The sequence below is a fragment of the Capricornis sumatraensis genome, chromosome 9 (genome assembly GCF_032405125.1).
Source record: "Capricornis sumatraensis isolate serow.1 chromosome 9, serow.2, whole genome shotgun sequence".
In the NCBI taxonomy this organism is placed as follows: domain Eukaryota; kingdom Metazoa; phylum Chordata; class Mammalia; order Artiodactyla; family Bovidae; genus Capricornis; species Capricornis sumatraensis.
Window position 1 is genome coordinate 49300852 of NC_091077.1, and position 141951 is coordinate 49442802.

The window sequence follows — 141951 nt, forward strand, 5'->3', positions numbered from 1 at the left end:
AAGTAAACCTCTCTAATTTCTTAGCTGATACAGTTCACCAAGTCTGAGCAGTGGCAGATCTGGGGGTATTGCAGCTCCACAAAAGAAGGTGTGGGTCATGTTAAATTTCATCACTAACAGAGTGTAACTTGTTCCACTAAATTGGTCATGATGAAGGTGTTGAAAATTTACCCGGATCCTGACATACAGCCAAACTGTTAGGGTAGTGAAATTTCCTGGGCAGCTCAATCAGATCAGTGATGTCTTGTTGCTCTGATTGACTGACAAAGTCAGTCTGAACAGGTCAGTACTTTCCCTTCTTCCTTCCTTATCTGTGTCTCAGCCAAGATTGCACTTCTGCAGTCCTACTTTGTGGAAGAGGTCATGTGCAGATAAGGACCTGGTCTCTGCCTCATGAGTCCCTCCAGCCAGGCTCTGGACGGGAGCCCCACAGTGAGATTTCTTAGGGGAATGGCATAGTCCTAAAATCAGGCCTCGCACCATGTACTACACAAACACTTGTTGTGGATCTATAACAGGGCAAGGCACTGTGCTGGGCAGCCTATACAGAAAGGCCATCTTACCCAATAGTAAGTTTTCTGCTCCAATTAAAATAATAATAAAGTACATCCTGAAGAGGGGGTTTGTTGATGGTGAGCAATATTCTCAACCACTCAGTAATGGTGTTGGCGATTTCTGGGCAGCAGTTTTCAACCCTAATTTGTGACAAGTCAGTTCTTTCTTTCTTTTTTGGGGGGTGAAAGTTCAGAGTCCTAACCACCAGGGAGTTCCCAGTGACAAGTTAGTTCTAACAAAAACTTCAATATTGTCATCTGTACCTAGTGGCCACTTTCCCAGTCTTTACACAGGGTGGAAGTCGTAAAGCCCATGTGGAGCAAAAGGCGTCCTGCTTCTGACTCTACCCGCCTCCTAGAAATGCTGTCTTGGTAGTGGCCTGGCTGCAGCTTGTTCCGTGACTGTATAGGAGCACATCAAAAGAGGGAAGAGGGGGAACCGGCAGCGAGGAGATGCCTGGGTGCCCTGGCCACGGTTGACACTCAATCTACAAGTTCAGACACTTGGACTAGGCGTAGAACCCAGCCCTTCCTGACACCCTAGGCTTTCTCCTCCAGTTCTCCAGGCTAGGGCGGACGCCCGGCACCAGGCAGCAGTGTGGGGTCTGAGACCTCTTTGGGCTCTGGTGCCAGCACCCCACTTACTGTAACCACCAGTCCCATCCCCTCGCTCCCCAGCCGGGGCGGCTCCAACGACACTCACCAGCTCGGAGCAGCAGCGGCAGCAGGAGCAGGAGCGCAGGCGGCAAAGGTCGCGGGTTCCGCGGGCGCGCCATGGTGGGGTGCGCGCGCTGGCTGTCGACGTCGGGTGTTCTGCCTGCACCCGACTCTGCGTTACCCTCTCTCCTAGCACAGGAGCTCTGTGAGCCGGGCTCCTCCACCGGCACCTCCCACCACTTCTCCCGCCCCTCCTCGCAGGGAGGGCGGAGCCGACACTCTCCCACCAGGGTCCCCGGCGCCGCCCTCCAACTTCAAAGCCAACGGACGCACCACGCAGCCTCTCCTACTAGGCCTAGAGGGCTGCGGGGGTTGGGGCGAGCCAGGCAGGGTACGCGCCGTGGAGCAACCACTGTAGGAGCTGCCACTGGACACTCGCCATCTCGGGGGTCCAAATATTGTTTTTTTTTTAAAAAAAGGATCCTTCTCTCACTTTCCGGAATCCGCTCTACCACCAAGAAACAACCACCCCAAATGAGATCTTGTAACAAACGCACGAGGGCACTTGCATTTCAAGTTTTGGGGGTTTTTTTTCCCCTTAGAATTTGCACATCTCTGATATCATTTCCCCGCATCAGTATCTTCAGGGGTGGGATTCCGTTGTATTATTAACCCCAAGATTCTGCAGACAGGTGAAATGACCTTGCTGGGGACAGACCTGGGGCCAGATCCCAGGACCTTTGCCAGACTAGACTCCTCCAAAATTCAGCCCCTTCAGTGTCATGAAGGATGGAAGGATCAAACCTCCCTCAGACTAAACTGCAGAGATTTCCCTGGACGAAAGATCATTGAGAAAGGTGGTTGGAGAGATCATTTAGGAGCCTTATCATTTTCAGAGGAGGGTTAGGAGAGCAAGCTACTCTATCAAGAGCAAATACCTAGAAGAAACCCAGGACTTCTACCCATAAAGATAAGGGTTATTTATTAGATCAATTTACTGGGCTGGTTCCCACATGCTCCCTGGATAAAGACAGAGGCAGAATGGCTTGTAAGAATGAGAACTAAACAGTACTTAGGGAAGATGGTAATGAAAGGTATTGAAGGGTGTCCTCCCCCAATTCCTCCAACCAAGCCCTCTCCTACTTCCACAGCCCACCTGGCAGAGGGCCAGGAGGGAGGGTACTGAGAAGTGCAATATATACCTCTGAGATTTATTGGCTGCTGCTTCTGAGTATGGCCATCCTGCTGTGGCCTCTGGGGGGCATTTGCCAATGTAATCAGCTCAGAAAGAGAGTCATTCCAGCCAGGGTGTAAATCACCCTTCACAAAGCTAGGAGAGAGACGTGGTGCTAGATAAGGAGAGAGACTTATGTGGCCTCCTGTGCCCTTTCCTCCCTTCTCCTGCCCAGGGGGAGCTGATTCCTGGGCTGTAATGCACTTTAAATGGAGTTTGTGCTTCATTTTAATCTATATCTGCCCTGCCAGTCTTACAGGAGAGCTGTGAAAGTGAACATCTGGCTACTCAGCTTTCATACAGGGCCTATTCCCCCCAACCCCCACCAGTTCCACCCTACCTCTGTGTACCTTTCCCAAGTCCTTCCCTCCAGTAAGATTAGGAAACTTCTGGCTGGGGAGCTGATAGACCCCACTTTCCGCTTCACTCTGGCAATAGTTCCAAAATGGGATTTACAAGGCAAAATGTAACAATATCAGGTGATTGGGATGCTAGGAAAGGGTGTTATGAATCAACAAAGATGTGGGAGGTGATCAAAGGGTGTCACCTCTGCTCTCTCCTTCAGCAACCAAGGCAAATCAGTTTGGGATAGGATGGTAGGCTTAGAAAAGGCATTTGCTCAGGGTACCTACTCAGTGGGTCTATGCAATGTTCTCCCCACAAAAGGAACCAGGAAAGCAAAAGGAACAAGGTCAACTTGATGGGCTGAAAGCAATATCCAAAGCCACCCATAAAAGACCAGCCTCTGTTTGAGAGTAAATGAGATGCTTGGAGCATAATTCTGTCTGGGCACTGTGGTAAAGAGCTTGACATCATCAGGCCTTTAATGAGGATTGGTAACCAAGGCTAGTGGAGGGTTGAGGAAGCCTCTGCAAATAAATATGACTCCAAGACTAATATTGACAGCTCCTCCAGCACACTCTCTCCCCACCAACCATGTCCTTTGTGGCTGCCAACACCTGCTAGATAAGCAGCATTGCTGTTGGGAACCTTGTGGATAATGACAAATGAGCCAATCCTTTCTACAAAGATGTTACTCAACCATCATTCAATTCAATAATGTCTTTTGAGGCTGATTATGAGCCCAGCTTTGTGCCAGGTGCAAAAATGATTAAGACACAAACTGCCCGGGGAGCGCTTTGCAAGCCACTGATTGGGGCTCAAAGCTCTGTATCTTACTCCACTTTCATTTGTAATCTTGGTTTTCTGCCTTCTATCAAGCCCTCTCTCACTGTTGGGCTTTAATTCCTGCCCTGCTGCTATCCTTAGCTAATCCAGGGTGTTAGCAGTTCAGTGAAAAACAGTTAAGAGAACAAGTTTTACAGACTACCTGGTTTCAATTGACATTATCAACAATATTGACATTATTTCTGTGCTTCAGTTTCTTCATCTGAAAAATTAATAGCAGTATTTACTTTGTATAACAGTTTTGAGGATTAAACAAGTATATAGTGAGTAAAGGGTTTAGCTTAGTGCCAGGCACATAGCACACACGGAATGATATCACAGCAGGAGTTAATTATTCTATGAACTCAGCCAACACTTACCAGTCAACCTACAGATTTGGAGTTGGAGGCTAGATCTTCTTCCTTTTGCTGAATATGCTAGTGGGCCAGAGTACTTGTAGGGATGGGAACGAAGAGACTCATTTCTACCTTAAGGGCAGGAACTGTGACATATTTGAATGCTTGTAGTACTTAGAATTGACATCCTTAGAAAGAAACTAGTGAGTCTCTCACATTTTTCTGAACTGAATGGGGAAAGAAGATCCTCCATGCCTCTCACTTTATATATGGCTGGTAAGGAAAGGGAAATGCTTCCCTCTCTGTAGCAAAGGTCAACCAGGTACTGGGGCTGAGATTGCAACCAGAAGTGTTTTCAGACCAAAAGGTTTCCATTCTTTATCACTTGACTTCATGCTGAATGAATACCAGTCAGTACAATGACACCAGCACAGAGCTAACCCCTTCATAGCCTCATGCAAAAGTTTCTAGATTGGGGTCTTAGTATCTGCCCTTGGCTTCAGTTCCCAAGCTGAAGCAACCCTATGGCCCTGACTTCTTAAGAACCTATAACTGAGGCACTTACACATTTAACACCTAATACAATGCCAATTTAGAAAGACACATCATTCCACCGATGAGGATTTGGTAACAGCAAAATCCATTAGCATTACAGACTCTGGAGCCATACTGCCTGGGTTCATATCCCAACTCTGCCATTCATTAGCTGTGGGACCTTAAACAAGTTACTCAGTCTCTCTGTTCCTCAATTTCTTTATTGGTAAAACATGTATAATAGTGACTACTTACTTGCCTCACAGGATTGTTGTGAAAATTAGTTTATTTATATAAAATGAATAAATGTTTACTTGCAAGCAGTAAACAACTGAAAGGTTGTTAGCTACTATTTATTATTGTTTCTGAAAATAACATGAATCACATGACATGGTACCTATACAGTGGGAAGATATTACAAGAAACTATATGGGAAAATGTAGCTTTTCAGGCAAATTTAATTTTCCACAAAGTAGATAGCTGATTAAGCCCTAGTTTTATGTTTTACAACTCAGAACTTCCATTTAAGATCACTGAAATGTGAATACTTGTGCACCAGTCTCTTCCCAGGTAGGGGCTTGCTTCTCCCTTTCTGGGAAGAATTACAGGAAATGACCCACTAGGGTAGGCAGTGAGTCAGGGACCCCTCCTCACACTTGGAAGCGGAGGTGCTTCAAGCAGTTTCCTGCTCAGGTGACTAAGCTCCTGCCTGTTGTGAGGAAGTGTGTGGAATGGGACAAAAGAACAGCATCTTTCCCTCAGCTGTCTCCACCTATTGAAGCAGCAGCTCTTCTCTCCATTTCCCCCCCGGCCCTTCTGAGCTCTGAGCTCAAGGGCTCAGGACAGGCAGGTTCAAGCTAGGAGTAGAGACTGCAGGCTGCAGTGGATGCCTTAGAGAATACAGCAGTGCCCTCTGCTGTGAGGCAAGCATGCAGCACTCTGGGAGAAGAGAGTTCCTGAACCTTGCAAAAATCAATTCAGTTACTCGGGCACACTCTTCCCTCCCAATCATTTTTTAAAGTCTCCCTACTCCAGATCTGGGAAGGTGTCATTTTTTTCTCCATTCTATCTCAGGCTAGGCTTCACAGCCTTTTGTCCATTTCTAGTCCTGAGCTATCACTACTTACCAGGTTAATGCCACAGAATGACAATGTGCAATTCCACTGCCATCCAGGCCAAGAAGGGCTGTATCTGACTACACAGACAAAAACCTACTCACCTTAAAGAGCTCTAAAAAAGGAAAGCCTGGGGTAATGCTGAAGAGCGTAACTTAAAAGTATCTTTCTGTGGATGTAAGTTCATTCCCTGGTTGGGGAACTAAGATATCACATGCCAGACGGCATGGCCATATTTTTTTTTTAATTGATTAATTAAATATCTTTCTGAAGTCTAACTGATCTTGCTTGGTACTTTTCTTTTCTTTCATCCTTATCTTCATATGGCACAGACGTCTACTTCCAACCATCCTAAATCTGTCTCTGTGAAACATGAAGTGGAGTGGAAAAAAAAACTTTGGAAAATGGGAAAAGTCAAAACTCCACTGAGGCACACTTTCCTGGTGGTCCAGTGGTTGAGAATCTGCCTGCCAGTGCAGGGGACATAGGTTCAACCCCTGGTCTGGGAGACTCCACATGCTGCAGGGCAACTGGGCCTGTGCGCCACAAATACTGACCCTGTACTCTCCAACGAGAAGCCACTGCAATGAGAAGCACCACAACTATAGAGTAGCCCCCACACACACTGCCCCCAGTCTCTGCAACTAGAAGAAAGCCCGAGCAGCAGCAAAGGTCCAGTGCAGCCAAAAATAAATAAATAAATATTTTAAAAAATTCTATTGAGGCTGTAGATAAGGAACCTTTGGAATGCAACTCAGACCTATCATTTGGTCTTACAGAATGGCAATTATTTTGGTTTTCTGAGTCTTGATACCACAAAGAATTGAGTCTGGGGCACACTTTTAGCCAATTCATACCATGGAATGATATAGGAAAGGAAAGTCTGGAACACCGCTGAAGAATTCCATTTAAAAGGTTTTCTTTAATTCCAGAGCTGCAGTTCTCAAGCCTTGACATGCATCACAATCACCTGAAAGGGAGATTTTTAAAACCCAGATTTCTGTGCCCTAACCTCAGACATTCTGCTTTAGCAGGTCTGGAGTGGGCTGTGAAAACCTGCATTTCAAGCAAAGTTCAGATAATGCTGATGGACCAGGGCCCAAACTTTGAGAACCATGGTCTGGAGAAAAGCACTTTGGCCTCAGCTATGAATAGAGATGGCTACATCTTTGTCTGAAGGAGTTTAAATGTGGTGATTACTTCCTCACATACATCTTCTAGGATTTTTTCTCATTCATCAATGTTTATATTTCCATTTTTAAAAAAAGAAGAGGGAGGGAGACAAAGAAGGAAAATATAGAGAAAGAAGATGGACAATTCTCTCAACTCTCTCTTGCATAGCCAGAGCCCAGGAGAAAGATCTGGCTGACCTCTGAGAAGACGCGAGTAGTTAGAAAGAGGAATGCAACAGCCCCCTGAAGCAACATAAATCTCCATGCAACCCAAGGCTCCAACCTTAGAGAACTAGCTCAAGGACTTCCTCACTAGCCAGCAGCTCTACTAAAATGTAACCAATCCCCACGCCTGGGATTTCATTAGTTTGGCAGCCTGTTGGTTTGCTGACATCTTTTAACATCTTAGAATGAAAAGAGGCTGCATAGAAGATGGCCTCTTTCTGCTCAGGGTTTCTACAGTGCCTTTTGGTGAGTCCCAGGCAGCCAGTAGATGACCTGATATCATGGGCTCACATCCTTCACCAGTAAGGCAATCTGCGCCTGCAGCTGCCGCTCTCCTTCCCATGCTTTGCTCTGGTTTCGACACCTCAGCAGCTCAGCCTTATGGTCCTGGTGATGCATTGGGCAGTAGCTCTGTGGTTCACACAGCTCCTGAAAGGCAAGGGACAGAGTAAGGAATCCTCTTGATGCCTACAGTCTGCCCACAAGGTATAATAGAGATGCTATAGGGAGTGGCTTAGAAGGAACAGCACTTTCTTCTCAGAGGGCTTTGCAGGCCCTGGGAGCTGCATGTTAAAGTTGGCTCCCCCAAGTCTGGGCTCCCCCATTGCCCCACATGCCCCATCCAAGATTTACCATATATTCTGGAAAGAAGTCTCTGTAGCCCCCTTTGAGGATGTACAGTTCTGGGTAGTATAGTGCAGGATACTGGTTCATAGCCCTGTCCTCTTCTCTCAGAGAATGGCACCTTTAGAGAAAATCCAGAGATGGGTGAGATGGGAAAAAGCAAGTTCAGGATTCCATGGGTCACTCACTGGGGATGGGGAGGAAGAATAGACTTTCGTAACCCTCAAAAGGAGCTCCAGATCTTATTTTTGCAAAACAAGGTGCAAGCAGCACCGCTCTTTCTCCTTTCCTCCATTGGTACCTAATTCCAAATCCCTTTTCCTTCACTACTTCAAACCTTTGAATTGTAGAAACTTCTTTCTTCCACCTCCTTAACATTCTTTAAACTACAGTGGAAATAGTTCATTCATTTAGTCTCTGTCTGAACTGGGCTGGGAAGGTTCCCTGGCTGTAAGTCCCAACTCAAGATCCATCACCCTCTCCATGCCCTCTCCTTGTGTAGACACTCACATTCGGGGACCCCTCTCAGAGGAGAATTCACAATGGAACACGATGACTATTCTTTTCTGGTTATCCAAAGGGACAATGGGTTTCTTCAGAAAGAAGTTATACAGTTCTTCTTGACTGTACAAATTTAATGCTCCCTGTAAAATAATTTTATTAAGTATTTCCTTAAGGGTGAGAGAACGGGGCCAACACTTAGAAATAACTGGAATACCATCTTGAAATATTTAGTTCAGGAAGACTAGACTATTAAGTACTTTCAGAGTGGAAATCTACCTGTATCAACCTCCAGGGCCTGGCATGGAGCTTGGTTATATACTAGGTGCTCAATAAACATTTATAGAACGGAACTACCTGAAGTGTAGGGATTATCGTGAGAACTGTCTGTAAGCATTAAGTGTTTGCAAAGTGCTGCTCAGTCCCTGGATTAATGTTTTTATTTCCAGGTAGGAGCTTTTGGCTCCTATAGGAAAGAGGCAGATTGGTCTAGGAGGGAAAGGGAAAGTAAATTGCTCAAGCTTCACAGAATTACAACAGGAATGAGGGCTAACAACCTTGATGTATTCCAAATGTATAATGTCTGCCCTGGTTCCAGAGGTTGCAAGACCCTTTGCCTAGACTTCTTAATCAGTGGTATCTCCAGTCCCTCCCCTGCTAAGTCCTCAATATAACCTTACCTGAATGTGTCCTCCCAGGTACTCATATGGATAACGGCAATCGATGATATAAAACTTCTCAATCAGACCCTGGAACTCCCCTGATAGTAAGGCAGCCACCTGTACAGAAACTATGACTGAATACCCTGCCTCTTTGGAAGGAGAGAAGAGCCAGTCACCCAGTTCCTGATGTGTACTCCTTTTAGTCACTCAGGATCCCACTGTACGCCCAGCCTCCAAAGTCCCCCTATATTTGAAACATAGCAATGATGCAACCGCCCCCCATCAACCCTCTGCAAGTAAGAGAATAAAACAGGCAATGGCCTTTTGGAGAACCAAAACAGTCGGTATTGCCAGGACACAAGGGAGAAGATTCAAGCTATTTATTTGGAGGAAGACACGGCTGCAATCAACCTCTGAGAAGACACCCAAGGATTTCTGTAAGGGCACAGGTAGCAGCTAGAGGTCTCAATTTTATAAGAAGAAATGAGAAATGATTCCCCACTCTCCACTGTAAGATTAGAAAGCAAGTTTCTCAAAAGGGATATGGAAGGAAAGGGTTGATATCCAGAGGAGGAAACTTGAGCTACATGTGGTTATATAAATTGGTTCAAACTTTCCAGAGGAAACTTTGTAAATACTTATAAAAAAACAAATGTAATTACATTTTCAGCAAGTTCTTTTCTAGCATCTTAAGTAAACAGAAGTACATAAAGATAGGGCACAATAATGTTGATCTCACCATCGCTTTAGATTATCAAAATATTATAAATAACTTAAATAATAAAAGAGGTTTAGTTTAAAAAGTTATATATTATCAATATAACAGAATATTACATAGCCATCAAAGGGATAATACAGATTTTTTAAAAAATGATACAGAAAGATGTTTACAATGACTTACTAAGCTAACTATAAAATTACATGATTATGATACTATTTTTATAAAACTTATTATACCAGAATAAAATCTGTAAGGCCATAAGGAAAGTCTTACTAGTGCTTATCTCTGATGGTGAGACCTATGGGTAAAGTGACAAAATAATTATTGCACAAACTAGAATACTTTTAAGAGTGACAGAGAGCACAATATGCAGCAATAGGCATAAATGGAATTGCAACATGTAAACCAGGATGTAAGGCCAGCTAAATTGGGTGATTTTTACTTTTCTCCCTTCCCCTTCCTCCTTTCTTTCTTAGGTAACAATTATATATCATTTGCTTAATTACAAACAAAGGTGACATATAAGAGAGTTTTTTAACATAGCTTCAGCTGAATACAGAGCCCACATGAGTGAACAAAGTGAAAGAAATACAAATGGAAGTGGGGATTTTAGGGACAGAACAGACCAGATGGCAGCTTATGTAACCAGTTACCATCTCCAGAAATCTGCTTACTGTTTCTGGGTTGACGTACTTCAGATCTTGGTGTTTCCCTGACACGGTTGGCAGTGCACATACCTAGAAATACCCAAGAGCTAAAAAAACAGCAAGTTCTCTATATCCAAATTTGAAATCATGACCCGTATATTGTCCTATCCAAATGACATTTAAAACCCCACATGCCTTCAGAAATCAATGGTCTCAATATGCATATGCAACAATCCCATTTCTAAGAACTGAACCTAAAGAGCTAATTACGAATGTTTAAAATTTCTTAGATTTAGCTGCAAATATGTCCATCTTGGTACAGTTCATAAGGAAAATTTGTAGAAGTAAATAACAAGAAAGGATTTATCAGGAAATTACGGGCAGCCAAAAAAAAAATAGTGTGCTGCTATTAAAAGTGATGAAATGATGAAGAACTATTTATTAACATGAAAAGATGTTCCTGATATATCAAAGGAGATGGAATAAAACCTAAAAACAAACATGGAAAAACAAAAAGTGTATTTGTGTACATACATGTGTCTTTGTGAAAATAAATAGAGATATATACCAAAATATATACCAAAAAAATAGTAAACAAAAACAGTAATACTCTGGTAAGATCTGAGGTAGATTCCATTTTCTATCTTTTCTGTAGTCACCAAATATGATTTATATAATTTTTAAATATGTTTTTTAAAAAAGTAGAAAGCTTCATACTTGGGACTTCCCTGGCAGTCCAGTGATTAAGACTCTGTGCTTCTACTGCAGGGGACACAGGTTCGACCCCTGGTTAGGGAACTAAGGTTCCACATGCCATAGGGCACTACCAAAAAACAGAAAAAAAAGAAAGCCTCATACTTTTTCCACTTCTGTAGATATTTCCAGAGTGAATAAGGGACACTGTCTCATGAAAGGCTTAGGGCCTAGATCTACCACTATAGCACCTTCAGGTTATCAGTGAGTACTTGCTAAAGACGCATATTAATTAAACTTAGTGTCCTCTGGAAGCAGATAAGATTCAGATCCAAAATACAGGATGAAATATAAGATTGGTGCAACCAAACTCACCTTGGAGAAATCACCAATCAGAGGCCCCTGGTTTGAATCTTCCTCCAGCATCTGAGTCATATTGATGTCACAGAGGGAGACTATTTTCTTTAGACCTAAGCCCTAAAGACAAGATTCCCCCCACCCCAATCCTCATGTTAAAGGTTTAAAAACCAAGGGAAGGAAGGAATGTTGGGAGATTCATTAAAAATATGCATACTCTTTGATCTAATAATTCTACTTGTTTTACTAAGAAAATAAAGATATGTAGAAAGATTTGGCTATTAAGGATGCTTACAATAGAGAAAAATTACTAATAAATTAAATGATCAGTAACAGGATCTTGGTTAAACAAATCATATCCACACATTATTGATTACTATTAAGGAGGCCTGGCGTGCTGCGATTCATGGAGTTGCAGAGAGTTGGACACAACTGAGCAACTGAACTGAACTGAAGGAATAAAAAGTAAGCTGTAAATTAACTTCATTAACTTGAAAATAAGACATCATTAAGTAGGTTAGAAAACATGTATTTTGTAATGCCTCTTTAATAAAAGAAAAAATATATTTGCATTAAAAAAAGTCTGAAAGGCTATACATTATTAACAGTAATTAACTCTGGCCTATGTGATTATGCATATTTTGCAATGGCTTCTTTTTGCTTATTTGAATTTTCTATTTTTCTATAATGTCATATACTGATTTTATAAAATAGCCAAATGTACTGAGATTTCTTTTTTAAAAGAGAGATACAGGATGAGGGCTAAGTTTCTCAGAATTTGCTTTCCAGCAAACCAGTGTGCTCTATGATGTTATTTCTGTCCAAATGCCTATAAAACAGCAATAAATGTCCTTCTCAATCAGAGTTCCCTTGTATTCTCTCAGATCTTAAAAAAGGTGGTTGGGAAGACAATACAATGACATCATTTCCAAAATTATAATATAACATATTTATTATTAAATACTTTATATATGGGTGCAGATGTAGAAAAGGAAAATGGAAAGAGGAGATAAAGGTAAAAGTACAAGGCCCAAAGCTATGCCAAAGCAACCCCCAACCCAGAAAGGTGGAGAAGATGAGATAAAGATTAAAGAGACTGTCTTTTTAAAAAGTTTCTGACAAAAAAAAAGAAAAAAAGTCTTACCTTTCCGAGCTCTTTGTGGTTTGAACAATACTTCTTTTTTACTTTATCTGGTATTGTGCTGTCCTTGAATTTTACCACCTGCTTCAGACTTGGACTGTTCAAGCTGTCTGGCACTGACGAGGAGCGATACAGGGAGCTCCAGTTCAGAGGTGGCTGTTTGGAAACATGAAACCCCATAGTTCTTATTCCTTGAAGTGTGTCTGCAGGCCAGCACTGTGAACCTCCCCTGGGAGGTTGTTAGAAATGCAGAATCCCAGATGATAGGCTTCTTCCCAAACCTGATGAATTAAAATTTGCACTCTAACAAGATGCCCAGGTGATTCCTAGAAACACTTAAGTTTGAGAAACAATGCCCCAGGTAAGGAACCTGTCTTCCCTTCCTCATTAACACCTTCTCCTCAGACTCCATGATGTTCCATCTCTAAGATGTTTTAACTCCAGCCAAATTCTCAACCTGATCATCATACATGACAATACTTGTAGAAAAAAGCAAATGCAAGCTTAATTTCTCTAGTCATATGATAGCTTCTCCTTGGGATCCTAAGACCCTGACTATCAAGATTTAAGAATCCCAACAAAGCCGAAGATAACAAGCCAAAAAAGTTAGCCTAGGTGAAAAGTACTAAGAAGCAAGAGTGTATAGTTGTCCCTTGAGACAACTGTGAGGTATCTGTGAGAGGCTGGTTCCAGGACCCCCACAGATACCAAAATCTGGGGGTGCTCAAGTCCCTTATTTAAAATCATGTAGTATATTCTATGAACATCCTTCTGTACATTTATTTAATTTATTTATTGACCATGCTGCACAGCATGTGAAATCTTAGTTTCCTGACCAGAGATCAAACCTATGCCCCATGCAGTTGAACTGCAGAGTGGTTAACCCAGGGAATGCCCTCTTGTATATTTTAAATCATTTCCAGATTGCTTATAATATGTGTGTGTGCATGTGTGTGCATGCGCACGCACACTCATGCATGCATGCTAAGTCACTTCAGTCGTTTCTGACTCTTTGCAACCCTGTGGACTGTAGTCTGACAGGTTCCTCTGTCATGGATTTTCCAGGCAAGAATATTGGAGTGGATTGCCATGCCCTCCTCCAGGGGATCTTCCTGACCCAGGGTCGAACCCACATCTCCTGCATCTCCTGCATTGGCAGGTGGACTTTTTACCACTATGCTACCTTGGAAGCCTGCTTATAATACCTAATACAATGTAAATGCTATGTAAATAGTTTCCCATGTAGGCAAATTCAAGCTTGCTTTTTGGAACTTCCTTCATGGGAAAAAAAGAAAACTTAAAAAAAAGTTTTTTTTTTCAATCTGTGCAGTGAAAGAGGAAAACTATCATTCAGGCTTAAAAGAGGTTAATGGGAGGAGAAAAACAGCAAAATAAGCAGAATGCAAGGGAAAGGGAAATAATAGAATCTAATATCAGGATGAGGACCAGATGGCTTTACAGCTGAATTCTACCAAAAATTTAGAGAAGAGCTAACACCTATCCTACTCAAACTCTTCCAGAAAATTGCAAAGGAAGGTAAACTTCCAAGCTCATTCTATGAGGCCACCATCACCCTAATACCAAAATCTGACAAAGATGCCACAAAAAAAGAAAACTACAGGTCAATATCACTGATGAACATAGATGCAAAAATCCTTAACAAAATTCTAGCAAACAGAATCCAACAATATATTAAAAAGATCATTCATCATGACCAAGTGGGCTTTATCCCAGGGATGCAGATCAATCAATGTAATACACCACATTAACAAATTGAAAGATAAAAACCATATGATTATCTCAATAGATGCAGAGAAAGCCTTTGACAAAATTAAACATCCATTTATGATAAAAACTCTCCAGAAAGCAAGAATAGAAGGAACATACCTCAACATAATAAAAGCTATATATAACAAACCCACAGCAAACATTGCCCTCAATGGTGAGAAATTGAAAGCATTTCCCCTAAAGTCAGGAAAAAGAAAAGGGTGCCCACTCTCACCACTACTATTCAATATAGTTTTGGAAGTTTTGGCCACAGCAATCAGAGCAGAAGAAGAAATAAAAGGAATCCAATTTGGAAAAGAAGAAGTAAAACTCTCACTATTTGCAGATGACATGATCCTCTACATAGAAAACCCTAAAGACTCCACCAGAAAATTACTAGAGCTAATCAATGAATATAGTAAAGCTGTAGGATATAAAATTAACACACAGAAATCCCTTGCATTCTTATACACTAACAATGAGAAAACAGAAAGAGAAATTAAGGAAACAATTCCATTCACCATTGCAATGAAAAAAATAAAATACTTAGGAATATATCTACCTAAAGAAACAAAAGACCTATATATAGAAAACTATAAAACACTGATGAAAGAAATCAAAGAGGACACAAACAGATGGAAAAATATACTATGTTCATGGATTGGAAGAATCAATATAGTGAAAATGAGTATACTACCCAAAGCAATCTATAGATTCAATGTAATTTCTATCAAGCCACCAATGGTATTTTTCACAGAACTAGAACAAATAATTTCACAATTTGTATGGAAATACAGAACTAGAACAAATAATTTCACAATTTGTATGGAAATACAAAAAACCTCAAATAGCCAAAGCAATCTTGAGAAAGAAGAATGGAACTGGAGGAATCAACCTGCCTGACTTCAGGCTCTACTACAAAGCCACAGTCATCAAGACAGTATGCTACTGGCACAAAGACAGAAATATAGATCTATGGAACAAAAGAGAAAGCCCAGAGCTAAATCCACACACCTATAGACACCTTATCTTTGACAAAAAAGGCAAGAATATACAATGGAGAAAAGACAATCTCTTTAACAAGTGGTGGTGGGAAAACTTGTAAAAGTCAACTTGTAAAACTTGTAAAAGTCAACCACTTGTAAAAGAATGAAACTAGAACACTTTCTAACACCATACAAAAAAATAAACTCAGAATGGATTAAAGATCTAAACATAAGACCAGAAACTATAAAACTCCTAGAGGAAAACATAAGCAAAACACTCTCAGACATAAATCACAGCAGGATCCTCTATGACCTACCTCCCAGAGTAATGGAAATAAAAGCAAAAATAAACAAATGGGACCTAATTAAACTTAAAAGATTTGTACAATGAAGGAAACTATAAACAAGGTGAAGACAGCTTTCAGAATGGGAGAAAATAATTGCAAATGAAGCAACGGACAAAGAATTAATCTCAAAAATATACAAGCAACACCTGCAGCTCAATTCCAGAAAAATAAAAGACCTAATCAAAGAGTGGGCCAAAGAACTAAACAGACATTTCTCCACAGAAGACATACAGAGGGCTAACAAACACATGAAAAGGTACTCAACATCACCCATTATCAGAGAAATGCAAATCAAAACCACAATGAGGTACCATTTCACACCAGTCAGAATGGCTGCTATCCAAAAGTCTACTAACGATAAATGCTAGAGAGAGTGTGGAGAAAAGGGAACCCTCTTACACTGTTGGTGGGAATGCAACTAGTACAGCCACTATGGAGAACAGTGTGACGATTCCTTAAAAAACTGGAACTAGAACTGCCATATGACCCAGCAATCCCACTACTGGGCATAGACACCGAGGAAATCAGAATTGAAAGAGACACGTGTACCCCAATGTTCATCACAGAACTGTTTATAATAGCCAGGACATGGAAGCAACCTAGATATCCATCAGCAGATGAATGGATAAGAAAGCTGTGGTACATATACACAATGGAATATTACTCAGCCATTAAAAAGAATACATTTGAATCAGTTCTAAAGAGGTGGATGAAACTGGAGCCTATTATACAGAGTGAAGCCACAAAGAAAAACACCAATACAGTATACTAATGCATATATATGGAATTTAGAAAGATGGTAATGATAACCCTATATGCAAGACAGCAAAAGAGACACAGATGTATAGAACAGTCTTTTGGACTCTGTGGGAGAAGGTGAGGGTGGAATGATTTGAGAGAATAGCATTGAAATATGTATATTATCATATGTGAAACAGATCACCAGTCCAGGTTAGATGCATGAGAAAGGGTACCCAGGGCTGGTGCACTGGGATGACTCAGAGGGATGGGATGGGGAGGGAGGTCGGAGGAGGGTTCAGGATGGGGAACATATGTACACCCATGGCTGATTCATGTCAATGTATGGCAAAACCACTACAATACTGTAAAGTAATTAGCCTCCAACTAAAATAAATAAATTGGAAAAAAAATCAGGATGACCATTATAGGATTGATACTATGAAGCCTATGAGGAAGAAAAAAATGGATTAAATACCATGGGAGCTGCTCACCCAGGAATAGACTAAGTACAGAAGTACAGACTAATTGTCTCTTTGAAAGATATGATATGGGTGTTATATATCCAGATGCAGGGGGATATATTAAAAGATCTCTGATAGCAACTTTAAACTAATCCAAGATTCTTATCCTCTGTTTTCCTTCTTTATATACTTATCTCACTAACTGCCATGGATTGATTTAGAAGCAGGCTAGGCCATAAGAGAGTCAAAATTGGAAAACATATTGATAGTCAATGGTTTCTGGGAGAAGAAAGTAAGAACATCAGTAATTTACTGTACAACAACACAATAACTACATCTACACAACAGTATTTGTCACACCCATGGTCCTGTCTAAAGAAAACTTGATTGTTCATGGTACCAGTTAAAGGTACAGATCACATTTGATATACCAACATTCTATACCTACTTTTTCCCTTGGACCCCTGCCAGTCAACACCCTATAGTCTCCACAATCCTACTGCAAGCCACTGGTGACTGGACCATATTGCTGACTGAACACTCCTATTTAGTGGTCAAAAATATGTAAACATAATCTGGGTCAATCAGGTTCCCTCTCTGGGAGTCAAACTTGCAAAATGTCAAAATAATTAGGCAGCAGTAAAAGCCAAAGTTTTATTAAAAGGAAGGAGCCAAGAGATACAGTCAAGATCATGACACCAGTGATGAATGGATGGATGAACCAAAGGTATAGTGGTTGAGGAGATGTGGTAAAGAACTGAGAAGCAGGCTACCCAGCCTCCATGAATGACTTCCCTTCGTATTACTTCAGTTTTGCCCTGAGAAGAATGCAGGAGAAAGCTAGATCATAATTTCAAATTTGCTGGCCTTAGTCAATCTTTATTTCTTTAACCAAAGGAGCCTCTCTAGAACACACTGTAATTATTAAGCAAAGAGTTTATTTTAAAGAGTTTGAATTAACTATCTACTAAGTGAAATGTATCCATTTATTAGCATTACATCTAAGAAATCTTTGCCTAACATAGGGTCATAAGCATTCTTCTCGTTTCTTTCTTCAGCTGTTCTACACTCTTATGTTTAGGCCCATGATTCATTTTGTGTAAAGTTATATATATGATATGAAGTATGCTGCTGCTGCTGCTAAGTCGCTTCAGTTGTGTCCGACTCTGTGCGACCCCATAGACAGCAGCCCACCAGGCTCCCCCGTCCCTGGGATTCTCCAGGCAAGAATACTGGAGTGGGTTGCCATTTCCTTCTCCAGATAAGAAGTATAGATTGAAGTTTTTGTTTTACACATGGATTTTCCATTGCTCCAGCACAGTTTGTTGAAGAGACTATGCTTTCTGCATTTAATTGGTTTTGTATCTTCATCTATTATCAATTGACCATACATGCATAGGTCTATTTCTCAAATCTCTATTCTGTTGCACTGAAGCTTTAGGTTTTTGGTAGCTATTATGATGGCAATAATGAGGGTGATAAACATCTCTTTGGGTTTCATATAGTCCAAGGACAAGAAGCCAGAAATAAACGTTCACAGAAAACTATTTCAACAAACAGAAACAGCTACTAGTGCTTTGATAGGTTATTTCCAATACATTTACATAAAAACAAATGGCAACTGACTGCAAAGACTATAAGTGCTAAGTCATAGAGGAACAATAATGATACTTTAGCTTTGTCTAGCTAGTCAGGAGTTTCCCAGCGTCCAGAAGCTGGTGAGGGCAGATCCCAGGTCCAGCTGTCTTAGATCTACCAACTAATGGCTTTCACTGTTTAAGGAATTAATGAACACTTTCCAAATCTGGGAATTTTTAAGCACTGAAAAGACCAGAAAGAAAAAAGCTCAATTCTATCTTTAGATTTTTAAACTGGATAATTATTTCATAAACTGAAGAGGCATCACCATTTCTTCATAGCTTATATGCTCTTTAACACACACAGACTTGGCTTCTGTCTGTACCACTCTACTGCTCTTATCAAGGTTATCAATAATCTTCTTGTAACATCAGTCACTTCTTTAGCCCTGTATCATCCTGAATCACACAGTGGCTTCCATTGACTTGGCTACTTCCTTCTTCTTTAGCTTCAGTGGCACTACCTAGTTTCTGAGTTTAGTCCTTGTATAGGCAACCATTTACTGAAAAAACTGTGATTCTTCTAACTCTCCGACTCCTGTCTTCTTTGTCAAGTTTCCCCACCTATCAAACCTTGAATAGATGTTGGATTCAGAGCTAGGACCTGGCCTTTTTTCTAGGTGATTTTTTCCTACTCATTAATTTAGATTTTTCCCTCTATGATGATGATCCTCAAATTTCTATCTCAAGACCTCTGTTCTTACTTCCAGACTTCCATATTTACATACCTGTTAGACAATTTTCAAGTACATACCAGGTGACATAGCAGTGAATAAGAGGGTGGAAGAGACAAATAAACATAATCTGTACTTTCATATACTGATAAGTGCCATAAGTGAAAAAGAAAAGATAAAAGATAGGAAAAATACTGGGGTTAGAAGCTTGTCGGGAAAGGCTTTCTGACAAATGTGGAGATCTGAGACTGAAATGAGGGAGAAAATCATGTTTGCCCAGGGGAAGTGTTCTAGGCTGCAGGAACAACAAATGCTCTGGTGAGAATGGCAAAACCAATGATGGCAGAATTTAGGATGGTTCCAGCTTCCCTGGTGGCTCAGAGATTAAAGTGTATGCCTGCAATGCAGGAGACCTGGGTTTGATCCCTGGGTCAGGAAGATCCCCTGGAGAAGGAAATGGCAACCCACTCCAGTATTCTTGCCTGGAGAATCCAATGGATGGAGGAGCCTTGTGAGCTACAGTCCACGGTGTCGCAAAGAGTCAGACATGACTGAGCGACTTCACTTTCATTTTTAGAAAGCTCAAAAACCTGAAGCAATACTGGACTTCCCTGGTTGTCCAGTGGTTAAGAATCTGCCTGCCAGTGCAGTGGATGCAGGCTTGATTTCATAAACCTGCAAATCTTGGGGAAGATTTCACATGCCATAGAGCAGCTAAGTCCATGTACCACAACTACTGAAGTCCAAGAACCCTAGAGCCTGTACTCTACAACACAAGCCACCACAAGGAGAAGCCCACACAGTACAGTGAAGACCTAGCACCACCAAAAATAAATAAATATTAAGAAAAAGAAAACTGAAGTAATACTATAAACCAACTAGATATAAAGGACAACTGTAGAATACTGTACCCAACAACAGTATTCTCAAATACACATTCTACTCAAATAAACATGGAACAGCCTCCAGGATAGACTATATACTAGGATATTGATAAAAGAACTCAATAAATTTTAAGAATTGAAGTGATATAAAGTATGCTCTTTGAACACAATAGAAAATTAGAAATTTATAACAGAAAAAAATCTGGAAAATTCACAAATGTGGAAATTAACACACTCCTAAATAACCAATGGGTCAACAATGATCATGAAAGAAATCAGAAAATATTTTGAGATGAACAAGAATGAAGATATAACATACAAAAACTTGGGTAAAAATTCAGCTAAACCAGTGATTAGATGAAATTTATAGCTCTAAGTACCTATAAAAAAAGAAGAAAGAATTCAAGTCAATGACCTAGAAATAACTAAATCCAAGCAGGAGGAAGGAAATAATGGATTAGAGCAAAATTCAATGAAGTAGAGAATAGAAAAACAATAGAGAGGGGCTTTCCTGGTGGTCCAGTGATGAAGAATCCACTTTCCAATGCAGGGGATGCAGGTTCAATCCCTGGTTGGGAAACTAAGATCCTGCAAGCCATATGGCATGGCCAAAAAATACAATACAATAACTTTAAAAAAAAAAATTCTCAAAGAAAAACTCAGGTCCAGACACCTTCACAGGTGAATTCTGCCTAACATTTTAAAAAATGAAAACCAATCCTATACAAACTCTTTCAGAAAACTGAAAGAGAGAATTCTTTCCAATTGATGACATTTCACTGATACCAATACCAAAGACATTATAAGGAAAACAAAACAATGAAGATCAATATTGCTCACAAACATGGATGTTAAAATTCTCAACAAAATTTTAGTAAATTAAATCCAACAATACATAAAAAGAATAATATATCATTAATGATTAATCAAAGGAATGCAAGGTTGTTTTAACAAAGATCAATAAATGTAATTCACAGTATTAGTAGGTTAGAAAAAGAACTCATATGATCATCTCAGTAGATACACAGGAAGCACATGACAAAATCTAGTACTTGTTCCTGCTAAAATATCTCAGTGAACTAGGGAAAAGAAGGAAACTTCCTCACCTGGTAAGGGACATCTCGAGAAACTTACAGCTAACATTATAGTCAATAGAGAAAGTCAGGATGCTTTTCCTGTAAGATCAGGTACAGGCAAGGGGTTCTCAATAATTACGATTGTAAACGAATCCTGATACAAAAAAAAAAAAATTGATAACTATCAATCTAAGAGAAAGAGGAAAATAGATAATATAGGAGAGAGGAAGAGAGAGAAGTACTGTAGGAGCAAACAAGAAGAGATGCTTCCATCTGACTCAGAGGTTTTGCAAAGTTTTTACAACAGACCATAAGGCCCTATATGATCTGTCCAGGTACCTGCCTTCTGCCCTTATCTACCACTCTGCATGTGCTCACTGCTCCAGCTTTCTTGCTCTTCCATGAATATGCCAGGCATTCTGCCATCTCAGAGGCACTCACTTTCTTTTCCTTCTGCCTGGAAGAACTCATTCCTCCTGATAGCTGCTGCTTGGCTCCACTGCTGCTTCAGAAGTCTGCTCATTCTCAGAGAGATATTCTCTAACCTATGCAACCTACCAAAAAGATCAACTTCCAGACTTCCCTGGTGGTGCAGCGGTCAAGACTCCATGCTTCCACTGCAAGGGGCACAGGTTCAACTCTTAGTTAAGAAAGTTCCACATGCCATGCAGTGCAGCCAAATATATATATATATAAACTCCCATTCTACCACATTGTAATCCAAGCACTCTCCATTCTTCTTACTCCACTTTTTTTTTTACCATAGTATTTTTACTATCAGCCAATTATAAATATATTTGGGATTTTTCTATTACCTCTTGACTAGAATGTAAGCTCCACAAGAGCAGGGACTTGTGCTATGTTCACTACTGTAACCCCAGGATTATTGAATGAACGAATGCAAAGGGTGCAGTGTAAATGGGTGAAAGGGCTGAGTTTACATCTGAGCAAGGACATTTTGTTTCATGTAAATAGAGGAATGGCAGATCATATGAATACCAGAGAAGATGGGTTGCTATATTTGGTGAGAAAAGGTAGTTTTCTACTGCTTGCTTCTGTTTTCTTTGAAACCAGACACTTCAAACTTCACATATCTAGTCATCCTTGACCCATCCTTCCTTCATAGCCTATATCCAACCCACCAGGTCCTGTTAATTCTATATCCAAAGTGTATTTTGAATTCATCCACTTCTCTCTGTCCCACAGCCACCACCTTAGTTCAGGCTACCAACAATCTCCCTGGGATTGTTGCAATTGCTTCCTACTCTTACCTACTTCCAACTCCTTCCTCTCCCCTCCCCCAACTCTTATCCATTTCCTCTTCCAGCAACAAGTGTGGTCTTTATAAATCAGATTATACTAGTGCCCTGCTTAAAACCCTTCAATAACTTCCCACTTTATTTATTTAGAATAAAATTGAAAAACTTGCCATAGCCTAGAGGCTCTGCACGATTTGTCTCCTACCTACCTCTCCTTTCCTACCTAGGGAAATTTTTCCCTCACTCACACTGGTTTCTCAGCTCCTTGAACACACCAGGATCTTTTCACCTTGGGACTCTGGCACTTAACAATATTCCCTTGTCATGGAACAATCTAGTTATGTATGGTACCTTATCAACTCCTGTCATGTACAGTTCCTTATCAGTTCAGTTCAGTCACTCAGTCGTGTCTGAACTTGCAACTCAATGAACTGCGGCATACCAGGCTTCCCTGTCCATCACTAACTCCCAGAACTTGCTCAAACTTATGTCCATCGAGTTGGTGATGCCATCCAACCATCTCATCCTCTGTCATCCCCTTCTCCTCCTGCTTTCAATCTTTCCCAGCATCAAGGTCTTTTCCAATGAGTCAGTTCTTCACATCAGGTGGCCAAAGTATTGGAGCTTCAGCATCAGCATCAGTCCTTCCAATGAATATTCAGGACTGATTTCCTTTAGGATTGACTGGTTTGATCTCCTTGCTGTCCAAGGGACTCTCAAGGGTCTTCTCCAGTTCAAAAGCATCCATTCTTCAGTGCTCAGCTTTCTTTATGGTCCAACTCTCACACCTATACATGACTACTGGAAAAACCATAGCTTTGACTAGACAGATTTTTATTGGCAAAGTAATGTCTCTGTTTTTTAATATGCTGTCTTGGTTGGTCATAGCCTTTCTTCCAAGGACCAAGTGTCTTTTAATTTCATGACTGTAGTCACCATCTGCTGTGATTTTGGAGCCCAAGAAAATAAAGTCTCTCACTGTTTCCCCATCTATTTGCCATGAAGTGATGGGACTGGAGGCCATGATCTTCATTTTTTGAATGTTGAGTTTTAAGCCAGCTTTTTCACTCTCCCCTTTCACTTTCATCAAGAGGCTCTTTAATTCCTCTTCGCTTTCTGCATTAGGGTGGTGTCATCTGCATATCTGAGGTTATTGATATTTCTTCCCCAATCTTGATTCCAGCTTGTGCTTCATCCAGTCTGGCATTTCACATGATGTACTCTGAATATAAGTTAAATAAGCAGAATAACAACATACAGCCTTGATGTACTCCTTTTCCTATTTGGAACCAGTCTGTTGTTCCATATCCAGTTCTAACTATTGCTTCTTGACCTGAATAGAGATTTCTCAGGAGGCAGGTAAGGTGGTTTGGTATTCCCATCTCTTTCAGAATTTTCCACAGTTTATTGTGATCCACACAGTCAAAAGCTTTATCATAGTCAATGAAGCAGATGTTTTTCTGGAATTCTCTTGCTTTTTCTGTGATCCAAAGGATGTTGGCCATTGGATCTCTGGTTCCTCTTCCTTTTTCTAAATCTAGCTTGAACATCTTAAAGTTCTTGGTTCATGTACTGTTGAAGCCTAGCTTGGAGAATTTTGAACATTACTTTGCTAGTGTGTGAGATGAGTACAATTGTGCAGTAGTTTGAACATTCTTTGGCATTGCTTCTCTTTGGGATTGGAAGGAGTTGATAGTTCCTTATCAACTCATCCTAATTGATTCAGGACTTTCTCACTTTTAGAATGAAAGTCCCATGTCCTGAGAACTTCCTCAGTTTCAGGGAAACTGGGACAGTTCATGAATCTGTTCTCAACTAAGTATCTCCTGTTTGAGGAGGCCTTTCCTAAGGCCTTTCCATTTAAAGGAGGTAATAGCGTCTTCTGTCAAGACGCTATATTGGTCCTCATTTTGTTTCCTACATTACACTTAGACAATTTGCAATAGTTAAATTATTTTGTCTCTATCACAGTCATTTGCAATTTGGCTACTAACCATCCTATTTTAGTAAAATCTCAAACTAGACAGAACGCAGCCTTGCCTCCTGATAAGAAGACAAAAGGGGACAGATAATCCCTTTTCCGTTCTCTTATAGTCAACTTCATATTCTTGACTGGATTTTGAACCTTGAGGAACAATACAAAAGCACCACATTGGTTAAGATGTTTTTATGCTGCATCACAATGGACAATATAGTAGGTGGCAGCAATGTCCCTGATCAAGAGTCCAGCAGCAAGGTGGGTTATGTTCTGTGGCAGGGGGCCAGTAATAGTGGCACTTAGAATTTAGCCAGCAAGTGGTGGCATCCAGAACACAACGTTCCTATAGTAGCACTTTGGCTGGGCCTCATCTTATTTTCCAAACTTCCTGGTAATTTTCCAAGTTCCTCAATATCTTCCAGAAAAATCTTTTTTCTGCCTGAGGTACTAGAATATATTTCTGTTATTTGCAACCAAGAACTCGAACTAAGTTCATCTAGTAAGTTGATGAACATGTTTTTTGGTTTTGGGTTTTCATGTCTTTATGTCAGGAATATAAACCCCAAGAGGGCATAAACCTAGTCTGTTTTGTTCACTATTGTATCACAGTGCCTGACCCTTAACAAGTGTCAACAGGGTTTTTTTTTAAGAAATGAATCAAAAATCACAAAGGTTATACCAATGTCCTTGCTTTATAAGGTATCCCATTCCATTTAGGATCAAAGAGATAAACCAGTAACAGAAAATCCCTACACTTTTTCTAATCTAAAATCTACTGCAATGCACAGTCTTAAACAGTAGGCTCTCAATAAAAAATTACTTTATAAGAGTCATAATCCAAGAAAACAAGCCAATAAAGAGATTTAATATTTATTAAAGATCAACAAAATAAATACCTAACAGCCACATGTTATTTTTCCATGTAAACAAACAAAATTTCAGAGTGTTTATTGGGGTGAGTCTATTTTAAATTCACGGTCATATAATGTTTATATCATACAATTCAAAATGAACAATGTTTCTAAGACTGTGAAAGATCATCAATCAGCAAAGCAAGATTCAATTTTGTCCACTGTTATTGTACTTATAATTTCACAAAAGCAGTTTAAACACTTCAGAAAAATTTAAAACAATAAAGTTGAAAACAAAAGAAATTTCTTTTTAATCAACATTAAATTCAACTTTATTATGTTAATAACTATTGAGACTTGTCCGTATTAATGCCAACATTTTACAAATATGAAGACTAACTTGTATTTCAAGAGCAACACTAAGGTTCATTTCACAATGGGCTTTTTTGTTTTTTTTCCAAAAGGCCTAGTAGCATTTTCCCCATGCTAACTATCCTTAACTTGCTTTTTCCACAGATCTACTCTCCATAATCAGCAAGTCCTCAAAAATGTTTAATTTAGGAAGGTCACTGTCAATTCTCCCAATACCCAGTCTGCCCCTTTTGGATTGTTATCTTGGTTCTGTTGTTTTCCCAGAAACCAAGGAAATTGAAAGAAAACAGAATTTAATTTAGTGGAGGGGGTTCAGAATGGGGGGACATATGTGCATCCATGGCTGATCCATGTCAGCGTAAGGTAAAAACCATAATACTGTAAAGTAATTATCTTCCAACTAAAATTAATTAATTTTAAAAAAATAAAAAATACATTTTTAAACTTCAATTTATACTGCAGTGGCTCGCAGACTTAAGTGTGCATCAAAATCACCTGGAGGAACTATTGAACTAGATTGTTGGGCCCCACTCACAAAGATTCTGATTCAGATCTGGGGTCAGTTCAGTTCAGTTTCTCACTCATGTCCAGCTCTTTGTGATCCCATGGACCGCAGCATGCCAGGCTTCCCTGTCCATCAACAATTCCCAGAGCTTGCTCAAACTCAAGTCCATCCAGTCAATGATGTCATCCAACCACCTCATCCTGTGTCTTCCCCTTCTCTTGCCTTCAATCTTTCCCAGCATCAAGGTCTTTTCCAATGAGTCAGTTCTTTACATCAGGTGGCCAAGTAATGGAGCTTCAGCTTCAGCATCAGCCCTTCCTTACAATGAATATTCAGGACTGATTTCCTTTAGGATTGACTGGTTTGATCTCCTTGAAATTCAAAGGACTCTGAAGAGTCTTCTCCAACACCACAGTTCAAAAACATCAATTCTTCGGCACTCAGCTTTCTTTATGATCCAACGCTCACATCCATCCAGGACTACCGGAAAAACCATAACTTTGACTAGACTGATCTTTGTCAGCAAAGTAACGTCTCTGCTTTTTAATATGCCATCTAGGTTTGTCACAGCTTTTCTTCCAAAGGAGCAAGTGTCTTTTAATTTCATGGCTGCAGCCACCATCTGCAGTGATTTTGGAGCCCAAGAAACTAAATTCTCACTGTTTCCACTGTTTCTCCATCTATTTGCCATGAAGTGATGGGACTGGATGCCAGCTTCTGCTTCATCCAGCCTAGTTATTTCACACAATGTACTCTGCACATAAGTTAAATAAGCAGGGTGACAATATACAGCCTTGATGTACTCCTTTCTCAATCTGGAAGCAGTCTGTTGTTTCATGTCCAGTTCTAACTGCTGCTTCTTGACCTGCATACAGATTTCTCAGGAGGTGGGTAAGGTGGTCAGTGGTCTGGTATTCCCATCTCTTGAAGAATTTTCCAGTTTGTTGCTATCCACACAGTTGATAAGGCTTTATCATAGTCAATGAAGCAGAAGTAGCTATTTTTCAGGAATTATCTTGCTTTTTCTATGATCCAATGGATGTTGGCCATTTGATCTATGGTTTATCTGCCTCTTCTAAACCCAGCTTGAACATCTGGAAGTTCTCGGTTCACGTACTGCTGAAGCCTAGTTTGGAGAATTTTGAGCATTACTTTCTTAGCCTGTGAGATGAGTGCAACTGTGCACTAGTTTGAACATTCTTTGGGACGGGAATGAAAACTGACCTTTTCCAGTCCTGTGGCTACTGCTGTGTTTTCCAAATTTGCTGGCATATTGAGTGCAGCACTTTCACAGTATCATCTTTTAGGATCTGGGGTGGGGCCCATATATTTGTATGGCTAAGAAGTTCCTACCTGATACTTAGGCTCCTGCTCCAGGGACCATACTTTATAGAGAGTTCTAGACCTGTGCTATTCATTATAGAAACACAAACCACACATGGCTATTTGAATGAATTAAAACTAACAAAAAAAATTCAGTTCCTCAGTGGCACTCAGTTCAGTTCAGTCACTCAGTCGTGTCTGACTCTTTGCGACCCCATGAACTGCAGCACGCCAGGCCTCCCAGTCCATCACCAACTCCCAGTGGCACTACCCACATTTTAAGTTCTCAATGCCTCATGTGGCTAGTAGCTAGTGGATACTGTATCAAATATTAAATATTTCCATCATCTCTGAAAGTTAAACTGAACAGCATCACTTTAGATAATTGCTTAACCATCTTTCTTAACATTTTAGTTCATTCAGACTCTGTATATTCAGCTTACCAAGCCTGCTGAACAAGCAATGATCATTTTTCTAAGTCCCTAGTAGTAAGATTTCTTTTTTTTTTTCCTTCCAGCTGAAAATTATTTTTTTTTTCCAGCCATGCCACAAGGATTCTGGGATCTTATTTTCCCTACCTGGTATTTAACACTGCCCTTGGCAGTGAGAACATAGAGTCCTAACCATTAGACTGCCAGGGAATTCCCCTTTGTATGATTTTTACCTCCCAGGTATCTTCAGCAGGAGACACCATAGTTCAGTTCAGTTCAGTGGCTCAGTCGTGTCCAACTCTTTGCAACCCCATGAATTGCAGCATGCCAGGCCTCCCTGTCCATCACCAACTCCTAGAGTTTACCCAAACTCATGTCCATTGAGTCGGTGGTGCCATCCAACCATCTCATCCTCTGTCGTCCCCTTCTCCTCCAGCCCTCAATCTTTCCCAGCATCAGGGTCTTTTCAAATAAGTCAGTTCTCCACATCAGGTGGCAAAAGTTTCAGCTTCAATATCAGTCCTTTCAATGAACACCCAACACTGATCTCCTTTAGGATGGGCTGGTTTGATCTCCGTGCAGTCCAAAGGACTCTCAAGAGTCTTTTCCAACGCCACACTTCAAATGCATCAATTCTTCGGCACTCAGCTTTCTTTATAGTCCAACTCTCACATCCAGACATGACTACTGGAAAAACGATAGCCTTGACTAGATGGACCTTTGTTGACAAAGTAAGGTCTCTGCTTTTCAACATGCTGTCTAGGTTGGTCATAACTTTCCTTCCAAAGAGTAAACGTCTTTTAATTTCATGACTGTAGTCACCATCTGCTGTGATTTTGGAGCCCAAGAAAATAAAGTCTCTCACTGTTTCCACTGTTTCCCCATCTATTTCCCATGAAGTGATGAGATCGGATGCCATCTTAGTTTTCTGAATGTTGAGCTTTAAGCCAACTTTTTCACTCTCCTCTTTCACTTTCATCAAGAGGCTCTTTAGTTCCTCTTCACTTTCTGCCATAAGGGTGGTGTCATTTGCATATCTGAGGTTATTGATATTTCTCCCAGCAATCTTGATTCCTGCTTGTGCTTCTTCCAGCCCAGCATTTCTCATGATGTACTCTGCATATAAGTTAAATAAGCAGGGTGACAATATATAGCCTTGACGTACTCCTTTTCCTATTTGGAACCAGTCTGTTGTTCCATGTCCAGTTCTAACTGTTGCTTCCTGACCTGCATACAGGTTTCTCAAGAGGCAGGTCAGGTGGTCTGGTACTCCCATTTCTTTCAGAATTTTCCAGTTTATTGTGATCCACACAGTCAGAGGCTTTGGCATAGTCAATAAAGCAGAAATAGATGGTTTCCTGGAACTCTCTTACATTTTCAATGATCCAGCAGATGTTGGCAATTTGATCTCTGGTTCCTCTGCCTTCTCCAAAACCAGCTTGAACGTCTGGAAGTTCACGGTTCATATATTGCTGAAGCCTGGCTTGGAGAATGTTGAGCATTACTTTACCAGCATGTGAGATGAGTGCAATTGTGTGGTAGTTTGAGCATTCTTTGGCATTGCCTTTCTTTGGGATTGGAATGAAAACTGTCCTTTTCTGGTCCTGTGGCCACTGCTGACTTTTCCAAATTTCCTGACATATTGACTGCAGCACTTTCACAGCATCATCTTTCAGGATTTGAAATAGCTCAACTGGAATTCCACCAGCTCCACTAGCTTTGTTCATAGTGATGTTCCCTAAGGCCCACTTGACTTCACATTCCAGGATGTCTGGCTCTAGGTGAGTGATCAAACCATCGTGATTATCTGGGTCATGAACATCTTTTTTGTACAATTCTTCTGTGTATTCTTGCCACCTCTTCTTAATATCTTCTGCTTCTGTTAGATCCATACCATTTCTGTCCTTTATTGAGTCCATCTTTGCATGAAATTTTCCCTTGGTATCTCTAATTTTCTTGAAGAGATCTCTAGTCTTTCCCATTCTATTGTTTTCCTCTATTTCTTTGCATTGATCGCTGAAGAAGGCTTTCTTATCTCTCCTTGCTATTCTTTGGAACTCTGCATTCCGATGCTTGTATCTTTCCTTCTCTCTTTTGCTTTTTGCTTCTCTTCTTTTCACAGCTATTTGTAAGGCCTCCTCAGACAGCCATTTTGCCTTTTTGCATTTCTTTTTCTTGGGAATGGTCTTGATCCCTGTCTCCTGTACAATGTCACGAACCTGCATCCATAGTTCATCAGGCACTCTGTCTATCAGATCTAGTTCCTTAAATCTATTTCTCACTTCCACTGTATAATCATAAGGGCTTTGATTTAGGTCATACCTGAATGGTCAAGTGGTTTTCCCTACTTTCTTCAATTTAAGTCTGAATCTGGCAATAAGGAGTTCATGATCTGAGCCACAGTCAGCTCCTGGTGTTGTTTTTGCTGACTGTATAGAGCTTCTCCATCTTTGGGTGCAAAGAATATAATCAATCTGATTTCAGTGTTGGTCAGCTGGTGATGTCCATGTGTAGTCTTCTCTTGCGTTGTTAGAAGAGGGTGTTTGCTATGACCAGTGCATTCTCTTGGCAAAACTCTATTAGCCTTTGCCCTGCTTCATTCTATATTCCAAGGCCAAATTTGCCTGTGTTTTTTCACTTCCTACTTTTGCATTCCAGTCCCCTATAATGAAAAGGACATCTTTCTCGGGTGTTAGTTCTAAAAGGTCTTGTAGGTCTACATAGAACCATTCAACTTCAGCTTCTTCAGCGTTATTGGTCGAGGCATAGACTTGGATTACTGTCATATTGAATGGTTTGCCTTGGAAATGAACAGAGATCATTCTGTCAGTTTTGAGATTGCACCCAAGTACTGCATTTCAGACTTTTTTGTTGACTCTGAGGGCTACTCCATTTCTTCTAAGGGATTCTACCCACAGTAGTAGATATAATGGTCATCTGAATTAAATTCATCCATTCTGGTCCATTTTGGTTCACTGATCCCTAAAATGTCACTCTCACCATCTCCTGTTTGACCACTTACTTCCAATTTACGTTGATTCATGGATCTAACACTCTAGGTTCCTATGCATTATTGTTCTTTACAGCATTGGACTTTGCTTCCATCATCAGTCACATCTACAACTGGACATTGTTTTCACTTTGGCTCCATCTCTTCATTCTTTCTGGAGTTTTTCTCCACTCTTCTCCAGTAGCATATTGGGCATCCACTGACCTGGGAAGTTCATCTTTCAGTGTCCTATCTTTTTGCTTTTTCATACTGATAACATGGTTCTCAAGGCAAGAATACTGAAGTGGTTTGCCATTCCCTTCTCCAGTGGTCCTTGTTTTGTCAGAACTCTCCAGCATGACCTGTCTGTCTTGGGTTGCCCTACACGGCAATGGCTCATAGTTTCATTGAGTTAGACAAGGCTGTGATCCACGTGATCAATTTGGTTAGTTTTCTGTGATTGTGGTTTTCATTCTTATGACCTGTGATGGATAAGGACAAGAGGCTTGTGGAAATTTACTGATGGGAGAGACTGACTGTGGGAGAATATGGGTCTTGTTCTGAAGGGTCGGGCTATGCTCAGTGCAGTTCAGTCACGTTCGACTCTTTGTGACCCCATGGACTGTGGCTCACCAGGCTCCCCTGTCCATCATCAATTCCCAGAGCTTATTCAAATTCATGTCCATCAAGTCAGTGATGCCATCCCACCATCTCATCCTCTGTCTTCCATTTTTCCTCCCACCTTCAATCTTTCCTAGCATCAGGGTCTTTTCCAGTGAGTCAGTTCTTCACATCAGGTGGCCAAAGTATTGGAGTCTCAGCTTCAGTATCAGTCCTTCCAATGAATATTCAGGACTGATTTCCTTTAGAATTGACTGGTTTGATCTCCTTGCAGCCCAAGGGACTTTTGAGAGTTTTTTCCTACACCATCGTTCAAAAGCATCAATTCTTCAGTGCTCAGCTTCTTTATAAGGGCTATGCTCAGTAAATCTTTAATCCAATTTTCTGTTGATGGATGGGGCTGTGTTCCCTCCCTGTTGTTTGACCTGAGACCAAACTATTGTAAGGGTAATGAAGATAATGGTGATCTCCTTCAAAAGGATTTATGCCTGCACTGTTGTATTCATTGCCCCTGACCATGCAGCAGGCCACTGTTGATCTACACCTCTGCCAGAGACTCCTGGACACTCACAGCAAGTCTGGCTCAGTCTCTTGTAGAGAAACTGCTCCTTTTTCCTGGGTCCTGGTACACACAAGGTTTTGTCTGTGCCCTCCAAGAGTCTGTTTCCACTCCTGTGGAAGTTCTGTAATCAAATCCCACTGGCCTCTAAAGTCAAATTTCCTGGGGGTTCTCAGTCCCTTTGCCAGATCCACAAGTTGGGAAATCTGTTGTGGGTCCTAGAACTTTCTTAACAGCCTACATGAAAAGATGGCGGAGTAGAAGGATGTATGCTCATCTTCTCCTGCAAGAACTCCAAAATTGCAACTCACTGCTGAACAACCATTGACAGAAGAATGTTGGATCCCACCTAAAAAAGCAAAACCCTGTACATATTTGTTTCAAAGAAAGGAAGTTGACTCAGAAAATCTAAATGCCTAAGAAAGCATCTTTGACATATTAGCATATTGCTAATAACAGGCTTCATATATTCCTGTTAGTGATATGGAGAGGATAAAAGACAAAAAGGTATACTCTAAAATATTTGAAACATCATCCTAAACATATTTCATCTATTACTATTATTCTGGAGCTATCTTTTACACCAGGTTACACTGATGGTGATTTACTCAAACTGCTAACAAACCTTCTCACCAGTAGTAATATTCCCATGATGACCTGACACTCTATCAGTCAGGTAACCCTTAGAGTATAGAGACCATATCTTCATCTCTTCAGACCTACCACATAGTCCAGTGGCTGCAACATATTACAGACACAATTTTATTTATCCAAGAATGAAGGAACTTGAAAAACACAAAGATACCATCAGAGAGTATTTTACCTTGGCCTTTTCTTGATCTTCCAGTGAAAACTCCATCAATTCATCTGGTACCTCTTCTGCCTGATATTCTGCTAGCTCTGGATTTTTATGTAATTTTGAAACTGTAGTAATGGGACTGGCCAGATGTTTCATTTCACTTTCCACCAAGTTTCCATTGTCCTACAAAGTATATTGACAATATTAAAAACTATCTAGGACTCTTCCCTTATAACAATATAAAAATATTAACTCAGAATGAATCAAAGACCTAAATGCAAGAGCTAAAACTATAATACTCTTAGAAGAAAATAGGGTGAGGTAAGCTTTATGACATTGGATTTGGCAACTATTCCTTGAATATTATATAAAAGCACAAGCAACAAAAGAAAAATAGGATATACTGGACTTCATCAAAATTAAAAATCTTTGTGCATCAAAGATTATTAAGGTAACCTGAAAAGGTAACCTATAGGAGAAAATTTTTGCAAATCACATAACTGATAAGAGATTAATATTCAAGATACATAAAGAACTTCCAAAACTCAACAATAACAATAGCAACAATAACAACAGGAACAAATAGGACTTGAATAGACATTTATTGAAAGAAGATATACAAATGATCAACTACCATATGAAAAGATACACAACATAACTAGTCATAACGTGAACTTCCTGATGTTCAAGCTGGTTTTAGAAAAGGCAGAGGAACCAGAGATCAAATTGCCAACATCTGCTGGATCATGGAAAAAGCAAGAGAGTTCCAAAAAAACCATCTATTTCTGCTTTATTGACTATGCCAAAGCCTTTGACTGTGTGGATCACAACAAACTGTGGAAAATTCTGAAAGAGATGGGAATACCAGACCACCTGACCTGTCTCTTGAGAAATCTGTATGCAGGTCAGGAAGCAACACTTAGAACTGGACATGGAACAACAGACTGGTTCCAAATAGGAAAAGGAGTACGTCAAGGCTGTATACTGTCACCCTGCTTATTTAACTTATATGCAGAGTACATCATGAGAAATGCTGGCTGGAAGAAGCACAAGCTGGAATCAAGATTGGGGGAGAAATATCAATAACCTCAGATATGCAGATGACACCACCCTTATGGCAGAAAGTGAAGAGGATCTAAAAAGCCTCTTGATGAAAGTGAAAGAGGAGAGTGAAAAAGTTGGCTTAAAGCTCAACATTCAGAAAACGAAGATCATGGCATCTGGTCCCATCCCTTCATGGGAAATAGACGGGGAAACAGTGGAAACAGTGTCAGACTTTATTTTTTGGGGCTCCAAAATCACTGCAGATGGTGACTGCAGCCATGAAATTAAAAGACGCTTACTCCTTGGAAGAAAAGTTATGACCAACCTAGATAGCATATTCAAAAGCAGAGACATTACTTTGCCGGGTCCATCTAGTCAAGGCTATGGTTTTTCCAGGAGTCATGTATGGATGTGAGAGTTGGACTGTGAAGAAGGCTGAGCGCCGAAGAATTGATGCTTTTGAACTGTGGTGTTGGAGAAGACTCTTGAGACTCCCTTGGACTGCAAGGAGATCCAACCAGTCCATTCTGAAGGAGATCAGCCCTGGGACTTCTTTGGAAGGAATGATGCTAAAGCTGAAACTCCAGTACTTTGGCCACCTCATGTGAAGAGTTGACTCATTGGAAAAGACTCTGATGCTGGGAGGGGTTGGGGGCAGGAGGAGAAGGGGACGACAGAGGATGAGATGGCTGGATGGCATCACTGACTCAATGGACGTGAGTCTGAGTGAACTCTGGGAGTTGGTGATGGACATGGAGGCCTGGCGTGCTGCGATTCATGGGGTCAAAAAGAGTCAGACACGACTGAGCGACTGAACTGAACTGAACGGAAATGCAAATCAAAACCACAGAGATACTACTTTGTACTTATTAGGATAGCTATAAGCAAACCAAAAAACAGAAAATAACGAGTGTCAGCAAGGATATGGAGAAGTTGGAACCATGTACATTGTTGTGGGAAACGTCAAATGATGTAGCTGCTATGGATACTGGTATGGTGGTTCTACCAAAAAATTAAACATACAATGTATGATCCAGCAATTCCATTTTTTGGTATATACTCCAAAGAATTGAAAGTAGGGATTTAAACAGATATTTTTATATTAATGTTCATAGCAGCATTATTCACAATAGCTAAAAGGTAGAAACAAACAAAATGTCCATCAACAGATTAATGCATAAACAAAATGTGGTATATCCATATAATGGAATATTATCCAGCCATAAAAAGAAATGAAATTCTAAAGCATGCTACAGTACGAATGAACCTTGAAGATATTATGCTAAGTGAGATAAGCCAGACAGAAAAGGCCAAATAATATATTATTCTACTTACATAAAGCAGTACCTAGAGTAGTCAAATTCACAGAGACAGAAAGTAGACTAAAGGTTACCAGAGGGAGAAAAGGGGGAGTTATTGTTTAATGGGTGACTTCCCTGTGGCTCAGTGGTAGAGAATCCGCCTATAACAGAGAAGACACAGGTTCAATCCCTGGGTCAGGAAGATCCCCTAGAGAATGAAATGGCAACTCACTCCAGTATTTCCAGGATTTCCTGGGAAATCCCATGGACAGAGGAGCCTGGTGGGCTATAGTCCATGGGGGGTCACAAGAGTCAGATACAATTCAGAGACTAAAGCACCACCACCATTATTTAGTGAGCAGAGAGCTTCTGTTTTTAATGATAAAAAAATTCTGAAATGGATAGTGAACATACTTAATGTTGTGAACATAATGCCACTGGATTGTACACAAAAATGGTTCAGATGGTAAATGTTATATATATTTTACTATATTAAAAAAAAATTACACATACATATACTAACAGCTATCTAGCAATTTACTATGCTCTAAGTCTTGCCTTACTCCAAGATATGAAAAATCTGAAACATGCTCAACTTTATCTCCTTAGTATGAGGCATATTAAAATGCCTTTCCCAGAGTGTTGAGATTAGGATCCAAATCTTTGGAGTATATCAAGTCCATAGTTTATTAAAAACAAGTGATGTTATATACCCAAAACTAACACAACCTTGTAAATCAAATATACTTCAATTAAACAAACACAATAACAAGTGGGCACCTGTGTAACTTAAAACTCCAGTAGCTAAATGAACAAAGGACACAATCATTCATTAGAGAAAATATGCATGGCTAAGGGACATGAAATCATTATTAATTACTTTTAACACAAAATAAAACATTTTACCCATCTAATTAGCAAATTTTTTAAAGTGATAACAAATCATTTATCCAAATGAGCTATGGATTGCTCATGAAAATGTAAATTCTTAGAACTTTATTTGGAAAGGAATTTGGCAATATGTATCAAAAATCTTAAAAGTATTTAAACCCTTTAATCTAGTAATTATAATATTTTGTACTAATCCTCAATAAAAAAAATTGTTAACAGGCAAAATTTGTGCTCAGGAATTTACGATAGCATCATCTATAAAAGCAAAATATATATACCCATAAGTGCCCAACAATCAGGAAGTACTTATATAAATTACAGTTCAATTATTAGAATAAAAGTATCCATTAAGAACTGTTTAGTAAGAGTTTTAATATTTATTTAAAATAATAGAATATAAAGTTATATATACAATATGACCTCAACTTTGTAAAACTATACACATGGTTAAAAGATTGAAAGCAATGAGGTAAACGTTAATAGTGGTTTTTCTCTATGAGGTAGCTATTTTCTTTTTTATTTTACTATATTTTTACACAGTTTTCACATGGGCACGCAGTGCTTTTAAAATTGACAAAGAGGGGTACATGCATGCTCAGTTGCTTCAGTCGTGTCTGACTCTTGAGAACCCCAAGGACTATAGCCAGCCAGGCTCCTCTGTCCATGGGATTCTCCAGGCAAGAATACTGGAGTGGGTTGCCATGCCCTCCTCCAGGGGATCTTCTCAACTAGAGATTGAAACCACATCTCCTGCATTCCAGACAGATTCTTTACCCAATGAGCCACCTGCAAGCCATGAGAAAGAGTAGGGAAACACTTAAAGAATAAAGGAGAAATGCTTTAAAAGGCCTAAGAATTTATTCTTCTTCTTAAAATTTAACATAAAAAGATTAGAGGACATATCTCCTCTCTTTCCTTGTTCAAAGGTTACTTCTCCAACCCCTTTTCTCACTCAAGTCAGCTTAGAAAATTCAAAGGGCCATTTAAATCCAGATCCGCAATCCTCTACTCCACAACACCTCAGCTGATTGTTGAGGATGATGTCCAGTGACTCACCAGTATAGAAAGAGGAGACCTCAGGTACCTGGGTACCCACCACTCCAGGGGCTTTTAAGTGCTGTTTTCCTGCATTAGAAAAACTACACTGGCTGAAAGAAGAGGTGTCAGTAGACTCTGCCAAAAAACATTTCATCTGATGAAGCCATGGATAACCCTCACAAAACATAGTGCATGTAATCAAGGTTGACCACATATCCTGAAAATACAAATTATGGTTTGGATTTGATGTATGGTGTGTAGAATCGCTCTGGAGGGTACTGATTTTATGATCACAAGCCAAAGGAAGGGAGGAAAAAGGGAGCCTGACAGGGGAAGGAATGATGAAATTTTTAAATAGTGATTATAAACAGAGAGTAGAACTGTACTAATTCAAGAAAAAGCTGATTAGGACAGCCAAAAAACATGGGCATAACTTAGGCAATGTGAGCAAAGAAGAACAGCAGCTATCTTTTATACATACTGACCTGGAAGAAAGGATGGGAGGACATAAAAAGCAAAAAGATGGTTAGAAAAGGGGATTAGTGAAGGGATTAGTTAGAGAATTATCTTAGCTACTATGTAGCTTTGAAGAAGCTAGTTTCAACTTGGAACTGAAGGATGATCTAAGACTAAGATAAAAAAGGACAATGACTTCCTCAGAATAGGGGCTAAGAAGCTAGACTAAGGGGGAAATAAAAAGAAATGAAGAAACCTAGACTCGTATGTGAAGCCATGCAATGAATATGTGAACAATTTTTATGTAAATTATCCCTGTGTTGTTTTTTTTTAAGTCCTAAACTTTTTACATTACAATCAACTGAACATGAGTAATAATGATGACCTGCTGTGGAAGACTGGAAGCCAGATTTCCATCCTAGGATCAAACCTTAAATAGAAAAAAACAAACAAACTATAAAGAATTTTTTTTTTCCTCTAGTGTTGCAATTTTCTTGTGAGCATACTGAAGCACAGACAGCTCTAGGTCACATAGGGATACTGATAAGTTGCTCTACTCAAAGGAATAAAACTACTAATGAACCTAGGATTCCATTAAACACTCACATTTTCCTTATTTGCAGATGAGCCACATATTGTATCTTTCTTCCTGCGGCCATGGTCCAAGGCATTCGGAGTGCTACAAAACAGCTGTGCCTACAAGAGATTGTTTTCAAAGAACATCCGGCATCTTCAAGCTAAGCTGGAAATCCTCTGCCTCCCACCTGACAAACCCAAACCCAAGAAAGATGAGTTACTCACTGGGCTACATTTTATAAGATGTTGGCGGTAATTCCTGTAGATCAAAAAAAAGAAAAACTGCCAGTCATTCAAACCCCAAACACAATTTGGTTATTCTTCAGTGACTCAGGACATCCCACTTTTCTTTTCTTGCATTCTAGGAGACCTGTACCTAATTGATGTCTCTTCCAATACCAATATATAGGGTGTTCTCTGTGGTAAATAACAACACATCGAGTGACATCCTGGGGATGAGGATCTCACTGGCATAACTATATGTATAGATATGCATCAAAGATGATGACTTTGTCCTATATCTTATGTAGACACAATTTACAATTTGCTAATTTTTCAGCATGGACTACTGGGAGTTAATATTTATTTTTTATGAATTTCCATCCTCCCTCCCCAGACTTCATATAGTCTGAGTTAGGACATATAAGCAATTCAAAGAAAATAAAAGCAATATAAAGTAAAATTTTCACATGTATTGATTAAAAATACTCATGGAGAGTCTTCCCTAGTGCACAAAGAGGCAGCTAATTCATCTAAACTTTGAAGAATAAAGTTATAAAAATATTAAAACAATCAAATGGAAAATTCATGATAAATTTAAGAATTAAAACTACTTTTCATTCCTTGAGTACTCTCTAACTGAATATTTTTCTAAGATCTTCAATAAAGAATCTTCAATAGTAATAAAAAACATTGTAAAATGCAGCATATGTATTAGGTATACATCTTCATTTAATCCTCACAGGAGTCATTTATGTAAAGTGCTATTATCTCCATTATTATCATTTCTTTATTACAAATAAACTGAGGTCCCTTGAGGTTAAGAAACTTGTCAAAATAAGTTCATGAAGCAGTAAGATACTGGAATCCAAACACTCTGATTCCAGAGCCTGCCCTCTGCTGCACATTTGACCACTAAGATTTAGTACTACTCACATGCAGATGATAGCCTCCATCTAAGTTCAGTATACCATTCTCTTCCATTTTAAAGACCATACTGATTGTATGTGAGGGTTAAAATAAATAGCCTTCCTTTTCACAGCACTATTTTTTTTACATAAGTAATCTACTATTTTTTATTTATTTTATTTTTTGGTTGCATTGGGTCTTTGTTGCTGCCTGCAGGCTTTCTCTAATTGCAACAAGCAGGGGCTACTCTTCATTGCAATGCTCAGGCTTCTCATTGCAGTGCCTTCTCTTCTTGCAGAGCACAGGCTCTAGGCACATAGGCATCAGTGGTTGCGGCATGCAGGCTCAGTAGGTGTGACTCATGGGCTCTAGAGCACAGGCTCACAAGTTGTGGCACATGGGCTTAGCTGCTCCACAGTATGTGGAATTACCCCAGACCAGGGATCAAATCTAAGTCTCCTGCATTGGTAGGCGGATTTCCATCCACTGTGCCACCAGGGAAGTCCCTCACAACACAATTTCAATTTTGGAAACTTAAAATATCTTTCAAGGGAAGAACCTATGCCTTCAAGCCCCCTTACACTTAAGGTGAAACATTCGCTATAGAGTCTGCATAGGATAAAATCCCTAGGCCAGTGCTGAGAAGGCTTTAATACTTTAGTATGGGATTCATTTAGCAAAAGAACTTACATTCCAGCTAATTGTACTTGCTCAGGTCCTGTAGACTCCAAATGACCTGCAATCAGATGTAAAGAGTTATTCTTGTTCACGTATTTTGTCTTTCCTTCTAGTTTTCATTACTAGTGAGCCATATTAATTTCAAAAGCTGAGCTTTTAAATACAAAGGCTCTTGATAAATACCAGTTTCATGATACAAGGTACCATGGTACAAGTTCATGGAAACTTGAAAATCTGCATATGTCACATAAAGGAAAATTTCTCGGAAATAGTGCATTACGCTAACCTACAGAGATTTTTTTCATCAGTAGAAAGGAAAATTTATCACTCAGGAAATATGAAATTAGAACAAATACTAAAATGGTTGACTAGAAAAACACATTCCTTTGGGGTACATACCCTATAAAAACACATAAGAATTAGTTGACAAAGCATTTCTTTATGTTGGCTTCTTTGTCTCTGCTGAAATTAGACTGAGGCATAAAACTTTTTATCTTTAACTATCACTTTCATTCACACAATCAGTCAACAAAATATTCCTTCTTGTCTAACTTTCCCAATGCAAAGTGACTCCTATTCGGGTCAATTCTCTTCCCATTGGCTGAATTATTCTTCTCAAAAATCCTCTAGGTACTCGAAGAATTCCATCCTCAAGGCCCTCTATCTACTTTTACCACCTTCCATCTCTATCATACTACTGTCCTCTCCCCTAACAATTATTCTTTCCCTTGAGGCCTTTACCTCCCTTTTCCCTACCAGTTTCATCAAGGTCTGCAAAAGCAGTAAGCTGAGTGGCAGACATCTCCCCGCTGCTAAGATTCGAAAGATCAAGGCGACGTTTTGGGGTTCCTCTGTTGAGACATAATAGTACATCAAGATTCCCACTGGGTTATAATATCCTAAAAGGCAAAGATTACATTATCCTCTTCATTTGAAATACCCGTCCCTGACTACCACATAAAACAGTCTTCAAATAAATCTAATTGATTTCTGAAAACACGTCAGACTAGCCTAAGAAAAACAGCCCACCTTTTCTCTACTTCAATAATACCTCATTTTCTCAACAACATGTTAAACAAGGTAATTTAAGAAAATGGCTGAGGTGGGTCTTGACTCCTCATCTTTTGCCCTGAGCACCATGAGCACACAGATTTTATTTCTCCTTGGAGTCTTCAGTACTTCTCTGACTTCCAACTTTGTTGGCTAGTTGAGGCATCAGAGTATGGCATTACCAGAATTTAAAGTACAATAGGGGCTTCCCTGGTGGATCGCTGGTAAAGACTCCATCTGTCAATGCAGGAGATGCAGGTTAAATTCTTGGGTTGGGAAGATCCCCTGGAGAAGAAAATGGCAACCCACTCCAGTATTACTGCCTGGGAAATACCATGGACAGAGGAGCCTGGTGGGCTACAGCCCATGGAATTGTAAAAGAATTGGGCACTAGCAACTAAACAACAACAAAAGTAATGTTAACTGTAGTACTTATAAAGTGACAACTTATATGATGCAATAGTTTTCAAAGACTTTCCTCATCATTTGATTCTATATGATCCCAGTAAGATAGTAAGAGATTATTACTTCTGTGTTACAGAAAAGAAGCCTTAGACTCAAAACTGTCAAATGGTTAGTCAAGGGCAGTAGCTTAACCCTTATCTCTGAACTAGGATAATTTTTAAAAAGCCCAAAAACTGTTTAGAAGAGCAAAGGAGATGTGAAAAGAAAAAGTAGATTTACCCAGACAAAATGCTTAGGTTTGCAGAGTCACCAAAAAGTTTCTTCTCCACTGGAGTTGTAGGGAGATCTGAACTGATGGAAAAGGAGGCATCTCTCTCAAGGAGCAGGTTTAATATCTTCCTCTGATTGGACCTAAAACTAGGTCCTGAGGCAAGGCTTCCCTCCTCTCTTTTGGATGAGAATTCTGCAGACATGGTCTCCGAGTTCTAAGAAAAAATAAAACCTAGCTAAGAGGCGAGGCTTCCCAAATGGCTCAGCGGTAAAATAATCCGCCTACCAATGCAGGACACGTGGGTTGGATCCGAGTGGGTAAGATCCCTTGGAGGAGGAAATGGCAACCCTCTCTAGTATTCTTGTCTGGGAAATCCCATGGACAGAGGAGCCTGGTGGACTGCAGTCCATAGGGTCGCAAAAGAGTCGGACTCTACTAAACAACCATAAGAGAGGGAAAAACGTCACCTACACAACCTCCTCCATCCTTTACAGTTGCGACCAGTGAACCAGTACTGGAGAAGGGGGCATTCCCAAACGGTGAATTACAGATTGGCCTGAAGGTGAAATAGCACTTGCCGGAAGCGGCTTAGCCTTTCCACTGGAATCTTAACTTACCGAAAGGCAACCTCAGGGTTTTGAAGATGAAATTAAAAGAGGACTTTGACTTGTTAGGGGCCACACAGTTCATGACTCCTGACAGGAAGGAACTCAGGTGTCCTAACTCGCGATAATGCCTGTTTTGTCCCCTAAACACCGTTCGCGAGGCCCGTGATTCTGTGGAGGACACAGCTCCCGGCTTACCGCAGGTTTGAGTCCGAGACTTGCCTTCAGGCGGAATGAAAGTAAGCAGGGAAATCAGACACAAGCGAAGATTCTAGAAGAATTAAAGAAAAATCTGAGGTAAAGGAGGCGATTTAACCAGACATCTATGCCTCTTGACCAGATAGGCCAGGGTCTGGTTTCGCCGCTTCTCTCAGCAGAAGGTTGAAGTTACAGCCTAAGAGTAAGATTAACAGCCAAAAGCCTTGACCATTCAAACCTTCCGCCTTCCCAAAAACCTATCACGCTCTCCTCAGAACTGCGTCCGCCTACCTCCGCGTACCCGCCTAGACCCGCTGAGCCAATCGTTTGCCTCCTACATCACCGGGGGCGTGAGCTGTTCGGAAGGAGGTTTGCCCCGCCCCCCAGCCCAGCAGGCTTTCGATTAGACCACCAGTTTGGGGCCAGCCCCTAGCTAAGCCCCACCCCATAGGGAGCTTGGCGCCTCATTGGCTCTTCCTCTGGCCAATCACCACAACCTTTCTGAGCTCTCCTTTCCTTCTGCCCCTTCAGCCCCTTCTACCCCGGGACATTTAAATTGCACCTTGCTAGCGACGACCACTCCCTAGGATAATACCTGGAGGAATTCATTTATGTGAGAGGGTGTTTTAAATGGGTTGTGTTTTTTTCCCTTGCTTCTTTCTCGTGCCGTTACGTGGACCTTTCCTTATTTTTGCTAGCCTTCCTCTATAGATGGAACATAAGCAGCCAGTGTGGCAGATGTTGCGGCAAGACAGGTGTGTGTATTTATGATGAGTAGCACTGGCCCCTTCCAAGAGCTTTCCTGGGCCCGTGACCCTTTTAAGCGGGCAGCATCTGAGACACTAGGTTTGTGAGGTAAAAGAAATTTCTTTTCAAGGAAAGTAGAATCATCTCATGGCATAATCTTTATCAGAGTCCAAAGGATCCCAAACTTTGGTTGTTTATGGATATCTGAACATTGACTAGGTGGTTATTATTGTTAAGTCGTTCAGTTGTGTCTGACTCTTTGGGACTCCATGAACTGCAGCACGCCAGGCTTCCCTGTCCTTCATCATCTTCTGCAGTTTGCTCAAACTCATGTTCCTTGAGTCAGTGATGCTATCCAACCATCGCTCTCATCCTCTGTCTAGATGGTATTAAGAATTTATTATTAATGTTGGGGATTTGCTTTTAAATAATCCTGTGGGAGTGGTGGTGAGTATAGATGAAACAAGATTGGCCATGAGTACTGGGTCACGGGTAACTAGGAGGTCCATGATATCCAGTGATCTCAAAGTTTAATCTTTATACTAATCACCTGTGGATCTTGCTAAAATGCATAATCTGGTTCAGTAGATCTGGTTACCAAGATTCTACACTTCTAACAAGTTCTCAGCTGATGCTGATGCTAATGCAGTTGGTCCGGGGATCAAACTTTGAGTAGCAGAGAATTATGCTATTGAGTATTTATTTTCCATAGTAAAAAATGTTTAAAATAACCTTGGAAGCTCTCTAAAATATAACTTATCAAAATGATAATTCAATAGGTCTAGAGTGGGGCTGTTACTTTGCCGACTAAGGTCCGTCTAGTCAAGGCTATGGTTTTTCCAGTAGTCATGTATGGATGTGAGAGTTGGACTGTGAAGAAGGCTGAGTGCCGAAGAATTGATGCTTTTGAACTGTGGTGTTGGAGAAGACTCTTGAGACTCCCTTGGACTGCAAGGAGATCCAACCAGTCCATTCTGGAGATCAGCCCTGGGATTTCTTTGGAAGGAATGATGCTAAAGCTGAAACTCCAGTACTTTGGCCACCTCATGTGAAGAGCTGATTCATTGGAAAAGACTGATGCTGGGAGGGATTGGGGGCAGCAGGAGAAGGGGACGACAGAGGATGAGATGGCTGGATGGCATCACTGACTCGATGGACGTGAGTCTGAGTGAACTCTGGGATTTGGTGATGGACAGGGAGTCCTGGCGTGCTGCGATTCATGGGGTCGCAAAGAGTCGGACACGACTGAGCGACTGAACTGAACTGAACTGAGTGGGGCTGAGGAATTATCAAGGCACCCATAAAGCTACCCATAGAAATGGCTTACAGACCACACTTTGAGAAACAAATTAGAAATGCAACCTTTAATTTTGAGAGACAGTGAGTCAGGAATACAACCTTTATCTGGTGCCAGGATCTTGGTAGTGTAGTGGCTGAGAGGTATAGTATAGTTAGCTGGGTTTTATCCTAATATCCTTTTCATCTGTAGAATCTGCCTCCCCAGAAAGAAGGTGTGTGAAGAGTCTTTATCCTCCAGGATAGAGATGATGAATGTGGGAGTCAGTACAGAGCCCTGCCATGCCAGGTAAGTTTGACAATCAGGCTGGAGATTAAGGGAATGTGGGAAGAGCTGGTTTCTGCTTTGATGACTATCATAACACTTCATGGGACCACTGTCTACGTCTTTATAGGTGGGAGCTAGAGACAGATGCAGCTATCCTACAGCGGCGGCAAAAGCAGATAGATTATGGCAAGCGCACACCTGGTTACCAGTGCTTTCTGCAGCAGGTCCCCAAGTGAGTGCAGTTGTGGGTAGTCACAAGAGTGTCAAACACATGGTTTTTGTTAAATGTCAGGTGATGGAAAGATACTAAAATCTGAATGCTCCCACAAAGTTGCAACATTACTAAATTATCCTGTAATCTAGTCCCCCAAATAAATTTCCAAGATTTTTTTTTTCAAATGGAACAAGTTATACTTGGCCCATAAGACTTCTCAAAGCTCTGTTCGTGTTTGCTAATAAATTTTTTTTCTTCCATTTTCACCTCATGCATATGTGTGCATGATAAGTTACTTCAGTTGTGTCCGACTCTTTCCGACCCTATGGACCCCAGCCCCAGGGGATTCCCTCTGTCCATGGGATTCTCTAAACATGAATATTGGAGTGGGTTGCCATGCCCTCCGATCTTCCCAACCCAGGGATCGAACCTGCATTTCTTACATCTCCTGCATTGGCAGGAGGGTTCTTTACCACTAGTGCCACCTGGGAGGCCCATGCCTCCATCTGACTGTTAATTACAACATACCTGCCTAATTACATGTAAGCTTACAAGCATATATACAAATTAATGAATGAAAAGGTAGAATATGTTTTAAAGAGATATCAAGTAGTTTCTTCCGTTATCTACCTTGACTAGTGAGGGACTTGGAATATCTAATTTAGCTTACCCAGAAGAAACAATATTAGAGAGTTGGGAAGTTTGCTATTTAATCTAACTTAAACATTTTCTTTGGGTTGAGGACATTGATCTTACCTCATTTTCAGGAAATCCCTAATGAGTCTCCTAATTCACCATAATAAGCAATAAGCTGTGCCCCTTGGCCTTGACCTTAGTCTGACACATTTGTCATTGCCAGGGCACAGCGACAGCCAGGACTTCACCCTCAAACACCAAACAAGAACAGGAGGTACAGCCGTCGCTCCTGGGATGCCCAGATCAGGAAGTGGAGAAGAGCCCTACATTCCTGGGACCCTCCCAGCCAGCCTCTGCAGGCTGAGGGGTGTGTGCACTATTCCTTGTTCCTTCCTTGAGTGGTGGACTAAGCCTTATCTCTCTCCACTTTGCAGAGGTTTCTTTCACTGGCTGAAAAGGGAGAGTCTGACTGAAGTGCACATTTCTCTGACTCTGCTGCCTTCCTAGGTGCGGAATGGACAATCTCTTAGAGCCAATGGATTCCACCCCTTTGGATGACTGGCTCCAGGCCCTGGAACCCTCAGAGAATCAGGATGAAGAGTAGGAGGGAGCCCAGGTAGTATCCTCTGCTGAAACCCACTGGAGCAGGGTCAGAGATGGGGTCTAGCCCAGGAGGTCACAATTATGATAGGGTTCAAGGTAGTAGCCCAAGAACAAAAGAAGGAAAATGGAACAACAGGGGGAAAGATATGCAGAACGTGAGTTAAAAAAAAAAAAACAAACCTTGAACCAAAAGCGAGATAAAGAGATCTAGTTGTTAGAAATGGGGAAGAGGCTGGGCTGCACTGGGGACACTGTTTTATACTTGATGAAATGGGTGTCAATCACTTAGCTTTAGTAAGCATGATATTTTATTATTAAATAAAAAGGGAGATTTACCTAGTGGTGAAGACCAAGGGCTTTAGAGTCTCAGACAGCTTTTTAATATGACCGTTGTCTACCACATGGGCAGCTACGTAACCTCTCTTGCTGTTTCATCTGTCAAACAAGGAAATTTCTCTCATTTGATGATTGTAAACAAAAATGAGAATACATATTTAAAGTATGCAGCACGGTGCCTGGCACATAAGCGCTCCATAGCAGCAATCACTGGAAATCGTTTCCTCTACAATTCATGGTCCCTGCCCCTTCTTTTGCCAAGGAGAAATGTGCAGGGCAAACAAATGTGCAGTGTATCTCCTATCACAACCCCCTGCTCTGCATATTTTCTTGATAAATACTTCACTTTTCCTTTACTCTTCTTTTTCAGTTTGCAGATTTGGTCACTCCTGCTTCCTGCCTTCCCTGTCTTTCTGAGGAAGATCTCCACCATTGGCTCTACCTTTGAGCTGGTCACGATTACTTATCTGTCCCAGACTTCAGTGGTGCATAAAATATTTAGGGAAAACGTGTCTTTCGGGGGACTTCTTGCTGAATGTAATAGTGAAGATTACTTGGAGTACTTCTACTTTCCAATTGATTAAAAATCTAAAACTCCGTCCCACAAAAAGATCATAATACGAAGGCATTGTTTAAAACCTCTCCTTTTCCCATGTTTTACCCTCTGTCTAAACCTTCTTTGATAGCTGATACTCAAATTTACTTAAGAGCCAGAAACCACCTAGCTGTTTCACAACCTCTTCACCTACCAACTGCTACATTCAGTCTCTTCAATAAGGACTTAAACTTTGGCTGAGTAGGAGGTAGTGGTAGCGATGGAGATTTAATAAAAGGTGGTTTTCTCTTCCTGAAGAGGAAATATATCACTATCAATATCTTTTCCCCCAGCGACCTGTTTCCTCCCTCCCAGAAAGGTTTAAAGTGGTCCAGCTGTAACCATCGTACTTTCCCTTCTCCCCCCTCCCCCACGCAAGCAACTGAACCGCCTATGATGTCATAATCACAATCCCATTACCTCATCCTGCTGGGGGTGGGGGCATAAAGAGAGGAGAAGGAGTGAACAGCCCTGGGCCCTCGTCGGATTTACAGTATTTTGAGTGACAGCTAACTACACAAACAAGTGGGAACGGCCCGCAACCGTTACAGGTCCTGGGTTTATAAGGTTCGAGCCGATCCGGCAGCTGGAAGAGGGGCTCCTGGGACTCAGAGCAGGCCCTAATCGGAGCTTGGACTACGGCTCCCAGAAGCCTTCACGACGCGGACGGGTCCTCTGCTGGGGGAAGGGGAATTCCTTCAGAGCGGAGGCCGTAGAGAGTGGGGGCAGGAGAACAGGTGAGAGGAACCCTGGCTAATTCCATTACGCTGCCGGAATCGAGTTGGGGGCTGTACATGGGCTGATGTAGTAACAGAGGGCAGGAGCAATGGCTTTGTTTACCTTCGACCAACACGGCCTCCCCCGCGGGTTTCGAGATTTGCGTTCGACTGGCCTAGTCCACCTTCTGCAATATTTTGCAGGGGGTGACTTCCTAGGGAGGAAACCACCCTCATCGCTAAATTAAAGAGCCCGGCCTCTTTCCGACGGCGCTATCCAAGAGAGACTCTGCGAGAAAAACGGCGCGGGGGCTCAAGCCTCCGCGGACGGTTCAGGGGGGGTTCTCCCAACCCGAGCGATCGTTCCACTCTCCTCAGGGGCCCGTTGGTTCACGCCGGCGCCTTTTAAGGGCACCGTGGGGCGAACCGAGCGCTCAGAGCTGCTCCGGCCGCGGCCCTGGGAACTGGAGGAGCCGCGGTAGGTGGCGGAGGGCAGGTGGCGCTGGGGCCTCGGGGCGGGCACCTAGACCGTCCCTCCCTCCTTCCCTCTTTCCCCTCCCCCAGCCCGTCCGCCCGCGAGGCAGGGCCTCGCTGGCCGCCTCCGCGGGGAGAGCACGGGACCCGGTGGGGGAGGGGGTGGCGGAGTGTTAAGTCCCAGACCCTCTCGTCCCCTGTGTCCTGAGTTCGCTTCCCCGCGGCCAGATGATGGGAGCTGATTGAGAACAGGCGAGCGATAGCCCCCCTGAGCGTGCCGTGGCGCCCTCCCCCCCAACCCCAAGGGGCTAGCGGACGCCCCATGCCCCACCCCGCGGGGACAGGCAGAGCAACCGACGGAGAGATTTAAGATTGGAGAGGGGGGCCTAGCCTTTTGCTTCTTCATTGGGGTGGGGGGAGGGGTGCTCCCACTTGTCACTCCTGTGCCCACCGGTGCCATATGGAGAAAAAGCACTCAGGTCCCCACATACCTGTTCGTGTGCCTCCCTGCCTCATGTTTTTCTTCAGTCTCCCCCAGAGTGTGGGACTGGGACCTAGGGGGAAGGTCTCCAGGGGCTTTTGACTCTCTTCTTCCTTGGCCTGACTTGATCCTAGGTTATCCAGGTTTCAGCACAACCTCAGCATCCCTGAAACCCTTATGTCAGGGGTTACTGCCACCCAGTGGGGTGGGGGTCCAACCTTTATTTGAGGGACAGGTGATGGTGCAGAGAAAGCCTGGATTGAGAGTTGGGCCTGGTGGGGTTTGAGGGAGGGCCTAGCGGCCTGCTGCTCTGTGTTGGGCTTAGCCCCATGCCAGTTGTTAAGCTGAGAAGTTTTAACTTGTTTAGTGAACGTTCAGGGCTGTCTGTGCCCCTCAGATACACAAAATGGAAGGGGAAGGAAGACGGCAAGAGAGGGCTTCTTACTCTTTTTTCTCTGCCTGCCTGAGAAAGAGGAGGCCCCTCGCGGAGCTGGTTTGCCTTCTTTTGTGTCCTGGTTTGATTCCTTATGGCTTCCGTTCTATTCCCCCTCTCAGCCTGGCCTGTTTTAGGAAACTCAGACTGAAAGTATCAGTTGCGTGGTGGTAGTTGCATTGTTCTAATTACCGCCGTGTGTGGCCACATCCCAACAATTAAAATGCAGAAAAACACAAAATCACTCTCTTGATCCCAGAGAGGGCTGGAAGTTTGCTATTTGGCCAAATGCCTCATGAAAATCTTGAAAGAGTTTGCTTCATTCCGTGCTCCTCATGGCTGGTCAGCCTGAGGCCTGGGGTCTCTGGGGGTAAAAGCTTGCCTTAGGTTTCCTCTGTGGTTGGTCTTTGAGGGCAGAGTTAAGAAACCAAGAGCAGAAGTGATACAAGCTTTAGCTTCTACAAGAATGGGGGAAGCAGCCAAAGGGAGCGCTCAGGAAACTGGGACTTCAGGGTGGTAATAATAATTATGCATGAAAACGTTATTTGACTATAGTGGTGGTTGACTTCTCCTGCCTCCTTTTTGCCTGAACTCCAAGTACATCGAAGTGTGTTTCTTTGCTTTTCTTTGTGGTATCTAGTAGAGAGGTGGAAATCTAGTAGAGAGGATCCCCCCCCCCTACCGTCCAGCTTTTTTTTTGGCCAGGGTTGAAAGTTATCTGCCCTCAAGGTCAAGCCTTTTGGGCTTTTCTTGGCATGTGAGTGAGGGAGGTTGATACCCAGCCAAATAAATCAACCCAATTGCCTTCTTCATCTTAATATTATCACTTGTAGCACCCTGAGGCTTTGTAGAGCAACAAATAGGAAGGGTGAGAAACGGCAGTCTGTGTGGACTTCTGATTTGTTCAGGCCAAGTGGTATACTTCTTATGTTTTGATATTTTGCATTACATTATCCCTGTGACAGATTAAGATTATTCTGCCCATTTTTCATATGGGTGAACTGAGGGAAAGAAAAGTTTGATGATTTGCCAAGACCATCACAGCAAATCGGATCCAGATTTGATGTCTTGATAGTTTGTTCTCTGCTAGCAAATGCTACTTACACTGTCTGATTGCTGTCTGCCTGCTGGTCATTTCTGGGAACAGGCAGAACAGTATGGAAATGTTAGATTAACTTCCCCTCCTCCGTTGATTGAGGTCCCTCAGGCAATTGTGTGGGCTTGAAGCCTGTTTTCTGATAGAATTAGTTTGCTTCTACTGTAATTGACCGTGAGAAAGAGTCTTGATTAATTGTATTCATGGTCTTTGAGTCAAATCAGGCTAAAGACTTAGTTGAATGAAGTTAGAGTTGTTGTTTTTAACATCTATAGAGTTGAAATGTGAATGGAATTACCCTGGTAGCATTTTCTTGTCTTCATATAAGAGAATATGTACAGTATCTGTTGGAGAACAATAATGTAATATCCGCTGTTGAGGGTGAAGGAGAATATAATACCTTGTTTACTCTGCTTTGAAGTAGAAAGTCATTCCTACAGCCACTGCACTGTTACTATTTCTGTAGTTTAGGAAAAGGCTACCTCTCCTTGCTTTTGACTGGAAGATAAAATATTGGACTAATCAAGAAGGAGATAACAATGTGGGCATTTCTCTCATTTGAGCTGTTTTCTAAGTGGTGCTGGTATTTTGGGTAGGCAGAGCAGAGCACGAACCAGGTTAGGAGTGGCAAATAGGTTTCAACTTGCTTGCTAACTCCATTTTATTATACTGGTTATCCGGAGTGCCAAGTTGAGACTGTTTCCGAGGCTATGTTTAGGCTTAGCCGGAAAGAGCTGTGATCAGTTAATGATGTGTGCCAGAGGCCTGACATAGGGATGCTGGGGTATGTGTGCCATGCATTTTCCATCTCTGGAGTAGGTACATCTCTAATATCACTTGGGGCTGATCCATCTGTAATTGGCAGACTCAGCAGGCATGACTGGAGAGGGAAGTCCCAATGGTGCTAGAATGGTGCTGCAGTGGCAGAAGACAGCTCATGAGTGAGGTCTGGAAGAACAACAGGGAAGACATCCATCATTTGCTCCAAAGTGTGCAAGTCAAATCCTGGGGAGAATCATGATAACCCTGATCACTGAGCAGCTACAGAAGCAAACTCTGGATGAGCTGAAATGCACACGCTTCAGCATCAGTCTGGTAAAAGACAGTCTTCCCACTTCTCTAAGACCCCCTTGCCCTTTTTTCTGAGGCTATTTGTTGTTACTACTTCACCCTTGTCCTGTGTTGTATGAATCATGGTACTTGTACTGGATGTGCCCGCTAAAGGCTCAAAACCTAGCCCAAAAGGAAGGGGGCAGGGTTTTTCTTACTGTTAAGAGAAGGGCCACTAAAATTTGGGTGGAGAAGGGTTTGAGATACTGGAAGATGTGAATTATTTTACTCACTAACTTTGGGAGGATAAGAAGAGAACACTTAGATGTCCCTAATATCCCTATAGCCCATGAATTGCAGGGGTGAGCTGAAAGGGCTTCCTGGAACTCTGTCCTGATCTTGAATCATGATGGATATTCTGTGTCTCTTAGCCTTTGCCTGATCATGCAGACATCTCCAACTGTGGGAACCCTTTCCAGCTTGTGTCTGGTAAGACATGATGTGTTTATGTGTGTGTATGCCCATGCCTCCATCCACATGTTTCTTTTATTGGTTTTCCATAACCAGGTCTAGCTAGCCTGCCTCCACAATTTTCTTACCAGGGTCAGCTTCTGAGATTGGTGCTTGTCTCCATTTTATTGCACCAGTATGGGAGTTATCTGTTTACCTTGCTCTTAATTCTAGCCTTGTAGGAACTTTTGTAATCTAATTGTTTGAGTAGGCAATACAGTCACATTTCAAATTTTTTTAAATAGGAAAAGTGTTAATCTGGAAAAAGTGCCCCTTCCTTTTCTATCTACCAAGCTTCTATCACCTCCCTAAAAGTAATTCCTGTTATTAGTTTCTTGTCTATTCAACCAGAGTTTTTTTTTGTTTTTTTACAAATAGAATCAAATATAAATGTAAATTTTTTTTATTCACACTCTTAATACAAAAGGTTGGATTCTGTATATTTGGAACTTTCTTTTTAAACTAATCATAATAAGACTAGAAGATCTTTCCATGTAAGTATGTTGAGTGTTTCCTTGTGGGTGGCCAGACCCAGAGGAACACAAGCACCATCAAAGGCCTTTCCCACTGTACCCTCCCCACCCTTGCCTTCACTAAGAATACAAATGATCTCTTACCTGCTTGATCACCCTGTCTTGGTGCTTTGACACATAGGAAAGGTAAAAGCTAAGGACGGAGAGTGTAGGCCAGCTTTCCGCAACTCAGGGCTTGGGGGTTGGGGGAGCAAAGTAGAGCTTGGTGGAGTGGAGTGAAAGATGAGCGTGGCACACACACCTTTGCTTCTCTTGACTCATTCTACCTTTGACACGGATTCACAGGCAGTTTATGATTCTATATTTTTAGTTTCAGGTGGTTCCTCGTAATGGAGGCACTATAGTCTGCTGGGTAAAAGACCTAGCTTTAGCATCGGACAAATCTGGTTCTGAACCCTGCTTTGGTCATTTGATTCCTGCATAACTGTTGGCAAGTTACGGAACTTCTCTCATCTGTGAAATGGGGGTAGTGATAGTACCTAACTCATGAAGTTTAGGGGAAACCTCACATAAAGCTCACTATGTTTTGTAGCACATAGTAAGCTCTTGAAAATATATTAGCTATCATTAATTCTGTCTTTATTATGAATGCCTTCCAGAAGGTGCTTCCTGGAGGGGCCTGCCCCACTGTTCCTGTGCCGAGTTCCAGGATAGCCTCAACCTCAGCTACCACCCCTCAGGCTTGAGCCTGCACCTCAGACCACCCAGCCCAGGAAGTTCCCCACAGGAGCAGTCCCTCTCCCAAGTCCTAAGCCCTGAGCCCCCAGACCCAGAAAAGCTTCCTGTGCCCCCTGCCCCTCCATCTAAGAGGCACTGCCGCTCACTCTCAGTGCCCGTGGACCTGTCTCGCTGGCAGCCAGTGTGGCGGCCCGCCCCCTCCAAGCTGTGGACTCCCATCAAACACCGGGGCAGTGGTGGAGGGGGTGGGCCACAGGTGCCTCACCAGAGCCCCCCGAAGCGGGTCTCCAGCCTCAGGTTCCTCCAAGCTCCCAGTGCCTCGTCTCAATGTGCCCCAGCCCACAGACCCTACAGCCCCCCTTTCTTCAGCCTGGCCCTAGCCCAAGATTCTTCTCATCCCTCTGCCGCCTCCCCACAAAGTGGCTCCTGGGAGAGTGATGCTGAGTCCCTGTCACCTTGCCCACCCCAACGCCGCTTCTCCCTGTCACCCAGCCTGGGCCCACAGGCAAGCCGCTTCTTGCCCTCTGCCCGGAGCTCCCCTGCATCCTCCCCAGAGCTGCCCTGGCGACCTCGAGGCCTGCGCAATCTTCCCCGAAGCCGCTCACAGCCTTGTGATCTTGATGCCCGCAAAGCTGGGGTCAAGCGGCGCCATGAGGAGGACCCTCGGCGGCTGCGGCCTTCCTTGGACTTCGACAAGATGAATCAGGTGGGACCGGCAAGACCAGGGAAGCTAGGATGGGAGTAGCGAAGACTGTTCCATTTTCACTTGTAAGGTGTCCTCTAGCTCCAGGCCCTCCTGACATGGCCTCCCCTGGCACTCCTGTCTGCCTGAGCCTTGGCTAAGGGTTGTCTACCATCTCAGTTTGCCCAGGATTATCCTTGTGTTAGCATTGAAAGTCCTGTGTCCTGTGAAATTCCTGTTCTGGGAGTTCCAGAGAAACTTATTGGACCCATGTTAAACCTTCCAACAGAGATCCCAGATTGTCCTACCGGAGGCATCTTCCCTCTTTATGCATGGGTCAGAAAAGCCCCATCATTAGTGCCCTGCCCCTTCTCATGCAAGGCTGGTTTTGTCCCTTGCCCTTCACTGCTTCACGTGGGCCTGTGAGGGCTTAAGCAGAATAGGCTGCTGCGTCACTCATTCACTCAACAAGTGTTTTTTGTCTTCCCAATGTGAGTACAGTTGTTGTAGGCACTTGCCCACTCTTTTCATATTCTTCCTTCTAGACCACTGGGTCATAAACCGCTTTGAGAACTTACTTATTCATAGTCATTCGTTCAATCAGTCAACAAATGTTATTGAATATACATAACAGACTCTGACTAGGCACTAGCTATATTGCTAGTTTGAAGTTTATAAACAGGCTTCTAATCTTGAATCTGATAGAAACTATGGGCTCTTTTCCTCAAAAAAATATGCATGTACACTAAATTTTCAAAATTTTATCTGGGAGTTCATGACCTCACCTTAATACATAGGACTCCTGCTTTCAAGGGTAACCAAGAGGGGTACTTTGAAAACAGCTTGGGCAGGGTTCTCTGGGAAGTTAACATCTTTCTTTGCCTTAATTTTGTTTGTTTGTTTGTTTGACAGAAACCATACTCAGGAGGTCTCTGTCTCCAAGAAACAGCCCGGGAAGGCAGCAGTATCTCTCCACCATGGTTCATGGCCTGCAGCCCCCCACCCCTCTCTGCTTCCTGCAGCCCCATTGGGGGTTCCTCCCAGGTGCTGAGTGAAAGCGAAGAGGAAGAGGAGGGGGCCGTGCGGTGGGGGCGGCAGGCGCTAAGCAAGCGGACACTGTGCCAGCAGGACTTTGGGGACCTGGACTTGAATCTGATTGAGGAGAACTAAAACTGAGAGGCTACTTCCTGGGGCCACACAGACTGACTCTCTTACGGCTACTAACAAGTGTCGAGATCCCAAGGCCGGGGGCCCAGCCTGGGAATGGGGGTGAATGGAGGGCTCCGACTCAGGGCAGCCGGAAATCTTCTCGCTCCAGGAAGCTCGACCATGCCGAGAGACTGGCCGGGACAAGATAAACGGAGCTGGTGGCGGGAGGGACAGCCCCAGAGCAGACCCTTCCCATGGCGGCCCTGAGTGTGAGTATCCCTGCCACCGAGAAAGCAATGGGCAGGGACGGAAGGGGTCTGCTGACCCCAGCTCGGGGAATTTCACTAGCCCCTTTGCTTCAAAGGGCACTTGTGTCTTAGAATTTGGCCAGGGTCGGGGGTTCATTCAGCCTCCTTGGAGAAATTGTGTGAGAGTGTGTGAGTGCATGAGAGTGCTCGAGGAAAGGTGTGTTTGGGTAGCTTTAGGGAAGGAAGGCAGTTGCTCCCTAACAGCAGAGCACCACAGTACTCCCAGGATCTTGGGTTTTCACGGGACAGCAGGCTTGTTGTAGGAGTTGGGGTTCTAAGGAGCTCTGGAAGCAAGCTTGTAATCTGTTAGCAACAGTGGCTCTGCAAAGGATTCTATTTGGGGGTCTTCAACTAATGGTCTTTTCCTCAGGCCCAAACGTCTCCCCTAGATAGATCTAGTATTGGCTAGAGAGGGTGCTGCATATTGATTCTGAGCTGGCTTTTCTTTTTTTTGTTATCAGATTGCCAAGGCTGGATACAAGTTGCCTGTCTCACTCACTCAGTAGATGCAAGCACATGTGGGCAATTAAGGCAGGGCTGAAGGGCTCCATCTCTTTCTTTCCCTCCCTACTGATGGGACCTCTTTTCCCTCTTACTTTCTGCCCTTTGAGGGTGAAGAAGAAGGAAGGAAGCCCCTGTATGGAGGCTGACCAGCAGAAGTAGTATTCAGTCCCCAGCAGGCATAGGTGAGTGCACCCCAGCACTGCCCTTTGGAAGCAGACTGTAGAGAAACTCGTTATAAGATCCAGGCCTAGCCATTTTTTCTGAGTTGGTTGAGAAAGAGGAAGGGGATGTCAGCATTTACTAGTTTGCTTGTCTTCCACTCCTGCCAGGAAATGTTTATTTGCCTCTAATTGGCCCTTAGAGACCTCAGGGAGGTTGAGGCTCACTGAGGGATTGGCTGAGGATGTGTAAAGCAGACTGTGAGAAGCAGCTGGGAGTTTGTTGTTGCTGGATTGAATTTCTTTTATTGTTTTCACACCCACAAGTTGGGCCTGGCAACAGGTCTCAGTGGCCACACTGATGGGTTTAAGGATTTCAGAAGCTCTATAGGGCTGGCTCCAGGGGAGATGCATACTGAAGCTGCCGCCATAATGGCTTTTGAGGCTTTGTCCAGCTTTGCTTAGACCCTGCAGGACCAAATTAGACCTGCCCTTCCTGTTTATTGGAAGAAGGGCATTTTCCCAGGGTTTTGTAGGACCAGTTGCTCATGTGTTTTCTTCCTTATGGATTTGAATCTATGGTTTTCTGGGTCTCCCACATGTTGGATAGGAGCATCAGTGAGGCCCTAGCATCCTTGCCTCCACTCCCGAGGAGATGGCTATGTCTTCTTCAGCCTCCTGCCTTTAGAGGTCTACCCCTCCAGGACTCCTGCCCTTCACTCCTGTGCTAGTTAGCACGAGTTACCAGTGAGCTACCAGGTCTGTAGGGGCCTGAGAGAGGTTCTTTGGAGAATCCAAGAAAACTGTGAGCCCAGGAGTTGCCCCTCCTTGGTTTTATCCCTCCCCTTTCTGTTCTCCCTCTTTAGGCCATAAATTCCCTGGTGCCAGCTTCTTTTCCTCCTGGGCCATCCTCATCCCTGGGCTCTCTGCTGCAGATTGTGCCAGCTTACAGTAGGCCACTGGTAATGTGAGGGGGTTCTCTGCAGGCCCAAAGCTGAAGAAGTGAGGGCAATAATTTCTGCCTCCACCCTGGCTTCCTCAAAGCCCTAGGGCACCATCCCTAAGGGAGAAGGTGTATAGATGCCATATTTGAATTCCATTACTTTGAGATCAGGAAAGTTAAACTAGCTGGAGCTATTGTTTTGCTTCCTAATCTAAGTACCTGTGGCCCTTGGACAAGCCTTTTCAAGAAGTGGTTTATTTTGCTTTACATGGTAGATCTGTTCCAACAGTTCTGTATAAACCAAATGCTATTTTTCAAAGCATTTGGACTGCTGACCATTTAAAAGCAGCCTGTGATTGCTTCTTTTGTAAAGCAAGCAACCTCCCTCTACTTTAGCTGTTTTGACAATTTGGATTTTCACATATTGGGCTTACCCAGAGTGGAACACACCTCTGCAGTGGTTGACCCTGGGTAGACATCTGCATCTGTGTTGTGTGTGTGGTGTGGCTGATCAGTAGGTGAGTATTCCTGCGTGTGTGAGTGAAGCCACTCCCAGGCTGGTGCTCTCCTCCTGTGCCCGGTGACTGCCCACTGGCAGCTCCAGCTGCCCTTCACTCCCACCTGCTGCCAAAGTCCCTGTGCTAATGGGATTACAAATACAAAAAGTGGAAAAAAATTTTTCGTAAACTTTGTTTTATATTAAAAAAAAAAATCCATAAGTCTGTGTGTGTTAAACATGAGGTCCTGCCTCTGTGGCTGTGTTTGAAAAAATAAAGTTTTATTAGAATAATCCATTTTCCCAAGCAACCTTGTGTACTACAGTGTTGTCTTCCTTTCTTCACAAAGAAAGGCAAGGAGGAAGTGGGGAGAAGGCTGCCCAACTCTTCCAGCTGCTTCTTCTATGACATGGCTGAACTTTTGCCCCTTGAGGACAGTATTTGGTCCCTGGGCCCTTTGCAGCCACAGTAGTTATATCCTGTGACCCAGCTTCTGTTAAGACCTCAGTTATTTCTGGCAGTCTGATTTGGTCTCCTGTTTCCCTGGTACTTATACCCATCTCTTCTTACCTCATGTCACTCTCACTTCCAGCCGGGTGAAGTCAAGTATTAATCCATTCTTCCTCCCTGAGAAATGCTAGATGGTACAATTAGAAACTTGTCTAGAATGGTTTGTAGGCTTTGGGAAGTATGGAGAAGGCATGATACGGACCTTGTCCAGGAGTGTCTTTTCAGAGTTTTCATACATCATGTTGTGGAGAGCTGGAGATAAAGTTGTCAGAATTCAAAGTCTAAAGACCTCAGCAATTTCTCCATCCTGAAAATACTGATTTTGGAAAATTACCCTAGCAGCAGAGCTGCTTTTTTGCTCTAGAAGATGGTATTTTCCCTAATGCTTCAATTTGGAATGTTCACTTGCTGAAAGAAGCTGTGTGGTTCACTCTCTCTCTTTAGACCTTTCTATTCCACCCTTTCTTCTCCCTCCGTTAGCATTCTTCCAATGTGTGTGGGTGAAGTGTAGTTGCTTAGAGCTAGGCAGGAGCCTCTTGTCCCTAAGGCATAGCCTTTCTTTACCAGTTGTAGCACTGACTTGCCAGGCAGCAAGAAGAGTCAAGTTGCTTAGCCTCCGACCCAGTTTCCTGCTTCAAATTGGTGACACTCATCACTGAATACCAATGAAGTGTGCAAGAAGACAGGATGGGCTTGACTACCTGGAGGAGGAACTTTGAGGGGATGAAAATACACCCTGAAAAGAGTGGGAGTTGTCACCTATCCTGGAAACAAAGTAAGAAGGGCTTTGAGGGGGTAGGGCTATAGCATGTGGTTAAAGAATCTCAGAATTAGAGGTTCGTTCTTTGTATAAAACTGCTGCTATGTTTCACCTACTGTTTGAGCAGGGTTAAGTGAACATCTAAACTTACTTCCCTCTCCTTTTTTTCCTTTCTGTTCAGTTTTTTTGTTGGGTTTTTCTACTGTTTATTTTCTCTGAAGGCTAGTGTGATTTCATTTTCCATTGCTGAAGCATAAGAAAGAATATAAACTTTATGAGGGTTTTGTTTTATTCAGTGTTGTAACCCCAACACTTTGAAAACTTACTGGCTTATGAAAAGTGTTGCCATATTTGTGAATTAATTTTTTTTTATCTTTGCTTTCCCATTCCTGAGCTTACACACAAAGACACCACTTGTGTCTGGTGCTGTGAGAAGCCAGCTTTGGACAGTGGGACAGTAATAAGAGCTCCACATGGGAGAAAAGTCCCAGCAGTGAATTTTAATGGAAAATCTACAAGGCAGCTAGGTCATGTATGGATCATCCCTCTTTCTCTCCTACCAACTAGTTTGTGAGGAGTGTGCTTTAAGAGGTGTCTTGACCCAGAAAAACTGAATCAGGCCTCAGGTTGGCTATGGGAAATGGACATTATAAGGAATAAGGAGAGGAAAAAAATCCAAAGAAATGTTTCCTTGGTGCTCCATAGAGTTAGTTCTAGAATGGCTTCACTGGATGTTGTACTTTGACTGGAGCCAATAACTGGTATTTCCCTCTGGCCCCCAACATTTGCTACAGGGCAAGTAGGTCAAAGGTACAGAAGATTATGGACAGATTTCTGGGTAGGCACATAAGTCTGGAAAGAATGCTACTGCTCTTAATAGTCTGTGGATCAGATCAGTGAAAGAAATGGGTACTTTTAGGGTAGTAATCATGGATTAATACCATACCATACCTTTTCCTGGTTTGTATCTACTTTCATGTATACTCTGCATCCATAAGATTATGGAACTTGTGCTAGTCTCTAATGTGACCAATGTCAATGATTGAGATTTCTCATTGCCCAGTCTAAACAAAAATCTAGGCAAAAAATATCTCACTATCTCCCCTTCTCTACAGCCACTTTTCTGACAAGAGTATCAATCTTCCATGCCTGTGAATTCGGATAGGAGTGGTGGGGTTTTCTTTGTCCCCAGCTCCACTTATTTCCATGGTAAGATGTACTTTGGTTTCTTTCCAGTTCCCTTAAAAGTTGAATTGAGAAACACCTGGACTTAATAACATTGGCTGATTTGGAAGCAGGAAGAAGCTCCCCTGGGATATGTCAGACTATTGAGATGTTGGAAGCACTGTTGGCCTTCAGCCAGTATAAAATGGCATTATCACATACAATGGTATAAAACGTTGGTCAATTGGAAAGGGACCTATGAAGTATTGGTAATATATAATGAAATGGTACCATGTTATGGATCAGTGAGAAGAAAGAGATTGTGTCCCATGGACCAATGGGAAGTTTCCCAAAAGATAAGGACAGGAGGGTAGTGCCTATTTTCAGTCTTGGAAATCAATCAGGTACTGGGGCACTAACTTCTTATCTCAGAATATCAATTCTTTAGGTAACTTGCCCCTCAGCCACCCACCCCGGTTAAAGTCTTTGGTATACAAGGAGGGTAAGCTAAAACATTCTCAAATAAAGGGGTCCCCTAAGGGCAATATGGCACCAGGATGGTGCCAAAGGAGACTGAAGGACCCGCCCACTTCCCCACCCCGGCCGAAACTGCAATTCCCCTCCCTGCCGCAGGGGGCACTGCAGGCCCCGGGGAGGTTGGGGCGGAGCGCTGCGAGGGGCCCGGAGCTGCCGCCCCGCTCCGAAGCGCGGGGGGCGCTGTGCGGGGCCCGGGCTGCGGCTCCGCTCCCGGCCACGGGGGGCGCTGCGCGGCGCCGGTGGTTGGTGGTGGCTGTTGGGGGGGGTGGGGGGGAGCCGCGGCCGCGGGTGGTGCGGAGGGAGGCCTTGCGGGCGGATCGGGAGATCGGCGGCGGAGGTGGTGGGAGGCGGCGGGCGGGAGCACGGGTCCGGCCGGCCCTGGCGATGGCGGACGCGGCAGCCTCCCCGGTGGGCAAGCGGCTGCTGCTTCTGTTCGCGGACACCGCGGGCTCGTCCTCGGCCTCGGTCCCCGCGGCGGCGGCGGCGGCGGCGGGCGGAGATCCGGGGCCTGCGCTGCGCACTCGGGCCTGGCGGGCCGGCACGGTGCGGGCCATGAGCGGGGCGGTGCCCCAGGACCTAGCGGTGAGTGGCGGCCGAGGCGGGCACTCGAGGCCGGGGTTGCACGGCCTGCGGGCGGCCTCCCCGGGGGCCTTTGTGAGGGGGCGGTGGGGTGGAGGTGACCCAGTTCCGCGCCCCCAGATCTCCTCAGCGCCCCCCGCCGGCTCCTCGGTACCCCGAGCTCTGGCCAGCATGGCTTCCGCGTCGGGGTGCGCGCCCTGGTTTACCCCGGGGGACAGCCAGGGCGCTAGGAAATGCTGCCTCCACCCGGCAGGCCCCGCCTCCTGAGCGACCCCTTTCTCAGCGTCCCCCCCCCAACACTCATACGGAGCAGGCTCTAGCACCCTGGGTTCCGGGGCCCCTTAGAGTTTGCCCGTGTGCCGCTGCCCCCTGGAAGAAGCGGACCTGTAGTCTCCAGCCTCTCGTGGGAGACCTGCGCCCTGTTCCCTTCTTCCCCGAGCCCCGAATGGGGCGGGAATGTGGGCACTTGTGGGAGATCGAGAGGCTGCAGTTGAAGCTGCTCAGGGCTTTTTTATCTGGCAGTTACTTCCTCCTTGTCTGAGCCAGACTCGGCCAGGCTGTCTCTAGAAAGGCCAGCTCTCTTCAGGCTCCTCTCTCTCTGCGCTTCTGGGTGACAGGAGCTGCCGTAGTGGCTGCTTTTGATAAGTTTGAGATCTGTCTTAGCAGCCAAATGGGGCTGTTGGGTGGTGCTTTTTATCTCCGAGCTGGGCAACTCCCCCAAACCTTGGGAGAGGTTTTGTTTTGAAACTTTGTGTTGGGGCATGGCCACTTTTGAATACTTGTCTTGGTGTATTTTGTGATTAAAGTTGTTCAGTAATAGAACTTAACTAGCATTCGTGTCCGTGATGCGTTATTTTTGTTAATGTAGCGACAAAATGTTGTCTTTGAACTTTGGCAAGCCTCTTTAGTTCCTCATTCTGATAGCGGCCCTAGGTTCTGTGTTGAGATAAGGCTGTGAAGAATAGGGGGATTCTTTTAGATTGTAATAGATCGCAGCCAGAAGGAAAATTTTCTTGATGAACTTGCTTTTGCAGATATTTTTTTCGCTGTAAACGGGAATTCATTTTGTAAGATTTGATGTTAACATTGCAGGTTTCTGATACTCATTTTCTACCTATCGATCAGTGGTTTTAGACTCCCCGCCTCGCCCCATGTAGGTCTTCTGGGTTGTTTTGCTTGTGGCTGGCTTTGGCTTTAAGAAAAAGGCTGCTTGGACAGTTATGAGGCTTTAGTGGGGCGAATTTTTAAAGAGATATCAGGAATATAATGAGGTGAAGAGGATGATTAAGCAAGGAGATTTGGAGTTAAATTCCTTTGCGATTTCTTTAGAAGACTGCTTTTTAGGTTAAGACTGGGGGAGAGGTGTCCCGCTTAGATCCAGTAATTTACCACCTTGAATGCAAAACTTAGGTTAAGATCCACCATTAAATGCATATTTTGACCTAAAAACTTAGTCTGTCCTAGCCTTTCAGTCGAAGTTTTCTGTTCTAGTTGTTTCCTCCATCAGATGAATTGCTAATGAGCTCTGCACCTGAAATGGCTACCCATTCACTTTGTTGTTTGCTGAGCTCCCAAAGGGCGGTGGTTTTTGAAGCTCACGGAGATGCTGGACACCTACTAAACTAAATACTGAAGAATTGTGCCACTGGGCCCATGGAACTGGTTTCTCAAACCAAGTAAAAAGTTTCAGTGATTCAGAACAAAGTGTTACAACTGTGTTGAGGCCTTGGATGGAGCTGTATGCATTTAGAAGCAAAGGCAGTTTGGGGTTTTAAGAATAGGCGTATAATCAAGGAACATAGATGAAAAAAAAGCGACAACAAAACTCAGCCTTTAAAATATTTTACTAGCTTGCAAAGTTGCTCAAGAATTGCTGCTGTGATGATGAGGTTCAGTTAATGACAACTATTATAGAATCAGAACTGTCCGTTTGTTTTCCTTTTTCATTAAAGAGACTTCCTTTGGACCCTTGGCATGTGTGCCTTTCCAATTTTGCACCACACAACCGTAGTAAACACAACTGTCTTCCAATTAAAAGTGTTCTTCCTGTACTCAAGGGTGGAGTTTGCAAGCAGCTGGCCTGTGATTGGACAGATTTTCATTCAGTTATGTTTAAGATGTTTTCAGGCATGCCTGGTTTTGAGAAATGCATGGCAGGGCGCCCCCTGTTAAGGATGAGTAATTGAGGGTTGAATGAATGACTTTTTGAAGTGATTGCAAACACTTTGCAATTTTAGGCTCCATTAATATCCTCTTTCTAAATAATTTTGATCCAGAAATCTTTCAAAATACAGTCCTGATTCATTAATGAACCCTCCCCCCCCTTTTTTTGAAAGCATTATTAAAGCCATAAGTCAGGATCTTGATCAAGAGTTTTGTTGAAAAGAATTTGATAGCTGGGCATTTTCCTCACCAAAGCTATGCTGAGAAATAACTACTGAGATTTTGAATTAAGTAGTTAAACATCTTTTTTCCTTTCACTCTTCCTTGTAATGGTAACTTTATTTGTATTTCAAAATAGGCTTGTTATATTTGAAAAAAAAATGTAGTTGCAAAATTAGCATTATGGATTCTTATGCCTTTCTAACACTATGTCCTCTTTGTGTTCTGGATTGTTATTGGTCCATAGAAGTGACAGAGACCTTGGGACCTTCACATATGTAGGCATGGTAAATACACAGACATACAAAAACATAGATTTTTCTTTTTTGGAATAATAAAAGCAAAACTTGCATTTTGCAGAATGTTAGAATGCCAAGAGTATACACAGGAAGGTCAACAATCTGCATCCTTTAGCAGCTTCCACTTGTTGAAGAAGCCTTGTGTGTCTTAATACTGGTACAAAAATATAAAAACATTTCTTTCTACACAAAAGGTGGGGTTTTTTTTTCTTTTTTTTTTTTTAAGCAAATGCTATCATACTGTGCAATATCTGTAGCCTGTGTCTTTTTTCTTCTTTCCATTTAACATTAGACCATGGGCATCGGTACCCATGACCTTACTCATCATTTTAGATAACTACATTATAGAATGGATGTACAATGATTTATTCAATCATTTCCCTTTATGATGGACATTCAAGGTATTTTAAATTTTTTCGCACTTACAATGCAGTTAGTATCTTTGTACATACGTCTTTATATAATCATGGTTTTATTTCTAGTTTAGCCATCCAGGAGTGAAATTGTTGGGTTAAGGAGTACATGTATATATTTTTATTTTATTAGGTAATGCCAGTTTATTTTCCTATGAGTTTATAGCATTTCATACTCTCACCCACATGCAGGCAGTGCTTGTTTCTTTTCATCCTTGACATCTCTGGTGTCATCAGTCTTTGTCATTTTTTGCAATCTGATGAGTGAAAAATAGTATCTAGCATTTTCATGACCACTGATCTTTTTCTGTGTTTATTAGTCTCTTACATTTCTTTTATGAGTTATTTATGCCAAGTTTTTGCCTGTTTGAAAAAATGGAAATTTTCTTATTCTGTTCAAGTTCTGTATTTGGCATATTAATCCCTTTACCTGTCAAGAGTATCATTTCTCTCATTTGTCTTTTAACTTTGTTTAAGGGTTGCTTTGCCACATAGAAAAATAAAATGTTCATATCCTCAGGTCTGTTAGACCTTTCTTAATGGCTTCTGGGTTTAATTGCTTGGGAAGAAGACACCCACCCTCACCCCTGCCACCTTGAGCCTGTATAAATATTCTTCAAATTTTCTTTCTAATGTTTCATTTTTTTACCTTTAGATCTTTAGTCCATCTGGAATATTTTTATAAGTGGCATGTGTGGTGGACAATGTAACTTTTCCTACTGAGTAGGAACCACTTTGACACCACCAATTTTATTAACTAAACCATCCTTTTCTTTCTATATGATAGAATTAAATTATGCTTTTAGTAGTCATGAATTGTTTTGAATGTATATCTTACCTATCTCAGCTATCCAGAACTTGCAACAGGAGTAAAAGCATATCTGCCTTAATTTTTTTAACCCTTTAATTTTTTCATCTTTATCTAGAGGAAAGGTGGGCTCTAAAGTACTCCTTTTCTTTGATTTGAGTTGATGTAATAGATGTGGGAGTGTCCAGGCTAGTACCATATTTCTTCCGTCTGGTAATCTTCCAAGAGGAGTGAAAGCATATCTGCTTTTTGTTAAAAAAAGAAAAAACTCTTCCTGCAAACTCTCCTCTTTGTGTCAGGGTAGGTGGACTTTAAAATAGCTGTCTAATTTGTTTCTAGATAATGTAATAGTGTATAATTTAATATTATTTATTCTCAACCTAAGTTCACACATAGAACTTCAGCCCTAATTGAATTAGATCAGCCCTTAATGATTATCCATAAGTGTTCTTTTCTTGCTTATAATCCCTAAGCTAAATAAAAATCTGAATAATATTGTAGTATGCTGCTTTATTAAAGTCAGTAGAATATGTTTTGTGGATCAGTGTATGGTTTAGAGAACTTTAAATAAAAATGAGATGGTCCAAAAGAATATATAATGGTTAAGTGTGAGGCCATCTACACACACTTTTCATCCTAACTCTCCCCTTACAGCAGGAGGTCTGTTTTTGAAACATTGAGCCACTATTGAATTTTTTAGGCACTCCAGTGCTTTGTGTAAGTTGCTTTTTAAAGTTTGTCTTCATTTATGTGTGTATGTCATTTTTGATACTTCTATCTTACTGTCTTTGCATTCTATTTATTTCAAGACTACAGTATGTCCGCCAGTGGTCACACTGTACACTGGTCATTTTGTCCAGCATCCTCTCCCTTCACTGTACAGTCAGATTTTTTTCTTGTTTATTATCCATTTATTTCTAAGAGTTGTTTCACTAACTCTCCATCTGTCAAGGACTCATTCCCTTCTTTAGAACTCACTTGCCTAGTTCTGTTCTCCACCTTCTTGTTGATTTAGTTTCCCCTCCACCTGCCTAAATCACGGGTAACTAACATGGCATTTTCTGTTAGTGATTTTCTCAGCAACAGCTGGAGTGGGTTCCAGTAGGCTTTGCTTCCTCAAGGCCTGGGGGACACAACACCTGTTGCTGTTTCTCAGTTTTCCACTGCTTTTGACAGGTTGGTGGTTTTTAAGCCCTCCTCATCCCACTGTTCCTACTACTAAAGTGTCTTTTACCCTTGTTCTGCAGTTGGATAAAACCTGCCTGATTGAACAGTGACCTCGCTTAGTTTTGCAAGGGCAGGAGCTCTGGGTGGAGTGGGGGTTGTGTCTTCAGGGGTAATCAGGCTCTAGGGATCTGATTCTCACTAACCAAACTCTTGAGACTGATTTGTAAATCCACATGTAAGGTTATTAATTTACAATGGGAGATAAACCTATCCAGAGATCTGCACAGAGCCCCCTCCTGGTCTACTCAGGAGACCAAATTACAGATAAGAGGGATCCTTGTCCTGCAAAGAATCAGACAAGGAAAGCTGGGCGTTGCCAAATGGATATTTACAACATGCACTCTTGCTGATCCTCTGCTTTCCTAGTGCTTTCTGGCTTCCGTGTTTTATACCCCCTTTACCCTTTGCTTTTGATTTTGTCGTCCATTGAAATCCTGTAAAGAGAAATGAACACCTCTTCCAAGTCTTTCTAAATCCAAGTGTTTTTCCTTTATCACTTGTTGAGATACTTCTTTTGTAATATTTATTAATTTTTCTTGGTATAGATACAAAACAAGATATATAGCTTATCTGCCCTTCTAGATTGTAAGTTCATCAAGAACAGGGAACATGTGCATTTCTACTATTCACTTTAAGTAGAATATTTAGAAGCCAGTATTATGTTAACTTTTATTTCTGATTTTTTATTTTATTTATTATGAATTTTCTACTCGGTGGCCCCCTGTATTTAACTTGATCTTTAAGGTTTTCTCTTTTGTATATTTTTACTGATACTGACTCACGACTGATTTTCTTCTTTATATGATTGGATTTATATTTGGGACCCCCATCCAAGGTGGATTGTCAGTTGGTTTTTGTGATTTACATCAGAGTTATTAGATGTGTTTTGTTTTTCTGATTCTCAAGTAATAACATGTCTAGTATACAAAATGTAGAAGTTATTTTAATAAAGCCCCTGTAGAATCACAACCTATTAAAAACTGCTATGTTTGGTACATAGTCTAATCTTTTTTTAAGTTGAATTCATACTGTATTTTCAGTTTTGAGTTTTTCTTTTAACTGAATATGTCAGTTATTTTCATGTATTACCAAAAAATTTTGTATTTTAGGTGATTGTCATTTTTTGTCATTTTTTGTATTTTCCATAGTAACATGTGTTGCTTTCGTAACTGAAAGAAACAATAAATGCTCTCAAAGAAATATTATAGTTTTTATTGACTGGCTAATTTATTTAACTGCTCCTCTTTCATTGGATACTGAAATTGTTTCAGATTTTATGCTTTATTAATATTTCTGTGATGAACGTTTTTGTGAATAAAGCCTGTTCTGTGTTTACTATGACTTCCTAGGATTATTGCCAGAAATGCTATTATGGAAATACAGGATATACACATACTTAAGATTCTTAATATATGACAGTTTTTTTTCCTTTTAAGCCATTCCAGTTTATATTCTGACCAGTTATGAATTTGCTTAAGAAATGCATATTTATCAGAAGCCCAAGATCCACTAGGCATTTCACATTATTTTATTTAATTCTGCCACAGTTCTGTGAGGTATTTACTGTCCCTATTAATAGACAAAGGAAGTAAGGCTCAAAGAGGCTAAAGTAACTTGCTCCCACAGCTAAGAAATGAGGAAGTTGGGATGCAAATCCACATCTTTTTGATTCCACTGCACCTAAAACCATTTACATATATATATACACACACACACACACACACACACACACACACACACACTTGAGTTTGTATTCAGGTTATTTCTGTGCTCAGTTGCATGTGACTGTTTGCAACCCCATGAACTGTAGCCCACCAGGCTCCTCTATCCATGGAATTTTCCAGGAAAAAATACTGGAGCAGGTTGCCATTTCCTACTCTAGGGGATCTTTTGGACCCAGGGATCTAACCCTTGTCTCTTGCACCTCCTACATTGGCAGGCAGATTCTTTACCACTGTGCCACCTGGAATTCTAATATCATTTGTAACAGTTCATATTTCATTTAGAATGTAGTTAGGAAAACTGGAAAAGAAAAGTTAGGAACCTTAGAAGTTTCCATTTTCCTTACCTTCTCATAGTCATTACCATATCCTGTTACTTTTATCTCTAATTTCTCAAATATGCTTTTCTTTCATACAGTCTTGATCTAGACCTTGGTTTAGGCCTTTTACGTCTCTTAACCTGGGTTTTCATCACTTTGTAATTAGTCTCCTCGCCTCCAGTTTCTTGCCTCTATGAGTTCCTTTCAAACCTGATCCCAAAGTTAATTCTTTCCTTAAAAAAAAAAGTTAATTATATAAATAATATGTCTAAGGACAAAAAAGGAACATTTATTGATAAGGTATTACCTTATTATCAGATAATACTATTACTCCTCCTATCCCAACCCTTCTCCTGTCCTCCCAACTCCCTAAAAAATCTGCAGCTTGCTTTTTTCCATATATCTTAGAGTTCTATGTTCATCTATTAGATACATCTCATTTTTAAAACGTCCTTATCCCATAATTTGAATAAAGGATGTTTAATACTTTGTAATATCTATTTTGATTTCCTATTTAAACTGAGTATTGAGAAAATTTTCCCCTCAGATGGCATTATCCTTCTAAAATGCACGTGAAAGATGTCTGTGTATATCATCATCATTTCCCCCACCCTGCTTAAAACAGTCAAACGCTCCCCCAAGGCCTATAGAAGACAACATAAACTCTCATGTGTCCAGGGCCAGGCTTGTGAGAAGTAGCTGGGCGACAGACTGAAGGGTATAGAGGGGATTGACTACTGGAGAGTTCAGACATACCAACAGAACCCCCACTCTGCTGACCAAACAAGAACCTTTGCCACCAGGTTTCAATTTATCATCCGTTAACATGCCAACAGAACACTTTACAGCTAACTTACTAGCTGCTACATCCTTCTCCTAGAACACCGAATCTGCTCTTAGGTTTCTCTGCTTTGGCACCTGCTGCAGTCTTTCTCTCCCTTCTCTGCCAGAAGAATACAGTTTGTCCTTTGAGATCCAGTTTGTATACCACTACCTCTTCAATGAATCCTTTCTTGTTTCCCAAAGCATATACCTTCTCTAATATGTTCAGTCTTCATTACTGCTCTTATTACATGCCTCTGTAATAATTTCTGTACCTCTCTGCTGGCTCACTCATCTGGGGTTTGATTCCTTCCTGCCAACTGCTACCTTATTCACCTTGATCTTCTTGGCCCTGGCAAGTGTTCTGTGCACATGCACACACACACGTGCGCGCGCACACACACACACGCATATTTCTGAGGCATTCTGTTTTTGTTGAGTGAGTGAATAAATTAATACCTTTATTAATTGTAAGAATGGCCTTAGGACCAGAATCCAAACTGATTATTACATAATTATGTGGTTAGCATGAAAGTTTGTATTACTCAGACTACTACTGTCTGATTTTATCAAACTTAGGTTAACTTACTTGATTTTTTAAAAAATTTATTTCATTTTAATGTCACTGAATGAATGTGCATCACATATAGACCATGAAAGGGATTTTGAAATGAAAGTAAGCGTTTTACCACTAACTCTCCTTAACTAAGGAAATATTTTACACATCTAGTCCTTAGGCTGTAGCTGTACAATAATACTTTTTGCTACTTTTACTCTAATAGTAGAAATTTTTGAAATACTTGAAAAAAAAATAAACTGTTTTAGTTCTGTTCTGTTCAGATTATCAGCCTGCCTTGGCCATCTCTAACTCAGTCCAAGCACTACCATTGATTTTCGTTAGCTTATATCCCTTCTTCCTGTTTTGTGACCTAGCCACTGCCATTAAAAAAAAAATGTTTGTTTGGCATGTCGGATCTAGTTCCCTGATCAGGGATAGAACGTGGGCATCCTGCATTCTGAGCGTGGAATCTTAACCACACTGGACCACCAGAGAAGTCCCTGGCCGTTACCATTTAAAGAGTTCATGTTCTGTGTACTTTGACCTGAAATGATTCTTCACCTTATATATTCTAACTCCTTCCATCTCTAGCTAGGAGATGGAACAGAGTGCTAGGGCCAGAAATAAGCCAGAATACTGGTAGAACATGTTTACATATATCCACATTCCATATTGCTCTCAAAACAAATTTGTATTGCTAGCCTAGAGCAGTTGTTTGAACTCAGAACATATAGCACTGTGGTTGCCAAGTTCAATACTTCATTCCTTTGCCCAGGCAGGTTAGGAAATAATTGCCCTTAAATTAGGTGAAATATGGCTTTCAAATATTTCAGCTCTCCCATGGTGTTTTCAGATGTGTTATGACAGAATTCCTGAATACTAACTTTTAAAATGTTCAAATTACTATATAAAGAATTACAATCATTACAGCTTTGATACAATGACTTCTTTTAGTGTTGTCTCTGTATTTGGATGTTGGTATGACTTAGAATTTTGTGACTCATATGTTGGCTTCCCAGGTGGCACTAATGGTAAAGAACCTGCCTGCCAATGCAGGAGACATAAGAGCCACTGGTTCGATCCCCAGGTTGAGAAGATCCCCTGGAGGATGAAATGGCAACCCACTCTAGTATCCTGGCCTGGAGAATCCCATGGGCAGAAGAGCCTGGCAGACTACAGTCCATGGGATCGTGCAGAGTCAGACACGACTGAAGCGATTCAGCACCAGCACCATGTTGATTTTTAAAGTAGTTGGCAGATTACCACTGTACACGGCACCTAGCTGTCAGGCACCAGAGAGCCTCAACCTCTGGTTTTCTAAGCTATGCCCAGGAGAGCACTGTGTCACTCAAGGTCAGACTCGACCTAGGGTTTCGACAGCCTCTGTTCCTTTTCATGACTTGGAAGGCCTTCAGCCATTGCCTCCTCTGGACATCAGTTATGATACCACTGAACAGTAATGGGACTGCTGTTCTCCTAGTCTTGGGTTCAAAATCCAAGTCATTTTTGAGTTTTCCCTTACTCTTATTCCAGCCAGTCATCATGCTTATTGATATGAATCATCAACTCTCATGAGCCCTGGTCACTTCCTTCCTCGTCTCACTGCTCCCACTCTAGGTCATGTAAGAACACCCCCTGTTCCCCACCCCACTCCCACTCTAAGCCATCTTGATCCACTGAGCTGGATTGTCCTGAAACAAACTGTTCTGCTTATGTTTTGACCTCAGAAACCTTTTACTGGCAGTTGCACGTATACACATTCACCCACACATACACGTATCTCCCATTGGCAGATGGATGAACCCAAGTTTTATCCCAACATTTGGTGTCTTCCACATTGACTATTAATCTTTTTAGTCTCATTGCCCACTCCTTCCCCACAGTGTGCTGTAGCTCCTGCCCATCCTAGAACTTGATTGGGACTTTTTTTTAAACCTCATCCCATATCACTCCCTTTGTATACCTGAAGTGATCTCTCCTGCTTCTGAACACTCCCTATACCTTATTTGTTTTATCTTATGGCATGTTATTGCCCAAGTAGTGCTTTACAATTGACCAAAGTACTTTTGAATCTATTACTTGATTTAGTCTTCACAACCAGTCCATGAGGTATGTCTTACCACAAAGGAAGAAACCAAGACTTGAGAAGCGAAGAGTGACTTGCTCAAGTTTTCAGTTAAAACTAACACCTTAAGGTTAAGATGGAAATCCAAGCCTTCAGGAACATAAGCCCCAAGCTTTATTCATTACTCCCTTTCTTGTTTCCTGAGTCTGTACTTAAATGCAAGTTTGAATACAACTCTTTACAGTTGTCAGCAAGTTACTTAAAGTTGTATATGATTCCCCCAGAACACATATTAATATGTGAATGAGCCCCTTCATATATTAAATGTAATGTAGTTTAATGTTCTTTCTCTGTAAAAATCATGCAGTTTAATGTTCTTTCTCTGTAAAAATCATGCTTCCCCTTTTGAGCCTTATTTTCCCATGATTTTTTTTTTAAGTAAATGTGAAACTTACTTAGCGTATTACAAGTAATAAACCTAGAACTTTGTGTAATGAATTTAATTGCCCTACATTGTTACCTTTGGAAGTGTGATATGAGAAATTTCTTGTAGAGCCAAGTGGTTGGGAAAGTGTTGCTTCCATGAGACATTGCTTTGTGTTCTCCTTTTAGACAGTGAAGACAATGCAACTAACCTCTCCATTTTCAGATTGGCCTTTAGGAAGCTCAGAGCCCAATCAGTAATCCATCATTAATCATATATCCCTCAGTCATAGAGCTGTATAGATCCTTATTCTCTTCATAAGTTTTCCCTCTTTTTATACTTTAATAGTGACTTCCTGTTGTAGTTTGCTTAGTCCTGATTTGCAAATTTATATTTTATCATTTTCTTGCATCTTTCCCAAAAGCCAACTAAAATTCTTTGAAGTGGGCTATAAGTACTCTAGCCTTTATTAATTTTAAAAGTTCACAATAGAAGTGTAAAAAATTTGTCTTTCTACCTATTAGACTATGAGCTTCTTGAGGCCGGTGTTCTAGATTCCTTTCCGTATTCCTGAACCTAGCATAGGGGCCTTATACATAGTAAGCCCCCAGTTAGTGTACTTAGATGTAAATTGGAAACTAAGAGTTATAAATCTCAGTAGGATCATGGCTAGAAATTAATAACTGTAAATAACTAATGCCCCCTTAACTCTGTAGCCTCTTCTCAGAGTGAGGATGAGACCAACTTCCTGGCTCTGAAGTAAGATTGGTTTTTATTGAAATCCATTAAAAGAAGTTAAAAACAAGTTAAAAGTTTTCAAAACAGGAAGTTTGTGTTTGTTTTTATATTATAGTGTGGGATTTTTCCAGTGTAACCTTAAGATGACTTTTTGTCTCTTTTTCCAGATCTTTGTAGAATTTGATGGCTGTAACTGGAAGCAGCACTCCTGGGTTAAAGTTCACGCTGAAGAAGTTATTGTACTTTTGCTGGAAGGGTCTCTAGTATGGGCACCTCGGAAGGACCCAGTCCTTATCCAGGGCACTCGAGTCTCAATTGCACAGTGGCCAGCCCTGGTGAGTGACTTTTATTGGCTAGAAGCATATTTGGGCTTTATTATTCAACATGGTATTTATGCAATAGCTGAACTTTTTAGAATTCCCCAGACTCTAATGCTTTGTCCTTAACAGGCTTTTATTCTGAAGTTACTAAAGCAAAAATTGGGAGAGATCTCTTCTCCTGTGCCTTCTGAAATGTTTTATATTAAGTGATATTTGATACTTTGTTTCTAAATAATTTTTTACCTTTCTTTTCTCATCATAATATTATGAAACAATGTAATTATTAAAGTCTGTTTTTTCCCATAGAAACTTTTTTTCCAGCTTTAGTGAGATAGAATTGACATATAACATTGTATAAGTCTGTGTACATGTGATGATTTTATATTTATAGTGAAATAATAATTACAGTAAGGTTAAAAGTTCTGTGTCTCACACAGTTACATTTTTGTGTGCGTGGTAAGAACTTTTCTTTTTTAGCTTTGCAAAACAAGAACATTCTAAAAATCTCAATAAAGTATAATCTCATTGTTTTATAGAGTACCTTCCTACATATTATCTAATTTGCTTCTCACAACACATACATGGTAAGAACTTTTAAGATTTGCTCTCTTAGCAACTTTCAAGTATACAATACAGCATTTTAACTATAGTCACCGTGCTGTACGTTAGATCCTCAGAATCTGCTCTTCTTATTACTGTAGCTTATACCCTTTGACCACTTTTACCCATTTCCCACACTCCCCCTACCCCTGGCAGCCACCAATATATTCTGTGTGTATGAGTTCAGTTGTTTTATATTCCACATGTAATTGAAATCATACCATATTTGTCTTTCTCTGTCTGACTTATTTGATTTAGCATAGTGCCCTGGAGATTCAGCTGTGTTGTTGTAAGTGGCAGAATTTCCTCCTTTTTTATGGCTGAATAATATTTTTTTGTGTATAATATTTATGTGTGTGTGTGTGCACCGCATTTTCTTTATCCATTCATTCATCACTGGACACTTAGGTCATTTCCTTGTCTTGGCTATTGTAAATATTGCTGCAGTGAACATGAGGGTGCAGATATCTCTTCAAGATAGTGATTTCATTTCTTTTGGATAAATACTCAGAAGTAGGATGTTGAATCACATGGTAGTTTCTGTTTTTAATTTTTTTGAGGAACCTCTGTATTGTTCTCCGTAGTGGCTGTGCCAGTTTACATTCCACTCATGGTGCAAGGGTCCCCCTCTCTATGTCCTCTCCAGTACTTGGTGTGTTTGTCTTTTCATATCCCCACTGATGGTACAAGGGTCCCCTCCTCTTTGTCTTTCATTTTTAGGTGTGAGGTGATTACTCATTGTGGTTTCGATCTGCATTTCCCTGAATTTAGTGAGGTTGAGCCCCTTTTCATGTACCTGTTACCCATTTGTCTGTTTTTGGAAAAATATCTATTCAGGTGATATGCCCATTTTTAAATCAGACTATTTATGATGAGTTTTTTGTTTTTAGCATTTTAAGTCACCCATTTATTAGTTGGATAAGTTAGAAGCATAGACACTTTGTGTACTACTTCTTAGCTCAGACTCTCACAAGGCAAAAATCTAGTTCTCCTATGACTAACCAAATTAAATAATGCTCAAAACAAACATTTTTAACCCATTGATTATACATATCATCACTTACTGAGCTCTTTTCATTTGTTTTTAAGGCCACTTTCCAGTTGAACTTTTAGAAGCAGCTCAAATTGATCTTGGTCTCTGGGTGACTTTTGTAGGCAGATTATTTATGAAACACTAAATATGAATTTACCCATGCATTTTTATATCACTGATCATTTTAGAAATCTCACAAAGGTTTCAAGAGTTCTAGAGATGATAATGGTGTAACTCTTTTTTCTGAGAGCTTACTGTAATGTAACCCTCTTGAAGCCTGACAAGATTAGTTAGATTGCAAAAGAGAATGAGGAATTTCTTATTCTTCTTATCCTTTTTAGCTGTTAATAAGGCTATTGAGCCGACTTTATGCTCTAGTTTGCTTCATATGATTATTTGAGGGCTGGTGGGTTAGGAATGACTCTCAGAACTTATGCTTTAGCTTATCTGTATTTACTGAGGTGAAAGATATATGTTAATAATGGATATTTTCTCTGCAGTTAGATATTCAGTTTAATTGTTATTTATTTTCTCTACCAAGTACTAATCTATTTCTTGTCATTGTATTTCACAGACTTTCACTCCCCTGGTAGATAAACTCGGTTTGGGTTCTGTGGTTCCGGTTGAGTACCTTCTGGATCGAGAGCTTCGTTTCCTGTCAGATGCTAATGGGTTGCATTTGTTCCAGGTACTTATCAGTTGGTTTAGTCCTGAATTTATTTCTCTCCCTGCTAATTTCTCTGTTGATTATAAATAGAGTGTTTCTTCTTCTCTTTTAATGTTGAAGCAAGTACTTTCTCCCAGTAATTCCATGTGCCTTTTTTTTTTTTAAATCCATGTGGCTTTTAAAGTTTCTTTGCTCCCTTGAAAAGTACATTTGGTGACTGAGGGTTCTTTTCTCCCCTACACACCCCCACCTCACCCTGAAACCACTTCACACTTAAGACCACAGTTCCTCAGAAGTACTGACTTCCCAGAGATGGTTGCTTCTGTAACTTGTCTGAGAAGGGCCTATACCTTTGCCAGTGGCAGGGAGCCTGGGAATTTGGGCTGGTTCCAACCAACATTAAATATTGAAGAGCTTAGGTATATTTTTAGTTACAAAAAAGGGATAGGTTAGTAGTTTAAACAAGCTAGTATCTGAGTTAGAGTTTCAGAATTTATGGATGATAATATTTATTTCTCATAAGAGTTATTGTCTGAACATTAAAATTTAGAGACTTCCAAGAGTTTTGCTGTCTTATTGAGGCAGCCAAGAGCAATGTTTACTAAACTGTGTTTTGTGAAATATTAATGATGATTTCTTTGTTGTTGAAATGTCTTCCTGACTCATTGGGCCTCACTCCCTCTCATCAGTCTTGTTTTATTCATCTTTGTAATCCTAGTGCTTGTATGAATAGGCACTCAGTGCATTGTGGATAAGTATCAAAATAACAAGATTTACAGGGAATAAAATGTTTTATGGTCAAATAAGTATGAAGAACATTTACCTAAACATGTTTTTTTCTGGATGTCTTCTCAGAGCCTTTAGACGTACTGTTGTGTGTAGAAAGATACAGTATGCTGTTGTCCCTTGAACAACACAGGTTTTAACTACATTGGTCCACTTAGTGTATGGATTTTTGTCAATAAATATAGTACCTGTAAATTAATATGAACTTTTTTCACTGTCTTTTCATTTAGATGTCTAGTGTTAGTAATACTTTTAACATCTGTAGTGCTTTGTTTTATATAAGGCAGTCTTTTTTTTTTCCGGCTATGCTGGGTCTTCGCTGCTGTACAGGCTTTTCTTTAATTGCAGCAAGTGGGGGCTACTCTCTAGTTGCTGTGTGCGGGCTTCTCATTGTGGTGGCTTCTCTTGTTGCAGAGCATGGGCTCCAGGGCGCCCAGGCCTCAGTAGTTGCAGACCACAGGCTCTAGAGCACAGGCTCAATCGTTGTGGTGACATGTAGGATATTTCCAGATCAAGGGCCGAACCCATGTCTCCTGCATTGGCAGGTAGATTCTTTACCACTGAGCTACCAGGGAAGCCCTGAATAAGGCAGTCTTGATGTAGTGCATTGACAGATGATTCATCTTGTAAACAGACGTCATGAACATAGGGTATCAATAAATATAGCATAGTACTGTAAATGTATTTTCTCTTCCTCAAGATTTTAATATTTTCTTTTCTCTTGCTTTATAAGAATACAGAAAAATATGTATGATATACACAATATATGTCAGTCAACTATTTATGTATCAGTAAGGCTTCCAATCAACAGTAAGCTATTAGGAGTTAAGTTTTGGGTGAGTCAAACATACACAGATTTTTGACTGGATGGGCTGGGGAAGCAGCTGATGTCCTGCCCTCTTCCCACCTTGTTCAAGGGAGGTATAATATTTCCTAAACCTAAATGATCGTAGCATCTTTAACTTTTGTAGAGCATCTTATAGTCAGACTAGGGTTCTTTGGAACATTTTGATATATGCTGATGTAGAGCTCCTCAGGAGTATACTTTTTCTCTTCTGGTTAGATATTATTGCTGTTTATTTCAGTATTCAGTTTTTTCTTTTTTTATCTTTACTAGATGGGAACAGATAGCCAAAACCAGATTCTTTTGGAACATGCTGCTCTGAGAGACACAGTTAATGCTTTGATCAGTGACCAAAAGCTACAAGAGATATTCAGCCGAGGTAAGAATAGATTGTCTTCTGTCCTTAAATTCTGAATCGGGTGTATGGCCAATGTTGAAAGTGATAGAATGGTGAAAACACCATGCAACTCTTAAACATCTGTGCTTATCTTCTTTTTGTGGGTAGTGTCACAAGTAACTCCAGTTAGCTGGATCTCTAGAATGGATTGGAAAAATAGGATCTCCCTCAAACCAATTTCCTTTTTGTATTATCTTTCATAATATGCAATTTTGTCTTTTTAAAAATGTCTTTATTTCTTAAATATTTATTAAGGACTAACCTTGCAGTCGACACAGTGTTAAGGTACTGGGGATATAACCACAAGCTAGAAAATCTCTGCCCTTATTGAGCATACTGTCTTGTAAGGTTCAGCAGACCAAAGACTGTTAACACCAACAAATAACAACTTAGAGTGTAAGGTATGTTCATAAAGGAAGGTGTCCACAGACTCATTCACATTAAGAGCATGTTAACTTTTGAGAATGAAAACAAAAGAGATTTATTAACTTTTTCATTTTACATACAGATTTTGCCCAAGATTCTACACAAAGGGGAGACTCTGGCTTCATTTATCTTTCCCTTCATGTTGTACATTTGCTCTTTGTCCTTCCTGACCTCATGATAATAATGATTTTCAGTGAAATAGGGCTCTTAGTTCTCTTTTGTCACACTAAATCTAAATAGGTAAAAGTAGGAAAACTGGCCTCTTTGGAGAAGGGAAGTATCAATGTGAAATGATGTTTAATAATCAAGGAAAGATATGAGAGAGGAAAGAAAGTGAGGAAAAATAGATAGCAGTGAGAAGGAAATCAAGGGACAGGATAAGATGTAGAGATATATATATGAATGTGTATAGAAAAATTAAGCTTAATTATAGCTCTGAAAGATAATTAAAATAAGCAGTGATTTAACTATATGGTCTCAAATGTATAAGATATGTAGGAGAGAGAAACTCTTGTTCTTGGAGGGCCAGCTGAAATTGTAAGGTAACATTACCTGCTGATAAAGTAATATCTTTGAAACTCTATGTTCTTAGGAAGACAGGTGCTATATTTGTTCAGACTGTTATTAGAGCAGAGGCTGCAAACCTCATGTATTGAATTCTCCACCTACTGTATTGAAAGTAAGATAGCAAAGGGCAAATGGTTATGTATCATTCCTATGCTAACATAACAAAATAGTACATTCAACTTATTGGCCTACTTTTTTTATGTATATGTCAGATAGATCTGAGTGGATTTTCATATTATCTATAGTTTTTGACTTGTAAGTTGCCTTTCTCTTTCCTGTATTACTTCTAGAATTGAAATATTGAGATAAGGTGTCAGAACCTAGGATATTTTAGGAAATCTCCAAATAAAATTTACCAAAGTCACTGGGAAAAGCTATGTTTTATTTTTAAACTGCTGTGTATAGTAAATCTGAAATTGCTCATTTATTCAACTCCATACAAGAGGATTAAAAGTGCCAATAAGTCTTCTTTCTGTTTCTGTTTTTTAAGGAACAGTCATGAAATACAGCTTAGCCAAAAATAATCAGTACTGACTGATCTCTTCTTTAGGTCCCTACAGTGTTCAGGGTCACAGGGTCAAAGTATACCAGCCAGAGGGAGAAGAAAGTTGGCTCTGTGGTGTTGTAAGCCATCAAGACTCCATCACCCGTCTTATGGAGGTGTCTGTAACTGAGGTGAGGCTCTGTGTTATTTTGTCTGAGGTCCATCCATCCCCTTACCAAGGGTGGCATGGAGAAAGGGAGCACTTCATTACATGTGAGAAGAGCTGGGTTCCATCTCTGGCCTTATCACTTTTGATTCTATCACCTTGAGAAAGGTTGTTCTACTTTTTCAACCTCAGTGTTCTCATCTGTAAATTAGAGGTAATTAGGTAACCACCCTTGGCCTCACAGTATGTGTTTTGGGAACTGAGATGATGTATTCAAAAGTGCTTTGAAATCTATAGAACAGTATACAGATGTGAAGTGCTATTCTTATTTTATCATATTTATAATGTTTATTATTTAAAAATCTAATCAGTTAGTATTTGCTTCTATAATACTTATGCCACTCTCCCCTACATGCTGATAAAATGAATTGTTTTCTAAGGAAATAGAAAAAACATAGCATCTATAACTACCTGGAGAATTATCTATCAAAAACAAGAGTATTTTGAGGCAAACACATATGTATTTATAACACCTTTGAATTGGTTTCAGACTTGCCCTCTACAGTCACATGTAATATAAGCATAATGATTTTAGTCATTTCTTTATTTAATTTATTAAATTATTCAATCTTCATTTATAAATTTCAAGTGATACACATATATATAAAATAGCTAGTGAAAGCCATCCCTTCTCATAGGCAAATATTACTCCTGACAGTGGTAACCACCATTAAGAGTTTGGTATATATTCCATATGCTTCCAAATACCTTCTCTCTATGTGTGTATATGATATTTTCATACTGTCTATTTAGGTAAGAACTGCATAAATCATACTGTACTAACAATGGGATCATATGATGCACATAGTTCTTTGATTTATGTTTTTAACTTTTTAGCATCATTCTGTATAAATATATATAGAAATCTACTTCATCCTTTAAAATCAGATGCATACTATCCACTGAATTGATGTAGTATAGCTAATTTAATTTAAAATTGATGGATATTTAAAAATCATTTCCAGTATTTTACTAATACAAATAATGCCTCAGTGACTATCCTTGAGCATATATCATTATACATTTTTCACATTATTTATTTATTGAAATAAATTCCCAAGTGTGTAATTGCTAGGTCAAAGGATGTACACATTAAATCTGACAGTATCTGTCAAATAGGCCCCTGCCGAAACCTTTAGCTTTTTTTCTGAAGGTTTCTTTTTTCTTTTATATTTTATTATTTATTTGTATTTAGTTTGGCTATTCTGGGTCTTCGTGGCTGCAGGGTCTTTGGGCTACTATCTGATTGCAGTATGCAGGCTTCTCATTGTGGTGGCTTCTCTTGTTGCAGAGCTCTGGCTCTGACACTGGCAGGGCTTCAATAATTTAAGCACATGGGCTCAGTAGTTGTGGCTCCTGGGCTCTGGAGCACAGGCTCAGCAGTTGTAGCTTACAGACTTAGTTACCACAGCATATAGGATCTTCCTGGACCAGGGATAAAACCCATGTCTCCTGCATTGGCAGGTGGATTCTTCACCACTGAGCCACCAGGGAAGTTCTTTTTTTTTTTTGATTACAGAATAGGAAGGTTTTAGAGATGCAGAATTTGAAATTAGTAGCCCTAAAAGAGACACTTGGGCATTGAACTCAATTTTTTCATTCATTCATTTAACAAATATTTGAGTGCTTACCATATTTTAGACCTTGTTTCAAATGTTGTTATTCCAGCAGTGAATTAAATAATAGAGATCCCTATTCATGGAGCTTTCATTCTAGCAGGGAAGTAGAAATAAATAGAGAAAATTGCATAGATTACATAAGAAAAATTACATAATTATGTCTTTGGTGGGCAGGCATTAAATCTTTCTTCTTTTTTCTAATTTCTATCCCCCTCCTTCTGTAGAGTGGTGAGATCAAGTCCGTAGATCCCAGATTGATCCATGTGATGCTCGTGGATAATTCGGCGCCTCAGAGCGAGGTACAGTAATGGAGTGAGTCTCTGAGCAGACTCATGAGCTTGCATTATCTTGTTACATAGACTTCATTATGTGTGTGTTATCCATGTTAATAGCTTTGGGTTTCAAGCTCTGACCACTGTACATTTCTTGCTCTCACCACAGTCTTGTCTAGTTGAGGGAGGGTAATGTTGAGAAAGAGACCTAGTCTGAGCAAACCCTTTTCATCATGGCTATGTTGCCTAACTTTTAAAATGGCCTACTTTTTTCTTACATTTTTTTAGGACAGGTATATTTAAAAGGTGCAATAGACAAAGCTATAATAAGTAGTAGTAATATTCATGACCTACCCAGTAATAAGAAATGGAGAAGAAACTACATCCTCTTTTTCTTTCCATCAGGTGGTAGTGAGCTCCAAGGAAATCTGAAATTTCGTATCCCAAGAAGAGTTCAAACTAAACTAGTGCCTAGTTCAGTGCTCAGCACACAGTGGATTACTCCATAGTTTCTGTGAATCAGACCAACTCTTGGTTCATTCAGAATTATCATAACCCATCAAAAGACATATTATAAATCAGTGCCTGAACCAATTAAGGAATCCTGTATGAATTTCCTTCAGTAGGACATTGACTTGGACAGCCATCTGTCCATATATTCTTCATAGTTTTCTTAGCACCTGTGTTTGTATTGCTCTCTTGGCTGCTCCTGCTGGGTATACAATTCTTCCTCTTCTCTATCCAGTCATTTTGGCTTGATAAAACAAGATTAGGGTAGGAAAAGAAGAATCAGGGTAAAATTTAATAGTTCTTTACTACATATTATATTATTACAAATAGGATAAGTCTTTTGAGTGTGTTTACATGGCTGAAAAACACTTGTTACTTTGATGCTGTATTGGGTCCCTTTTTTATTTCCTTCCTCATTTCATTTGTTCTTTAAGCACCTATTATATGCTAGGTACATTTAGATTGTGCCATATATAGCTAGAGAGTACTGGTCTCAGTGTTCTAATCTACTCACATGTGAGTAGCTCACCATAAGTAGGACATACATATACGTTGTTGCTCAGGGAAATTGCTGTGAGCCAGGCTCTGTAAGTTGGCTGAAGGAGTTACAGGTGAGATCTTTGGTTTTCAGCAACAGACATTGATTCTTCTCTTTTCAGCTTTGCCATGGTGTGACTGTCGTCTTAGCTAGCAAAATACAATTATTGACAGATCTGCCAAGTTTTACAGTAACGCTTCTTAGAGATCCATGGTCACCTCATTTCCTTGGAAAGAATGAGCAAGAAAGGAGAGATTTCAGTGATCGTACTTAAATATTTCACAGCACTGAAAACTGAGTGATGATAGAGGTTGAAGAAGGGGTAAAAAGATTTTTAATTGATCAAATGAAAATAATTCTTAACAAACAGAAACTGTTCTTAAATGAAAGATTTAGGAACTTAGATTAATATTACCAAAAGTATGGGAGAAACAAGTAAATCTTGAGCTTTGGTTAAGGTTTTCAGAAGGAAATTAAGGGGGAAAAAAGGAAGGCAGAAAAAAATGAAGAGAAAACTGGCAAGAAGAAATGAAAAATTTGAAAAAAATTCGGTTATAAGAGCTATAATAATGATTGATTACAGCAAAGATACAGATCTTTACAAAGAATCTATATGTATTCAAGGGTAGATTAATCAAGATTAATCAAGAATCGGTTAATCAAGCTAGTAAATAATAACAGCCAAATAACTATGTCACTAGCTTATTGCCACCCCAGCACATTATCTAAATGAAACTATCTGAAAGTTAGCTAAATGCAGCTAAAAAGAAATAATAGGATATCAATCTAAGAATTTCCAGGTATAAGTTGCCTGAGAGAGTGTTAACTGTGTCCCAAGCCCCTGTCCTCTTGTCCTTCTCAGGGAAAGAGTTTTCACTCAGAGACAGGAATTGTCCCCTTTTAATTCTGTGTCTTTTAAGGTTACTGACCTTGCAAATCTTCCCTGGTAGCTCAGATGGTAAAGCGTCTGCCTGCAATGTGGGAGACCCGGGTTCGATTCCTGGGTTGGGAAGATCCCCTAGAGAAGGAAATGGCAATCCACTCCGGCACTCTTGCCTGTAAAATACCATGGACGGAGGAGCCTGATAGGCTACAGTCCATGGGGTCACAGAGTCGGACATGCCGGAGCGACTTCACTTCTTCACTTCACCTTTCAAATAAGGCTAAATTTTAAGATTTCCTGAGATAGGATGAAATTACTAAAAGAGCTAAGAGATTTGAGTTTTGGGTTATGGTAGCCTGCCTTTTTAGTTTTCCCCCCTGTTTGTATCTAATGCTTTGAAATAAGACCTAGAAATTATTTGTGTTCTTTATAGTGTCCATAACAGCAACTCAAACCTGTCTCTGTTGGGCTCACTTTTCCTCTGGTCACAGACTCATAAATGTTCCTTTTCCTATTGTTAAGTTGTCACCAGTTTTTAGTGACTCCTGAATAGAGGAGATTTTATATTTCAATACTTGCCAGTTTCTATCAAACAAGGAGATAAATATAAAATAAAGCAGATTTTTTTTTTCACTAAGGGGCAAATAAGTTCCCAGACTAGCTTTATCAGTCCATTTTATAAAAGATATTCCATAAATTTTTAAAATCCTGAAAAAAGTCCATTTAAGAAAGGAATACATTTCATTTAAGGGAAGTTTTGCAAAGTGAGTTAACCTCTAGTAACTATTATCTTGAAAATGTGTGTGTAAATTGAATCACAGGAAGATTGGAGCTTTTTAACAAAGGGTATGTCTTAGAGCTGGCATTGGAATTTGGCAATCTGTCCCAGCTTTGATTGTCTGCTTCTAGAGATGGGAAAGAGCTAATGGTTTATGGTTTTCACAGGATGGAAAGTCCCTTGTAATAAATCTTTTTTGAATTTTGTTTTGTAGGGGGGTACGTTAAAAGCAGTAAAATCTTCCAAAGGAAAGAAGAAGAGAGAGAGCATAGAGGGGAAAGATGGCCGGAGGAGGAAAAGTGCTTCGGACTCTGGGTGTGACCCTGCATCAAAGAAATTGAAAGGAGACAGGGGTGAAGTAGACAGTAATGGGAGCGATGGAGGCGAGGCAAGCCGAGGGCCCTGGAAAGGTGGGAATGCCAGTGGAGAGCCAGGGCTGGATCAGAGAACCAAGCAGCCACCGACTACATTTGTCCCCCAGATTAACCGCAACATTCGCTTTGCCACTTACACCAAAGAAAACGGCAGGACTCTGGTGGTGCAGGATGAGCCTGTGGGTGGGGACACACCTCTGCCTTTCACTCCGTATTCTACAGCCACAGGTCAGACACCTTTGGCCCCAGAGGTGGGTGGAGCCGAAAATAAAGAGGCAGGAAAAACACTGGAACAAGTTGGCCAGTGTATGGTGGCTTCAGCAGCTGTGGTCACTACCGCCAGCTCCACCCCAACCACGGTGAGGATCTCAGACACTGGCCTTGCAACAGGGACTGGGCCGGAAAAACAGAAAGGCAGCTGGTCGCAGGCCCCAGGAGAGGTGAGTTGTTTCAGGGGCAGATTTGCAAGATGTGGGTTCACACTTTCACCCTACTTTGTTCTTAGCACATTAAAAAGCATCTCAGATGCCATAGGGAAGGAGTATTTCTGAGATGTGTTTAAATTGTATTCTGTGGGTAGTCCTTTACTGCTTGTTGGAGAAATGTGTATATTCTTAAAACTTTCTCAGCTCTTAAAAGTCACCTGAACAGTTGGGCTAATCAAAACTTGATTATACAATCCAATTTAATGTGTCGTTAAAATAGATCCAATGGGGAATCTTTTAAACTCAGTTATCTATTTAGTTCATGTAGTGGTTTAGCCTCCACCAGGCCTTTGAGAGGCAAGGTTAATGAATTATAGTGTTGGAAACAGTGAACACTATAATTAGGGCTATGTGAAAGCTACTATTACCAACACATTTTCAGTTCATCATTTTGTATATTTTCCTTTGAGGCTGGGCCACTTTGATATGACCATAGAAGGTTTTTTTTTCCCCCCCTTAACTTAATCTTTTAAGCCTTACCTGGAAATTTTGATGGAATTAATTGTGGTAGTATCCAGCTTGCTAGGTTCTTTATCTGATATACATATATTGTTGCTGAAATGCAACATTTGTTAAATAAAGTTAACATCAAGTTGGCTCCCCAGTCAAATTTGAAACAGTATCAAATCAGTTCTTACAGTATTTTGGCTCTTATTTTGGTCACCAAAGTATGATTAATGATGCGGGTCATATTTTCTTTCCAAATTGGCTATTAATTCAAACTGGAATATGAAATACAAATAAAATACTAAATGACTTTTATAAATTATGTATAAGAAACTACTGTGTGCTAAGTACTGTATATTATAAACAGAATTGAAATCCTATTTGAAGGAGCTCACGTCCTAAAATGGAATTGTTTTATAACAGTGTCATATAAAACATGGCATATACATTTCATCTAACTTCTTCCCCTTCGTAGAAGATCCAGTTTGTTAATCTCTAGTGTGCAGGGATGGGGAGGGAAGTGAAGTGCCAAGGCAGAAGAGAAGGCCTGTAAATGCAAAGTGTACACTCTTCACGATTTGTCCTCTGTTAGTTTACCAGCATTCCCAAGAGAACTAGGTGGGGATCTTATGTGGATTTCTCCTCTGTTTAAGTCATCATATTGCCCAAATTGATTAAAATTAAGTCCATGTCAAAGGCAGAATAGATGTAAATGGGGATTACAAAACAGAGCAAATATTACATGCTTCACGAAGAGATCCACTGAATACTGTTGTTCTTGGAGTAGCAAAGCTGAATAGATGAAGTGCGGATTCAGAGGGCATTTTCCAAACAGGTCTGAGAAATTTCTGTGACTGTATCGGTAACTTTACTAGTGGGTTAGCCTGGGTATTCTCTTGGGATATGATTTAAAAGTACAGAAATGGATATTTCCATCATGAACCAGGGGCACAGCCCCCCAGGAAACTTCCTGCCCTAAAAATTGTGTTGAAATCAGTTTGTCATCATTTTCTTAGAAGAAAAAGATTTGAAATTTAATCAGTTATAGGAAAATGAAAGAGCATCCAATTATTTTTCATTCATGTGTGTATTTTTTATATAATTTTGTTTATTATTTAATATTTTTGGCTGTGCTGGGTCTTCATCGCTGCCCTGTCTTTTCCTCTAGTTGCAGTGCAAGGGCTTCTTACTGTGATGACTTCTCTGGTTGCAGAGTATGGGTTCTAGATGCTCAGACTTCAGTAGTTGAGGCACATGGGCTCGGTAGTTTCTGCTCCTGGGGTCTAGAGCACAGGCTCAGTTGTTGTGATGCACAGGCTTAGTTGCTCCATGGCCATGTGGGATCCTCCTGGATTAGAGATGGAAGCCATGTCTCCTGCACTGGCAGGAGGATTCTTTACCACTCAGCCACCAGGGAAGTCCATATGTGTGTTTATTTTTAGAGGGTAACTTTAGTAGTGAAACCTGAGATCCTTATGCTCATTCCTTGCAGTCACACAGGTGTCAAGGGACCTGGGCAGACCCAGCCAGTGAAACAACAGCATAGCATCAGTGCTGTGTCTGTCTATTCTCTTCTATTTCTTTGGAGGAGTTTTAAGTCAGTGGTTTTTGGTTAGTGGGAAGGAAAAGAAAAAAGGAGAATGAACTAAGTTATTGAAATGCCCTGAACTGGTCTCTGTAGCTGATGTCACCTGGAGGCAGGCCATTAAAAGGCCTGCCTGGTTCTCTGCCTCTTTGCCACCCTCAAAGAAAGTCCTAATGTAGACTCCTCTTACATAGTTAAAGAAGAAACTCTCCCCCTATCTCGCTTTTTTTTAATACCACCCTTTCATTTATCTGGTATATGTTACATTTCTAAAAATTAAGTTAACGCATAAAATTTACCATTTATACAATTTGTGGTGTACAGTATCATGGCATTTATATATTCACAATGTTATGCAACCATCACTACTACATAAAGAAATTTTCTTCTTCCCCAAGAGAAACTCTGTATCTATTAAGCAGTCATGAAATAATTTTTATTTCTAATACTTTAAAGTGAAGATAAGTATTATGTAAGTACTTGTACCTACCTATGGATATTTCTCTGTATATGAGTATGTGATATACTATATGAAAGTGATTCTAACCCCTTTTATATACACATCCTTGTTTATCTAAATGCGGAAGTTAGCATTTTTAAGGTATAAAAAAACGATTTTTTTTTTCATTCTCCAGTTTGTTATGCTGAATGCTTTTGTTGGTGGGTATTATCAGTAGCTACAGTTTTCCGCTTTGGAGACTTGTTAAATCGTAATGATAACAGAAGTGTTCAATAACTGGTATGCCTCTTAAATTTATCACCTTTAGGTCTAACTTTAAGAGAAACAGATAATTCAGCTTTTAAGTTGATTTGAGTCCATCTTAGCAATTTTCGACAAAGATTTTTTTCCTTAATGTACAATGAGCTTTTCATGGGGCTGAAGTCACTTTTGTAAGAGTGGGCAATTTGCAATGACTTAAATCAACCAAAACTTTAACCATAGCCCCTAAGGTCTTTGAGGTAGATTAATATTATAGGGTCACTAGTAATATTTCACTCTATTTCAGACTAAAAGCTCATTTACATTCAGGAACCCTTTTCTTCAGTTCCCTGACAGAGTCTTCATTTCTAAGTAGATAACTTAGAAGCCTACACAGCCTCCTAGTGCTTTGACAGTCAGTTGGCTAACAACCAAGGGTATCATTTCATCCTGCCATCTCCGTCTCACCTTGCTAAAGACCCCTCTGTGTTGTCTGTGGCAGTTTTCTTTCCTGGTGAAGTAACAGTTATAAGAGCAGTTTTCCCAGAATTGTAGGAGAGAAAAATTGATTGACCCATAAGAAATGTTGGCCTAGGTCCAAGAAGGTATCAAAAGATTGTCAAGGAAGCCAACATCACTAACTCTGGCTATCTTCTTTTCAGAATTCAAGGAATTCTGTCCTGGCCTCTTCTGGATTTGGAGCATCTCTCCCAGGTTCATCACAAGCTTTGACTTTTGCAAGTGGAAGGAGCCAGTCCAATGGGGTTCTTGCCACAGAGAACAAACCTTTGGGCTTCTCTTTTGGCTGTAGCCCAGCACCAGAGTCTCAGAAAGACTCTGATCTCTCCAAAAACTTGTTTTTTCAATGCATGTCCCAAACTTTACCCACCAGTAACTACTTCACTACCGTTTCAGAGAATTTGGCTGATGATTCCTCCAGTCGAGACTCATTTAAACAAAGCCTCGAGAGCCTCTGTAAAGGAAGATCCACTCTTGGAGCAGACACTAAATCAGGCTCTAAGGCTGGCAGCTCTGTGGATCGGAAAGTGCCTGCAGAGTCCATGCCCACCCTCACGCCAGCCTTCCCACGGAGCCTCCTACATGCCCGCACCCCAGACAGTCATGAAAATCTATTTTTACAGCCCCCTAAACTGTCCCGAGAAGAGCCTTCTAACCCTTTCTTGGCATTTGTGGAGAAAGTTGAACATAGCCCTTTCAGCAGCTTTGCATCTCAGGCATCAGGTAGCTCTTCCTCTGCTACCACTGTCACCTCCAAGGCAGCACCCAGCTGGCCCGAGTCTCACTCCTCTACAGATTCAGCATCTTTAGCAAAGAAGAAAACCCTCTTCATCACAACTGACTCCTCCAAACTGGTGTCTGGTGTTCTGGGCTCAGCTCTTACCACTGGGGGGCCAAGCCTCTCTGCCATGGGAAATGGCCGCTCCAGTTCACCCACCAGCGGCCTCACCCAGCCCATTGAGATGCCTACTCTCTCCTCTAGCCCCACAGAGGAGAGGCCAACTGTGGGGCCTGGGCAGCAGGACAATCCTCTCCTTAAAACCTTCAGTAACGTCTTTGGCAGGCACTCAGGCAGCTTTCTGTCCTCCCCAGCAGATTTTTCACAGGAGAACAAAGCTCCGTTTGAAGCTGTGAAAAGGTTCTCACTGGATGAGCGAAGCTTGGCTTGCAGACAGGACTCAGACTCCAGTACCAATAGTGACCTGTCAGATTTAAGCGACTCTGAGGAGCAGCTCCAAGCCAAGACCGGCCTGAAGGGGATTCCAGAACACCTGATGGGGAAGCTGGGCCCCAATGGGGAACGCAGTGCTGAGCTGTTGCTGGGAAAAGGCAAAGGGAAGCAGGCCCCCAAGGGCCGGCCTCGGACTGCTCCCTTGAAAGGTGATCCTGCTGAGATTATCCATGGGCCTGGCTCTGGCACTTACTTCAAATGCTTGCTGTGCTCTTGGGCAGCAGAGGCCCTCTTTTTGATGGAAAGTCCTATAATCTCATAGAATTACATAGTCCAAAGGGTACAGTAGGGATCCCTCAACAGATCATCTGGTTCAAGTTAGGGTTGATCTAAACCAGCTCTGTAAGAGGGATATCTGTCCTGTTAATGATATTCCCACAAAGTCTTGATAGTCTGTTAATTTTGGTCAGGAACTCTTTCCTCCCTTAGTATATTTCTCCTGCCTTTGGTCCTTCCCCTTTAATGAACTTAGGGGAGTTACTCAGTGCTAGTCTTTATTCTCACATAGCAGCCTTTAGTAGAGTTGATGAAGCAAGAGAACCGCTCCTCAGTTTGCTCCTGTCTGTCACATATTTATGGTTTTAAATCTCTTTCAAAAGCCGTTAACTCCTGTGGAGTAAGGTTATAGTCTGAAATTGTGTAAAGACAAGTGTCTAAGAAAATGGCAAGTCACCATTCTCACTAGGATTTGGTTTCCCATAGAAGCCCCAAGAGTTCTTGATTAGTAGAACAGTCATATCCTGAGGGGCTGGTGGCAAGAAGCTATCTTCTGCCTTCTTGAGTTTTCCTCACCCATACTCAGAGTTGTTTCATTGTCATGGGGTACTTCCCACAAATTCTCCATGGTTTTTATTTCCCAGTTGAAGCCTCTTTGTTTCCTCTGCCCCTTTTCTGCCAAGGATGGACCTGATGGGCTCATGCCCATCCAGTGCAAGGAGGAGTGACTCAGGTCAGGACAATGTCTGTCCTCAGGAGAATTATGTTTTTGCATCTCTTTTAAACCTTTTATGACCAACCATTTCTGTCTCTGCCTTCTCACAGTGGGCCAGTCAGTGCTGAAAGATGTGAGCAAAGTAAAGAAGCTGAAGCAGTCCGGAGAGCCCTTCCTGCAGGATGGGTCGTGCATCAATGTAGCCCCTCACCTGCACAAATGTCGTGAGTGCCGCCTGGAGCGGTATCGGAAGTTTAAGGAACAGGAACAAGATGATTCCACTGTGGCCTGCCGCTTCTTTCACTTCCGGAGGTACCCAAACTCCTCTCTTCATCTCCTTCCCAGTTTCCTTAGTGATACATAACTTCCACTCTTTCTCTGAATTGGTAAACATATTTCAGCATCTTTTTCTTGTTTTCCTAAACTTCGTTGCTCTTAGAGTCTGTGCTAAGGTTCTGCCATCCCATTAGTTATTTAGGTTGTAAAGTGATACATGACTTCGTCCTTAAGAGAATTTAAATTTAACAGTCTCACCTGCTGCCCCCTGAACTGTGTTCTTATTCCTAACTTGAATTCCATTTGAAACCAGTGATGTGAGCAGAAGGATGCCATTGTGTATTACAGATTTGCTTAACCAGTTACTCCTCTTTAGTGCTAGAGTAATTTAAGTCCCCTAAGAAAGAAGGGGAAGTAAGATTAGGAGATAATGTGAACCTTCTTTAAAATAGGAGTAACTGTTGAAAATCCTTGAAATGTCCCTTGCTTTTACCAAACAATACCTATTTACTTACTTTGCTTCTGGTTGATAAACTTAGAAGAGGAGTTTCTTCTAATAAATGATTCAAGAGTCCTTAGTTTTTTAAATAAAGAAATCCAAGTGGTTTATCCATGTGGCATGGATTCGCTTATTCAGCAAATGTGTATTAAAAATTTAATATGTGCCAGCCATTGTTGTGGGCATTGAGGATTAAACAGTACACAAAACCATCTAATTCCAGCCCTCCAGAGGCTTGTAAGGGATGCAGATAATAGAAAAACAAGTTTAACTATGAGGAAGATAAAGAAGGCAAAGAGGATTGATATGTGGAGAGGCTAGAGAGGCTACAATTTAAATAGGATGACTTGATGGGGGACTTCCTTGGCAGTCCAGTGTTTAGGACTCTGCACTTCCCCTGCAGGGGGAACTAAGATCCCACATGTGGTGACGCCATAGGGTCCTAAAGAGTTGGACATGACTTAGCAACTGACCAACAACAATGAATGGGGGGATTATTCCAACTATTTTGGGAAATTCAGTTCAGTTCAGTCACTCAGTCGTGTCTGACTCTTTGCGATCCCATGGACTACAGCATGCCAGGCTTTCCTGTCCATCACCAACTCCCAGAGCTTGCTCAAATTCATGTCCATTGAGTCTGTGATGCCATACAACCATCTCATCCTCTGTCATCCTAGGAAAGGGCAAGGATTTCCGGGAGTTGGGCCACTGCCCTCTTTTTGGTCTTTGATGGTTGGCCTCAGAACTGTGATGGCACTGGTGGTTGTGTCAGTTCACTTTGCTGATGTGTTATGATGAGTGTATCAGTTCAGTTCAGTTCAGTCGCTCAGTCGTGTCCGACTCTTGGTGACCCCATGAATTGCAGCACGCCAGGCCTCCCTGTCCATCACCAACTCCCAGAGTTCACTCAGACTCACGTCCATCGAGTCAGTGATGCCATCCAGCCATCTCATCCTCCGTCATCCCCTTCTCCTTCTGCCCCCAATCCCTCCCAGCATCAGAGTCTTTTTCAACGAGTCAGCTCTTCGCATGAGGTGGCCAAAGTACTGGAGTTTCAGCTTTAGCATCATTCCTTCCAAAGAAATCCCAGGGCTGATCTCCTTCAGAATGGATTGGTTGGATCTCCTTGCAGTCCAAGGGACTCTCAAGAGTCGTCTCCAACACCACAGTTCAAAAGCATCAATTCTTCGGCGCTCAGCTTTCTTCACAGTCCAACTCTCATATCCATACATGACCACAGGAGAAACCATAGCCTTGACTAGACAGACCTTTGTTGGCAAAGTAATGTCTCTGCTTTTGAATATGCTATCTAGGTTGGTCATAACTTTTCTTCTAAGGAGTAAGCATCTTTTAATTTCATGGCTGCAGTCACCATCTGCAGTGATTTTGGAGCCCCCCAAAATAAAGTCTGACACTGTTTCCACTGTTTCCCCATCTATTTCCCATGAAGTGATGGGACCAGATGCCATGATCTTTGTTTTCTGAATGTTGAGCTTTAAGCTGGAACTCTTTCACTCTCCACTTTCACTTTCATCAAGGCTTTTTAGTTCCTCTTCACTTTGTGCCATAAGGGTGGTATCATCTGCATATCTGAGGTTATTGATATTTCTCCCGGCAATCTTGATTACAGCTTGTGTTTCTTCCAGCCCAGCATTTCTCATGATGTACTCTGCATATAAGTTAAATAAGCAGGGTTACAATATACAGCCTTGATGTACTCCTTTCCCAATTTGGAACCAGTCTGTTGTTCCATGTCCAGTTCTAATTGTTGCTTCCTGACCTGCATACAGATTTCTTAAGAGGCAGGTCAGATGGTCTGGTATTCCCATCTCTCTCAGAATTTTCCACAGTTTATTGTGATCCACACAGTGAAAGGCTTTGGCATAGTCAATAAAGCAGAAATAGATGTTTTTCTGGAACTGTTTTGCTTTTTCCATGATCCAGCGGATGTTGGCAATTTGATCTCTGGTTCCTCTACCTTTTCCAAAACCAGCTTGAAGATCAGGAAGTTCACGGTTCACGTATTGCTGAAGCCTGGGTTGGAGAATTTTGAGAATTACTTTACTAGCATGTGAGATGAGTGCAATTGTGCGGTAGTTTGAGCATTATTTGGCATTGCCTTTCTTTGGAATTGGGATGAAAACTGACCTTTTCCAGTCCTGTGGCCACTGCTGAGTTTTCCAAATTTGCTGGCATATTGAGTGCAGCACTTTCACAACATTATCTTTCAGGATTTGAAACAGCTCAGCTGGAATTCCATCACCTCCATTAGCTTTGTTCGTAGTGATGCTTTCTAAGGCCCACTTGACTTCATATTCCAGGATGTCTGGCTCTAGATGAGTCATCACACCATCATGATTATCTGGGTCATGAAGATCTTTTTTGTATAGTTCTTCTGTGTATTCTTGCCACCTCTTCTTAATATCTTCTGCTTCTGTTAGGTCCATACCATTTCTGTCCTTTATCGAGCCCATCTTTGCATGAAATGTTCCCTTGGTATCTCTAGTTTTCTTGAAGAGATCTCGTCTTTCCCATTCTGTTCTTTTCCTCTATATCTTTGCATTGATTGCTGAAGAAGGCTTTCTTATCTCTTCTTGCTATTCTCTGGAACTCTGCATTCAAATGCTTATATCTTTCCTTTTCTCCTTTGCTTTTCGCCTCTTCTTTTCACAGCTATTTGTAAGGCCTCCCCAGACAGCCATTTTGCTTTTTTGCATGTCTTTTCCATGGGGATGGTCTTGATCCCTGTCTCCTGTGCAATGTTGCGAACCTCTGTCCATAGTTCATCAGGCACTCTATCTATCAGATCTAGTCCCTTAAATCTATTTCTCGCTTCCACTGTATAATCATAAGGGATTTGATTTAGGTCATACCTAAATGATGAGTGTATACTGAGGCTCAAACTTCTAGTGGAAGTCACTCTGACATCTTGGACCTGTTTGTTCTAATCAGTTTACGTCGTGTCCTTGGACTATTGTCATGCTTTTAAAGTCTGTGCCCTCCCTCTTGCCTCCTGTTTCAGGATGAGGAAGTGAAGTGAAGTGAAGTCGCTCAGTCATGTCTGACTCTTTGCGATCCCATGGACTGTAGCCTACCAGGCTCCTCTGTCCATGGAATTCTCCAGGCAAGAATCCTGGAGTGGGTTGCCATTTCCTTCTCCAGGGGATCTTCCCGATCCCGGGATCAAACCCAGGTCTCCTGCATTGCAGGCAGAATCTTTACCGTCTGAGCTACCAGGGAAATCAGGATGAGGAGGAACTAGTAAAGGAGACTGAGAAGAAACTGCCAGTGAGGTATTCTGGAAGACAACTGAAGAATGTGTTTCTAGGAAGGAATAATGAACTCTGGCAAATGCTGGTGATTGGGTGTGGTCAGTTAAGGACAAAAAATGACCTTTGGATTTAACAGTGGGGAATGACCTTGTCGAAAACAGTTTTAGGACTTCCCTCACTGTCCAGTGCTTCCACTGCAGGGGATGTGGGTTCCATCCCTGGTCGGGAACTCAAGACGTCATATGCCACACAGCACAGCCAAAATAAAGTTTTGGTAGATTGATGAGAGAACGTCTGAATGTTGTGGTTTAAGAGAAAATAGGGGTGGGAGGTGGGAGGGGGGTTCATGTTTGGGAACTCAAGTACACCCGTGGTGGATTCATGTTAATGTATGCCAAAACCAATACAGTATTGTAAAGTGAAATAAAGTAAAAATAAAAATTTAAAAAAAGAAAATAAAGGAGAAAGGAACTGGTAACTATCAGTATAGACAAATCTCCTAAGAAACTTTGCTCTTATGAACAGATAAATGAAGGAGGATGTGGGATCAAAGGGACTGAGATAGCACATTCAAATACTGACTAGAGTGATTCAGTAGAGAGGAAAATCCCCGATTCAATGCACATGACTTTGAGCAAACTCCAGGAAGACAGTGAAGGACAGGGAAGCCTGGCATGCTGCAGTCCATCGGGTCACAAAGAGTCAGACATGCCTGAGCAACTGAACAATGACAAAAAGAGAGGAAAATAGATGTAGAACAGAGAATTAGTGAAGGGATGCCTATGCAAGAGGATAAGGTGTAGAGCAAAAGTGGAGAGATTGGTCTTTACTGGGAGCTAGTTCATCCACAGTAGCAGAAGATGAGATGGAGTACCTGGGGGCAGGTATAGCAATGTGTGATAGTGTGGTGGGAGCTTGTGGGAATTCTCTCTTCTGGCTCCTTGCAGGAATTTTTGAATGAAATAATTAGCAAGGTCCTTGTGAGGAAAATAATACTGAAGTTTTGAAAAGAAAGAAGATATTAAACAAGCATTAAAGGCTCACCTGATGTAAGTCGACAGGCATTTCAAGTGTGACAGTGAGCACAGATCTGTGTTTTTCTCTGGTCACATTTACTGGTATGGTTGCTGGTATGGAATAAGTGGTTAGAGAAACTGGTAGACAGCTCTTTAAAGAACCTGGACCTAATAAGTATTAACAATAAGCCTTTCTATTAGTGCATACTGTGTTGGTCGAATATGGTGCAAGTTCTTAACTCCGCCTGATTCCTATTAAGTCTCACTTAATTTCTTTTAGGTCGTAGGATTTTTAAGTGGGTGTTGGTTTCCATGGTTGCTGCTATTTACTGTGTATTTGACTGTGTATCTTCCTATCTCAGGTTGATCTTCACTCGAAAAGGGGTACTCCGAGTGGAAGGGTTTCTGAGTCCCCAGCAAAGTGACCCTGATGCCATGAACCTGTGGATTCCCTCTTCTTCCCTAGCAGAAGGAATAGACCTAGAAACCTCAAAATACATTCTGGCCAATGTTGGAGACCAGTTCTGCCAACTTGTGATGTCTGAGAAGGAGGCCATGATGATGGTGGAGCCACACCGTAAGGCCCCCTCTTGCTTGTCTTCTAGGCAGTTCTAGTTGGAAACTCATTTTCTTTTGCTTAAAGTGAAGTGTGGAATGAGTGGCAGATAGCATTCTCTATGGATGAATTAAGCCTGCTAAAACTTCTATATGAGCTAAATTGAATAGCTAAAGCAATACCTGTGTCTAGCAGTCCTCAGTCTTTCCGTCTTTGGCATTTAACAGACTAAAATTTCCTTCCCTATTTGTCTTTCATTTTTGTAGCACAGTTGCCATAATTTGCATTTTGATCCCTATTTGGGTTTGGTTCACTCTGAATATTTTCTTCACTTTGAACTAATTTGTGTCAGTAAGTAGTAATACTTTATGGTTTGTGAATAGATTAAGTGCTACTGGTTGTTGTGTTTCATACCTTAAACCCATGTTATTCATACATTTATGGTATTTCCATGTCTATGAGATACTATACCCTATTTCTAGACCAAGGAATATTGTACTGTACTTTAAGAGAAAATGTTCTTATTTAAAGCTTCCCCAATTTGAAAATTTTATAGTATCTTAAGTGACAACATATGGCATTCATTCTCACTAACACTTGCTCAGAAATATTAGAAATTCCATGTATTTTGTTTCTCTTACAGTTATACAAATACGAACTGCATGAATCTTTGAGTTTAATTGCTAGACAAAATGCTTGAATGGGAATCAGTGGATCTGGGATCTTATGCTCTCGCTCAGGATGCTCAGTGCCAATAGTATTCCTCTTCCTTTTTCCACCAGAGAAAGTGGCATGGAAGCGAGCGGTCCGAGGTGTACGGGAGATGTGTGATGTATGTGAAACAACCCTCTTCAACATCCACTGGGTTTGTCGCAAATGCGGATTTGGGGTCTGCCTTGACTGTTACAGGCTCAGGAAAAGCCGACCACGCAGTGGTGAGCAAATGTTGTCCTATACAGCTGAAGGTAAAATGTCAGTGGAGGTGTGGACTTGGAAACTGAAGCAGAAATGGCTTTGGGCTCCTTCTTTAGCTTATATTTTGTCACATTGTGAGGTCTTAAAAGTGCCAATACTCCAGCCTAACTGAGAAGGTTAAAACTTTTAAAGTATACACTTCAAATGTTTTTAGTATATTCTCAAGTTTATATAATTATCACCACTATCTAATTTCATTTTCATTGCTCCAAAAATGAATCTTGCATTCAGTAGCAGTCACTCCCTATTCCTTCCCCCCTTAAACCTTGGTAACCATCAGTCCACTTACTGTCTCTATCAACTTGCCTATTCTGTACATGTCATATGAATGGAATCACACAATATATGGCCTTCTGTGACTGGCCTCTTAAACTTAGCATACTCTTTCAAAGTTTTATCCATGTTATAGCACATAATTCATTCCTTGTATTGCCAGGTAATATTCCATTGTATAGATATACTACATTTTCTTCATCCAGTCTTTAGTTGATGGACATTTGCGTTGTTTATACTTTTGGCTGTTATGAATAGTGGAACATTTGTTACAAGTTTTTGTGTGGATGTATGTTTTCATTTTTTTGAGAATATATACCTTGTAGTAGAATTGATGGGGCATATGGCAGTTCTGTGTTTAACCCTTTCAGAAACTGCCAAACTGTATTTCAAAGTAGCTGCACCATTTTATAATTCCACCAGCAATGTATGAGGATTGCAAATTTTCCACATCCTTGTCAACGCTTGTTATTATCTGTCTGATTATAGCCATCATAGTAACTGTGAAGTAGTATATAGTGTGGTTTTAATTTGCATTTCCCAGATGACTACTAATGTTGAGAATCTTTTCATGTGTTTTTTGGCCCTATCTTCCCTGGAAAAATGTCTATTCAAATCCTTTGCTTCACTTTTCTTTTTGCTTTATCTTATTACCTGCCAAGAATCTTCCTTGCCCCTTGACTTCATCATTCTTCCCTCTTCTATGATACAGTGTAACCATTGTAACTGATTTAGAGCTTATACTACTGGGATCTGAATCCTACTTCTGTATCTTATCATACCAACTATGGTGTCTTGGGCTAGTTACTTAGCCCCTCAGACTCATTTCCTGATAATACAAGTATGTCCCTCACAGCATTGTTTTAAGGATTAAATGAGATAATGTATGTCCAGTGGTTAACACATTCACTAGGTACTACATGTTACATAGCTAAGATCTTCCACTTTTGCCCATGAAAGATAAACTTCCGCAGAAGTTGCCCTCCTATCATAAAAAGTAAGAAAATCAGACAAAATATACAAAACCACAGTTTCAGAGGGCTTCCTGATAGCTCAGTTGGTAAAGAATCCGCCTGCAATGCAATGCAGGAGACCCCGGTTCATTCCTGGGTCGGGAAGATCTACTGGAAAAGGGATAGGCTCCCCACTCCAGTATTCTTGGGCTTCCCTTGTGGCTCAGCTGGTAAAGAATCTGCCTGCAGTGTGGGAGACCTGGGTTCGATCCCTGGGTTGGGAAGATCCCCTGGAGAAGGGAAAGGCTACCTACTCCAGTATTCTGGCCTGGAAAATTCCATGGACTGGGGTCTCAAAGAGTCAGACACAACTGAGCGACTTTCACTTTCACAGTTTCAGATATTGGACAACAGGCAGCTTGAGTCTGTACTCCCTCAGAAAAATGAAGAAACAAGGTGAGTCCTACAATTGCCCCAGTTTACTGCCTGGAGGCAGTTTCTAGCCTGTACCACAGGGAAAGGCAATTAAAATAGAGTTTGGCAATCTCACAAGTTCAGACCGAGATTAAAATCTGAGAAGAGTGAGGCAGTGTACTGAAGTGCTACAGAAAGAACACCAGATCTAGAGAAATCATCTCAATTTTTTTTTTTATTATTATATAGTGGTCTGCACATGCATCAGAGGAAACTGTCCTCAAGCCAATCAACTGAATTGTATACAGAACTCACAATTTGTATTCCCACCAGCCAGAGTGGAGAGACATTGGACAGAGTCCAAAGAGGTCACACCCTTTGTAGTAGGACTAACGTAGTCCCAGAATAAAGTTGCTCTGGAGCTGCCATAATGAAGTGTAGAGCACGACTCGGAAGGATCAAATTCATCTGCAAATTGCTTAGTTATACGCTACAGTAAAACCAAACATTCTTTAAAGGATTACACAAAATCCAGTACTCTGAAACATAAAACTCACAAAGCTCTGCATTCGGTGAAGAAAGATCTGGTGTACAGAAAAGAATAATGCAACCAGTATAATACAACCAGTAATCTGGGAGGAAGAAAACAATCGATAGAACAAGTACAGAAATGACAGTGATGAGGGAGTTATTGTAAAAGGACCTTAAAACAGCTATCAAAATACTTTTAATATGTTTGGACCGGAGAAGGCAATGGCACCCCACTCCAATAAATCTTGCCTAGCAAATCCCATGGATGGAGGATCCTGGAAGGCTGCAGTCCATGGGTTCGCTAGCAGTCAGACATGACTGAGTGACTTCACTTTCATTTTTCACGTTCATGCATTGGAGAAGGAAATGGCAACCCACTCCAGTGTTCTTGCCTGGAGAATCCCAGGGACAGGGGAGCCTGGTGGGCTGCCGTCTATGGGGTCGCACAGAGTCGGACACGACTGAAGCGACTTAGCAGCAGCAGCAATATGCTTGGACATAAAGGAAAACATAATGAGTAACATAGAAGACATGTAAAAGACCCAGATGAAGCTTCTAGAGATGAAAAGTAACTAAAAAAAAACACTAGGTAGGATTAATGGCATATTAGATACTGCAGAAGAAACAGTGAACTTGAGGACACAGAATAAAAAGTATAAAAAACTAAGTACAGACAGAGGACTTAAATTTATAAGTTGAAGAGTGCCTTGTTGAACTACCAGATACATTAGGTAGTCTCCCAAACAAGTAAGTGGAGTTCCAGAAAGAGAAAGGGCAGGAGAACAGAGATAGAAAAAATATTGAAAAAAATAAAGCCAAAATTTTTCCAAATTTGATGAAAAAGCTATAACGTTACAAGTCCAACAATAATCCTCAAATAAAAAAGACATTAAGAAAAACACACCAAAGCACGTCCTAATTACTTACTGAAAAACAGTGTGTAAAGAGAAAAGCTGAAAAGCACAAGAGGAAAAAGATGCACATTATGTAACAAAGATAAGAATGATAGCTAACTTGTCAGAAAACTATACTCTAGAGACAATGGTACAGGATTTTAAAGTGCTGAAAATAAACCTATTAGCCTAGAATTCATACCTAGTGGAAATATCTTTCTAGGGTGAAATTGTTTTCCAGGAATGGAAAAAGTGATAGAATTCATCATTCTATCACCAGCAGACCCATGCTGCAAAGTTAAAGGTAGTGACTCAGCCAAAAGAAAATGATACAATGTGGAAACTTGGATTTATGCAAAGGAATGAAGAATGTGCTACATGGTAAATATGTGGGTACATATAAAAGACTTTTTTCTTATTTTAGGACTTACTTGGTGGTACAGTAGATAGGAATCCACCTACCAACACAGGGGACATGGGTTCAATCCCTGGTCTGGGAAGATTCTACATGCTGTGGAGCCACTAAGCCCATATGCCACAAATACTGAACCCACACTCTAGAGCCTGTGAGCCTCAGCTACTGAGCCCAGGTGCTACAACTGCTGAAGCCCACGTGTGTAGAACCTGTGCTCTGCGACTGGAAACCCCACTGCAGTGAGAAGCCTACATACCACAAGGAAGACCAGCCCCTGCTACAGCAGACCCAGTACAGCCAAAAATAACTGACTAGATAGATAAATAATTTCAAAAAAAGACAAGGAAGGGCTTCCCTGGTGGCTCAGTTAGAAAGAATCTGCCAGCCAGTGCAGGACACATGGGTTCAATCTCTGGTCAGGGAAGATCCCCCATACTGTGGAGCAACTAAGCCCGTGCGCCACAGCTACTGAGCCTGTGCTCTAGAGCCTGGGAGCCACAAGTATCGAGCCTGTGTGCCACAGCTACTGAAGCCCAAGTGCCCTAAAGCCCATGCTCTGCAACAAGAGAAACCAATGCAGTGAGAAGCCCACACACTGCAACTAGAGAGTAGCCTCCACTGTCTGCAACTAGAGAAAAGCCGACACAGCAACTAAGACCCAGCACAGCCAAAAAATTAGAACATTAAAAAGACAAGGAAAAACATCTGGAATCTTCCTGGACCAAGGATCAAACCCAAGTTCCTTGCACTGGAAGTGTGCCACCAGGGAAATCCCCACAACCCAGTCTTTAAATGGGAAAAATATTTGAACAGATATGTCATCAAAGAAGATAGGTCAATGAGAAATAAACACATGGAAAAAACTGTCATTACTTACTAGGGAAATGCAAATTAAAACCATAATGAGAAACCACTGTCCCCACTAGGTTGGATAACATTTTTAAAACTGAGGGTGCAAAGTGCTGTCAAGGATATGGAGCAACTAAAACTTATTAAACATTGCTGATAGGGATGCAATTTGGTACCATCACTTTGGAAAACAGTATATCTATTTCTTTATAAGTCTAAACATCAACTAGCATTCTACTAGTACGTATAAGGGAAATGAAAATATATCCACACAAAGGCTTGTGCTTGAATGTGTATAGCACTTTATTCATAATAGCCAATAATTGGAAACAATCCAACTGTTCACCAGTAATTGAAAGCAGTCCAACTATTCATGAGTGGGTAAACAAAATGTGGTACATCCAAACTATGGAACAGCACTCAGACATGAAAAGGAATGAATTACTTATACATGGAACAGTATGGATGAATCTCAAAATCATTATGCCGAATGAAAATATCTCAACACAAATGACAGATGACATACCATATGTTTCCAGTAATATGAAATTCTAGAAGTAAAACTTTAATGTTAGAAATTTGATCAGTAGTGGCCAGGGGTTGAGGAAAGGGTATTGACTGCAAAGGGCTAAAGGAAACTTTGGGAAGGAATAGTAATGTTCTAAATTCTGAATGTCGCACTGTTTTCCACAACTAGATATCTTTGTCGAAATTCAAACATATTTGAATTTGAAGTGTACACTTTAAATTGTTGAACTAATTTTATGTAAATTATACCTTAGTGAAGCAGTATTTTTAAAAGTTAAGGACTTCCTGATGGTCCAGTGGTTAAGACTCTGCTTTCATGGTAGGGGGCATGGCTTTGATCCCTGGTTGGGGAACTAAGGTCCCACAAACTGTATAACCAAAAATAAATAAAATCAGCTGTGATCTTCTTTGACTCGTGAGAAAACTGGCCTTTAGAGTCTGAAACTCTCACTCACTGAGAGAGATACATCTTGTGACCCTCATATATAGGAAAGTCATTCATTTCCGTTTCAGAGACAGAAGAGATGGGTGATGAAGAGGTTTTCTCCTGGTTGAAGTGTGCAAAGGGGCAGTCCCATGAACCAGAGAATCTCATGCCCACACAGATAATCCCTGGCACAGGTAAAAGGAATTCCTTTTTTAGATTTGGTGGGAGAAAAATATTTTTAAGTTATAATTTATACCCTATAAAATTTGGTGAAATGGTTTATGTCAGCTTGACTGTTTTTAAGCTTCACAAGATTTCTCTGAGACTTTGAATCTTCAGAAATGTTAGATTGATTGTATGCAGTCAGGGCACATACTTTGCCTCAGTTTCCTGGGTGTAGGGGTTGGTTGCTTTTCAGATGTCATTTTACATTCTTATGGTCAGCAGGGCCAGAATAGAAAAAGCCTGTCTTGGAATTCTGTGGTGGTCCAGTGATTAAGACTGTGCTCTCACTGCTAAGAGCCTGGGTTTAAGCCTGGTTGGGGAACTAAGATCCTGCAAACTGTGTAACATGGCAAAAAGAAAAAAAGGAAAGAAAAAGCTAGTCCCCTGGCTTCCAGAAAGACCTTTGATTTTAGGCTTATAAAAATCCAGCTGAGGGACTTCCCTGATGGTCCAGTGGTTAAGACTCTATGCTTCCAGTGCAGGGGCCCTGGGTTCGATCCTTGGTCAGGAAACTAAGATCCCACATACCCCATGGTGCAGCCAAAAAAAAAATCCAACTGAAGCTAATCAAAGCTCTTGAAACCATGAAGAAGGCAGCTTACCAGTAGGGATCAATGGTCTCATGGCAACTTACTTCAGCGATTTCCTCCAGAAAGTCTATTTCCAGCTTCCATACTTGCACTAACACACACACTGAAGCTGGTGAATCCCCTGCCTATAGTCTCCTTAACGTTGGGGAGCCACCCCCTTTTATACCCCAGTGTATGCAAGCAGAAGAGCTCCCTGAGTTCAGTGGTCAGATGCCTGCTCCCTGCTGATCTAAGCATTGGTTAAATGTTTCTGTAAAGTATACATTGGTATAACTTATAGTAAAGTACCTAAATCTCAAGTATACAATTCAAAACGTTTATATACGCTTGAATATTAAGGAATCTACCCTTAGAGTTTCTGCTGAAGGACACCTTGTTAATGTTTACTAGAGGAGGGTGCGAGTGTAGCTTAGTGGTTAAATGTGTACAGAACATTAGTGCTAGATAGACTTGGGTTAAAGTCTTAGTACTTTCATTTACCAACTTTATGTACTTAAGCAAATAACCTAACTTCCCTGAGTCTCAGTTTCATCATCAGAAATCAAGGGTACAAACTGCTACCTCCCTGAAATGTTGTAAAGCTTGAGAGAGATAATGTAAAGTATTCCAAGGTTGATTATTATTATAATTATCTTTTTTCCAGCTCTTTACAATATTGGAGACATGGTACATGCTGCCCGGGGCAAGTGGGGAATTAAAGCAAACTGCCCTTGTATTAGTCGGCAGAACAAATCTGTGTTGAGACCTGCTGTCACTAATGGGATGTCACAGGTAAAATGGTGTGAAAAAGTGGTGTTTCTCACAGGTAAACTGAGAGAAACTTAAGTTCTTTGTTCCAGGAAATGTCCCATTTTCACTTCTGTTGTCCCAGGCTACTCTTGGATTCCTGGGCAACTAGGGGATAGGGAAGCCTGTCTAGAGAGAGCCCGTAGGGTTTACTGGAGGGATTTAAACTCCCCCTAACTCGTGTGAGTTTCTCTTCATTTGTCTTTAAAACCAATTCAGGCTTGGTTGATAAGTAGCACAAAGAGATTCTTTGCATCTTGTCAGGATTTCTACCTCAGGGTCTTTATGTAGATAAAGAGTATAGAAAAGGTCGCTAGCAATACAGTCTTATCTGTGTGCATGGACCCTGCCTTGTCATGTTAGATACTGAGGAAAGAAACATGAGTATTGGCCCGTTGATCTGGGATCATTCCACCTGAAACCATCCTAAGCAGTGATCATAGAGCAGCAGTGATTTTCCCATCTTCTGTCAGAGGTGGAGGTCATTCTAGTTTGATGGTGACCACTAAGAATAAGACATTATTTAAAAACAAAAAACACACTGCTTACTTTCGGAGGACTTTGCAGGCATGCTACATGTGAGCAATAAGAGGTACAAGGATTAACCCTGAGAAATCTCAAGATATATTTTCAGTAGAATTGATATATTAGAACACATCATCTGGAAAATTTAACAATAGAAAAATGACCTTTTTATTGAGCATTTACGTATGCCAGACACTGTGCTGAGCTCTTTGCATATACTATCTCATTTGATCCTCAGAGCAGCTTTGTGCAGTCAGGTTCTGATCACCAGTTTGTCATTGTAGAAATTGAGCCTCAGGCATGCCAAACAAAAACCCTGTCTTGTTCATTGCTCTTTCCACAGAACCTAGCATAGATTCTATCACATGTAGGAATCGATAAATATATGTTAAATTAATGAGTGAGTGAAATAGCAGTTTATGGGACAATTCCAAATTGCTTTACCAGACTTATTTAGTGTCAGCAGTCCTTACTATTTCCAATGTATTTTTTCTACACAAGGACAGCACTTTAATAATTTTGGCGTTCTGTGCTATAGCTTCCTAGCATAAACCCTAGTGCCTCTTCTGGAAATGAAACCACCTTCTCAAGCGGAGGAGGAACTGCACCGGGAACACAACCAGAGACAGACCATGTTCCCAAAGCCGACAGTACTGACAGCAGATCAGATGAGCCTCTGAAAGCAGACAGTTCGACATCAAATAGCAATAGTGAGCTAAAAGCCATCAGGCCCCCTTGCCCTGACACAGCCCCACCCTCCTCTGCCCTGCACTGGTTGGCGGATTTAGCAACTCAGAAGGCTAAAGAAGAAACAAAAGGTGAGATTAACACAAGTCTCTCCCCTGCCTGTGGGTGGAACACTTGAGTTATTCTGGAATCCTTCAAACTCACACATTACCATCCACATTTTTGAAATATGCTGCTTGCTTTCTCTGGCCAATCACATAAAATGAGGGACTCTCTTTCAACTTCTTTCTAGAAGTGGAGCTTTTTTAAAAAGGCACATGCCTGGGCTCTACCCCAAATCTCTTTAGTCGGAATTTGGTTTTTAACAATCTTCCCAGATTGCCCTGTTATTAAGCCAGTATTGCTAGCCAGGAGGGCTAGACTTGTCTTTTGATGGGCACAAGAATCACCTGGGGAATCGTTAAAAATGAAGATTCCTGTGCCCCACAAGAACTATCAAATGAGAATCTCCATTTTTAACAAGCACTCCAGGTGATTGCAATACAAGTATTCTGGAGACTTACTTGAAGAAACACTGACTTAGAAAGTGAGGGAGACGAAAGATGAATGGGAACAAAAGGAAGTTTGAAATACAGATCTGGAAAAGAAAGGAAGAAGTAGGAGAGCTTCTCCTTGGCCATGAGACCTGCCATAGTCATAGCTCATCAGGCTTGGCCCAGACAGGCTGTACGTAGTTTGGAGGGCAGGGGAGGGGAGAGTTTCTTCTTTCCTACTTGGCTGATTTTTAGGAGGCAGTTGCCTGCTGGGTATTCCTTGTGCCTAATGCTATTCCCGGTTATGTTCTTACAGAAGCAGGGTCCCTGAGGTCGGTGCTCAATAAAGAGTCTCATTCACCCTTTGGGCTGGACTCGTTCAACTCCACTGCAAAGGTCTCTCCGTTGACTCCAAAGCTTTTTAACAGTCTGTTACTGGGTCCCACTGCCTCCAACAACAAAACTGAAGGCTCTAGCCTTCGAGACCTCCTCCACTCCGGGCCAGGAAAGCTTCCTCAAACCCCCTTGGACACAGGCATACCCTTTCCCCCGGTCTTCTCTACATCCTCAGCAGTAAGTGTCCTCCCTAAAACTCTAGCCTTTGCTGCTTTTCCATGGAAGAACCATCAGAAAGAGATCTGATAACTAGGTTGGAGGGTATAGAGTGACTTGTGTTCTCTACATTATCAGTCCCAACTGATAAGATCTTTCTTTATATCAAGTTTGGGGAATGTTTGAGATCCTTTTAAGTAGTAAAGCTTTTGTGCCATGTTAGGAAATCAGTAGAAACTGAGACATTGGAATTTTTCAGTCGTCATCAGGAATCACTTTATTTTCTTGATGATAACAGATAGCTATTTTTTTTTAACATAGGCGATACATTTATGTGGCATCCTCTTAGATATCTAATAGATACCTCAAACATAACATTAGGAGTGTCTAAGATCACACTCCTAATCTTTTACCTATAAACTTGCATTTCCTTTTTTTTTGCCTCTCTTGATCACTGGTTTCCAGTTGCTTGGCCAAAAATCTTAAAGAGTCATTTGGGACTCCCTTCTCACACTTTGTGTCTAATCTGTTAGCATATCTTTTCAGTTCGATTGTAAAATGTATTCGTAGCACACCCATTTCTCATCAGCTCCCCTGCTTCCCCATTCTAGTCTGAGATAACATCCTCTGTTGCCTGAATTCTTACAGTAATCTCCATTTCTTCCCTTTCTACTCCACAGTCAGTTTCAACAGAGCAGTTAGTATGATCCTTTTAAGATATAAATCAAATCATATCACTGCTGCCTAAAATCTTTCAAGGGCTTCCAATTTCATAATAAAAACAGAGTCCTTTCAGTGGACTATAATGTTCCAGCCCTAGCTTCTCCTCACTTCCCTGACCTCAACTTCCACTCTCATTGTCCATTCTGCTCTGGCCCCACCCACCTTCTTGCTTTTCCTTGGACATGGCTAGGCATGCTCTCTTCAGAGCCTTTACATGTGTCCTTTTCTCCGCCGAGGGCTGTCTTTTCCATGACACCACATGGCCTGCTTCATCATCAGCATCCTCTCCTCCTTTCTGAAACGTTACCTCTTTATCAAGGCTTCTTTTTAGATCACCCTTTTTTTAAAGTCCATTACACTCCCATCCTCCACTATATCTGTTTCTTCTGCACCTATTATCATCTGACTTACTGTGTTTTATTTATTTTCTATCACCACTTAAAGGCATTTTTGTCTTTTTTTTTTCTCTCCATGCTGTGCAGCTTTTGGGATCTTAGTTCCCCAACCAGGGATAGAACCGGGTCCCTAGCAGTGGAAGCACAAAGTCATAATCACTAAACTGCTAGAAATTCCCCCATTTTCGTCTGTTTTATTCCCCCAGTAGCCATAGTGCCACAATGTTTGATACATAGGTATTTAGTAAGCATTTACTGAACAAATAAATTCAAAGATATAAAATTTAAATTTACAAGATACAGTGAAAAGGCTTCTTCTTGCTGTTGCCTCCCTTTCTTTAGGTGACCACTGTTTCATGATTGTCCTTTCTGTGATATTAAAATACATTCAGTATATAGTTTTTTCCTCTTCTTTTTACACAGATATTTTTATACATTGCTTCTTTATTTTCAGTTTATGTATTTCAGAGATCATTTCAAACAAAAACATAAACACGTTTCTCATTCTATTTTATGACTGACTGAAATTTGATGATGGTTGAGCCCTGTACAGTGTGGGTTATTTGTTTCTCTTTTGCACGTTGAGCTCTGTTTTATTTGTACTTGGCTTGGACTCCCAGTTCTCCTTTTTCTTTTTAAATTTTCCAAAGATTTTATAAAGTATATGGTTACATATACTTTATAGAGATAATAATTAGTGATACTTAAGTCATTGGGCTATCCAGTTTACAGAAGCCCTCCCCTTCCTTCACATCTGTGATCTTAGGTTTGTCACTTTCACCTCTGGGCCTGAGCTTTCCCACCAGCCAAAACAAATGAGAGATTCTTGGTAGGGGACAAACTGAGGAGTGGGAGACTACTTTCAGAATATACAGTTCTCTTGGATACAAATATTTATTGGGTACACTCCCTAGTAAAAAGTCACTGCCTTGGTAAGTCACCTCAGTTACTTAATTGAAGTATTATATCCCTTGAACATGCTGGCCAGAGAAAAATGTATAACCCTCAAAGTAAATGATCTTTTTTCACTCAGCTATAGCATTTTGTGATCCCTGACGTCTACGTGCATATACTTAAAATGGGCCTCAATGCCAAAGATATTTCTTTTTTTTTTTTTTTTTCAGCTGTACCATGCAGCATGTGGAATCTTCCCTGACCAGGGATTGAACTTATGCCCCCTCATTGGGAGCACAGAATCTTAACCACTGGACTATCAGGGAAGTCCCCAGAGATATTTCTTAGGTCTCAGATCTCTTGCAATAGAGGGGATCTTTCTGTCCTTTTCTTTCACAAATAAAAAGCAGAATATGAAGGCTAGGAAAATGTAAGATACTGACTTAATAGATTCCCCTTCCAACCACAAAAGACTTCATAATAACTTTTATGAAATTGAATCAGGTAGATCAGAACTCCATGTGAATAAAACTGTGAGACTGTTTTTTAATACTCTACTGATGGTGCCTTAGTCATACTAACCTGATGGATTTGTGTCTGGCAGGGAGTGAAGAACAAGGCCAGCCTACCCAACTTCCTTGACCACATCATTGCCTCAGTGGTAGAAAATAAGAAAACCTCAGATGCTGCAAAGCGGGCCTGTAACTTGACTGATACCCAAAAGGAAGTGAAGGAGATGGTGATGGGGTTAAATGTGCTGGACCCCCATACCTCTCATTCCTGGCTCTGTGATGGAAGACTTTTGTGTCTTCATGACCCCAGCAACAAAAACAATTGGAAGATATTCCGGGAGTGTTGGAAGCAAGGCCAGGTAAGCAAGAATAAGCAGATCCCAGGGTCGGCTGTCTACCTGTCCACCCACCAAAGCTAGCAGGATAGTTTCAGTCCTCTCTGGGAGATACTCTGCCAAGGAGATTTAGATATACAGTAAGTTTGTTGTAGACAGCCTTGCTACTTTGAGTTTTCTTTGATTTTTAAGAATCGGAAGATTTGTAAAATACACTATGGGTCTTTTTTCTTTCTCAGCTGTGTAGCTCTGTGTTCTTAAAAGCACAGTTGAAATTCCTGTGAGGTTGTGATCTGGCATTAATGACACCTTTAGAGGAAAATCCTTAAGTGAGATATGGTGTGAGGCGAGAGTTGGTGGAAGTGGGTGGTACTTTTCTAGGTAAATGTTTCAAGACCATACAAGTCTGTGTGATAGTGTGATAACACTTCCTGAGTTTTATACATTAGCAGGTATGAGGAAGAAGGAGTTTATGGAATTGTCTAGATAGTTTTTCATTTGAGATGTGAGGAAGTATTCTGAGTTGCATTTGTTAGCTTTTCATCCTCTCACCTCAAATTAGTGGTATATACCAGGGCAATAGAAGTGATTTCTCTGGAATGCACCCCCACCCCCACCCTGTGAGAATCAAATATAGTAACAGAATAGAAGTGTTTTCATCTTCTGTAGCTGACATGTTGATCCATGGATTCTGAAACTGGGAGGGATCAATAAGTCATCATGGAGAAGAGGTTGTCCTCAGGAAACCCTCCTATTCAATCCTTAGCCCTGAGTTAAGTGTTTCCTACATGGCTCTGATTAAGATACTTTTGTTTCCACAGCCAGTGCTGGTTTCAGGGGTACATAAAAAGCTCAAGTCTGAACTCTGGAAGCCAGAAGCCTTTAGCCAGGAATTTGGAGACCAGGATGTGGACTTGGTGAACTGCAGGAACTGTGCGATAATTTCCGATGTGAAAGTTCGGGATTTCTGGGATGGCTTCGAGATTATATGCAGTAAGTAGCTTTGCTATCTGGTTCTATAAAAGCAGACTAGAAAGTAAACATCTATATGCCCAGCCCCTAAAATAGCAAATCACTGATACATCCTCTTAGTGGGAGAAATAGTCAATCATGGTGGCAACCAGGTAGCTCTCATGGCAATCGCATGGCTCCCAGACCTTACCTGGACTTAAGCACTTGATCACATGGGCTGTGTGGGGCACTTTCACTTTGAGATGGAAAAACTCACCATGGTTTTTCTGTGGGTGAGGAAAACAAAGCCCTCATAATCCATTATAGAGGTTTGCAAACTAAAAAAAAAAGAGAGAGAGTTTAGTCTTCTAAACCTTTTAGTCACTGGAGAATCAGGAAATAGCCAACACAGCAGATGTTTGTAGGAGTGCTTTCTGTCTTCCAGAGCGATTAAGGTCAGAAGATGGGCAGCCAATGGTGCTCAAACTCAAGGACTGGCCTCCTGGGGAAGATTTTCGAGACATGATGCCAACAAGGTTAGTGAACTACAGTAAGTCATCTTGAGAGACTTGTGCTTTGCTGAAGCCATCACAAAGTAATCACAGAAAAGTGAGCTCCACCTCTTTGCCTTTTTCCCCTGTAACAACCTAAGTCATCTCTCATGTTCTTCTGTAGGTTTGAAGATCTGATGGAGAACCTTCCTCTGCCAGAATATACCAAGCGAGATGGCAGGCTCAATCTGGCCTCCAGGCTACCCAGCTATTTTGTAAGGCCCGATCTGGGCCCCAAGATGTACAATGCCTACGGTATGAGGGAAAGGCCATAACTGATCTTTTTGGACACTTTTGTTTCCATTTTACCTGAAGAGGGAGATCTGTATTAAGTGTCCTGTGTAGAGATGATAGAGAGCAGAGTGACAGGTGCTGAAGAAGCTGATAGTATCCAGGATAGTTTTGAATGTTTGCTTTTATCTTTGATTTACAGTCCATAAATCTTACATTACAGCATTAGAAGGTTTCCTCTCAAAGACTCCATCCAAGGAATTTCCATGACAATCCAGTGGTTAAGATTACATGCTTCCACTGCATAGGGCATGGGTTCAATCCCTGGTCAGGGAAAGATCCGGCATGCCATGCCACTCAGCCAAAAATGAAAAAAATAATAATACAGAATATTGCCATTTCACCTTGTATATCTTCCTTTTATCTTCAGGCTTGATAACAGCAGAAGACAGAAGAGTTGGCACAACAAATCTTCACTTAGATGTGTCTGATGCAGTTAATGTGATGGTGTATGTTGGGATCCCCATCGGGGAGGGTGCTCATGATGAAGGTAAGATTTCTAGAACTCAGTGCTTCAGGAGGGTGAGGTTTAGCCTCAGAAGTAAAATGGGATGTCTTTCTCCTCAGTCAGGGCCAGTTGCTTTTTCTTAAGTCTCCACCAGACATGACGCGTCGTAGGCGCACAAAGGGGTGATTGTAGCAGAGAAGAGTGGTACCAGTGTGTCATCAACCAGAGTTATTCTCTCTTTGGGAATGCTGCCCCTTAACACTGAGTGTATAGTATCACAAAGAGGAAAAAGAAGAAACGTCAAACTGGCCTACTTCATCCAGCAGCCAGTTCAGCTGTGGGGTAACAGATGATAAAGCCAGGTCATTTGCACAGAAATGAAGCCTAAAAGTGATACTTTGCTGAATTTGCACTCTCCTCTATCTTGGTGTAAAATTAATATGTGTTAATTATGGAGGCTTCAGAAAACAAAATTTTAAAGAAGAAAATAACTGAAAATCTCAAAGTTAAAAGATAATCAGTGTCATTACTTTGGTAATATTTTCTGCCACACCTGTAGATCTTTTCATTATGTTGTCTTTTAAAGTGTTATAATAGATAAGGATTAGAAGCCAAGCCTCTTACCTTGGCAGAGAAGCTTTACTCTTCATCGCCTTAAACCCATAGAATCCTAGAGTTTGAAGAGGTCTTGAGAAAGTATACAGTCCATCTACATACAGTAGGAAATAATGTGCAATTTGAACATAAGATATGGCTACACAGTTTGAACAGGAAATATGTTTTTTTAAAAAACTGTACTTCCAAAAAATGCTGCTGCTGCTGCTAAGTAGCTTCAATCGTGTCTGACTCTGTGCAACCCCAGAGATGGTAGCCCACCAGGCTCCACCATCCCTGGGATTCTCCAAGCAAGAACACTGGAGTGGGTTGCCATTTCCTTCTCCAATGCATGAAAGTGAAAAGTGAAAGTGAAGTCGCTCAGTCATGTCTAGCTCCTAGCGACCCTATGGACTACAGCCTACCAGGTTCCTCTGTCCATAGGATTTGCCAGGCGAGAGTACTGGAGTGGGTTGCCATTGCCTCTCTTATCAAAAGTATGGAAGATTAGGGTCACTTCCCATGTGTAGGAAGTTTAGACTTCAATGTGACTGTTGATTCTTTTTCCCGAGAGATAGAGAATGTTGTTGGTCAGTCTCTAAGTCATGTTTAACTCTTTGCGAACCCCTAGACTACAGCACATCAGGCTTTCCTGTCCATCACCATCTCCTGGAATTTGCTCAAACTCATGTCTGTTGAGTCTGTGACACTATCTTAACTGTCTCATCCTCTGCTGCCCCCTTCTCCTTTTGCCTTCAGTCTTTCCCACCATCAGAGTCTTTTCCAGTGAGTCAGCTCTTCCCATCACGTGGCCAAAGTATTGAAGCTTCAGCTTCAGCATCAGTCCTTCCATTGAGTATTCAGGGTTGATTTCCTTTAGGACTGACTGGTTTGATCTCTGTGCTGTCCAAGAGACTTTCAGAAATCTTCTCCACCACCACAATTTGAAAGCGTCAGTTCTTTGGTGCTCAGCCTTCTTTATGGTCTAACTCTCACATCCGTACATGACTACTGAAAAAGCCATAGCTCCGTACATGACTACTGAAAAAGCCATAGCTATATGGACTTTTGTCAGCAAAGTGATGTCTCTGCTTTTTAATATTCTGTCTAGGTTTGTCAATAGCTTTTCTTCCAAGGAGCAAGCATCTTTTAATTTCATGGCAGCAACCACCATCCACAGTGATTTTGGAGCCCAAGAAAATAAAATCTGTCACTGTTTCCACTTTTTCCCCCATCTATTTGCCGTGAAGTGAGGGACCAGAACCATTCAACTTCCGCTTCTTCAGCATTACTGGTCAGGGCATACACTTGGATTACTGTGATACTGAATAGATTCAAGGGGTTATATCTGATAAACAGAGTGCCTGAAGAACTGTGGAAGGAGGTTCATGACATTGTACAGAAGGTGGTGATCAAGACCATCCCCAAGAAAAAGAAATTTAAAAAGGCAAAATGGTTGTCTGAGGAGGCCTTACAAATAGCTGAGAAAACAAGAGAAGCAAAAGGGAAAGGAGAAAAGAAAGATATACCCATTTGAATGCAGAGTTCCAAAGAAGAGCAAGGAGAGATAAAGCTTTTCTCAGTGATCAGTGCAAAGAAATAGAGGAAAACAATATAATGGGAAAGACTAGAGATCTCTTCAAGAAAACTAGAGATACCAAGGGAACATTTCATGCAAAGATGGGCTCAATAAAGGACAGAAATGGTCTGGACCTAACAGAAGCAGAAGATATTAAGAAGACGTTGCAAGAAAACACAGAAGAACTATACAAAAATGATCTTCATGGCCCAGATAATCATGATTGTGTGATCACTCACCTAGAGCCAGACATCCTGGAATGCGAAGTCAAGTGGGCCTTAGGAAGCATCACTACGAACAAAGCTAGTGGAGGTGATGGAATTCCAGTTGAGCTATTTCAGATCCTAAAAGTTGATGTGAAAGTGCTGCACTCAATATGCCAGCAAATTTGGAAAACTCAGCAGTGGCCACAGGACTGGAAGAGGTCAGTTTTCAGTCCACTCTCAAAGAAAGGCAATGCCAAAGAATGCTCAAGCTACTGCACAATTGAATTCATCTCACACACTAGTAAAGTAATGCTCAAAATTCTCCAAGCCAGTCTTCAACAGTACATGAACCATGAACTTCCAAATGTTCAAGCTGGATTTAGAAAAGGCAGAGGAACCAGAGATCAAATTGCCAACCCGTTGGATCACTGAAAAAGCAAGAGAGTTCCAGAAAAACATCTACTTCTGCTTTATTGACTATGATAAAGCCTTTGACTGTGTGGATCACAACAAACTGTAGGAAATTCTTCAAGAGATGGGAATACTAGACCACCTTACCTGCCTCCTGAGAAATCTGTATGCAGGTCAAGAAGCAACAGTTAGAACTGGACATGGAACAACAGACTGGTTCCAAATTGGGAAAGGAGTACGTCAAGGCTATATATTGTCACCCTGCTTATTTAACTTATATGCAGAGTACATCATGAGAAATGCTGGACTGGATGAAGCACAAGCTGGAATCAAGATTGCTGGGAGAAATATCAATAACCTCAGATATGCAGGTGACACCACCCTTATGGCAGAAAGCAAAGAAGAACTAAAGAGCCTCTTGATGAAAGTGAAAGTGAAAAAGTTGGCTTAAAGCTCAACATTCAGAAAACTAAGATCATGGCATCCAGTCCTATTACTTCATGGCAAATAGATGGGGAAACAGTGGAAAAGAGAGACTTTATTTTTGGGGGCTTCAGAATCACTACAGATGGTGACTGCAGCCATGAAATTAAAAGACACTTGCTCCTTGGAAGAAAAGCTAAGACCAATCTAAGCAGCATATTAAAAAGCCTAGAGTTTACTTTGCCAACAAAGGTCCATCTAGTTGAAGCTATGGTTTTTCCAGCAGTCATATATGGATGTGAGAGTCAGGCTATAAAGAAAGCTGAGTGCCGAAGAACTGATGCTTTTGAACTGTGGTGTTGGAGAAGACTCTTGAGAGTCCCTTGGACTGCAAGGAGATCCAACCAGTCCTTCCTAAAGGAAATCAGTCCTGAATATTCATTGGAGGGACTGATGCTAAAACTGAAACTCCAATACTTTGGCCACCTGATGCAAAGAACTGATTCATTTGAAAAGACCCTGATGCTGGGAAAGATTGAGGGCAGGAGAAAGGGACGACAGAGGATGAGATGGTTGGATGGCATCACCGACTCAATGAGTAAACTCCAGGAGTTGGTGGTGGACAGGGAAGCCTGGCATGCTGCAGTCTATGCGGTTGCAGAGAGTTGGACACGACTGAGCTACTGAACTGAAGTGAAGTGAGGGATCAGATGCCATGATCTTAGTTTTTTTAATGTTAAGTTTCAAGCTAGCTCTTTCTTCTCTTTCACCATCATCAAGAGGCTCTTCAGTTCCTCTTTACTTTCTGCCATTAGAGTGGTATCATCTGCATATATCTGAAGTTGTTTATATATCTCCTGGCAATCTTGATTCTAGCTTGTGATTCATCCAGCCTGGCATTTCACATGATGTACTCTGCATATAAGTTAAATAAGCAGGGTGACAACATATAGCCTTGACATACTCCTTTCCCAATTTTAAACCAGTCCGATATTCCAGATGAAGAATAAGAGAGACTAAACTTGTTTGAATTGGACATTTTGCTTCACTAAGAGGTACTGAAGTGGCTGCTTACATTGAAATATCATTTTGCTTTTTTCAGAGGTTCTCAAAACAATTGACGAGGGAGATGCTGATGAGGTGACAAAGCAAAGGATTCATGATGGAAAGGAGAAACCCGGTGCTTTGTGGCATATCTATGCAGCCAAGGATGCAGAGAAGATCCGGGAGCTGCTCCGAAAGGTATGTCCCTGAGTGGGCTCCCAGATCACAGATTAAAGGTCTGGGGATGCTAAGACAGTCTAACTAGGGTTTCTCATGTAGAGTCCCTTGGCATTAAAGACCTGCGTCCTTTGTTACAATGCCCCATAGGGCTGAATCCTCACTTAGAGGATATTAAATAAAGTAGGTATTACTGCAGCAAGCTGGATTTATCCTGTTAATAATCTTTATGTGTTTATTGATTTTTCCATCTTTGGGTTTTGATCGTGGTTTCATGATCAGGTTGGAGAAGAGCAAGGCCAAGAGAATCCCCCTGATCATGATCCAATTCATGACCAAAGTTGGTACTTGGACCAGACCCTTCGTAAGCGGCTGTATGAGGAGTATGGTGTGCAAGGCTGGGCCATTGTCCAGTTCCTGGGAGATGCTGTCTTCATACCTGCTGGAGCCCCACACCAGGTATGTCCCAACTTGTGGGTGGGGCTCCACAGTTCCCATAGTTTCCTTATTTCTGAGTTTGTTGCTAATCTGGCTGTAGATATAAAAGTGTGGGTTAGACCAATTGCTCTTAAACTGCAACTTATTTTTGGCATTTTCATTTTCTTCCATGTAATTTTAAATGCTCATTTAAAGAAGAAAGTGAGTCTCAGTTCAATCCCCTTTTCAATCCCTTCATTCTGGCTTCCCCAGAAAGTAGCCTACTGTTAACAGTTTGGTATATATTTTTCCATATCCTATTTTTGCACAACTAGTAACATTTTCATTTATAAATTTATACTTACAGTCTTTCTGCATTTGTTGTCGTTATAAACATGGGGTATCAGAAGTGTTTCTCCAGTGTCTTTGTGAACTACATGGTGAACAGTTCCCACAGGTTACTGACTCTGGCGCCTGGTGTCTGCCTCTGCCTTTCCTCTCCAGGTGCACAATCTATACAGTTGCATAAAAGTCGCAGAAGACTTCGTGTCTCCAGAACACGTAAAGCACTGTTTTCGCCTGACGCAGGAATTCAGGCATCTCTCTAACACTCACACAAACCATGAGGATAAACTGCAGGTAAAGAACTCCTCCTCCACTCCAGCCCTGTCTTATCTCCTTGTAGGCCACATACACAGGAGGCGCACACTGCTTTCTGAGGCCATTATCTGGGCAGGATAACTGCAGAGAGCTGACTCAGGGACCCATGTCTGGGGTGTGAGGAGTCCTCCCTCAGGAAGTGTTTAATCAGTCCTCTTCAGGTTTGCTTTTAGAGAATATTCATCTTTTAACCTCATCACTTCCAATGTGGCAGTCTTCTCTGTCTCTGCCCCTGGAAGATACAGTGTTTCAATGTTAGTAACTACACTAGACTGACTTCCCCAGTCAGGTGAGAAAAGCACTGTGGCAGTGTGTTCTAAACCTGTTTCCACAAAACTGCTTCTCCCAGCAAATTTCTGTGCAAACTCAATTCCTTAGAGCCCTGCTAGGGACTGTAATCCATGTCCCTAAGAGTAGATCTATCTAAACTGGAGAATCAGATTAGGTTTTCCTCTGTTCAGAAATGGATTGGAACTTTAAAGGCAAAATTTCATTTTTAATATACCTGGATGCTTAGTAACATAAAATAAAAAAAAAGAATAAGAAAGCAAGATTCCCCAGGCAGAGGTTTAGCATCCAAACAGGCATTCTTCCAGCCTCTCACTTAAGGCCTATTTTCCTGCGTCATGCCTGTGACTCAGGTGTGTCAGTGACCCATGAGGTTGGATATTTTTCTTGGTTGTTGGTAGATTGATAGATGACATTTCTATTATAGATAGAATGCAAGTGTTCAGGCATATATATTTTATACCACCCTCTGTTCGGTCTCTACTTGTCACATATCACTTCCCAGTCCTCTGTTACTGCTTTATTTTTTCCTGTAGTTTTCACCATCTAACATACTATGTATCTTTTGTTTGTTTCTATCCCTACTAGAACATAAGCTGTTTAAGCTCCATGAAGGCAGGGGTGTTGCTGTTTTAGTTCACTGCTTTTCCCTAGGACATGTCTGACACATAGTAGGTACTCAGTAAACATTTGTTGAATTAATACAAAAAATGTAATAGAGAATAGCAAGGGGGCTCGTGTGGCCATCATTCAGCTTAAGAGATAAAACAACATATTCATACCATATATACAATGTATTTGTATACAACAACTACATTGTTGAAGCCTCCATGTACCCTTTCCCACTCCATCTCCCCAGAAATAATCATCATGTTGATTTAAAACTGTCTTTATCCTGTTCACTCTATTTTAATAACTTTTACTTCACACATTATATGTGTTCCTTTTTAACAAAGTAGAAAGTATAGGCACGAAAGGGAAAAATACCCAATAAATCCTACCTGCCCACTGTTTTTAGTCCATTCTTATTAGCTATAGGACCTTAATGTAAGATTCTTAACCATGGAACCTCAGTTCTTATCTGTAAAATGGGGATTATAATAGAATCTACTTCATAGGATTATGGTAAGGATTAAATGAAAGTCCACATAAAGAGCTTAGCAGTAGTGCCCAGCACATACATACACATAGAGGATGGTGATTATATAGCCTTTCAAATGATGGATCATTCTCTTTTGAATGTAGAGTGTATATTCTGTGTGATTTGTCAATCATCTTTTGGGGTTGGTTAGGGGAGCGCGCAGTCCTGGTTGAGGGCTTTCCGCACTCATCAGTAGGCTTTTAGTCGTTGCAGGATATTTTCGTTTGCAGAACACAGTCTGTGGCTGCCATGAACTAATGGTGCTGATTGCTCTCTCCAGGTGAAGAACATCATTTATCATGCGGTGAAAGATGCTGTTGGCACCCTCAAGGCACATGAATCCAAGCTGGCAAGATCGTAGGCATGGAGAAATTTCAAACTCCCCTGTGAAGCAGGTCTTTCACTCACAACACATACAGGGAACGACAGGGTTCTCTGCTGGAGCAGAGGTCCTTCACTTGGAGCCAGTGTGGTCAGTATTACAAACTCTCCAGCCACTCTTTTCTACGCTGCCTCAACACTGAAGGTTGACACAGGAAAGTCGCACTGTTCACACACACAGTTTCAGACTCCAAGCCGAGGGTGCCACATCCCTATCCTGTGGCCTTTTGGGACTTCAGATTGCCTGAACATCGCTGGGCTGTCCTGCACATTCTCATGATTTGAGATTTGTGGAAACCAGGAATGTGGGCACACCTTTCTTTTTTTTATTTTCTCTTGTGCCTAGTTAAGTGGGAATGTGTTTGGAGGTAGGGGGAAATCACATACCTGGTACATATGGGGGCTAATTGTTTAAAAACACCTGGTGGAAGCCTGATGGTGTCTACACATGACCTCTGACACAGCCCATCCCAGGAGCCGGGTGAAGCCATTCCCCACCATCTCTCTCCCATGAACACTGAAGTCTTGAAGGACCCAGGGAGAATCCACTGCTTTTTCCAAGAGGCTCCAGGATTAGGAAACGTGTGTATTTAGTAAAAAATAGGTTTGTAGTGAAATAGTTACTATTTCATGAAAGTAGATATTTTTAGAACTTTTGAAATACCACAGTTGTTTTCCTGGATTATGAGGAAAGGCACATTACATTTAGTCTTCCTTTGAGAAAACTCTTTGAAGAAATAAGATTTTTAGAAATCAACTGCCCATTATAGCACAAAAATCAGCCAAAGCAGAATTTAAAAGAAGTGGCTTTTTAGGGTTCTTTTAATTTCACCCCCCTCCCATCTCAGCCCTATCTTGAGGGAACAGCCATCTTGAGAAAGAACTTTGTTGTGTCTGAGCTGTGGTGTGTTCCATGCATACACACACTGGTGACTCCAGGAACCATTTCCACCTATTACCAGCGTTCCCTTGGGACTTCTCTTATAGTTCCAAATTCAAAGGAAAGTTTGCTTTCCTACATGAGGCTTTTTGTTTTGGGAGTTTTTTTGTCCAGAAATATTTTCAGCAAAACTTTCCAACTCAGTGGAGTTTTATTAAGAATTTATTTGAAAATGATGGAATTCATTGGCCCAGAGATACATTGGAAAGTGTATCTTCTTCCCAGCTGTACTGTAGTGCCCTGCAGGCTTGTTTATATGTTCACAGTTACTTTTTTTTTTTAAATAAAAGTCATTTACTGTAGAATACTTTTAATTTCACTTTCTGTATTTTAATTTTGTTGAAGGGCTGATTGGGATTTCCATGTTCTTATTAAAAATCTAACAAATCTGTTCATAGTGGACTAACTTCTTCCTGTGCCAGTTGTTCTAAAAAGCAGGGCCAGGTTGAGGGTGGGGTTGGAGTTGGAGGATAGTTCATTTTCATATCATCATTACATTGTTGCATCCAATTATTACTCTTTGCTTCCTGAATTTGTGCCCAGTTGGGTGAGGGATGTGCCAGGTCATTGTGGTTTGAGGGCTTAGGGACAAACAGGAATGTGCTACATGAGCTAGAGGGTAGGAGCAGACATGGGCTTTCCATAGTTTCTGCCCTATGGAAAAGGTGGGTTCCTACCTTCCAGAAGCAGCCTGAGGGGAAGGGCCATGGAGAGTGGCCTGAGCAAGGTTTTGGGCAATCAGTGACAAAGTTCCTCAGAACAAGAGGCCTGGCTGCCCACATAGGAAATTGAAGTGGCTTGAAGGGTGAGGACAGACTGTGTTCGAATTAGAAAAGGCCTTTCGAAGAGGAAGTTGTAAAGAATAGCAAGAGGGGTCATCAGAGGCTGCTTCCTTGGATCCTGTTGGAAAAACATCTTCCAAAGTGTTTGAGCCTGGAAATACAATTATCAGGGTGGAAATAGACCATTGTGTGTGGTTCAAGGATACTGAGTTTGAATAGCACCATAACTGAAATACAGAGTTCTGAGCATGTCCTTTAAGCCTGGATGGGCACGGGCTGGTGCTGTGATCATCAGAGGATTATACCTCAACATAAAGAATGCAGAAGCTTTGAAATGGGACTGGAAAGGAAAGCAGTGGGGGAAGGGAGGTTGCAGAGGTTGCTGGAGCTTTGTTGCTTTGGTGAAAATCAGGAGGCAGGCTAGCCTACATTCTGGATATAAATGTCTTCAGAATTAGGGCAGCCATTGCCACCAGTGCTTGCTGATGGGAATGGAACTGGAGCCCCTTATTCATCGTCTCCCTGGACCCCAGGCCTCTGTACCAGCCTCTCTTTACAAAGAGGGTGATTCCCCTGCCCCAGGGTATCCTTGAGAGCACAGGGCCCTGTTCCTCTACAAAACTTAAGAACTGACAACGTTAAACCAAATCAGATTGGGAATGCGGTTAGGTCCTTTTACAACTTGAGTGATTGGTGATGGTGGGGTGGACATGCCTCTATGCCTTTGACCGCAGGACTTCCTGGGTGGATGTCTTGACGGTCAGCGACAGGGGAGAAGAGTTTGATAGCAGTTGGAAGAAGTAGCCAATTCAGTAGACTTCCTAAGTTCCTGTCTTAGCAGCATGACTTAGTGGTTCTGTGACCCGAGGCAAATTATTGAACCTCCCTGAAGCTTCCCATTTTCTTATCTTCAAAATGATCATTATAACGAGATGGTCACTGAAATAACGCATGTGAAGCTCTTAGCACAGGGCCTGGCACACAATAAGCGCTCAGTAAGTCAGTCATTATTCCTCTTAGGATATTTAAGTCTTTCAGCCTGTTGTGATCAGCGCAGGAAGAGGGCTAGGATGTCCTGGTGGAACCATGAAGGCCTCTGAGGACCTCAATCCTGGGTTTGGAACCCAAGAAAGGTGAACAAGCCATTGGAGGAAGGCAGGTCAAAGGCGCATGCCCAGCGACAGCAGGTGCAGGGGGGCGCGCCGCTGCGGCCTCCCCTTTAAGAGCCGCCGCCGCCCACGGCTCGCCGCTGCGGCAGGGACCTCCCCTTTAACGGCGGCGGCTCGGCGCTCCGCGGCCCCCGCGGCGGGTGCTGCTGCTACTGCGGCTCCTGCTGCCGCCGCCGCTCGGCTTCCAGCCGCTACATCCTCGGCCAGGGCCGGCTTCGCGCCCCGCGCCCCGCGCCCCGCCCGGCCCCGCCATGGTGTCCTGGATCATCTCTCGCCTGGTGGTGTGAGTGCGGCGGCGGGGCGCGGCCGGTTGGGAGGGGGATGGGGGCTAGGGGTGGCGGGTGAGGGGTATGGAAGCCTGGGATGGACCAGTCCGTGGCTTCGTACAGCAGAATCACCTAAAGGCACATCATCCCTATTTGGGGTCCCCAGAGACGAGGAGGAGAGGGATCCGGAGGAGGGGGGAATGTTCGAAGAGCAAGGCAGGCCTGGCTTCCCACCCCTTTTATTTTTAATTTCCCTGTTTCTGCGCCCTCCCTCATCCCTGGGGGGGCTAGGCAGCATGGCTTGATTTATGAGGGGAGGCGGCTTGTCCCCTCCCCGACGTAGCAGAGCTACCCGGAGGAGCCCCTCAGACCTGGGCTCTCATCTCCCAGCGGGAGAACTGACGGAAGAGCCAGGGGAACAAGGCAGGGCCTCCTCATTCCATAGCTTAGGGCCATGGCAGCCTTGGCCTCCCCGAAGGGCCCCATTTCTCCTCCCTCTTCCACTGTCTGTCAGGAGACTGGGGGTGAGGGCACATGCTCTGAAGGCCCCCCAGGGAGGACGGGGAGCAGAGATGCTTGGACTACAAAGTGTGGGAGGTAACTGGGAGAGGATATGTGTGTTCAGCCTGGGATTGTGAGAGCCGTGGAGGGAAGGGTGTTAGATGGCCTTCATCCCAGGCTGCCAGTTCTGTCCCTCCCAGCTCCCCCAGGCTCCAGGAGGGTGCCCTCTCCCACAACTGTGGACTTTGTCCTTGAGGATTCCACCCCCGACTCCATCTCCGAAGTATCCTGCCTCAGTGAGGCAAGTCCATGGGGAACAGGCAGTATCCACACGTTGTCAAGATGCTGGGCCTGGCAGGAACTCCGCATGGCTTCAGTTAACCTGCCCCAGCTCAGGACCCTGCTGCTCAGCCTCCACCTTGGGGCACTGACGCCCCAGAATCCCCTCCCTGCCATCATGTTCTTCTGTTCTGGCTTCCTCTAGACCCACCAGAGTCTCCTTCCCTTTCCACCTGAGGGAACCCAGGGCCCTCATACCTCCATGTGGCCTTCACAGTGGCTGCTCCTGTTGTGTGAATGAGCTCCCCGAGTGGCATCGGTCCTCTCCTTGCCTCGCCTGTGTCCTGTATGTGGTCTCTGATGGGAACAGCAGACTCCACTATAGCCAGGATCTCTAGCCCAGCACTTTCCGGAGCCTACACAAAAATGTTTACATCGGGAAATAAACCACTTTGCCCTTCAGGGCCTCCTGCCCCCGTGCCCTCTGCTCCTCACGTCCCCCGGGCTACAGCGGGACTTCTGACTGCCAGGCACCCTGTTAGGTGGTGTCATTGGCCCTACGACGGGCAGGTAGAGGGTAAGGGCCAATGGGTAAGAAAGTGCGTGATGTCTGGAGAAGGATGACAGCCTTGAGGCAGTGACCTGACCCCCACCCCATGATATGGTTATGCACAAATGAGGTTCAGGGCCAGATAAGCCACATCAGACCCTCTGGCCTCTAGGTCTTTCTGTCAGGGGCTGGAGAAGAACTGAACAAGAAAGGGTTCAGGGGCATCACCCTAGCTGGCTAGGGCCTCCATGCTTGTGTGTCACCTCAGGCTTGCCTGCTTTGACCTTAACCCCTGACCTGAGTTCATCAGTCAGCTGATGTGGTACCCTGGAGTTCTGTCCATTCTCCCCTTACCTACCTAGGGACTGATGCAGAGATGGGAGGGAGAGGCCACTGCTTTTGGCCGAGGGGCCCAGTAACCATGCCTGCCTCCCTAGGCTCATCTTTGGCACCCTGTACCCAGCCTACTCTTCCTACAAGGCCGTGAAGACAAAAAACGTGAAGGAATATGTGAGTGTGTGACCCTTCATCTCCCACCCAACTTACGTGGCAGAGATCAGGGAGGACAGTGAGTCACATGACAGACGGGGATGACTTTATACTAATGCTGTCAGCACTAATGAGACCTGGTTCAGGGGAGGCTCCCGTGTATTCCCTTTCCCCAGCCCTGGTGTGATACACAGACAAAGTCGGGGCCCTCTGTGCCCCCCACACAGTGCCTCCAGCAGGTTGGCAAGTAGAGGTGGGGTCCAAGGTGTGTCCCCAAGGCCCCACCTAACACCGCCCTCTGTACCTTTAGGTGAAATGGATGATGTACTGGATCGTCTTTGCCTTCTTCACCACTGCGGAGACACTCACAGATATCGTGCTCTCCTGGTGAGGTCCAGCAACCCCCGCCTCCCTGCACCTCAGGGGCCAGGGCTTCTGACTTCTTCTACACAGCCAGCCCACCTAGGGTGGCATCTCCCCAACAGTCCCATGGGGTCCTGGGTGTCCCCTCCTCTCAGCCGCCATCCAGTCCTGGCTTGATTGAGCAAAACAAGAACAGACATAACTCTCACCTTTCTTTCGGCAGCCAAAGCAGCACAACAGAATTCAGGAAACCTGTTTCTGCCAGACTTACAGTGACTTTGGGCAGGTCACAGTTTTCTAGGCCTCAGTTTCCCTGTTTGTAAAACAGGCATATGAGTTGATCTCGTGAACATTGGATTGTATTTCAAAGCTTGTATTTCAAAGGCTTTTTCTAGGCACTATTAGACTATGTATATGCACTCTTGAGGACACGGAATTGTCTAACCATCTGTATATTCACAGCAGGCGCTCAAAAATGTTTACTAAATGAGCAAATGCCTCTTGGAAGAGAGGACAAACATAGCACAGTACAATGGAAGTCAAAAGAGTTTTACTGAGAGGTAGAGGACAAAAGATCCTTGCGTTCGTAGATTTCAAGGGCCTTTGAGAAAAAACCGTTTGAGCAGAGAAAGTTGAATGGGGTCAAATTAGGAAAGAGTAATGGGTTAAAAATTGAGAACAGGTGAGTGCAGGTGCCTCTTGATGCAAGCAAAGAGTGAGCTTTGATGAGGGCTTTGTGAGGATAGAGGAGACCTGAAGGAGTGTGTGGCCTGAGAAGGAGCCATGAGAATAGAGAACAGTCCTTAAAAAGCAGAGGCCGTGTCACGGCAGCAAGGGATAGATCCAGAGCGCAGCTGGAGAAGCCCGACTTCTTCATGGGAGGAAGAGCAGGAAGGAAGGGAGTGAGGACCCAAGAATGCACCTGGAAGGTTAGGGAGCTCGCCTTGGTGTTGACCCCAGGACAGAGGAGTGGGTGCTCTTCTGTCAGAGAGAAGAGAGTGATAGAGCCCCCGCTGCTGGGAATTCCTGCTGGGGTCACTTTTCACCTTGCTACTGGGGGTCTCAGCTGAGCCTCCCCTTAACTAGTCTCCTAAGCCACACGGGGACCTTAGTGCACTAAGGGGTTGGGGGCCAGCCAGGGTCCTGCAGTGGGTCCATTTGCCTCCTGACTTCCTGCCCCAGGCTCTGCCCTTAACTGTCTCCCACCCACAGGTTCCCCTTCTACTTTGAGCTCAAGATCGCCTTTGTGATATGGCTGCTGTCCCCTTATACCAAAGGCTCCAGCGTGCTCTACCGCAAGTTCGTGCACCCAACCCTGTCCAACAAAGAGAAGGTCTGTTGGAACAAGGGGCACTTGCTTCCCCCCTATCCCAGGTCTAGGCAGCCCAGAGCCTGCAGCCACAAGCATTCGTGGCTCTCCCTGTGTGTGATCTGGGAGGGCCCTGCCCCCTGGGGCCAGCAGTGCCAGGTGTGAACAAGGGCAAAGCAGGGTAGGACCCAGCCTCACCTCTTCCTCCTTCCCCTCCAACCCCGCAGGAGATCGACGAGTACATCACACAGGCCCGAGACAAGAGCTATGAGACCATGATGAGGGTGGGCAAGAGGGGCCTGAATCTGGCCGCCAATGCTGCAGTCACGGCTGCTGCCAAGGTGAGATGGGGGCAGACCCGTCTCCCAGGCCCCAGCTTGCTCATTTCATCCCCTGGCCAGTCCCCTTTGCATCCACCGCATTCTTGGGGCGGTGAAGGTTTGGGGGCTTGTGCAGCTTGGGGTTCCCATCCTGCCTTTAACATCCCCCTGCTAAAGGACTTCCACTCGGCTGGCCACAGTTTCCTCACCCATCCAAAGGGAACACGTGGCCCCAGCCTGTTAGAGCCGCTGTGGGATGGGGTGAGGACACCATGGGGAGAACGCTGAGTCCAGTGGCTGCCCAGTGCCCCGTGGTGACCTCTCTCTCCACCCCACCCCTTCTCCTCTGGTCCTCCCGGTGTGTGGTGGTGACCCCAGGGCCAGGGGGTCCTATCAGAGAAGCTCCGAAGCTTCAGCATGCAGGACTTGACCCTGATCCGGGACGAGGACGCGCTGCCCCTGCAGGGGCCCGACAGCCACCTCAGAGCCAGCCCCGGCAGCCTCCTGGACACCATTGAAGACCTGGGTACACTCCGGGCCCAGGGCGGGCACGGGGGAGGGCAAGGAGGCTGAGTAGGAGAGAGACCAGACACCTGCTCTACTTTCCTCCCCAAACCAGGAGATGACCCCACCCTGACCGTAAGGTCAGGCACCAACCAGGCAGATCCCCGGACAGAGATCTCTGAGGATGACATGGGAGACAAGGCCCCTAAGAGGGTCAAACCCATCAAAAAAGTGCCCAAAGCTGAGGTGAGAGCCAGGCCAGAGCTTGGGGAAGTGGGAAGGGCTTGTGGCTCCAGGCAGAGCTCTCTGTCTCCGTCTCTTCCTTCCACAGCCACCGGCTTCCAAGACACTGAAGACCCGGCCCAAGAAGAAGACCTCCGCAGGGGGTGACTCAGCTTGAGGCCCCAGCCCCCTCCCCGCAGGCTGCAGAATCCCAGCTCCACACTGTGCCAGCAGCCCTCAGCCTCAGGCCCCGGGGCCTCTCAGATGGCTGTTTCCGGTGCCTCCCAGTGGCCATTCCCCTGGAAGGGCTTGGGAAAGAGAAGGGAGGCCCTGCTGTGGGGGGCCGAGGGTAGAGGCTGGACCCAGGAGCTGAGGATGGAGCCACTCGAGGAGGTGCGGGCCCCCCAGAGCCCGAATGCTACTCTCCCCGCTCCAGCCCTGACCCCGCCCACCCAGTGCCTTGCTGAAGACCATGGCCATCCTCTTGTCCTAACACACGGCCCCACTGCTCTCCCCAAGTCAGGGTGGGTGGCCAGTCACAGCCCAGATTGACTGGAGCCTGAAGGCCCAGCAGAGAAGGAGGAAGTGGGGAGGCCTCGGAGAACCTGGGCTCTGGGCCTGCAGGTGTGAATGGAGGACAGGGGCTCAGTGGTGTTTAAGTGACCAGGAACCAGGCCAGGGCTGCAGTTGGGGGTGTTGGGTAGGGCTGTGAGCTACCTGTGCCCACTGAAAAGAGGTGGGGCTCCAGGTGTGTGCGTGTGTGTGAAAGAGAAAATGTGTGTGTGTGTGTGTGTATGTATTTATCTGGGTCTAGAGCTGGGGGCTTTTGAGTAAAGGACTTTCCCTCCAGCAGTAACCTCCCCCCACCCAACCCAGCTGCCCTTTCCCCCCTTGGCCCTCCTGCCTACTCTCTGAGCCTCAGAGGACCCCAGCCCATGAGAGAGTAGGGCTCCAAGGGGCCTCTCACGCGCTCCTCTGCCCTTGATCCCCTCCTCTTTTGCCTCCTCCCATTCCTGCCCCAGGATGGGGCTCCATCCCCTTTGGGCCCTCAGTAGAGGCCCCTGCTGAGCCGATTCCTTTTCTCCTCTCCTGGGGGCCCATCTTCCTTCCCCGTACGGCCCTCTTCCTGTGCCAAGCAGACTAGGCCCCCTGTAACAGACCCCTGTCAGACCCCAGCCTTTGCCCACACTTGGCCCCAGCTTCTGCCGTGGCTTCTTTCCGTCAGGGCTCGGAGGAGCGTGTAAAGAAGAAAAAGGTATTAGGAGCCAGGGGGCTCCAGATCCGTGGGAAGAGGGTGCCCAATGGACCTTTGGCACTGGATGAGCCAATAAACCAAATTCTGGCACCTCATTTGTTTTAGCTTGTGTGCATTGTTCTTTGTCTACCAGTCCACAGGTGAGAAGGACTTCAAGTGAGAAGCCAGGGCTCAGCTGTGGGATGGAGGGGTGAAGAAGTCAAACTGTGAAGTCAGGAGATCTGATCTCCAAGAGACAGGCTTGAGGTAGTTCCATCTGGGAAGATGGCTTGGAGGTTCAATATAGAGCCGGGGGCTGGAAAGAGCCAGGACTTATGAAGGGCAAGGGACCACCCCCAGAGGTTGTCCTGTCCCTCAGAATCCTACCCACAGACCTCTCCCCATTCTGGCACCTCAGAAAGTGCCAGGGTGTAAGTTCTAGGGGCAAAGATCATGATGAGGCTCCAGGAAAAAGAATGGGACAGTGGGGGCTCCTGGCAGAGCCTGGGGATTGGATCGCTGTGGCCTAGAAAGGCCAAAAAGCTTTGGAAAGGGACAGTGAGCCAGACACTGAAGGGAGGACCTAGGTGGGATGAAGGGAGGGACGGAGGTGTGGAACCAGCCTCATGGTTCACGTCTGACCCTGGGGACAAACAAGGCAGGCAGGGACCCAAAGGCCAGAGCTAGTGAGCATGCCCATGTGGCCTGTGGAAGGAGGGCTGGAGCCTTGAGCTGCTGGGCTGGGGTAGAGGAGAGGAGGGAGGCTGCAGCGCCTGGGGTCAAGTTCTGGGGAGGTGGAGCCTAGGTCACCAGGGGCACCAGGAGAGGGGAAACTATGGCAGAGGCAGCATCAGAAGAGACAGGGAAAAGAGCAGAGAGGGAAGGGGGAAGAGAGGGAAGAAGGAGGAAGGCTGAAAGAACCTAGAGAAACAGCAGCTCAGCCTTACGGAAGGAAAATGGAGGAAGCAGAGCTGGGGACGGGGTGGGGGTGTGAGTGGAGACCTAGCTCCAGGCCCTGGACCCCAGGATTGGCAAAACATCCCTACACCAGGCTTTCCTCTCCCTTCCCTGGCATCACAGGGGCATGTCCTTCTGCCAAACTTGAGCCGGCTGGCCAAGAAGCTCCTGAACTGAGGTGCTCTTGGAGAGCGGGGGCAGGGGGAGGGAGGCGTGTGAGATGCCCTTTTCATCTTTCCTGAAATTCTCCAGTCAATAGCGCTCTGAGCGGCATTCCTTTCACCATTGCCCTCTGGGCAATTTGGCCCCTTTCTCTATCAGAAAGGAGAGGAAGTGTCAGAGTAGAAATCAGGTAAGAGACTCGCTTGTTCTAGAAAGAGCTCCAGAGAATAAGTTGCTTGCGTCTCCTGCTAGCAGCTACCATATGGCCAGGAAAGCAGGTTAGGCCTCTCTAACCTAAATCCCATTTGCTGCATTTCACACATACACACACACACACAACTCACACTCAGATTACACACTTCCATCCACAGTGACCAGTGGCCAAGGAGGTCACTGTCAGATTCCACATCTCCAGGCTCTCCCTGCACATCTGGGTTTCCCTGTGTCAACAGAAGATGCTCAGATTTCCAAGTTCACTGGTCTGTTGCCATGGAAACATTGTCTTCTAGACCTCCACACAGGGTCTGACCCCTGTGGTGCTGGGGAGAAGAGGAGAGATGGAGGGTGACAAACAGAATGGAGGTAGGAGGCTGGTGAAACACATCTGGGTCTACATGACCCCTTGCTGTCTTATTCCCTGGGGTCACCTGCCCTCTCCCCTCCACCTTAGTAGATCTCTCTAGGCCAGGGGAGTGGGGAAGGGAAGTCATGACAGAGATGTCTGGCAGGAGCTATGTGGAAGGTGCTTGATGATTGCCTGGAAACCCACTGGGCATTGAGAGAGATTAGCTTTGAAGTAGGGGCTGAGGTTTAGCCCTGTGTCCCACGCCCAAGCCATGTTGGGGACACTGGGCAGCCCTCCAGGCCTGAGGTCCCTGGCTAAAACGGTCCTCAGGCATGAAGCGGTTTCATCCTGCTTCCCCTCCCTTCCTTGTGTGTGCCCCACACTAGGAGAACCTGCTTAAAATGTGATTTCCAGGCTATGACGTCAGAGGAAAGCCAGCAGCTCCAGCCTATGCCAGCTCTTCCTTGATCAGCAGAGCTGAGCCTAGCCTTGCTCACCCTGGAGGAAAGGAGGTTAGGTAGAGGAGGGGGGTCTCTGGGGGCCTCTAGTCCTCATATATGTGGCATTCAGAATAATAGGGAGAGACTATTCCTAGGCCAAAGTGCTGGCTTCCCCATTGCCTTAAATACCAGCGAGTATGTGATTATCTCCGTCACAGATTCCCCCTAACCCCAGTTTTCCCCTCTCTGAGCTGGGTCAGGCCTGCATAAAGGAGGAGGGCACCTTAAGTCTTAGAGCCGTTTGGGTTCTGCCTGAGAGCTTGTCAGCAAATCTAGGCTGGAGGCAGTGATAGGTGAGAAGGATGCCTGCAAGGAGGAAAAAGCCCACTAGGTGGCGCAGCTCACCCCCAGTGTGGGATTCCCTGGCCCTTGCCTTTCCTGCGCCAGTCAGTGGGCTTTTAAGGTCCGCTGAGCAGGATGCTTTATACCGCAGTTCCTGGAGTTGGAGGTTCATGAAGAAAGCATCCTTGTGGGTGGATACGCAGATATGAATTCTCAATCACTTTCCAACCCCAGTTAGTGTGCAGAGGAGATAGTCAGACCCAGCAAGCAGGTGCTCCCTTTGGGGAAGGATGAGGCACCTCCTGGGAGCAAAGAAATTGCCAAGCTGACCCTAGGAGGGTCATACAGCCCAAAGAACCCAACTTGGGCTTCTAAAATATTGTCAAGAGAGGGGCAATTTGGGCGAGCGAGAGGGACACTCACCTAGATGCAGGGTTCCCTAGAGCTGACTCCCTTATGGCCACAGTGGCAGTTCCAGGGCTGCCCCTAGGTTTCCCGTCCCCTGCCCTTTCCCTTATTTTCATCACGGGTACTGTAGAGCTGAAAAAGGAGACAAAGACCCTAATCTTCAGACCCTGGAACCCCAAGGTATTTTTTCCAGCAGCCAAGGCTGACTCCTGAATGACCTACCTTTGCCTGACCTCTTTCCCAAACTGACCCCACCAGCCCTGCACACCTAATGAATTACTCTCTTCTTTTGTCCCAGCCAGATGAGTGATCAATAAGTAATGCTGCCTGAAATATTAATGGCAAGTTTTACACCAGCATCCCTTAGCCGTGCCTGTCATTGGGGAACTTGAGAGTTGACAGAGAAATGCATGGCCCCCAAAGAGCTCCTTTATTCCTCTTTTCTTTGCCAAGATTTCGACCTGTCCCCATCTCCACCAGATCATGATTCATTGCCATTAGGTGAGAAGAGGACGGGTCCCCCAGAGACCGACTCAGGCAGCCTCCGGGGGAGGATGGGGTAAGCTAAACCAAGCAGCGACCCTTCTTGATTCCTTTGTCTCCTCTGATGCAAGTGAGATCCCATTTCCTCTGTTCCATGTCCATCTTGGACCTGCCAGGTCCAGCTTCCTGAGTGGCAACTCAGAAGGAGACCTGGGGCTTCCCTCCTCTCTCTGCTTCAACTATTTTAGAGACTGAGCAGAAGGGACTCATGCGCTCCCAGACTTCTGGCCCGGCATTCTCTTCTGGCTTTCTTCTCCCTGGAAGAAGAGGAGGAAGTGGAAGCTCTTAGCCCTCTTGAGCCCACCTGGTGGGCTTCTCAGGGCGGGGGGGCCAGCGCCCTCCTTCGGGGAAATCAGGCCCACCCAAATCTTTGAACACGCAGTGCCCTCTGCTCACGTGCTCTTTGTCTCCTGCTTCACTTGGTGGTGTCTTGCGTGTTCTTCAAGTCTCAGCTTAGATGTGACACCGCACCTGGTCCAGGCCCCTGTGGCCTTCTCTTTCGTGTTCTCGTCCCTGACAGCACATATCACCCTGTTTCATCATTGCCCATGTGTCCCCACTAGACTGAAAGCCCGGGCATAGGCGATGGGCCTACCTGGTTCACCACTGTTTCCCCAGCATCTAGTACAGGGCATGGCACACTCTAATAATTCAGCACATTTTTCTGGAATGTACGAATGACATCTCTGCAACATTCTTCCTCTCCCAAAAAAACACCAGCCTTCTACCCTCAGCATCTCTTTGCAGAGCTGTTTGCCGGCACCTGAGGATGGGTGTCTGCACTAAACAGCAGCTGCCCAGACCACCTACCCTCGCCCTGGCCGCCTGGCATGTGCTCATGCTCGCTTGCTTTGCCCTTCTCTCTCTCATACACAGATGGGAGTCAGCTTTCCAGCCACATTCACTTCTCACTTTAATTCAAAAGCTAAATTGGGAAGAAGAGCAGCTTCACACTCCCAATTTAGCCTGGGAGAGAAAAAGGGAGACAGTCTGGATGTTGCCAGGGAAAGGAGAACGTTGGGTCTGGGATGGGTAGTGGTGGCAAACATACCCAAAACCCAAGAGAAGGCAATGAAACCCCCACCCAGCTACTAAAAATAAGTCATCCAGAGGTATGACTCCAGAGTGATCCCTGTGAAGCCTCTTTCCTGCGATGGTGCAGCCATTCTGGGCACTACCCCAGCCTAGGGATGGGATTAGAGGTGGTGGAAGAGATTCAGGTTATCGGAACTATCCATAGGCGGAGATGCTGCTGCTTAGGTCTGTGGTAGTAGGAAACCAGAAAGTCCTTCTTAAATCTAACTTTAATCTATTTGGTAACTGCTGAGAGGCCAGAGAAGGTAATGGCACCCCATTCCAGTACTCTTACCTGGAAAATTCCGTGGACAGAGGAGCCTGGTAGGCTGCAGTCCATGGGTTCTCTAGCAGTTGGACACGACTGAGTGACTTCACTTTCACTTTTCACTTCCACGCATTGGAGAAGGAAATGGCAACCCACTCCATTGTTCTTGCCTGGAGAATTCCAGGGACGGCGGAGCCCGATGGGCTGCCGTCTGTGGGGTCGCACAGAGTCGGACGCGACTGAAGCGACTTAGCAGCAGCAGCAGCAGCAGAGAGGCCTGATGAATAAAAACAGAATCCATAAACAGATAGTTGCTCATTAATATTCATAGCAGCATTATTCACAATAGTCAAAAAAATAGAAACAACCCAAATGTCCATCAAGAGATGAGAGGATAAAAAAAAAAAGAGAGATGAGAGGATAAACAAAATGTGGTATATACATACTTCCTAAGCCTTAGAAAGAAATGAAATTCTGATACATGTTACAACATGGATGAACCCTGAAAACATTACGCTAAGCCAGGCACAACAGGATGAATATTACGGACAAATATCTTCCCTTACAGGAGGTACCTAGACTAGGCAAATTTATATATAGAGAAACTCTAATAGAGGTTATCAGGGGCCAAAGAGGAAGCAACAAGATAGAGAATTCATGTTTCCCTATCCCCAATGTTTCATGGGTACAGAGTTCCTGTTTGGGATGATAAAAAAAAAAGTTCTGCCTGTGCATACTGGTGACGGTTGCACAGCACTGCACATATAACTGAATGCCACTGAATAGGACACTTAAAATGGTTAAAATGGGATATTTTTTGTTATGTATATTTTACTGTAACATATTTTTGAAAAAAAAAAAAAAAAGAGTCCAATGTCAGTCTAAAGACATCGTCATCCTGCCACGATAGCTCTCTCTGTAGCTTGACCAGAGGGAAAACAAATCCTTTCAGTTCCGAAGCATCCCTCCCTTTGCTGATAGAACAGAAGTGTGGTCTTTGCCCAGAGTGAAGTGAAGACCCCTCTGTAGATGTTCCTGGGCACCGGGGCTAACTGTCCTCCCTCTCCTCACTACTCGTCAGTGTGATAATCTGAATGGAAGTGCTTCTCCCTGCTTCTGGGTGCCAGCTTCCTCTTTACTCACTCATTTTGACTTTGCCCTAAAACAGGTTTCCTGGGACTTCCCTGGTGGCCTGGTAGCTAAGACTCCATGTTCTCAATGCAAGGGGCCCAGGTTGGATTCTCAGTCAGGGAACTAGATCCCACTAAGAGTTTGCGTGCCACAGTGAAGACTCAGCACAGCTAAATAAATAAATAAGTAAAAAGCAGGGTTTCCATAAGGGTAGACCAGTTAGGGGGATGATTAGAGGAGGAAAAAGAGAAGACTCTTCCATCCAACCTCTCTGACTTTCCCATTGCCACAGTACCACGGGGAACAGATGTACCTTGGACTGAGAGGCCTGTCTGTAAATTTGGGGGTCGGTTTTCTGCTCTCTGACTGGGAGGTCCCTGAAGAGTCTCTGATAGCTGACCCTGAGGCATGCAGACCTTACCCTCTCTCCTGGATGACTACACAGTTTCCTGGCTGGTCTCACTGCCCGTCCTCCCCCACCCAGCCTCCTGGAATTATTTTAAAATGGTGCGTTGGCTCTTTGACTGCCTGGGAACCACTTCAGTGGGTGGGAGCTGGATTAGGGGCTCCCCAGTCACTGTGCTTCCCCCAGGATAGCACACAGCACACTGGAAATTGCTTGCTTACTTGTCGGTCTCCCCCACTGAGCTATGACCTGCAAAAAGGGAGAACCTGCCTTACTTACTGCTCCTTATATCTTTAATCCCCAGAGTGGAACAGATGTGTGATAAGTAATTGCCAAATGAATGAACTGAAATGATGTGTTCATGTCTGCCTCTGCTATTTGATTTGAGTCAAGAGTGCCAGTAGGATGAAAGCTTTGTCTGATTCACTCTGGGGCCCCAGAAAACAGTTCTTAGGATGAACTGGGGTTCAGCCAGACAGACCTGAAGCCAGACTGTCTGAATTGGAATGCTGGCTCTGCCATCGCTGGGCTCCCTGACCTTGAGCAAGTTGCCTGCCCTCTCTGAACCTGTTTACTCATCAACGAAACAGGAGTGAAAATGGAACCTACTTCATAAGGCATTGTAAGGACAAATGCCTGTCAAGTTATTGTTTAGTATGAATCACATTGTAAATGTGTCTGGGGGGGTGGGGGTGGGGATAGGAAATGCACCTATAGATTGAGGAAAATCAGAGGAAACAAGCATCACCACTGATTTTGACATCCCGGTGTTTAGGGGGAGAGGATGGTGAGGCCAGTGCTAGAGTGGGGTAAACCCAGGGGCTACGTGCCCTCCCTCTGCCCTCCCCCAAGGTCTGCAGAGTCCAAGCTCACCCACCACGAAGCTGAGCAGCCCTGGCGCTGGGCGGTGGTGAGGGGCCAGAAATAACTGCCGCCGTTGCTATTCCTGCCTTTCTGGGCTGGATGGGAACGCTGCCTTTCTAATCTAAAGGCTGCTCTAGACTTCCTGCACATCAGTGGGTTCTTATGTAACACTCCCCTCCCTCTGCCTGCCCAACGAGCTTCCAGAGATTTCTGCAGCCAGCTTTGCTGCACACTCAGCTGGGGATGGGGGGAGCAAGGAAGGATGGATTGTCCTCTGAGCCTAGGATCCCGCTGACCCCAGGCCTGGGAGAGGGACCACTCAGCACAGGGCAAAGGGGCTGATGTCCAGGGACAGCAGCCTCTTCCTGCTTCTGCAGGGCAGAGAGGACCCAGTGAGCATGCCGAAATGTTCACCTACCTTGACCCACTCTCTCTTCCCTTAATGGTCCCTCTGTGCCAGTCCCGTGACTTCCACTTCAGGCCCTACCTAACTCTGTCCAGCACATGACCCCTCATGCAGCCTCTAAGGACAGCAGCCCAGACCCTGATTCTCATAGGCAGATCCCCAACCTGGGCCAAATCCTATATGGACTTCTCACTGCAGCCCTGGATCCCATCTGGAGGGTGCAGCCAGGCACCTCTTCAGGGCCCAAGGGACCCTCCACTTCCTCAGGCCTCAGCATCACTCTATGTGGGCCTGTCTCAGAATTTGTCCTTCTCCACCTGTCCTAGGGCTCAGGATCTCCTCTGGCACCGTTTTCCCATCTGAAATTGGAGGAAATAGGATGGTTTCCCACAGGAGCACTCTGGGGTGATTCTCTTTCCTTTCCCCTCATCCACCATGCCTCCACTTCTCCCCGGTCCCCCACCCCCACCCCACCTCAGTGCATCTTCTGTGCCACTCCATACCTGGCCTCTTCAGGTTCTTCTCTCAGTGCCCAAAGACCCTCCCTGGGGTGCGAGCAGAGCTGCCCCCAGACCCATTGAAGCCAGGCCCTCCATGTTTCCGGCAGAGCTGATCAACCATCGGAAAGTGTGACAGGCACCCCAGGCAGAACCAAAGCGAGAGTCACTTCCTGAGCCTTGGGCTGGTCACAGTGGCGGGCAAACCACTATCCGAGCAGCACGTGTGGGTGCTGACGTAGCCTGGGGTGGGGAAGAGGAAGTGGCAATGGAAAAAGGGGCTTGTTTTCCTCTGAGAGTTGCAGCCTGCTCAGCCCTGGGTCAGACATGATGGTTCCCATTGACTTTCTCCTAGAGTCAGCTGCCATGGACCAGCCCAGTTCTGCTCTCACCTCTGCCTCTTCTTCTCTGGTTTGCAAGGAAAGTCTGAGCATAGACATCAGCTCAGACCTGCGGACCCTCTGAGGGCCTCTCACCTTTTCTAGAGCTTTTGGCATCAGTCACCCAGTGGACAAGGTCTGAGAGTCCCAGACTCAGGGCTGCTGCCTAGCCTTAATTCTCTTGTAACATGGAGTCCAGGTTCCCTTCTACCCAACTGTAAGCTTCTCAGCAGCAGGAGCCTATGCCTCAGGCCTTTATCCACAGAAAGTCCTCAAAAAAGTTTACTGCTGTTGTGGATAATGGGTGTTTTAATCAGAACCTGCCGGGTTGTAATAGAAACTGAAATAAGCTTTATTTAAAAAAGAAATTTATTAACCTGTGTAACTCAAAGGGCCTGACTCTATCTAGAGATTTACTCTCTGGGTGTGGATCTGTTTTTTAATTTCTTCTGCATGGGCTTCATTCTCAGGTAAGCTCTCCAGGTCAGATGGCAAGATGTCTTCCAGGCTTACATTCCACTGGTTAAGTACCATCTGGGAAAGAGAATTCCTATTGTTCAGAGTTCCAGAAAAAGTCCTAGAAGAGATTCTCATTAGCCTGGTTTGGGTCATGTGCCCATCCTGATGCAGTGGCTATGCCTAGGGAGATAGAAGGCTCCTGGACTGCTGGAAGAAAGCATCCTAGATGGATGGCCAGGTAGGGGTGACATGTCCTCACCTAGATCTAGGATGGGGTTTTCTTCCCTCAGCCACATGGATTGGGGGTGGTTCTCCAAAGGAAATAGCTGACTGGGAGCACTTAGGAAAAGAATGGTTGGACACACAAAGCAAAAGATGTAGATTATTAGCATTTCAAGTGCTCAGCTTCAGTGAGGACCTGAACATCCTGTGGGTCAACTTCCACATTAGAATTATAGGGGAACCAGTTTGCCCTGGCTGGGGGAGGACTATGTACTCTCAGAGCCTGGGTAGCTCTCCAGAGACAGAAAAAGGATCCTAGGAAGTCTCTGCTCAGTTCTGGCTCTCATAAGCTCAGGAAGATTGTGATTCAGTCAGCCTAGGGTAAAACCTTTCTTTTTCAGAGTTCCATTTGTGCACAGTCAAGGTTGAAAAAAATTCTGCTCTATGAAATAACGTTCTACTGCAGCAAGAAGGATTAAGATGAGCTCTTCAGGACAATGGCCCCTGTGTTAGGATTGGAATGCTTCTCCTTCTCTGTACAACTTTTCAGGAAATGGTCACTGGGGTTTACTTGGGGGCTGAGGATGGGTGGGTGAACTGTGGGCAACCCCAGTGGGTCAAAAGCCCCAGAAAACAGCAATAGCCACTGTTTACTGAATGTCAACTGCAAGGCAGGCACTGTGCTTTGTAACTTCACACAAGGAAGTCCATGTAAATTTTCAGTCTTTATAACAATCTTTCCATCATTAACATTAGATCTGTTTTACAGCTGAAGAGAGATAAGAAAAGCCTGGCCAAGGTACCCCACCAGGGAGTAGCAAAATGGGCATTCACACACAACACATCTGACTCTGACTGGCCTGGCCATTCTGCCCTGCAGGAGGCTTTTGCTTCTAATGGACAGCTCGGTAGCCGGTGGGAGTTGGCCCCACCAGGTCCTAGCGTTTGGGACGGGGAGCTCAGATTTAGAGAACAGAGATAAGGGAGCCCTGGTTCATTGCTGGATTCCCTAAGCCGATTTATGTGTGTGTGGAATACAGAGGGATGAAGCCGAAGATAGTTACATTCTCCTCCCCCATTTTACACCCTCAACCCCGACTTCCTGAAGCTGTTTGGGTTCAGGGAGACCCTAACCCGCCCCCTATTCCCTCCCAGTGTCGTCAGCACCCTCCTTCTACACACACACTTTCTGCTTACTTTTTAAATTCAGAAAAACACCATCTCCCCTGGATTCAGAGCTAGAGCAGAAGCCTTCCCCAACAGGAATCCCCGTTCTGTTTGGGGTGCGCACTTGAGTTGGGGAGCGGGGACGCAATGGGGAGGGCTTCCCCGTTTGCGTCTAGCTCCCAGGAGACCTGCTGGAACCTTGCCAGCCTAACCGCACCCTCCTCCCACCCTCGCCCTTGGCCTGGCTGGAGGAGGGGAGTGTTACCCCGCCGGGGAGTTGCGAGCCTCGGCTGTGGCGGCTCCCCAGGGACTGCAGGGGGAGCCCAGGCTGCGGCGCCTGCTCAGTTAGCGCTCACTGCGTCTAAGGCTCCCTGCGCCTGGCGCAGCGCCCAGCACAGGAGCTGGGAGGGGGGAGCAAGAAGACGGCGAAGAGCCTACTCGGCCAGGGGCCGGGGGAACCTAGCTGGAGAGGGGACCTCCAGAGGGCAGCACCAACTCGCTAAGCAGATCTCTCTTCTCGCCAGCCGGGGGTCCCCAGACAGTCCGTAGGGAAGCCTGCTGTTCAGATTCCCACACTTCTCGCCCCCGATCACCTGTTCTGGATAAAGGTGGGTCAGTCTCCCACCATCCCAAGGACCACCAGCTCCTGGTGGGAACAGGACTCCGGTTTCTCCAGAGATAATCAGCTTCCCTTGTCCAGCCACCCAAGCGCGGGCTCTCCCCCAGAGGGAACCAGAGAATCGCCTTTCGGTTCTGGTGGCGCAGAAGGATCCCGAGGCCCCAACAACCCCATTCCATTGGCAGATGGCGGAGAAGCAGGTGGCCCATCGCACTGCACAGGAACCATCTGGCTATTATTTCCTAAGCCTCAGTTTCCACCGCGATACCTGGAAAGGCACCGTGCCATTGGTCGAGGCCAGGGGTCAGGGCCCCGCCTCTCCTGGGCGGCCTCTGCCCTGGCCAGCCCAGCCACTCCTCCCCTTAGCTCCAGCCCGGCTCCCACGGTCCCAGAGGTGGGCGGGCGAGCCCTGGATGACGGTGGCAGAACCCCAGTCCTCCTCGCCCTCGCCCCCGCCCAGGGCCCGGGCTTTCCCAGCCCAGTCCCCGCCGGGGAACCGCGGTGCGCCCGGAGCCCTCCCCGCCTGGGCGTCCCCGGCTCTACCGCGCGCGCTGGGCTCCCGGCTTGGAACCAGGGAGGAGGGAGGGAGCCAGGGAGCAGTAAGCAGAGACCCGGAAACGCCATATAAGGAGCAGGAAGGATCCCCCGCCGGAACAATCCTTATTTGGGCAGCGCCTTATTTGGAGCGCCCCGATATGGCCTGGCTGCTTCCGGCTCCGGGAGGAGGGAAGAAGGCGGAGGGAAGAGGCGGGGGCAACGCCGGGAACTACTGAGCAGCTTCGGTCCGGGAGTCCTCAGCTGCGGCTTGAGCACTAAATTTCCTCGAAGCCTGGGCACCTAGGGTGCGGGAGCTGGCGTGGGGCCCAGGTTGCGGGATGGCAATGCCTACAGTTCTTGGAGAGGGGGCTTCACGTCACTCTGGGTCCTCCCGGCCGGTCTTGCCATATTAGGGCTTCCTGCCTCCCATATATGGCCATGTACGTCACGACGGAGGCGGGTCCGCGCCGTTCCAGACCCTTCAAATAGAGGCGGATCCGGGGAGTCGCGAGAGATCCCAGCGCGCAGAACTTGGGGAGCCGCCGCCGCCAGCTGCCGCCGCCGCCAGCTTCCGCCGCCGCAGGACCGGCCCCTACCCCAGCCTCGGTAGCAGCGCCGCGTCTACACCGGCCGGCGGCGAGGGCGAGCCTGCGGACCCCGCCTGCGCTCTTCACAGTGTGCCCCGCGCCCCGCATGTGACCTGGCCAAGCCCCCGAGAGGTGTCCCCCGCAGCTTCGGTCCCCGGCTGCGCCCACCCGCCCCAACACCAGCTCTCCAGCCCGCCGGTCCGGGATGGCGGCAGCCAAGGCCGAGATGCAGCTGATGTCCCCGCTGCAGATCTCCGACCCCTTTGGCTCCTTTCCTCATTCGCCCACCATGGACAACTACCCTAAGCTGGAGGAGATGATGCTGCTGAGCAATGGGGCTCCCCAGTTCCTCGGTGCCGCCGGGGCCCCGGAGGGCAGCAGCGGTAGCAGCAGCAGCAGCAGCAGCGGGGGCGGTGGAGGTGGAGGGGGCGGCAGCAGCAGCAGCAACAGCAACAGCAGCAGCGCCTTCAACCCTCAGGGGGAGGCAAGCGAGCAGCCCTACGAGCACCTGACCGCAGGTAAGCTGTGGCCTACGCCTAGGGCTAGCCCGTTCGCCGACATTCTGGCGTCCGGTTCTTCCCCACGGCCTTTGCAGCGCCCCCTTCGCCGCAGGGATGCAAGTGGGGTTTCCCTTCCATTCCTCACATCCCCAGGGTCCTGTGTTAGAGGACTGCCTGAAGACATTCTCCCCACCCCCACCCTGTCCTTAACGGTGCGCAGAGGAGCCAGCTTTTGTTTTGGATGGAGAGCTGTGGGGCTGCGTGGGTGGATGGAGGAAGGAGAGCTTGTTTTGACGAACAGGGCTGCGCCCCCTCCCCCTCCCCCTCCAGAAAGGCTTGCCTAGCCTGCCGCTATCCCCGAGGAAAGGCCGGGATCCTTGGCCCGGGATGTCCCGGCAGCCCGGGGTAGGGGGTGCGCACTGGCCGCGGCCGTTGCGGGGGTACTAGCGGGAATCCCTCGCCCGCGCAGCCGCCGCTGCGGAGCGCTGGGAGCTGCAGTGGAGGGGATTCTCCGTATTTGCGTCAGCGGTTGTTGAAATGGGTTCTGCGTCTGGAGATGGTCCAGGAACATTTCAATCTGCTGTTATCAATTATTAACCAGCTCAAGAGTCAATGGTAGCTGGCCCGACCTCTTGTCTGGCAGCGTGGGTCTTCCGCGTCCTCTGGTGATTGCTCTCCAGTAACCAGGCCTCCTCCCTCTCTTTCTCCTGCCAGAGTCCTTTCCTGACATCTCTCTGAATAACGAGAAGGTTCTAGTGGAAACGAGTTACCCCAGCCAAACCACCCGGCTGCCCCCCATCACCTACACAGGCCGCTTCTCTCTGGAGCCTGCGCCCAACAGTGGCAACACCCTGTGGCCTGAGCCCCTCTTCAGTCTGGTCAGCGGCCTCGTGAGCATGACCAACCCACCGGCCACCTCATCTTCAGCATCATCTCCAGCGGCCTCCTCCTCAGCCTCCCAGAGCCCACCGCTGAGCTGCGCAGTGCAGTCCAACGACAGCAGCCCCATCTACTCCGCGGCACCCACCTTCCCCACACCTAACACTGACATCTTCCCTGAGCCACAAGGCCAGGCCTTTCCGGGCTCAGCAGGCCCCGCCCTTCAGTACCCACCTCCTGCCTACCCTGGTGCCAAGGGGGGCTTCCAGGTTCCCATGATCCCTGACTATCTGTTTCCACAACAGCAGGGGGACCTGGGTCTGGGCACGCCAGATCAGAAGCCCTTCCAGGGCCTGGAGAGCCGTACCCAGCAGCCTTCGCTCACTCCTCTCTCTACCATCAAGGCCTTTGCCACACAATCGGGCTCCCAGGACCTGAAGGCCCTCAACAGCACCTACCAGTCTCAGCTCATCAAACCCAGCCGTATGCGCAAGTACCCCAACCGGCCCAGCAAGACGCCCCCCCATGAACGCCCCTACGCCTGTCCCGTGGAGTCCTGTGACCGGCGCTTCTCTCGGTCAGATGAGCTCACCCGCCACATTCGCATCCACACCGGCCAGAAACCCTTCCAGTGCCGCATCTGCATGCGCAACTTCAGCCGCAGCGACCACCTCACTACCCACATCCGCACCCACACAGGGGAGAAGCCCTTCGCCTGTGACATCTGTGGGAGAAAGTTTGCCAGGAGTGATGAACGCAAGAGGCATACCAAGATCCACTTGCGGCAGAAGGACAAAAAAGCAGACAAAAGCGCAGCCTCTGCTGCCACCTCCTCTCTTCCTTCGTACACGTCCCCGGTGGCTACCTCCTACCCATCCCCAGTTACTACCTCTTACCCATCCCCAGCCACCACCTCATACCCATCGCCCGTGCCCACCTCCTACTCCTCTCCCGGCTCCTCGACCTACCCATCCCCTGTCCACAATGGTTTCCCGTCCCCGTCGGTGGCCACCACATATTCCTCCGTCCCTCCTGCTTTCCCAACCCAGGTCAGCAGCTTCCCCTCCTCAGCTGTCACCAACTCCTTCAGCGCCTCCACTGGGCTTTCGGACATGACAACCACCTTTTCTCCCAGGACAATTGAAATTTGCTAAAGGGAAAGTGAAAGGGAGAAAACGAAACACAAGAGACTAAAAGGACAGGAGGAGGAGATGGCCATAGGAAGGGGGGGTTCCTCTTAGGTCAGATGGAGGTTCTCAGAGCCAAGTCCTCCCTCTCTGCTTGACCCCAGGGTCACTGTGGAAGGTCTGTTGGCCAACAGTTCTTTCTGTCCACTTCCCTTTCCTCCCCAGTCCCCATTCCCTTTGACTTCAGCTGCCTGAAACAGCCATGTCCAAGTTCTTCACATCTATCCAAAGAACTTGATTTGCATGGATTTTGGATATATCATTTCAGTATCATCTCCATCGTATGCCTGACCCCTTGCTCCCTTCAATGCTAGAAAATCAAGTTGGCAAAAATGGGGTTTGGGCCCCTCAAGAGCCCAGCCCTGTACTCTTGTACAGTGTCTGTGCCATGGATTTTGTTTTTCTTGGGGTACTCTTGATGTGAAGATAATTTGCATACTCTATTGTATTATTTGGAATTAGATTCTCACTTTTGGGAAAAAAAAAAGAAAAGCCAAGCAAACCAATGG

At 43.5% G+C, this 141951-nt stretch overlaps 7 protein-coding genes across 13 annotated transcripts in view; 5 read left to right on the plus strand and 2 right to left on the minus strand.

Moving 5' to 3' along the window:
* The window catches only part of GFRA3 (GDNF family receptor alpha 3), a 17429-nt gene extending 16099 nt beyond the window's left edge, over positions 1 to 1330 (minus strand). The window contains exons 1-2 of the mRNA XM_068981510.1: positions 1262 to 1330; positions 651 to 675 (exon numbers count right to left, since the gene is read on the minus strand). Of these exons, the coding sequence (XP_068837611.1) occupies positions 651 to 675; positions 1262 to 1330 (94 nt within the window). The remainder of the gene's footprint in view (positions 1 to 650; positions 676 to 1261) is intronic.
* A 5963-nt stretch (positions 1331 to 7293) lies between these two features.
* Positions 7294 to 41666, minus strand: CDC25C (cell division cycle 25C). Of its 3 annotated transcripts, XM_068980850.1 has the most exons (14): positions 41467 to 41660; positions 40489 to 40583; positions 39745 to 39790; positions 38152 to 38185; positions 37957 to 38046; positions 32645 to 32803; positions 31239 to 31246; positions 12364 to 12499; positions 11238 to 11339; positions 10197 to 10259; positions 8820 to 8918; positions 8149 to 8282; positions 7648 to 7759; positions 7294 to 7443 (listed from the first exon to the last, which is right to left on the minus strand). In XM_068980850.1, exons 1-14 carry the CDS (start codon positions 41658 to 41660, stop codon positions 7294 to 7296), a joined length of 1422 nt encoding a protein of 473 aa, XP_068836951.1. The 3 variants fall into 3 exon arrangements, with proteins under 3 accessions (XP_068836951.1, XP_068836954.1, XP_068836953.1); XM_068980853.1 differs by lacking the exon at positions 10197 to 10259 and having other exon boundaries at positions 41467 to 41666; XM_068980852.1 differs by lacking the exon at positions 11238 to 11339.
* A 1333-nt stretch (positions 41667 to 42999) lies between these two features.
* On the plus strand, positions 43000 to 46026 carry LOC138086074 (oocyte-specific histone RNA stem-loop-binding protein 2-like). Its single transcript, XM_068980854.1, has 5 exons — positions 43000 to 43016; positions 44513 to 44593; positions 44700 to 44804; positions 45646 to 45789; positions 45930 to 46026. The coding sequence occupies exons 1-5, from the start codon at positions 43000 to 43002 to the stop codon at positions 46024 to 46026; spliced, it is 444 nt and encodes a 147-aa protein (XP_068836955.1).
* A 5028-nt stretch (positions 46027 to 51054) lies between these two features.
* Positions 51055 to 57386, plus strand: FAM53C (family with sequence similarity 53 member C). 4 transcript variants are annotated; one of them, XR_011145381.1, is made up of 5 exons: positions 51174 to 51251; positions 51638 to 51695; positions 52849 to 53633; positions 54522 to 55027; positions 55528 to 57386. XR_011145381.1 is itself a non-coding variant. In XM_068980276.1 (4 exons), exons 1-4 carry the CDS (start codon positions 51055 to 51057, stop codon positions 54777 to 54779), a joined length of 1149 nt encoding a protein of 382 aa, XP_068836377.1. In that variant the 3' UTR covers positions 54780 to 57386. The 4 variants fall into 4 exon arrangements, 3 of the variants coding, with proteins under 3 accessions (XP_068836377.1, XP_068836376.1, XP_068836378.1); XM_068980276.1 differs by lacking the exon at positions 51174 to 51251 and adding an exon at positions 51055 to 51102 and having other exon boundaries at positions 54522 to 57386; XM_068980275.1 differs by having other exon boundaries at positions 54522 to 57386.
* Positions 57387 to 60523: 3137 nt separating this feature from the next.
* On the plus strand, positions 60524 to 119080 carry KDM3B (lysine demethylase 3B). The gene is made up of 24 exons (XM_068980318.1): positions 60524 to 60721; positions 72664 to 72831; positions 75024 to 75137; positions 77020 to 77125; positions 78687 to 78811; positions 80690 to 80764; positions 83661 to 84260; positions 87700 to 88936; positions 89829 to 90030; positions 95144 to 95358; positions 96120 to 96272; positions 101682 to 101789; positions 103054 to 103181; positions 104260 to 104539; positions 105258 to 105514; positions 108110 to 108376; positions 109174 to 109345; positions 109749 to 109839; positions 109979 to 110109; positions 110516 to 110635; positions 114909 to 115048; positions 115310 to 115486; positions 115949 to 116083; positions 117814 to 119080. Exons 1-24 carry the CDS (start codon positions 60524 to 60526, stop codon positions 117892 to 117894), a joined length of 5280 nt encoding a protein of 1759 aa, XP_068836419.1. The 3' UTR covers positions 117895 to 119080.
* A 1976-nt stretch (positions 119081 to 121056) lies between these two features.
* REEP2 (receptor accessory protein 2) lies at positions 121057 to 125815 on the plus strand. Of its 2 annotated transcripts, none has more exons than XM_068980385.1 (8): positions 121057 to 121088; positions 122839 to 122911; positions 123201 to 123277; positions 124466 to 124586; positions 124790 to 124903; positions 125261 to 125408; positions 125502 to 125632; positions 125718 to 125815. In XM_068980385.1, the coding sequence occupies exons 1-8, from the start codon at positions 121057 to 121059 to the stop codon at positions 125784 to 125786; spliced, it is 765 nt and encodes a 254-aa protein (XP_068836486.1). In that variant the 3' UTR covers positions 125787 to 125815. The 2 variants fall into 2 exon arrangements, with proteins under 2 accessions (XP_068836486.1, XP_068836487.1); XM_068980386.1 differs by having other exon boundaries at positions 125267 to 125408.
* Positions 125816 to 138851: 13036 nt separating this feature from the next.
* Positions 138852 to 141951, plus strand: part of EGR1 (early growth response 1) — a 3720-nt gene continuing 620 nt past the window's right edge. The window contains exons 1-2 of the mRNA XM_068979835.1: positions 138852 to 139394; positions 140091 to 141951. The exon at positions 140091 to 141951 is cut by the window's right edge and continues 620 nt beyond it. Of these exons, the coding sequence (XP_068835936.1) occupies positions 139082 to 139394; positions 140091 to 141409 (1632 nt within the window). The 5' untranslated portion in view covers positions 138852 to 139081 and the 3' untranslated portion in view covers positions 141410 to 141951. The remainder of the gene's footprint in view (positions 139395 to 140090) is intronic.

Coding starts and splice junctions, on each gene's coding strand:
- CDC25C (XM_068980850.1), bottom strand. CDS start 41,660: ATGTCTGCAGAATTCTCATCCAAAAGAGAGGAGGGAAGCCTTGCCTCA. Junction 38,186..39,744: donor CAAGTACAATTAGCTGGAAT/GTAAGTTCTTTT, acceptor TTTGATCTACAG/GAATTACCGCCAACATCTTA. Junction 8,283..8,819: donor ACCTGGGAGGACACATTCAG/GTAAGGTTATAT, acceptor ATTATTTTACAG/GGAGCATTAAATTTGTACAG.
- FAM53C (XM_068980275.1), top strand. CDS start 51,174: ATGATAACCCTGATCACTGAGCAGCTACAGAAGCAAACTCTGGATGAG. Junction 51,252..51,637: donor CACGCTTCAGCATCAGTCTG/GTAAAAGACAGT, acceptor TGTGTCTCTTAG/CCTTTGCCTGATCATGCAGA. Junction 51,696..52,848: donor CCCTTTCCAGCTTGTGTCTG/GTAAGACATGAT, acceptor AATGCCTTCCAG/AAGGTGCTTCCTGGAGGGGC.
- KDM3B (XM_068980318.1), top strand. CDS start 60,524: ATGGCGGACGCGGCAGCCTCCCCGGTGGGCAAGCGGCTGCTGCTTCTG. Junction 90,031..95,143: donor CGCTTCTTTCACTTCCGGAG/GTACCCAAACTC, acceptor TTCCTATCTCAG/GTTGATCTTCACTCGAAAAG. Junction 116,084..117,813: donor ACCATGAGGATAAACTGCAG/GTAAAGAACTCC, acceptor TGCTCTCTCCAG/GTGAAGAACATCATTTATCA.
- LOC138086074 (XM_068980854.1), top strand. Junction 44,805..45,645: donor TTTCTGCAGCAGGTCCCCAA/GTGAGTGCAGTT, acceptor TGTCATTGCCAG/GGCACAGCGACAGCCAGGAC. Junction 45,790..45,929: donor CAGCCTCTGCAGGCTGAGGG/GTGTGTGCACTA, acceptor CTGCCTTCCTAG/GTGCGGAATGGACAATCTCT.
- REEP2 (XM_068980385.1), top strand. CDS start 121,057: ATGGTGTCCTGGATCATCTCTCGCCTGGTGGT. Junction 121,089..122,838: donor ATCATCTCTCGCCTGGTGGT/GTGAGTGCGGCG, acceptor CTGCCTCCCTAG/GCTCATCTTTGGCACCCTGT. Junction 122,912..123,200: donor CAAAAAACGTGAAGGAATAT/GTGAGTGTGTGA, acceptor CTGTACCTTTAG/GTGAAATGGATGATGTACTG.